This window comes from Equus asinus, chromosome 20, assembly GCF_041296235.1.
Source record: "Equus asinus isolate D_3611 breed Donkey chromosome 20, EquAss-T2T_v2, whole genome shotgun sequence".
NCBI classification, from domain to species: domain Eukaryota; kingdom Metazoa; phylum Chordata; class Mammalia; order Perissodactyla; family Equidae; genus Equus; species Equus asinus.
The window spans coordinates 94671459-94815637 of NC_091809.1; the positions used below are offsets into that span (position 1 = coordinate 94671459).

Sequence of the window (144179 nt, forward strand, 5' to 3'; positions counted from 1 at the left end):
GATCCTGAAGAGATATGTTATGCTAAGGGACTGGGGCTTTATCTTGTGGATCAACATTTCCTGGTTATGACACGACCACAGAGCCCTTTGAAATTACAATGTGAAGAAGAAATACCAATAATAATGTCTACATTTCTGATACTTTAGCTTTCTTAAAATCTAAGAAGTATAAAAAATTTGAATCATTTTATTTCAAACCTCAGTACACCAGAGATGGAGTAAATCATTGTTTATTTTCGTCTTATATTTGGTTATTGAGACATGCAAAACCCTCCAGTTTTAATGAGAACAGTGTTTTTGTGTCTTTTTATCACATATCCGCTTAATATTAGGTGTAATGTTGCTAAGTCGGATCCGCATATGAGGTGCAGCATCAAGTCTTTTCCTATATTTCGTTTTTGTTGCAGCATAATATGAAAACCCTGTTTCACATAGGTGCATTGTAGCAAAAGGAAGAAGTACACGAACTGCACGCCTTGCAATGCTTGGGTACTCTTGAATTAGGCTACTCCAAAAATCATTTAGTGAAAGTTCACTGAAATTTTGTTTCACTTGAGAATCAGACGTTAAATCAATCAGGCTCTCATAGTCCCGTGCTACTAATGAGGCTGGCTTAACAGTTACTGTAAATGGATTTCTAACCCAAGCATTATTGTCATTTGTTACAGGAAAATATTTTAAGAGAGTAGAGCGCAAACCCCTTAGGTGCTGCACAATGGCACTGCAAATATCTTTATCAACTGTAGAATTAATTTCAGTCAAAAAGTCACTGAGGGTAGGAAAACAATCAAAATTTTCTTCTTCTACAGACGAAGCCCAAAATTCCAATTTTCTTAATAATGATGACATTTTATCAAATACTGTAAAAACTGTCACATTTTTTCCTTGCATTGACAGATTAACCTCATTTAATTTAGTAAAAATATCTGCAAGATATGCAAGTTTTAGCAGCCACGATGAATTTGTTAAACAATCAGATAGTCGAAAAGCAGAATCCATGAAAACCAATAGTTCACGACGAAGCTCAAAGAGTCTTACAAGAACTTTACCTCGGGAAAGCCACCTCACCTCTGTATTCAGAAGAAGTGCTGTGTGCTGGGCACCCATTTCTTCACATAAAATTTTTAGTAGTCTGGACTGATGTGGCCGAGCTTTAATATAATTGATGATTTGTACTGCCTGATCTAGCACATTTTTCAGAGTTGTAGGCATTATTTTAACTGCTAGTGCATGTCTATACAATAGGCAGTGACTACTGGTGCTTTCGGGAGCCACATATTTTATCAAGGTGACAGCCTCAGCAATTTTCCCATCCATTGCCCTAGAAGCATCACTACAAACATCAACACATTTTTCCCATTCAATTTCATGTCTCTGCATAAAACCATTGATGCAGTTGAAAATTTCTTCCCCAGTAGCATTACTTTGCAAAGATTCACATAAGAGTAGGTCTTCCTCAATAGACTTATTAAACCTGTAACGAACAAACACAAGCAGCACAGCAAGTCCTGAAACATCAGCTGATTCATCTAGTTGCAGTGAAAAACCATCACAAATTTTCAGTCTACAAACAAGCTCTTCTTCAATGTCAGCAGCTAGATCCTTAATACGGCGTGCAACGGTACTGTTCGATAGTTGTACCGCATCTATTTTTTTACTGTATTGTTCATCAAACATCCGCATCACGACATCCTTTGCACAAGGCTTGATAAGCAATTCTCCAATAGTATGAGCCTCTCCACTCAGGGCTATATGGTAACTTACATTGTACGATGCCTCTGTAGCACTTTCATTATCTGTATTGACAATTTTAGGTGTTGGGGGTTTATTATTTTCAGGTGAATCAAGATGTTGCTTAAAAAAGCTGATGTCTTTGTCTTTATATGCAGCATGTTTAGTTTCCAAATGTCTTCGAAGCTTACTAGGGGCCAAAGAGCTATTTGATAAAATTTTCTTACATAACACACACTGAGCATGAGGTGCATCTCTATTTCCAAAGTAAGTAAATCCAAAAGACAAATAACTTTCATCATATTTTCTTCTTTTTGGTTTCTTACTAAATGTTATTTTGTTGGAACTGGACATAAATTTGACCCTGGAAAGCTCACCTTCTGATTTTTTAGAAACTGAAGGCTGCAATTGTTCATCTTCATCTTGTAATATTCCAACCTTTTGATCATTTGATTCAGACACAATTTGATAACAAAAAGATTCTACTTCTTGTTTAAGACTTCCTTGCTTCAGCAACAGATCCATAGGCAATGTATTTGTAGTACAAAACATGGTTAATTTAGAATAAACATTGAGTATCACAAATGTATTGAAATTATAAGACAGGATACATAGAAGATGAGCAATCATCAAAGAGATGATACATAGCAACACATCAGTTAATTTGTAAATGCTGCCTAAGCATCAATGCGCAGATGGAACATCACACGTTCGTCTATCAGGTGATCTCTCATGCGACTTCCTGGTGTTCTCAGGTATGGCACACCTTTTCTTAAAGGTAGATTATCACATAAAAATAAAAGCTATAGAAATGAGTTTAGTAGTCTTAAACTTATATTTTAAAATAAACTATAAAGAAAAATTGTTAGCATTGATCTTTTTCTCAGAACACATTAACTTAAGAGAATATTAATATTCTATAAAACACAATTTGGGAACCATTAGGCTAAGAAATAATGAAGAACTGGTAAGTTGTATTTTCAAGAAAGGGACCTTGAGGAGTACGTCCTATGGCAGGGGTTGGCAAACTTTTTCTGTAAAGGGCCACACAGTCTATTGCAACTGCTCAACTCTGTAGTTGTAGTGTGGCAGCAGCCATAGATAATACGTAAAAGAATGGACACAGCTGTGTTCCAATAAACCTCTATCTACAAAAACAATACGGGCCATAATTACCAACCCCTACTCATGGTATATAGTATCTTGGAAATCTCTTAGGTTTCTAACGCCTACTGCCATTAGATACATTCATTGTTGATACTATTACACATGTCAAGGCTCCTTTCAGAGCTAGCAACTATTTTGATGAGCCATACTAAAAACAAACACAGCTCAAAGTTTTGCAAGACACAGAATTCGGTTGTATCTTAAATACTACATATTATCATTGAAAATAAACTGTAGATCAAAAGTTTGCTACTATTTCTCTGGAGTTAAAAGTACATAAATATTCATATTATCCAAATTAAGACTCATTCAAAGTAATATATATTTTACTGTTTATTCTGCATCCCATTACAGTATAGGCGAAGGCTTAACTAGAACCTAAAGAGAACATACATTCTCATTTTAATAGGTTTATTCCTCATACAAAAACAAAAAAGTCTAATTAAAAGGAAAGGTAATGCAAATTTTAGGACCTCTAAAGGCTACTAATAGGTTTATAAGTTAAGGCATACACATTTAGTGTCTGTCCATACATATCTACTTTCAATTTAAACTTTGATTTGGCTACAGAGTAAGGTTTGTATTTTCATGTTAGATCTTGAATCAAAACGGTTTTCCTATCAACAGCTGGTGGGTAAGATACCTGAAACGAGGAGTGCTCCCTTCTGCAATCACATTCTCCACCTTAGCAGCTTGAGATGCAGACTCTTCAAAAGAATAAAATTAAGGGATGGGGTGGAAGGGGAGTAACCAAAAGCCTAGAATGAGAAAAAGTAAAATTAGACACTGCAAAAGCAGAACTACAAACCTCTAAGATGACCTTTCATTGCAATTTATTTTAGATCCAGGCAGTGCACATGATTCTTCACAGTAATGCACATCTTGGACTGAAATAGAAGATGCGTAGCATAGTAAAAATGCTAAAATTTCACCTTGTCTAATACACTGGTAATTTCATTGATTTGAGATGCTCCCTCCCCCACTGACTTCATAGAAATACTAAACCTAACTGTTCAAAGTACAGTCACATCTTAGTATCGCTAAAACTAAGCAGTGAAAGTATTCTAAAATGGAATTATACATGCCAGCGTTACACGAAACATGTCTTTTGCTAGAACTATTTCCATCTCCTCAGGTTACTAATGTTTACGGAGTGAGCATGGTTTACTATGTGCCAGTGACTGCTGAATTCTTCATAGATTATCTCATTTAATCCTCAAAACAAACCTGAGAGTCCGGGACTATCAATAACCCCACTTTAGAGACCAACAGATAGACACAAAGAGGTTATGTCACCTGCTAAGTTACATCTTCTAAGGGAAGAACTAAGAACAGAACTCCAAATGTTCGACTGCATAGCCCACGTGCCAAGCTATCACTGGTGTGTTCCTTAACACTCTTAATTTCCCAAGCACTAAATATCCGGGACGAGGAGTTGGGCGGTGCAGAGAGAAATGGATTACGGTGGGTTACCACTGGCATCAGCAGACAGCCCTACTTCACCATTATTGGGAGCAAAATAGCAGTAGATTCTCCTTCCACAATCTCGATTTGGATTGAGCCACAGAGAACTTCCTGGAGCTGCCGGTTGACCTAAGAGATTAGGACCCCTCTCCTTTGCTGCCAGAGGAGGACACAACGGAGTAGGAAGCAGGGCCTCGTCCCCACCTCTTTTAGAGGGGCGTCCTCGGATCTCTCGAGGACAAAGAGTCTGGAGTCCCTAGAGAGTAAAGTTTCCGTTCCACTCCCCGAAAACGGCTGGGGGAAGTGGGACCCTCATCTCGTCTCTGCTTCCACTTAAATTGACAGGTGACACAAGGCATCCACCCCCGCCCTCGGGTGGTTCCAGCTTTGAACAATACCCTCGAGGGCAGGAGGGCTGGGTGGCAGTGCAGTCCGGTCAGACAGCCCAGGCAGGAGGTGGGCACGGGCATCGCTTCCAACACGGCTATGCTTTCTCCAACGGTCCCCTCGATGTGCGGCCCGGGCCCGCTGTCCCTCAGCTCCTGGGCACAGGGGCGCGCTGCCCCCAAAGCGCCGCAGTCGGGGCTCACTCCCGTCGGCGGCCACCCTCGCCTCCACAACGCTTCTCTCGCGTCCCCGGGCCGTCGCCTCACCTCACTACCCCATGAACTCGTCTCGGCACCCAATCCTATCTTTCTCCTCCATCTCCATCGGTGACGGGGAGAGCGGGCTCCGCGGCGGCCCGGCTGCAGGGCAGGGCCGCGCTCCCGGCCGAGCCTGCGGCCGCCATTTTAAACAGCTCCGGCAGCGGCCATTTCAGAGCGCGCCACTCAGCCGCCGGGGCGACTCTGGTCCTCACCTTCACCGAGGCCTGAACGGGGTCAAGAGCCAGTCGTCGCGGACTGGAGGGGGGTGGGGGAAGGGGGAATGAAAAACAAAACAGAGGAAAGAAGGATTTGGGGACAGGGTGATGCTCTCGGCTCAGGGATCTCGCCTATGCCACCTCCATAAAGATCCGATTCGCAGCTGGCGCGGTCGCTCCTCTGAAGATAAATTTAGCACTCTGGGGCACCCGAACTTACTGTCTCCGCGAGCGACTCTGCCGCCGCCCAGTCAGCGCCAGAGTTGCTCCCCGCCACCAATCCGCGCTGAGCAGCAGGGCGGGACCAAAGGAAAGGACCAAGCTCGGTTGAGGTGCGGCCGAGCCTGGCCGCCGCGCTGGATTCGTGGGAGCAGGGAGGCTGGGTGGTGCCAACGTGAAGCGATTGTTTTCAAACTTTCCTCGGCCCGTGTCTGCCCGGGTGCTTGTGTAGAATGCAGATTCCTGGGTGCCACCAGATAGCGTCTGTGATCTTGTAGGGCTGCATTGGACTCCAGTATCTGCATGCGCTTAAGCACGGGCGCTTGCGCAGGCGGCGGCGGTTTGAGCGCGTTCGCTGCGCCTCGGCGGCTGGTGCTTTCGCGACCTCTTTGTTCCTCCAGCCGCACCCCAGGCCCAAGCCCCAGCCTCCTCCTTTCCTCGTTTTCCCACTGGAATCGGGGCAGAAAACGCCCACTCCCTTCTCCGTCCTGCTGGCGTGTCCGGGCTCCTTGCGGGCGGGGCGTGAGAGCGCTGCCCCCGCCGGGGCTATGGGTGACCCCGGACCCAGGAGGAGCCCGGGAGCGCCGCGTGGGAGGATGAGGGGTCGCGGCGTCTCCGCAGGGTCCGGGGGAAGGATGGGAGCCTCTGCCCCGAAGGAGCGCCCGGCCGCCTGCACAGTTTGCTATCTGCTGCACTCCGGTGTTTTAAGCCTGGTTCCCCCTCCCTTACTTTTGTTGATGAAAATAATCCATAACCAATCTATAAATGAAAATTTGGGTGAGTTTATTCTGAGCTTAAATTTTAGGATTATAACCCGGGAGAGTCTTTCCACAAAGGAACAGAGCACGCCAAATAAGTGGGGGTGCACAGAGTGGTTATATACGCTCAAAGAGGGTGTTTCACATGTGATTGAAATGTCCCTCCCACAATAGTCACAAGATTGCCCTGTCTGCACAGCGCTTGATGGACACAGCAGGTAGTGGGTCTGCTATCTTGGTGGGCGTAGCAGGAGGCAAGTCTATTGTCTTAAGCTGGGCGGTCACAGGTGAGCGCAGCAATCAGTTTCTAGCCTAAGGAAAGATACTTAATCCTAAAGGAGACACCAAGTTGGGAGGGGGAGGGAAGTTGTACCTTTATCTCAAGGGCCTTTTGCTCTTGCCATAGGGAATCTCTAAAGCAGATATACAATGCATGTTCAGTGGCCTCGGTCAGGCCCTTTTGGAGAGACAAGGTCAGGCCAAATTAGGTTTACACAAAATGGCTTCCTCATATACTCCAATATATCCTATTACTTGCCATTTTTATTTGTCACTTTTAAAAACAACGCCGCAGAAGCAACGCTGCAGGCTGTGTATTTCCCAAATGTGAATTGCGTCCTGGAGACCTGGAGTCGGTTTTTCCGAACTGGCACCTTGAAATATATACACTTCTTGGGGGTAATTTGTTAAAGTACTAATAGCATTAAACAGTAGGTCCCATTGTTTGCAATATTTTGGCGTTTTTGAGGCCCCATGGAAATAGCTCAAAATGGAATCATTTTTTCAGGTACTGCACCAATGACAGGATTTGTAGTCAAAAGCAAGGGCAGCTTTTGTTTTTCTTAAGTATGCTTCTTTGATGTGTGAACAAATCTCTTAGGCGCTGAAAGAAACCTAACTCTTAACACAATTTTCAGGACTGCATAGACGATTTCTTAGGACTGATAATAGAAACCAACATTTGGTCTTGTTTTAAAGTCATTTCAACATCTTCAGATCTTTGCCGTGTAGTAGCCTATCCATGTGTCTTCGTTATTATTTTTACGTTATTCCTGTTGAATCAGGTTCATCTGAACTTCAACCGCAAAGGTGGAAATCATTTTTGGGGAAGGGGATGCAGTTTTGCTTGAAGAGCAAAGAATTTCATTTTGTAATTGCAAGGGTTGTCTAGCTTCATTGGAATCATAGCCCATATTTTCGTATGTTTTGTACTTCAGAAAAAACTTTTACATTTGTGCTCCCAGTTGAATCTACACACATCTGGTCTACATCTTCATGAATTGGGAAAACCCACAACATTCAACTGATGGGAAGAATAGTGTTGAAACAAGTTCAACTAAAGTCAAGTCTAGGACTTAACTTAGGTCCTAAAAATCTGAAGGGTCTGGTAATTAAGGGGCATGAGACATAAGAACTTTTTCTGTAATCGCTTAGTCAATAAATTGTTACAGAATGTTGGTTGATGAGACAGATAAGAAAGTGTATAGACAATGTAGAACTCAGACCATGAATGATAATAGCTAGCTATCGTTTATTGAATATATAGTATGGGCCAGGGGCTGTTCTACACACTTTTTAATGTATTAGCTCATTTACTCTTCACAACAACCCTATCGGATGATAGTTCCTGTTTTACGGAGAAGGAAATTGAACACAGGTTGGTAAATAACTTACTCAAGTTCCCAAAGCTAGTTGGTGGCGGAGCCTAGATTAGGTACGATGCTGACTGGGGGAACTACAAGGCATGTGTGTCTGGGTGGGGTGTGTGTGTGTATGTGTGTGCGCATGTATGCGTGCAAACTTATATTAGGCAGAAAACTATTGTGAATAAGATTGCAATAATCTATTGGGTAAGCAGGTAGAGCCTCATCATTAGAAAGGAACTCGGTTTGTTAGCTGGGGCTCAAGTAAAATCATCAGGGGAAGCAGTGACAAGAATTTTGACTTGATAGCCTGAATCTGCAGCCTCAGTTGCTGTAAGAGGTCTGAGATGGCAATTCTGTTCACACTGGTTGCATGAGTTAGTTTGAGTTGCAGTTAGGTTTGCCAGAACAGAAGACAGGGAGCTCTGGAGCCAATACTGTAGGTCAGAGTGTCCCACCTTGCCCTTTATACTTCTCCATCTCTCAATATACCTTGGCTGCCCTGGGAAGGGCGGGACTGCAGACGAAGCAGACCTTGAATAAGCTGACAGCTGAGGCCATCTGCTGATCATGCTACTGGTCCCTGAGCAGGGTGGCAAGTCCTTTCTTGAAGGATCTGAGTGGCACATCTCCATGTCTGCCATAATGTGTAACCTTTAGGTATATGATAATTGTGGTATGGTGTGATTTGTCAACTTTTAATATGTATGAAACATTTAAGAGAATTTCATGACCACATGCATGAGATTGATTTATTGCTATTAGGTTTACAAGAGTTACGTAAGTGCGTATAAAGATTTTACTGGCTAGATGTTAGATATATTACATTTGTAATAGTAGTTTAAAATATCTCAGAAAATTTGATTAGTTGAGTATGCAAACGATGTTAGATATTTAAGAAGTGTTTAGTCTGTTAAGCTTGTGAATTAATTAAATTGTAGTCAGAGAATAAGTGAAAATGATCATCCATATTTTTATGCAAAGATTATGAGATTTATAAATAGACTAACAAGATTTATAGATTGAGCTTAAAGGCTTAAGAAATACAAGTTTAGGGGCCGGCCCCATTGCCGAGTGGTTAAGCATGCGAGCTCTGCTTCAGTGGCCCAGGACTTTGCTGGTTCGGATCCTGGGCGCGGACATGGCACTGCTCATCAGGCCATGTGGAGGTGGCGTCCCACATAGCACAACCAGAAGGACTTGCAACTAGAATATACAACTATGTACTGGGGGGCTTTGGGGAGGAGAAGAAGAAGAAGAAGAGGAAGAGGAAGAGGAAGAGGAAGAGGAAGAGGAAGAGGAAGAAAAAAAAGATTGGCAACAGATGTTAGCTGAGGTGCCAATCTTTAAAAAAAAAAGAAATACAAGTTTACAACTTTAACATATTTTGCCTATTAATAAACAAACTAATCATGTCAATTATTAATGTTTTTTGTAGCTTTTATTCACTTCTAGGACTTTCACTATTCCCACTACATTCAATGTTCTCAAAAATATAACATGAGCCCTGACTTCCCACTTGAACATCAGTTCCACATTTTCAAGGCCGTAGACTATTTCAATATATACTAACAGCTTAGATTCAGCATGTTTAAAACTTTACTAATACTTTCCCAATACTTGTCCTTTCCCAACGACCTTATTTTTGTTAAAGATTTTATTATTCTTTTAATATCCCAAACTAGCAAACTTGAAGTCAATGGTTACTCTTGCCTCACCTTCATATTCCATATATACAGGCATAAGATTGTTACTTTCTTCTAATGTCTCTTAGGTTCATCCCGTTCCCTCCATCACACTTGCATGTTCTCTGGACCAGGCTCAAGAAATGTTCCCTCTAAATTATTGCCACAGTCTTGCTAGCTTCCAGTCTCTTTCCATTTAGTTGGTTTTGCGTACTAATCTTTCATATTTTGGAACCTTCAGTGACTCACTGCTTCTTCTACGTCATGGCTTAGAATCATAAAACTTTAGAGCTGAAGAAAATCTTTAGAAAATAAACAATGTAATCTCCCCTTTCCTCAGTTCTCTAGAAGAGAAGAACCAACTCCAGAGCTATTGCATGACTTTGATGTCACATTGATAATCGGTGACAAAACTGGAATAGATCACAAGGTGTATGGAGTGTGTCTGAGAATTCCTTTTTACCTACCACTGTACTGGAGATTAAACTGTTCATTTGGCAGATACAATGTAAATATTTGCTGATATGTAAATTAAGCCATCTTTGACTCTCTGTTAATAAATCCTCTTTCTGTTGCAAATGATAGAAATCCAATCCATGAGCAAAAAAGTTAATTTCTTGGCTTGCATTACTAAAAACTCCTTTGGTACAGGTGTAGATGGGTCCAGTGGCTCAAATGATGTTGTCAGGGCCCTGTTTGACTCTTTATGGCTTAATAGGCCCTCTCTGAATGGCAGTATGATGGCCTCTGGCATCCCAAAACTTACAGTGAAACAGAGCTCCCCCAAGAGCATTGGGAGAAAGGTTCCCAGAAAGGTCTTTCCTTCAGTTTGGGTTATGCCTGTGAACCAAGCACACTGTCCAAGGAAAGAGTCCTCTCAGTGGTCAACTTGGGACACGTACCTCCTGTAGTTTTGAGGACATGAATTTGTTCTGATTCACCCCCAGAATCTCATGGAATGGGTGAGGGGCAATCCTAGAAAGGAAGAGATTCTGGAAAAGGGGAAGATACCCACTAAATTTACTCTCCTTGCCCCTCATCTGATCAGCTACCAAAGAGTCCTTTATTGTTTTCTCTCTTTGTCCAACCTTTTCTCTCTAATTCCACTGCCGTCAATTTAGTTCAGGATCCTATTATTAATCTCCTGACGAATCTCCTGGCTACCTTCAATCTCTATCAAATTTATTCTGCACACAGATAAGCACTCTACACACATTGGAGTCATTCCCTTACTCAAAACTTATCCCTCTTACTGAGGTGATCACCTCCTTGGCTTGGCATTCAAGGTTCTCACTAAACTGGTTTTTATTTTTATTTATTTCAGCTTTACAGCGGTGGAGGTTCTCACTGGGAAGTGGGGCAAGTGAGGACTGGATTGTCTGGAGCTCCCTCTCTCCAGCTAGTGGTCATGTGACATGTAGGTTAGTTGTTCTGGCTCAAAGGCCTGAGTTTAGGGTATTCATTTTGTTGTTTTGTTTTTAATTTTAACTTTTATCTCAGCAATGCAAGCATAAAGTTTAAAAATTCAAGTAGCACTAAAAGGATTACAAGCAACAACAAAAGAAATTCCTTGGCCCTTTCTTCAGATGCAACCACTTGGAACATTTTATGCCATATTTTTTGGTATTTACCTTCATATTTCTTATTGAATATGTGTATAAAGCTATTTGCTCACACATGACATCATTGTTTCAACTCCAAATCTACTTAACCTAAAATATATAAAGCCCCCAGTTTATTGGCTCAATCCTTCAGTGTCCTGATCCCAAAATCCCGAGAGAAGAATATGGTCCCAAGTTATGTTTTTTCATCAGGTCACTTACCACTGACCAACCTTTGGGTGGGCTGTCCTTAAATGGAGTCCCTACTCTGAACTCTTGCCAGAGGTAGAACAAGATGGGTGGGTGCTCTACAGGGGTTCTAATAATGTGGTGTCTGATTGTAGCTGACATCACAGATTGATGCACTCAACTCAATTACAACTCCCATCTAGCAAATTTTATTGCTTGAGGCTGGAAACCTAGAGACTACATTTCCCAGAAGTCCTTACAGCTCAGATTCATAAAAACTAAGTTTTGTAAAACAGATATACCCTAGTGAGATATGGAAGTTAAAAGTGAACATTCTGAGGTGGAGGATGTATTTCTGCCACTTCTGTATTTTCCACTGGCAGATGCTGGTTTGTCTGAAACAGCTATAGCAGAGGTCCCAGCGTTCGCTCCCTAAATTTCACGGGTTATGAGAGACAGGGAGCAGGGCATCCATTTTGCTGATTCAGATTGTGACAGAGTCAGTGCTATGGAGATGGCTTCCTGATTCCCCAGTTCCATAAGTGTGGCAGAAGCATGGTGCCCATGATGGGCCAGTTCTGTAATAGTGTTCTGGAAGTTCCTGAAAGCGCAGCCTCAACTCTGTTCCACTATTCCTTCTAGTGGTTTTATAAATCCCTAATTCCTCCTAGTAAATCCCTTTCTGTTTAAATTAGCTGGAGTGAAATCTGTTATTTACAATTGAATGTGAACTCATGCACCTTTCAAAAGTATTCTTTAAATATTTGTTCAACATTTATTTGATGGGGGCACTGAGAAACTTAGTTTTCAATCAATTAAAATTATAGACAGGTCCCTAAGCGGTGTCAGTATTTTGAAGCAATTTGGTGATATGTTTCATTTTTAAAAATAGTTTCTATTCTCTTTTCACTTTTCTTTTGCAATTTTTTGAAACCAGACATGTTCTTTGAAGACCTATTAAAAGGTGTGAAATTTGTATTCTAAACTTGATCACTGGTTCCTGGCCAACAGCAGTATCCACGAATTACCTGGTTTCAGATTTAGTCTGCTTGATGAATTTCATCTAATTGTTCCTGCATAAATACAACAGAGTTAGCTAGACTTGGGGAGGGCTATGAGGCACAGTGAGTACAGGACCGGGAGGAAGATTGGTTTCAAACTGTACCTCCACCATCTGCTACTTGCGCAGTCTTGGACACATCTCAATTTCCTCATCTGAAAAATAGGTTTAAAAACAATATACACTTATTGTTGAGTTTAAATGAAATCATACATGTAAAGCACTTGGTATAGGGCCTGGTATGCAATAAGCATCCAAAAATGTTAGATTGATACCATTGTTTTTTGTTTCCACTTCCCTGTACTGTATTTCAAACTGGCAAGTTTGTATTTCGCCACCCATGTAAGAATTTGCCTGTGGAAGCCTTCTTTGTTTCTATAGTTACTAATTATTCCAGTGATATTTCAGCATCCCTTATAGAATAATGGTTTGGGCAACTGCCCAGCTGCCCACCTTTTAATCCAGCTCTGGCTGTAGTTAAGGAAGGATCGTGGGAGCAGCAGAAGCTGAAGGAGGGGGCAGTTCACTCAGAAAAGGACTATGGGATATTGCACTGGGTAACATCTCTAGTATAATCCTCTTTAATTTATAAAAGGCTTAAGTCACTTTGTCGCTTTAAATCGTGTCATAGCTTACAAATAAATGCCACATACTTCTTTTCTAGACACTGCAGTTGAGACCTGTTGGTCTAGAAAGAATGGATTATTCGGGCCCAAATTGAGAGGCTTGAACACGGCAAGTCAGATATGTTCTCACATTCTGGAGAGGCAGGAAGTATACTTATATGGAGAACTCAGCCTTCATGCATAAATAATAATTTACCTGGAACTTCGTGCTTTACAGAGCAGCGTCACAATCTCTCTTATTTGAACCTCGAGACAACCCACTTAGTTAAGCAGGGAGGTATTCTTATTACCGTTTTACAAATGAGGAATCTGAGGTTCAGAGAAGTTGGTGGAGTTACGCATAGTCACACGTACGGTCATTGGGAGAGGCAGTGCTTGTTTTCCTGATTCAGATCAGTGTCTTTTATGCATCCTTTTCTTTAGAAAGTTTTCAGAATTAGGGGAATGCACTTATAGAGTACTCCTGCTAGGTTATTGATCTTAGGCTAAATAAAATGATCTGAGCTGTCATTTGGAAAAGCACTATGTTCTTCCAGGGTTGTCCTCTTATAGAAGGTGAAAACTAATCTTCCTCTCTTACTTTCCTTGGAAGGTTCATGTTAAACTTTTAAAAGCCTTTCCTTTAAAAAGAATGCCAGACATAGGCAATTTTTAAAGCCAAAGTGAAGGTTTGCAAGTCATTTAAACACTCAGTTACTTCGGGAGAGACTGAAATGCCAGGGGATGGGGTTATTTATGGTGCTGTGGGGAGCGCCAGTATATATATTTATTCGTACCGGAGTGGAGTCCTGGCTCTGGATCATTTCCTGCCTTGTTTGAAAATGTGGACAAGTCATTTATGATGTCTGTACTTTGGAGTTATAGCCTTGCTTCAAAGGTGTGCTCTGTGAATAAATGAGCCTCTATTTGTAAATCCTGTTTGACTTTCTCTGATGAAAAGCCTATCAGTGTTGATAGTTGCGAAGGGTAAGGACACTGCTAATAAGAACAATGGTAACATCAGTGTCTTGAATTTATACCCAGTACCATTGCTCTGAGAAGCTTTGAGCTCTTCCCATGTGGCATGTATTCTTTAAAAACCCGTAATTACAAACATTTCACAAGAAATTATTCTTATTATAATTTTTTAAGTGCAGAATTGAGCAAAAAAAAAAGAAGTATGATCTCATTTTATCTCTTCCCATCCCTCCCATTCTCCTCACTCACCAAAGGTAATCACAGTTAATAGTTTTTTATATGTACAGATACATATGTATGCATACAGATGTGTGTAATTTTTTGATATGCATATTTTATAAATTATTCTGCAGCATGTTTTGGCCTTATCAATATGCCTTGAAGATATTTTCACGTTGGCATGTTAAACTCTACCTTTCTTTTTAACAGTTGCAGAGTATTCTACTTGGTTTATTAAATCGTTCCTTTATGGAAAGATACTTAGATGCTAATATCTGTAATGCTTCAGCATTAGAAACAGTGCTACAATAATGTCCTTGTGTATACATCTTTGTGTGTCTATTTCTGTACTTCTGTAGGTTAGATTCCTGAGGAGGAATAACTGGCTTAAATTTCAAACCTTAAAGGGTCTGTGTTAAATTGTGCACCCAAAGGCCATACCAATTTTCACTTCCATAAATAGTGCATGAGCATTCTTATCTCCCGTATCTGTGCCAATATTGTTTTGTATATTATCAATCTTTCTAAATTTTGCAATTTTATAGATTAAAAACTCTCATTTTAATTTGCATTTTCTTATTATTAATGAGGTTAAGCATCTTTTTATAAGTTTATCAACCATTCATATTTACTCTTCCATGAATTACATGTTCAGAGGCTTTTTCATTTTCCCTATTGGCTGGTTTTCTGTTTCTTAGGGTTTTGTAAAATTTCTTAAAATATTGTGATTATGAATGCTGTGTTAGGCATGTTTCTCCCAACTTACTGTTAATTTTTTTCCCCTAAGGAGAAATTTTTAATATTTATGAAATCAATCTTTTCGTTTATGGCTTCTGGGACTTGTGTCTTGCTTAAGAAGGAAATTCTTCCAGCATTTCTGCCCAAAGATTAGAAAAAAGTATTCTCTACTTTTTTTCTATTATTTTTGAAAGCACCAAGTGCTCTTTAATCCTTGTAGAGTGTGTTATTCTGAATAGCTGTGAAAAAGGAACCTACTTCAGTATTTTTCCAAATGTTTCAAATCATATGCTAGCTAGTTCATTTTCATCTCAATGGTTTCAGATGCCATCTTTCAAAAATATCAAACATTCATGTCTTGATTCTCTTTCTAGACAGAGCTATTTTCCTATTTCTGGTTTAATATTGCATTACTTTACTTTTACTATTTACACAACTTTATAATCTATCTTAATATCTGGTATAGAAAGTTCCCCCTCATTTTTTCCCCCATAAATTGCAGGGCTATATCTTGTGCATTTTTTCTTGTACAATAAACATTAGAATAAACTTTCAAATTCTATGAATAATAATGTTGGGATTTTGGTTGGGATTGGACTTAATTTATAGATTAAATGTAGGAGAGTTGGCATTTTTATAATATTGATTCTTTTCGTTCTCTAGCGTTGTGTGTTTTTCATTTGTTTAGGCCCATTATTTAGGTCTTCTTTTAGCATTTTCATTTTATTTACATAGTTTTATTTATCTAAATCTTAACATTTCTTACACAGTTAATTCCCTGATATTTTATAGTTATGGTTGTTATGAATGGGATTTTTTCATTCTAGTTTCTAATTGTTTGTTACTGATGAGAGAAGAGTTCTTTATTTATTTACTTGGGTGACTTATTTATTAAGTCTCTTCTCTCAGTGTCTCTTTTATTTTCCTTTTATTATGCAAAATTTCAAACATATAGAAAGTGAACAGAATGGTTATGAACTTCCAACTACCCATTTCCAAGCTTCAACAATTACACCAGTCTCTCATTTTCGTTTCTTCTATACACCCATCCACTTACCACTTTCCACTCCCAAACTTGATTGCTATTACTTTTTACAGTTATTTTTTAAGATAAAAAAAATAAAGTTTTTTATAATAATTACAAATTTGCATGAAGTTGTAAGAAAGAATACAGAGAGATCCCATGTATCCTTTGCTCACTTTTCCCCATTGGTAACATCTTGTAAAACTATAGGACAATATCCTAAGCAGGATATTGACATGGATGTAGTCAAGATAAAGAGCATTTCCATCACCACAAGGATCCCTCACGTTGCCCTTTGTGAGCCATATTCACTTCTTTCCTGATCCCACCCCTAGTTAACCCCTGGCAACCGCTTAATCTGTTCTCCATTTTTATAATTTTGTCATTTCGAGAATGTCATATAAATACAATCATACAAATGGAATCATACAGTAGGTAACTTTTTTGAGCTTGGATATTTTCATTTGGCATAATTCTCTGGAGATTCACCCAGATTGTGTATTGATCATTTGTTCTTTTTTATTGCTGAGCAGTATTCCCTGGTATGGATGTACCACAATTTGTTTAACCATTCACTCATTGAAGGACATCTGGGTAATTTCGGTTTTTTGCTGTTATGAATAAAGCTGTTACAAACATTTGTGTACAGGTTTTTATGTGAACATGGGTTTTCATTTCTGCAGGATAAGTGCCTAAACGTGCAACTGTATGTATGGTAGTTGCACATCTAGTTTTCAAAGAAACTGCCAAACTGTTTTCCGGTGTAGCTGTACCATTTTATATTTGCACCAGCAATGTGTGAGTGATCCAGTTTTTTTGCATTCTCGTTAGCTTTTGGTGTTGTCTCAATTTGACATTTTAGCCATTCTGATAAATGCATAGTGATACCTCGTTGTGGTTTTAATTTGCATTTCCCCAGTTGTTAATGAAGTTGGACATCTTTGCATGTGCTTATTTGCCATCTGTATAGCCTCATTGATGAAATATCTTTTCATGTGTTTGTTCATTTTTTAATTCCTTTCTTTTTTTTTTTTTTGAGGAAGATTAGCCCTGAGCTAACTGCTGCCAATCCTCCTCATTTTGCTGAGGAAGACTGGCCCTGAGCTAATATCCGTGCCCATCTTCCTCTACTTTATATGTTGGATGCCTACCACAGCATGGCTTTGCCAAGCAGTCCCATGTCCGCACCCAGGATCTGAACCTGTGAACCCCGGGCTGCCGAAGCACAACGTGCGAACTTAACCACTGTGCCACTGGGCCGGCTCCAAATTTCCTTTTTTACAGTTGAGTTTTGAGAGTTCTTTATATATTATAGATACTAGTACTTTGTCAAATAAGTGGTTTGCAAATATTTTCTCCCAGTTTGTAGCTTGTCTTTTCATCCTCTTCACCTGGGCTTTCACAGAGCAAAATTTTTAATTTTGATGAAGTCCAATTTAACAAGTTTTCCTTTTATGGATCATGCCTTTGTGTTGCTAGGAACTGCTTACCCAGCCCCAGATCCTAAAGATTTTCTCCTACTTTTCCTAGAATTTTTATAGTTTTACATTTTATATTTAAGTCTATGATTCACTTTGAGTTAATTTTTTCATAAAATTGTGAGACTTCACTTCAGTTTCTTCTTTTGTCCCCCCATGTATGTCCAATTGCTCCAGTACCATTTGTTGAAAAGGATATCTTTCCTCCACTGAATTGCTTTTGATCCTTTGTCAAAAATCATTTGGGCAGGGGCTGGCTCCGTGGCCGAGTGGTTAAGTTTGTGCGCTCCGCTGCGGCGGCCCAGGGTTGGGATCCTGGGCGCGGACATGGCACCGCTTGTCAGGCCACGTTGAGGCAGCGTCCCACATCCCACAACTAGAAAGACCTGCAACTAAGATATACAACTATGTATGGGGGGTTTGGGAAGATAAAGCAGAAAAAAAAAAAAAAAAAAAAAAGAAGAAGAAGATGGGCAGCAGTTGTTAGCTCAGGTGCCAATCTTGAAAAAAAAAATCATTTGGGCATATTTGCTGTGGGTCTTTTTCATTGATTGTGTCTATTCCTCCACCAATACCCTATAGTCTTGATTGCTGAAATTGGGCAGAAGGATTTCCTTCCGAATATCTTTCTTTTTCAAAATGGTTTTAGCTATTTGCCTTTTCATATAAATTTTAGAATAATCTTGTCTATACCTGCAAAGATCTTGCTGGAATTTTGATAGGAATAGTCTTAAAACTGCGTATCAATTTGGGGAGAATTGCCATCTTTACTGTGATGAGTCTTCCAATTGATGACCGAGGCATGGCTCTCCGTTCACTTAGATCCTTTTGACTTCTTTCATCAGCATTTTGTAGTTTTCACCACAGAAGTCCTGTGAATGTTTTGTTAGATTTGCACCTAAATATTTCATTTATTTTTTTTCTTTGAGCGATTGTAAATAGTATTGTATTTTTAATTTTGATGTCCGTATAGTTATTGCTAGTAAAAAAGAGATAAAATTTATGGACCCCAAAGTGCAGTACTCTTTTTTATTGTTTAAACAAGAAAGGCTTTTTATTTAAATGCAAAACAAATAACATAAACACACATGCAGACCACAGTGAAAGACTTCACTAAGCTTTATGGATGGAAAACTTCTAGTATCCAGGACACACTAGACAAAGCAGTGCGACTTATGACAAAGCAGTAATAAATGACTAGGGTTACTATTATGGTATTTCCAATAACTGAAATATTGAATGACCTTTTCAAGGAGATAGTACATAGGTTAAAATTTAGTATTTTTGTTTTCATAACTACCCAAACTATTAAGTCTTACACTTGAAATTCAAAGAATTGTTAGCTTAATAATTTATGAAACGCTGTGCTCTACTTGATTTTTAAATGTTAAACTAATCTTGTATTCCTGGGATAAATCTCACTTAGTCGTAAAGAAACACTGAATATAAACACCATCTGTGCGGATCATTTACCTATTGTGTCTCAGCTCCAAATCCACCTTCTGTTCTCTGGGATGCTGGGGCTAGTTCTCCACAAACTCTGTTTCCCAGACTCCTTTGTCAGCTTGCTTCCTGCTCGGTTCTGCCAATAAAGGTACTAGAGGGAGACCGGGAGGTGGGAGGAGGGGAGAGCCAACTTTCAGGTCCTGCTGTTCTTCTTAATGTTGCTCCCAGGGCCAGCACCACTTCACCCCCGCTGTGGCAGTTGGTTCCAGCCTCCAGCTTCTTTAAGCACTACTGGAACCAGGCTCACTGCACCCCTCAGAGATTACCAGCGGCAGTCAGGTCTTCTCAGAGGTTTGAGCCCTGGCTCTGTGGGGTCTCTATTCTGGGCTTCTTGGCACTGGCTACCTCATTCTCCTCTTTTTGTTTCTCCAACCCTAGAGGTGGTAGCTGCTTCCTGAGTTATTATTTCTAGGTGACCTCAGCATTTACTTTTTGCTTTTTCTGCCCTCTAACATTGGGATAACCAATTTCCCTATAATAAATTCCCTCTGCTGAAATACCTACTGTGGTTTCTTTTTCTGACTGGACTCTGACGTAATGAGGGTCAGCTGTAGGGCCAGCTCAGTACTACTCAGCTATGAACACGCTATAGTTATTCCTTCCGTTCCTCAAAGATAGAATTCTGGAATTGGTTTGTAGATGTCCTTAGCCTTGAATGAAGTGCTTGGTTCCTTGTCAATGGAAAATGAGATTATGGTAATCCATAGCATACAGTAGGATCACGATTAATTAAAGTATCATCTGTGATTGCTTGGAAAGAAGTACCTGTTGAAGTTTGCCTTTGAGACCAAGTGGATGTTGCACTTAACCATTATGATAGTAATGGTGACAAGGACTGTGGGTGGGACAATACCTTATGACTGCACTAGAAAAATGACAAAATGACAAACTCAAGGTGTTAAAGTCAATGCTCAAGTCACATTCAGACAATTGGAGGACTTTTATGGCAACCCTAAAACAGTTTCTTATTTCTTATAGCTGTAAGACCAACTTTATTAAAAATGTGACTGGGTGGGTTGCGGAATTACAATGGAAATTGAATTCACAGACTCACCAAATTATCTATGTGACAATCAGGGCACTGGGGACAAATGGCATTCTGAGACTTAGATTGGACTTGGATGAAGCTAAATGCCCAGGGGTCTCTCTGAGCAAGCAGAAGCAGCCCCTCTTTTTATGACTGAGAAGACTTGACCTTTCCTTCTTGAAGACTCTATAATCACCTAGTTTGAGGCAGTTTCTTTGCAAAGTGATGCTTATTCTCCTCAAAATCCATCCTCGCTGTCATTATTTCCTATTCTAGACCTAAACCAGAGTCAGATCTCAGCATGCTCAAGCAGAACACATGAAGATTCTCACCTGGGAAGAAATTGCTTATACTTCAAAATAAACGCAGGAATTGGATAATTTGTATTAGTAGAACCCTGGGAAATATGTGTGAGTGTGGATTCTAAGGATATTAGACCAAAAAGAAGAGAATATAGTTTTGTGTTATGATTAATATTTTGATATGGGTACATTTACCAGGTATTCTGGATCTAATGTTTTGGCTAAAGCTAGAAATGGCTCTATTAGCTTGCTTGGATGACTAAATTTTGGACTCAGTGATGACTTACATTCAATGAAGTTTGGTGTCTGAACTTCCCTAGCATAATATATGGAAAGATTCCAAGGGCTAAGTGGGTGAGGATTTTAGAATAGATTTTCGTATGTGACCTGCTGTGATACTTGACTTATAATAAGAAATATGTATTTGGTCGTCATCCTTGTTTCCGGCGCAGAGCTCCTAAAACCCTTGGAATTTCCTAAGTGATAAGAGCAATAAAGATGTTTCAGTATTTATAATAAACCCCTTTCAACCACACCTGAGTTTATGTTAATGAAGTGGTTTTTGGAAAGCATCTGAGGATGGGGCCTGGTTGCCAGGGGAATCAACCATGTGATTAGACCTTTGGAACTTTCAGTCCCACCCCAGACCTCTGGGGAGGGGAGATTGGGTTCAGTCACCCATGGCCAATGATTTCATCAATCCTGCCTATGTAATGAAACCTCCATAAAAAACCAAAAGGATGGGGTTCAGGAAGCTTCCAGGTGGGTGAATACATCCATGTACTGGGAAGGTGACAACTCCAATTCCCTGAGGACAGAAGCTCCTGTGCTTGGGACACTCTCAGGCCCGGCCCTATATATCACTTCATCTGACTGTTTGTCTGTATCCTTTATCAAATCCTTTATTATATAATAAACTGGTAAATGTGTTTCCCTGAGTTCTGTGAGCCTCTCTAGCAAATAATTGAATCCGAGGGGGAGGAGGCCATGGGAACCTCTGATTTGTAGCCAAGTTGGACAGAAGTTGTGGGTAACCTGGGGACCTACTACTTGTGATTGACATCTGAAGTGGGGGCAGTCTTGTGGGACTGAGCCCTTAACCTGTCGGAGCTGACGGTGTTTCCAGGTAGACAGTGTCAGAATTGAGTTAAGTTGTAGGACACCCAGCTAGTGTCGCAGAATTGCTTGGTGTGGGAAATGTCCCCCACCCCACATTTGGTGTCAGAAGTCTTACCCTCTTACATCTCCCAAGAAGTCCCAGAGGAGACTTCCTTCCCTAAAGTATTAAGAAATACATTCGTGAGGAAGATACTAGAATCTGTGACAAGCTCTATGGTGTCTGTCCTCTGAGGCCCAAGACTGATAGTGGAAGATATTGGCATTGGGATGGACATAATACCACCTTTTATTCACCTTTTAATAATCTTCCTCTGGCTTTTTTTCTTTCACAAACACATATGTAGTCTTGCTTTCCTGGAACACACAGCTCATCTTACTTTCCTGAAATTCCTAAAGGAATTGAGAAGTGTTTGCATTCCAGATCGCTAATGTTTTCCCCACTGAGTGCTGTATGGCTCTGATGAGTCACTTTAGGGAGAGGTGGGCATTTCAAGATTGCTGAGGATATCAACAGATGAGGGCTTATGTGTTCTCAAACCCTAACTCCTAGTTACCAAAAATAAAAATGAGAAATGGGGGCAATTATGTAAGAAACTAAGATAGTGTGTTATCGGGTAGGACTGTTAGCCATTTTTCCCGTTCTCCCAGGACTTATAACTGCATGAATGATGTGCTTTTTAAAATTTCAAATTAAGTCACCAGAATTGAGACAGAGAAAGCAGTTAAGAAACTACAATGTAGTTTACAATGCAGTTAAGAAACTATGTTGGATATTTTTGGAAAGTGAAGTCATTTCACTGATAATTTTATTAGAATGATTTTTGTGTTCTCAGAATTGGTGAAACAGTATCAATTCACTGAAATGCCTTACTTCTCCCCTGATTTAGTAATAATTTGTTTACTAGACTGAGAAGAAGTCACTTCTAAAACGAAAAGAAAATTTTTGATAGTCTGAAGGCGATTGTATCTTGTAGCAGATCCATTTATATCTAAATTTTTTTATCCAATACCAAGCTTTTCCTGGTCATAAATGCACCAAGCTTTGGTTAATACACTTAGTTCCTGCTGATTAAATAGATGACTAAATGCTTAACCATAATCGTCTGTGAGAATCTGAATGCTGGTCCTGAGGCTTTGCCTGTGCCTTGAAACCCTGACTCTCACTCCTTCCTCTTCTTTATAGCAGGGCAGGGCCCTGGCCTGGCCTCAGGATTCCTGGAGGAAGAAAGGGCCTGCCACAGTGTGCAGACTCATCTATGTTTGCCTACGGGGGGCAGTCAAACTGAAATCAGATGATTTTCCTTTCCTTTCATTAAAAGTTGTTTATTTGATCCACCCACTTTTGTTATGTTTGTGTGGGGCCAGGCCAGCCAGCTCCATGTATGAATGGGTTGTATGGGAACCCTTTCATTTGCTTCCCCAAACCTGCTCTCAAATTGTCACTTTTCCAGAGTCTACTGATAGATTTTAGGGTGTGCCTGTTCTCTCAGGACTTTAGCCTCATGAAAGCTAGGAGGTGATTTACCCACACAGCAGATACAGTGAAGGGACTTCCCTGCTGTGATGGTCATCCTCCATTCCACTTTGGTTGCAGGACGCGATCAGAGTTCACTTTCCCACCCCTCCATCTTCTTTTTACCCTAAAGGGTAGCAACCAACCACAGCAAACGTGAGAGTGAATACAGCACTGATTCTCCAAAATTCTGGTGTCAGGACCATTTTACACTTTTAAAAATTATTGAGGACCCCAAAGAGCTTTTGTTTGTGAGGGTTATATCTATTGATACCTCTTGTATTAGAAATTAAAATTAGAGAAGTTAAAAATATTTATTTATTTTAAAACAGCAATAATAAAACCATTACATGTTAATATAAGAAACACATTTTATGAAAAGTTACGTTTTTCAAAACAAAAAAATTAGAAGCATAGAATTGTTTTACACTTTTACAAATTTCTTTAATAGCTACTTAATGGAAGACAGTTGGATTTCCACATCTGCTACTACAGTCAATCTGTTACAATCTATTGTTTTGGCTGAAGTGTATGAAGAAAATCCAGCATCACACAGATACGTAATTGGAAAAGGGAGGAATATTTTAATAAGTTTTTCAGATAGATGTGGATAATCTTCTTTGATATTACACCAAAACTTGTCAAGTGCAAGTTTCTTAAAGAATAGTTCAAATGCGGGAATCTGAAACTGTAACAGTGAATGTTTTGTATTCTTTTACATAAAATCCAGTGGTCTGTTTTGGATCGTGAACTTTTCAATTACCCATGCGTGATTTTGTAACATCATACTTTGTCATTTGGAAAATACTGGCTCACAGAATTATGCGGATCTTTGAAATGTTGATATCTTACATTATACAACCACAAAACATGACATTTATTAATGTTACCACTGATCTCATCAAGAAAATCTTAAGTTTTATTGAGACTATGTCAAGCTTATGGTGGCATATACAAGTTTTCCAAAATTCTCTTTCTCTTATTAAAAGCTAGAATGTTATCATTGCAACAAATCACACCAGCTATCTTCCTTGCAGTGACAGGCTCACTTCATTTATTTTTGAGAAAATATATGCTAGATGTCCAAGTCTGAATTACTATAGTTTGCCTATTGTTCTTTCAAGAAATAATGATGTTCCATGAAAAAAGCAGCTAAATCAGCTTGTAACTCAAGCAATGTACAAATGTTTTTTCTCAAGACAACCATCATATTTTGATATTCAATATAAGTGCTTTACAATACTTCCAATTTTGTCACACAGAATATTAGAAAGACCCAAAGGTTGATATTTTAATAACATTAATAATTTTTACTGCATTCTCAAGGGCATTCTTACATGAAACTGGCTCTTTTCCCCGCTGTGAGTGCCTGGTGATGAAATACAATGACTACTAGTACCAGTTAGGTGCCTAAGGCATTGGCAGTTTTACCCATAGTTATTTTCGCTTCGTCAGTGCAAATGTCAACACAGTGAAAAAGGCAAATAACATCTTAGTAGAGTTTTTTTTATCGCATAGGCCTCACACAATGAGAACTGCTGGACCAGCACCTGAGACAGTGACATGATCCTAAAATTTAAGTCTTTTAGTAGAATTACCTTGAGCATCCCCCAGCCTACTCTTCTTTATGTGCCTGCTGTGCTGAACTTGATTTTTTTTCCTGCAATTCTTTTGGGGAAACCAGTCCAGTTACTTCCCTATCCTTTTCTGCCTGTGCTGGGTGCTCAACTCTGGCACTCATTGTCTTTTCAATCAGCTCGATCAGTAAGTCAAATATTTATATTTAGATATAAATTTTTAAGTATACATCGAGTTATATTTGTCTTGTCTGCTTCATACCTTCCAGAAATTCATCAACATTTCTTTGGTGGTGATAGCATTCTGCTCGATTTTTCTAGTACTGCTATTTGTTTGTTCTTTTTATATCTTTGTTATTTCAATGGCATTTTTGGAAGGTGAAGTGGAAAAAACTTTGATTCCATTTGTCAGTTTCTTAAATCCAGAGGTATTTGTTATATTTGGAAATAATAGAAATTTGGACTTCCCACTAATTTAGATGGATTTTTTTCCCCCAACTAGGTTGGTTTGAGGTTTTGGGTACTCAGGACTTGGGGATGTACTCTTCACCTTATGGTCAACTTTAGCCATGCTGCCTCCTCCAGAGTTCCTTTCAAGGGCAGACAGGTTACGCAAGCCAGAGATGTCATAGTGTATCAGCCTTTCTGGTTGGCTGAATCCCAGAGCAATGTTCTGTTTTTCCTCCAAACAATTTTTCATTGAATTTGGCAACAGGCCTTAGGCCTGGCTCTTAAGTTCCCATTTAAAAAATGTCTGTCCTTTTCGGTATGTTTTTATGACTTCATTTTTTTTATGGCCTGAAATTAAGATAAAAATATCTTTCTTTTGACCAAGTTCTAAATTAAACAAAGAAGATGGAAATCTTTGTGGGAGAGAGATTTTTTGGAAGGGGCGGGGGGTCATAGCATAAGAGGAGGCTATATATCATCCATTGCATAATGAAGAAGTCAAAATAATGTTATCATTCTGAATCTGTCACAATCAACTTTTTTTGCCTGTGACAATATTAGCAAGCTCTCAAGGTCTTCAAGACCAGGGAAGATTAGACTATATATTATATTTATATTGGATGTTTTTTACATCAGCAGAGATAAAGTTCCCTGAGATTCCTTCCAAGGGTTGAATTTTATACAATAAGACAAAAATTCAGATGTCAGAGGGATTTTTCTTCTAGGAAGATTTTCAGAAAAGATATATTAATTTGGTTCCTGTTGATGGTGTCAGATTCACTTTCAGCACTTTGATACATCACACAGACATTTTTAAAAGTTCCCCTTTGGTACTAGAAAAGAAATTGTGTTGAAGTAAAAGTTCTTCTTGAGGTGATGCTGCTCAGCTAAGAATAAATTAGTAAGTCAAGACTTTTTGGTTGAATCTGGGTAAAACGTTTTTGCAGAACCTGACATTTCCATGAGACTTTTAATAGTTACAAATACATCAAGAATACGAGTGTTAATCATTCATTCATAATACAACCAACATGGTTAATAAGATGACATCTTATTAACTAAAGACATCATCTTTAGTAATAACGACAGCACCATTTTCAAAGCTCTTCTCCAGGAGGCTGTGGAAGAGTAGATTATTGTTCAGTGAGTAGACCGGAGGGGTGATAGTAGAGATGGAGAGAATTATAGACTTTTGAGATATATTTTGCATATAGAGTGGATAGGACTTGCTGATGGATTTATGTAGGCAATGAGAGAGAGGACTCAAGGATAACTCTTAGATTTCTTTTTCCAGCTTGACTACCTGATAGTCTTTCCCAAGACAAGGGGGGGAAGTAACAGGTCTTTTTGTTTGTTTGTCTGCTTGTTTGGTTGCTTGGGGTGAAGAATAAATCAAGAGTTCTGTTTGGTCTTGTTAGTTTGAGGTGCCTATTTTAGACAACTTTTCAAGAAGGGAGGAGTGGTCAGACGGATCTAATGCTGTGTGACATCGACTAAGATGAGGGAACCAAGAAGTGACCATTGGATTGGCAATGCAAGGGTCATTGATAAATCTGAAAAGAGTGTATCTGGAAAGTGGTGGGGGCAGAAACGTGATTGGAGTGGTTGGAGGAGAGATTCTGAGAGGAAGGAGTGGAAACAGTGTATATAAGTAACTCTATCAAGATATTTTCCTGTGGAAGGTTGAGAAGTAGTTGGTAATAGTTGGCGGAGGTTGTAAGAGAGAAGACAATTAGCATCCCTGGCCCCCACTAAATGCCAGTAGGGCTTCCTGGTCACTGTGACAACCAAAATGCACTCTCATTGATTTCTAAATTCTTCTTGGAAGGGAAAACCCCACCTTCTCCCCTTTCCAACCACAACATGTTTGTGTAAAAATGCAAATGATCCAGTAGGGAGGGAGACTGCAAGAGAGAAAAGGGGTAATTGCAGGAGTGAAGACTGAATGAATGCAAGAGGGGATGGGATCTAGATGAGGCAGGGCCTGTTGCCCTTTGGAACAGAAAGGAAGCAAAGAGAATGTGTACTGAGTGGGTAGGTTGGTATTTTATTGGTGGAAAGATGAGCGAGACCTCTTAGTTGTGTTTTTTTTTAAATGAGGTGTGAGGGAAGGTTATCTGCTGGGTGTAGGGCCAGAAGTATTGGGGTTATGGATCTGAAGAGGAAAAGAAGATGAGAAATAGTTGTTTTGGATGGTAGAAAGTGAACACGCTAGGGAAGTGTGGTCAGATTGAAAGAAGATTGAGTGTCCATTTGAGAGTCGATTGTTGTCTGTTTCTACACTTCAACTCTGAGCTCTGTGGATGCAGAAACTGTCTCTTTCGTTGTGCACCAGTGTACCTGCAGCACCTGGCATGGTACCCAGTGCCTAAGAGGTACTCAGTAAATATTCAATGATTTAACAATGCTTGACTCCCTGTTGAAAGTGTTATCCTAGAATATACCTGTTTACCAACTTTACCAGTATTCCATAGTCTTTGCCTTCCAGACATCCTTAACATTCATTCATCATTTCCTGTTCTGACACCTCTGGACCTTCTGGAGGTCTTGAGCTGATCTACTTATCCAAGTGGCATATCCTGGGTACCACCCCACCTATTCACCAACTTGCTGTCGATGCTTTTCTACGGCTTCCTTTGCAGACCTACTTGTAACCTACTTAGTTCCTTGTCATCTCCTCCTTTAAACTCACATATTCTCTGAAGAGCTCCCAGCTTTTTTGCATTCTTCTTCTCTCCCTATTTCCATCAGCGTACCTGCCTTCCTCTTGCCGGATATCAGCTTGTCCCTCTTCAGGGATTCCCGATATCTACAAATTATACTAGCACTTTACAACTTTTCATTTTTTATTACACATATCTTAGTGTATTGTAGAAAGAAATAAGAAAAAACAGATATAGCATCTTAATACTGAAGGTATCTTTCACAAACACCATCTGGTAGATTGCATTAATTGCAGCTTTTCACTCCCTCTTTCCCAGTAAGAAGATTATACGTCCCCTCCCCATTGACTTGGGGCTTGGCCATATGGCTTGCTTTGGCTAGTGTAGTGTGAGTGATATGACTTTTGCTATGTCTGAGCAGAAGTTTTACACGTGATTGTCTGATTTGGCTTGGCCATTTGAGTTTTTGCTCTTGGCCACGAGCATAGAAATCCCAAATGAGGGCTATTCCTCCTGCTTGGGTCCTGGAATGAGAAAAAATGTAGAGCAGACCCGATCCAACCCATAGCCTGACTCTCTGTGTGGTGAGAAAGAAGTGTTTATGTTTATAAGCCACTGAAATTGTATTTTTTGCTGTTTGTTACTGAAGCAAGAGCTAATACACATTCCTTCCTCCAAGAATTGACTTTCAGGCTCAATGCTCTCAGTCTCTACAACAGAGATGTCATGCATGGTGCCAGATCCTCCTCTTGTACGCATTGATTAGGGCATTCTTTCCCACTGAGCCCAGAAATGAGCTTAGATTTGACCTCAGAATCCTTTTGAATATAGATTTTGAATATGGTGTTTGCATATGGTGTTGAATATGGTGACTATGGTGTTCCAGGGCACTACTACAAATCAAGAAGAGAGGGCTGGTGAGATGAAATGTTTTGGGCCTGCTTCCACTACTCTATCCTGTCTCCTAAGTTTATTGACAACTTTTGCTTAGATGGGTCCTTCAAAGCAGGAATGTCCTTGGAAATACCAATCAGAGCTGCCTGGGCTCAGAGAACTCATTTTTCATTTTTAATGCTTATCATATCATTAGCGTCTTGGAAACAATAATCCTAGATGAGAAGGAAACTCATACTCACAAAGGTGTGACTTGCTCAAGGTGACACACTAGAACTAGAACCTGGTCTGTCGTCTCTAATGCCCATAATCTTTCCATTACACGCAAGGAGTCCATTGCCTAGAGCCCTTGGCTTTCTTCTCTCTCTGGGCCCCACACTCTCCATTTCCTAGACTCCAGAGGGACTGAAACAAATGGATCCTTCAGATCCACGTTTCCCCCAAAGAGCCAAAATCCAAGTGTCTTCATGGATGGAGAAAAACATGATTTAAGTGTATCACAAAAGCGTTATTAGTGGGACTAGGAGAGCCACACAACTGGCTCAGGAGGCCTGTCCTCTGGCAAATGTATATACCTGGACTCCAACCACAGCAGCACCTGATGATTTATTGAGAAAACTGATGAGGAAAGCCAAATATCCTTAGCATGTCACTGAATGTCAACTTGTCCATTAAAAAAGCAGAGTGGAGGCTCCATCTAAACCTTGGGGGACAAGGTAACTAACATTTGCACTACTAGTTTTCCGGGTAATGGTAAAGGACTAAGTTTCACTGGGGTAGTGGTTTATGGTTTTACCTGTAAGGTGACTCATCCATGGCAGAGCCAGTCACCATAGTGGGGGTTAACCACATACAAAGAGAATTCCCTGCTAAGATATAGGGGTTTCACAAGGTGTCAGGCTAAATGTTCTTCTAAGCATTTACGGCTCTGTGATGAGGTTGCTATTGTCCCATTTTAAGTTTATCCTTCAACCGATGTCATTTTTTTAAAGCGGTTGTGATTTTGGTCTTGTCATTTCTGCCACTAGGCGGCTTCCAAATTGTCCATTCTTGGCAATGTTTAATGCCTTGTCTCCTGTCCTGCCATCAGGGGCAGCTCATTTGAGCTGCCAGGAGGGCCTGCTTTATTGCTCAGCCAGCCAAGACCTAAGCTGCTTTATGACATTTCAAAGTGAATCAATGATAGAAATTTCAATTTGTTTCAGAAGAGAGCTGTCAACAGCCCCAGAGCTCAGAAAATGAGTGGCCAGTTCTTTTGGAGGCACTGGTTTGAGAGTATATGGATGAAAGGCACCCTTATTGCTGTTTCAGCATGCATTTACTCTCTGAAACTCATCCTTATTCATATGTAGCTGCTGCTCCTGAAGAATGCTTGGGTAGGCTAACACTGACAACTAGAGTCCCTTCTTATCTACTTTGCTAAATGTAGTGATCATGGGTTGTTTTTGTCTGTCCCTTGGGAGACTATCCCTCCTCCACTCTCAGTACCTATAGTTTGGATGGAGCTGATTTCAGACCTGTCTTTCAGGGCTGGGCATGTGACTCAGGCCTGCCCACTGAGAAACTTGGATTTGATTTAGGGATGGGCATGTTAGCTGTATCAGCCAGGATCCTGGATAAGATGATGCTCTCAAAGGGGCCTGTTAAATAACCTTTCCACAGATGTGTGGGCACAGTATAAGAAAACCATAAGAGATACTGTAGTCCCTGGGGCTACTCACTGTGGGGCATGGGTACTGCCCATATGTTGTAGAAGCAAGACTGAGGAGCCATTACTGGAACTCAAAAGAGAAAGATGTGTGGAGAGAGCTGAGGCAGGACCTGTGACTACTGGCCAAGAGACACAGCTAACCAGTGCAGACTCTTGCAAAGTGAACTGGAGGAAATGAACATCCTGACCTCATTCTTCTCTCTTCCTCCAGGCTCCTGCTGGTCTTTCCACTGACAATATCCAAAGGAAGGCGCAGGGGAAAGGAGGCACTGATGCACCCACACAGACCAACCTCTCAGCTACAGAGCCAATTCAGGCCAATTGAGAGTCAGTACTGGGACTTTTGATGGAGCAATGGGGTACTCTCTTCCCACTGGGATTACTGTGGAAAATAAGCCTGGAGCTACTGGTGGTCATCTTGTCATCACTCTGGAGAGAGGAAAGCAGAGCAAGGAGGAGGGGACAAATTCCTGAGGATGCCATTTGAGCACTTGGATCCAGTTACACTTGAAGACTCTCCTTAGAATTTTCAGCTAGGGGCCAATAATTCCCCCTCTGTTTCAGCCAGTCAGGTTTCCCTCGCTTGCATCTGAAAGAGGCCTGACTAAGGCATGGTTTGCGCCGTTTGGCGCACTGCAGTACTCAGCTCACAGAGCCATTGAGATGATCACCTGCTAAACCCAGCAGTGGCTCCTACCCTATTTAGTTCACTAAATCTGGTCTCCTCAGTCTGTGCAGGTGCCAGACCCTCTCTTTCCATAACCCTGTCCAGCTGCAGCCTGTTCCTCAGCAGTCCTAATGAAGATGGCCAGGAAATCAGTGGCCCAGATGCACCATGGAGCAACATCTGGAATTTTATGAATTCAATGTTTTTGGGAGAGACAATATTTCAATATATGAGAGGAAAAATAACACAGGTCCCCTCTGGTAAGGGAAAAAAGGGCTGGAATGAATAAGACTGAAGTTAGATGATTTACTTGAGATATTAAATTGTGTGCAAAGTTGGTAAATGTTGGGCCACATCAAATAATTCCATGGGAGACTATTTTAACATAAGGATGGACCCAGTCCACCTACTCAGGCTTAGTAGTAACTGTTCTGAGAGGTACTTAGCCTCAAAGGACATTTGATAAGTCCTTGGTCAGCATCTTTGTTAAGTAGTGGGTCCTCCATTTACAGGGAGCCCTTTCCTCAGAATGTGTGTGTGTGTGTGTGTGTGTGTAAAACAAAGTCGCCCTTGATATTCTACTTTTCACCAGCAGGAAAGAAAAGGGAAACAGTTTGTGGGCAGAGGGCGAGGAAGGTGAGGCCCCTTCAGAGCAGTCTTCTAGGGTGGTCCTCCCCTGACCCCCATCTCCTGCGTTCCCTCCATCCATGCACAGCAGAGGGTGAAAATCCCATCTGTACACACAGAGCTGGGGGGCTGGGGCACAGTGTGGCAGAGTGGACAGAGCATAAACTTGGACCCAGGTTCTTCCATTCATTAGCTGTGCAACCTTAGCTTAGTCTGAGTTCCTGTTTCCTCCTTCATAAAATGAGGATAATAAATATCTTCCTTAGAGCACAGTTGTAAGGATTAAATGAGATCGAATAAACAAAGCTTCTAATGTACTGCTTGGCAAATGTCTTCATAAAAGGCCAAAGCAACATCAATGAGACAAATGTGAGCACGTCAGATGGCAGCACATCAAAGATTTAGTTTGAAGCCAGCACGATGCCTGGCACTCAACAGCAAATGCTTGCTCCTTTCTCCTTCCTGCTTTCCCTAGGAGTGTTTCGTCCCTCAAATAGAATCGTCTGCCAGCTGAGCAGGGATGCATGAAATGGTAGAAGCAATTACAGCTTTAGATTAGCCTCAGTTTGTCCCTTTGACCCAGGAACTCTATCTCTGAGAATTAGCCTAGGAAATAATCTAAAAGAAAGAAAAAGTCACTTGTGCTAAGATGTTTGCTACAGAATTATTTATAATTGTAAAAATCCATGAATATCCAATAATGAGGTCAGTTCAATTCTAATAATTAACTAAAGAGGTTATTCTACAGTCATTGAAATGATAATTTCAAAACTATACAGCAACATGGAAACTGTTTATGATTTAATGTTAAGCCAAAGATACATACAGAATTGTGTCAACACTATGACACAGCTTGTGTCCATATCCTGGGAACCCCTGGGAATCTCCATCCTCTAGATGCTTCATTTTTGACATCTTCCCACACTAGGTTTGTGTTTGGATGGGGAAACCTTTTATAACTAACCTTTTAGAATTTAGTTTATTTTTTGCCCAAGTGTGAATATTTATTATACATGAACCTTACCAAGACCAATAGAGAGAACACTAAAAGATAAAAACAACTTGATTTTATGGAGTAATGGGAATTGTGATGAATTTTGATAGTGCATTTCAACTTCTGTTGATGGGCGCAATAAACATTAATGATAATTTAAATTAGAATTATGGAATGATCTTTCTGTCTCCACTTACAATAAACATTAACAAGAATTTAAGTTAGAATTATAGAATAATCCTTCTCTCCCTGTTTTACTTTGCTTAGGAAAAGTGAATTATTGGATGTAAAGTGTTTAGAATAAGGCCTGACATAGAGTGAGTAATCAATAAATGAGATCTTGTAGCATCACCATTATTGCATGCGACGCACCATTCTTCCATGAATGAACTCCTATAATCCTCAGACAATGCAGTGAGGGAGGGGCTGTGATTATGCTAATTCTAGAGATGGGAGACAGGCATAGAGAAGTTAAATCCCTTGTCTAGGGTCCCATCACTAGTAAGTGGCGAAGCTGGAATCACCCTGGAGGCCAGGCCTAGAGTCTTGCTCTCACCATTCCACCATAGTGCACACTCATTAAGCAAAGCTGGTACCCGTAGGGCTTACGGAAATGAAAAACGAGTGGCTGGCTGAGCTTTTAGGGGAAGATCGTCTTCAGGTCCCCCGACCTCCAGGGAAGGGGATGATGAGGGCTGGAGAAGAGAAAGAGGGGCTGGCTCTGGCCCTTGTTTCTGGAGTGGAGAGAACGGAGAGATTGGGAGCTGGGGAACCCTGGGGGGACTCATTTGTTCACTGCTGGAGGCGCTAGAGGGAGAATGTCCATGACAGACATGTTGCTAAAGTCAGATGCGGAGTCTGGCGGACAAGGAAAAGGGTCTGGACCATATGGGGCCACTGTTAACTTCCGTAGTCTTAGAACTGAAAGGTTGTCTGAGATATCGTCTGGAACAACATACCTTCCCGCTACTCCACACACGCAGTTTAAAGGAATAGGGAACGAGGGCCTGAGATGGCAAGTGCCTTGCCTCCTGATGCCCCAATGGGTCTCTCCTCATAAGTAATCCCCAAATCCATAGACAGAAATGTTCCCAGACAGATGAGACTCTCTCCCCAGCGTCTGCGCCCTGTCAGTGCTCCGCCTGAGGCAGTGTTGCCTTCTCTCAGATTCCCTCACCCTCAGAGGCCTGGGAGCCTCCCCAACTCTGATCTCAGTGAGATAGATGGGGGATGGGCCTGGTGTAACCCCAGCAACGCCAGCATGAAATCAGAAGCTGAGCCCAGACCAGAGCTGTCCCAGGTGACAGGGGGACTCCAGAGATCAGGACCCAAGTTGGGGCCCCGATCAGGACCTGGAGGGCAAAGCAAGGCTGAGGGTCAGAAGCGGACAGGCACGATGGGAACAAATCCTCACCCTCTGTCTTTCCTGGGGGTGATCCTAGCTGAGGGGGTACCCCGGGGGCTGGGGCTGAATCATGGGTCCTCACCTGAGACCAAGTGGGAAGCCGGCAGTGCAGAAGCAAGTTGAGTCAGAAACATGTGAGAAGCTGAGGTCTAAAAAGGGAAGTGCAAAGGGTCACCAAAGCGAAGGGGCCAGAAGCAGCTACGGCAGCTGGGATATGGAGCCAGGAATCTGAGAACCAGGGAGGTGAGAGCAAAAATAGTATGTCCGGGGTAAACAGGATTGGCCTGGAACAGGTGCTGCTGTGGCTCACTCTGGTGGGCCAGTGGGCATGGTGGGATGCAGGCCTGCTAAATTTAAAGGGCCAGAACGGACACCAGTGTCTGGGAGACCTGGAATCTGTCACAGCCTAGGGGGCTGAGACGGTCTAGGCTGTTTGCCCTCGGCCTGGAGCTGGTGGGCCGGCATGAGTCTATGGGGCCGGGGAAGGCACTGTTGGAGATAAGGCCAAATCCTCACGGGTGATTTGAGTGCTGGGGCCTCGGCACTGTGGGGCCTGCATGCTCAGGCCTGTAGGAGAATGTAGGGCTGAGAGAGAGGCTGATGAGTCAGAAGTCCCAGTCCCAGATGTGGAGCAGATGCTACAGGCAGCTTTGGATTTCTTGTTAACAGATTTGACCACGCCTGGACTAGCTGTCAGGCTCAGGCCACTGGCCCCGTTCCGCGCTCACAGGAAGCCTAAGAACTTTCTCCTCTGTGAGTATTCCCTCTTTGAAATGTTTCCTAGCCCCACAGAACCACATTTGGGTGAGCGAATGTATTCTCAGAGCCAGGCTTTACAAGTTGATTTTATGACGCATCTAGGCAGGAGGTGAAACGCCCTGGTCATTAACTCGTTTCCCCTTGTGGGTGAATTCCGCCGTGAATCGTTCATCTGAGCCGTGGAACAGGCTTCTCCAGCACACACAGGCCTGTCTGTCAGTGTACGTTTGGCTGCTCAGATAAATCCTTGGCACCTCAGAGGATGTCCCTGGTTCACCTCTGAAGCCACGTGCTTTCTCTTGCAGGCAACTTCACTGACTGCTTCCTGGAACAGGCCAGGACACAGAGATGATGCTCTGCGGATAAGGCTGTGCTGTGTCAGGAGAGTCTTAGAACACACATCTGGTTGCTTAACCCCCTGCATACCGTGGGAGCCAGATGGCTTAATCTGCCCTTTGCGTGTGTCTGTCCTTTTAAATTCTAGCTTAATGGCCACATGCTTTAGGTCACTTCTGTCGTCCTAAAATAGGGCTCTGACCGTATCTCCGAAGGAGGGCCCCTGAAGCAATTGCAGTGGGGTGGCTGCCAAGGCTGGCCGAGTGAGACACAGGACTTGAAATAAATGCACAGTGTTTGCTTACGGATTCTTCTCCACCACATCATGGATGAGTCACATGACTTCTCACCCCAGATTCTGTTTTTACCCACCTTCCTACTCAGGGGTGGGGGTGGGAGGATTTTCTAAAGCTTAAAATATATCCCCAAATTATATTCTTTTGTCTTTTGAGTGTTAATGTCGAATAGGGATTCTTTCATTCTTTGACGCAATAGGGAATTATTTTTGACTTTTTCAGTTTCATTCTGCTTTAATTCATACTTGGTTGTGGAAGCGAGTCAGGAGGCTGGGGGTCAAGTCTCTGCTTTGCTCGTTAGTAACTAGGATTTCGGGCAAGCCAGTTCACCTATGGGAGCTTCAGTTTCCTTGTTGGCAAATGGGATGTGGGTCCCGGCGGGAGCGGCTTCCCCCTCTCTGTAGCCCTGGAGTCTGAACCCTGCGTCACCCTTCGCCTCCCAGGCTTGTTATGACAGCAAGTTACAAAACTCCTGGAAGAGCTTTGAAAACTAAAATGCTACATTCCCGAGGTTGGTAATTACTGCTATACACCATGTGAAAAAAAAAAAAGTCAGTTTTTCCTCTCTTCAGCCTTCCTCACACTCCACCTCGCCGTGTCTGTGGGTAGGGCTTCTTCAGTATCCCAGGCAAACGCTTCACTCTGGCTTCCTGAGGCTGGACCCACTCCTTTGCTCCGTTCACAACACCTTTGGATCTGGGTTTTTTTTTTAGTGTGGTCTATAAGTTCACTTATTTTTTATTGTGGTAAAATATACATAACATAACAAAATTTATCATTTCCACCATTTTTAGGTGTACAGTTCAGCGTCACAAGTCTATTCACATTGTTGTGCAGCGATCATCATCGTCATCCATCTCCCGAACTCTTTTCATTTTCCCAAACTGAAACTTTGTTCTCACCAAACAACGGCTCCCCATTCCCGTTCCTCCAGCCCCTGGCGACCCCTTTTCTACTTTCCGACTCTGAGAGTGACTACTCCAGGTGCCCCATGTAAGTGGAATCTTCAATACTTGTCCTTTTGCGTCTGACTTTTTGTACGCAGCATAATGTCCTCAAGGTTCGTCATGTCTGCTGCTTTCCAGAGAGATAAAATTCCCAGAAATTTTAAGCAATAGATTAAAAAAAAAGACCCAAGATTTTTCTCCCAGAAACTATTGTAAATTAGGAAGAAAAGGCTGAATGGACATATCCACTTTTCAGTTTGTGCTGTTTGTAGCTGTAAAGCGACAGCTGTATACTTGTGGTTAACGTTCGCAGGTGCCGTTTGTTGGGCAATAGCCTTCCTCCCAAGTGTTTGCCTCTGATGATTTACCTGGGGATCGAAGAACTCCTGAGAAAGAACATTTAAACGTCATCCGCTAATGGGCTTCAGGCACATAATATCACAGCTGATAGTTTGGGGGGTTCTGACCGAAGCCAGGTTTCAGGAGGGCAGTCGGGTCCCTTAAGGAGAATTCCCTGAAAGGGAAAATGTAGGCTGGCATGGTGAGTCAGACCCAGCAGTGGGGCCTGAGCACCTGTGGGGAGCAGCGTCGAGACCCCTGAGCACCTGGGAGGAAGGGCCAGGTGTAAAAAGTAGACCTGTTTGACTAAACTCTGTAATGCTTTGGGACTCAAAGCAAACCTGCCGCGGGAAGTTACAGCGGGATGAAGGAGGCCATTGTCCTCTTCCCCGTGGCAGTGACTGTTGAGCGGAGCGGCACCATCGTGGGCATCAGGGTCTCAGCAATCTGGCGTCAGAGAGAGGGTCTCCATCCTGCTCAGCTGAGTCAGCGCAGTGACAGTGGCGGGTTAAGTCACTGTGATGATGAGAAGCAGGCAGGAATTCCAGATTTCAGGCCTGATGGACAGCACATTAGCAGCTCTGGTTTGCAGGGACAGAGGTCAGCAGCATGGGGAGGTCTGAGCGGATTCATACCTATGCGTAAGTCCCCCCCACCTCCCCCACTCTGCCCACCTCCCGCCCCCAAGACTCCTGGAAAGTCCTGGGGAAGAACATCGTAAGAGACTAGTTGTTGGCTGACCAGATCGGCGGCTGGGCCAATGGGATTCAGATCATAATGCGAATGCAACCCTACTTGTACCTGTTGGCTGGTGTGGGTCAGGAACCTTCATGTTACATATGTTTTGATTTGTTAATAACACAATTATGATGTGGTTTACTCTGATGATTACCAATTTATTAATTTGATTTAATTTAAAATGTTTTAAGCAGAGCTACAAATTGTGAATATGTAGGGGCCATACACCTCTTATTTTGGGCTCGTTGATAAAACTCAGGGACTTTGAGAATAGATGAAATCGCCCTTATTGTAGTCTGTTTTTTGGATTTAGTCACGTTTTCAGAAAACAAAAAGACATTGACAAAACAGGAGGCAAGAGAGCCTTGAAACCTATGGGATACAACTTTTCGGTGTATAAGTTTGTCAAATTCGCCTCCACTTCTGAGCGGTTGCACTGTCAGCAGTTTCTACTTTTTCCATTGCTTTATCTATCAGCGTCCTAGACCGCTGGGCACAGAAAAGGATTTGGCTCAGAAGTGACGAATTTTTTTTTAAGCCATTCTGTGTTAGTTTCCTTCAGAAGAGTGTTTGTTTATTTCTCCATGTCCTGTGGGTTGGTTTTAACTACTCTTGATCCCAGAAGAAATCTTGAAATGGTTCCATTCAGTCCTACCCAAGTGTAGGTTCTGGAGAGTAGGACCTATTCAGATCCCCATCCTCCCTTTGGTGAGGCTTATGAAAGTCCTGAGCCATTGAAAATAGGATTTTTCTCGTAAGGTCGGTCTCTTGGACTAAGAAAATATCAAGGCATGGGTGGGTATTGTTCCTGTTGGACCGTGGGCGGCTACAGAGGCAACTTCTGGTGGGATGCCCTCACTTGAGGACAAGGAGTGCAGCAAAAGGGGCTCACCAGTACAGGCAACAAGTATTGGCCAAGTTCTGGGCATGTGGCACCTTGGCACTGCCCAGCGACATGCTCGCTTGGGCCAGGTGGGGCAGTCTCCTGATGCTGACTCATCCTCAGTCCTGGAGGCCCACCTGACTTCCCTTCTCATGCCCTGTCCTCTCACCCATGGCACCTCCATCTTCCCCCTTGGGGTTGGGGAGTCTAGATCTTCATTTGTTTTCTTTTCACACTGTTTTTTCAACTGTTTATTACAGAAATCTTCAAGCATACAGAAAAGTTGAAAGAACAGAACCGTGACTTTTGCGTGCCCTTTATCTTAATTAAACTTGTTAACATTTTGCCATATTTACTTTAATAGAAAGTTTTATATATGAAACACTTCAAAGTAAATTGTAGACTTCATTCCTAAACACTTCAGTATCCTGTATGCATCTCCTAAGAATAAGATCCTTCTTCTACATAATAATACCATTCTCACACCTAAGAAAATTAATAATTTGCTGTCATCTCATTTAAATTACATATTTAAATTTTTCCAATTGTCCCCAACATGAATTTTTTAATTAACACTTTAGAACAAAGATCCAGAGTTCATGCATTGCATTTATGTTATGGTTTTTAATCTTTCTTATTCTAAAACAATCCCCCCACTATATGTATTTTTTAATATATTTACACTGGCATCTGAGGAGCCAGGCTAGTTGTCATGTGCAATGTCTCATTTTCTGATTTGTCTGATCACTTCCTCCTGGTGTCACGTAACTTTTTTTTTTTACATATAGTCTGGGTTTTTTTCTTCTATAAGCTGGAAATTAATTTTAAAGGCTTGATTATATTTGGTTATCAATTTTGGTAGGATGTTAACTTTTTTTGTTTGTTTGTTTTAACTTTTTTTTTTATTAAGATTATGATAGATTACAACCTTGTGAGATTTCAGTTGTATATTATTGTTAGTCATGTTGTGGGTACACCCCTTCACCCTTTGTGCCCTCTCCCCACCCCCCCTTTTCCCTGGTAACCACTGATCAGTTCTCCTTGTCTATAGGTTAACTTCCACCTATGAGTGGAGTCATATAGAGTTCGTCTTTCTCTGTCTGGCTTATTTCACTTAACATAATACCCTCGAGGTCCATCCATCTTGATGCGAATGGAACAATTTTGTCCTTTTTTTATGGCTGAGTAGTATTCCATTGTGTATATATACCATATCTTCTTTATCCAATCATCAGTTTCTGGGCACTTAGGTTGGTTCCATGTCTTGGCTATTGTAAATAATGCTGCGATGAACATAGGGGTGCATGGGACTCTTGGAATTGCTGATTTCAGGTTCTTAGGATAGATACCCAGTAGTGAGATGGCTGGGTTATAAGGTATTTCTATTTTTAACTTTTTGAGAAATCTCCATACTGTTTTTCATAGTGGCTGCACTAGTTTGCATTCCCACCAACAGTGTATGAGGGTTCCTTTTTCTCCACAACCTTTCCAACATTTGTCACTCTTGGTTTTGGATATTTTTGCCAATCTAACGGGTGTAAGGTGATACCTTAGTGTAGTTTTGATTTGCATTTCCCTGATGATTAGCGATGATGAACATCTTTTCATGTGTCTATTGGCCACACTTATATCTTCTTTGGAGAAATGTCTGTTCATGTCCTCTGCCCATTTTTTGATCGGGTTGTTTGTTTTTTTGTTGTTAAGCTGTGTGAGTTCCTTGTATATTATGGAGATTAACCCTTTGTCACATAAGTGGCTTGTAAATATTTTTTCCCAATTAGTGGGCTGTTTTTTTGTTTCAATCCTGTTTTCCCTTGCCTTGAAGAAGCTCTTTAGTCTGATGAAGTCCCATTTGTTTATTCTGTCTATTGTTTCCCTCAACTGAGGAGTTATAGTGTCCGAAAAGATTCTTTTGAAACTGATGTCAAAGAGCGTGCTGCCGATATTCTCTTCTAGAAGACTTATTGTTTCAGGCCTAATCTTTAGGTCTTTGATCCATTTTGAGTTTATTTTGGTGTGTGGTGAAAAAGAATGGTCAATTTTCAATCTTTTGCATGTGGCTGTCCAGTTTTCCCAGCACCATTTGTTAAAGAGACTTTCTTTTCTCCAGTGTAGGCCCTCCGCTCCTTTGTCGAAGATTAGCTGTCCATAGATGTGTGGTTTTACCTCTGGGCTTTCAATTCTGTTCCATTTATCTGTGCACCTGTTTTTGTACCAGTACCATGCTGTTTTGATCACTGTAGCTTTGTAGTATGTTTTGAAATTGGGGATTGTGATGCCTCCAGCTTTGTTCTTCTTTCTCAGGATTGCTTTAGCAATTTGGGGTCTTTTCTTGCCCCATATGAATTTTAGGATTCTTTATTCAATTTCTGTAAAGAATGTCCTTGGGATTCTGATTGGGATAGCGTTGAATCTGTAGATTGCTTTAGGTAGTATGGACATTTTAACTATGTTTATTCTTCCAATCCATGTCCATGGAATGTCTTTCTATCTCTTTATGTCGTGGTCAATTTCTTTCAAGAAAGTCTTGTAGTTTTCATTGTATAAATCTTTCACTTCCTTGGTTAAATTTATCCCAAGGTATTTTATTCTTTTCGTTGCGATTGTGAATGGGATTGCGTTCTTGAGTTCTTTTTCTGTTACTTCATTGGCTAACTTTTTTTTTTTTAATGGACAAACATCATGCCTTATTCCCTTAAGGGTTTGCCCTTTGAATTTTAACAATTTCTCTTTCTCCTTTTTTTCTCTCAAAAAGCTTGCCTTTAGCAAAGTGCATTTTTTCCCCACAGCCATTACTACTGAATGATTTCATCCACCCATTTTGAAGGCTTTCTCTTTGTATTCCAGATGTAAGAATCCTAATCTTCCCTGTGGTGATGTACCATTCTCACTGGGGAGAAACAGAGTACAAGGAAATGCAGAAAGGAAAGCACCTTGATTATGTTTTAAAGATTATGGCACTATGCCTTTAAAGAACATTGTCACCTGCTGTGGAGGATGAAGCTTTTGGAGCAGGTGAGAAGTAAGAGAAAGTAGAGGTCATGTCTCCAAAGGTCTTGCTCTGCAGAGCTGGAGGGACACACTCTGCAGAATCCTAGACTCTGTTCCTGGGTCTGTATCATGAGAAAACAGGGGATTCTTTTTCAATATCAGGTCCCAAGGATAAGGCTCATTTTGCAGCTACTCACATGATGTCGATCTTTGAGTTTAGTAGGAGGATAAATTGCCTAAGTATGTAATTCCTCTTGATTCTGAATAGAGTCTTACAATAGTCTCTATCCTGTTGCAATGTTCCCAACAGTCTCGTGAAATCAGTAGGGAATGGATCATTGTTAGCATTTCATAGGGGAAAAAAACAAGTTTTGAACTTTTTCTTTCTTTTTTCAATTCAACAAATGTTTATTGAACCATTATTGTACATAGTTGCTGTATTAGGCTCTGGGAGTACCAAGTTGGCTTGAGCTCATGTGCTGCTCATAGTGGGGAAGAAGACACGTAAACAGATACTTTCTCTGTAAAATGGCAGAGATAAGTACTAGGTGTTAAGGGGTCAAAAAAGAACGGCATACCTTAGCCTTCCTGGAGGAAATGAGGCTGAGTTAAGACTTGAAGGATGAGCAAAGGCCAGATGCCATATGCTGAGAGAAGCCCTCTTGGCTTGTCCGCTGTGGTATTCCTAGCACATGGTAGACATTCAATACAGTGAATTTATAAAAGAAATCTCAGCAGAGGAAATGTTATGAGCCTAAAAAAGGCATGGGAAACTAAAAATAGTTCAGAATTGCCAGAACGTTAATCCTTACCCTTCATGGGGTCACAGACTGCTTCGAAAGACTAATGGAAGCCGTGGAACTTCTCTGCAGTAAAATAACAAACACTGTACCAAACTGGGTGGTTTAAGACAACAGGAGTTTATTGACTCACAGTTCTAGAGGCTAGAATCCTGAAATCAAGGTGTCTGGAGGGCCATGCTCTCTCTGAAACCCACAGGAGAGAATCCTTTCATGCCTCTCCCCGCTCCTGGTGGTTTGACAGCCATCTCGGCATTCTTGGCTTGCAGATGCATCACTCCAATCCTCCACTGTTGCCTGGTGTTCTCTGTGTCTCTGTCTTCACGTGACTGTCTTCTTGTAAGGGCACCGTCATGTAGGATTAGGGGCCAGCTGACTCCAGTATGACCTAGTCTTAATAACTCCATCTGTAATGACCCTATTTCCAAATAAGGTCACATTCTGAGGTCCAGGGGATGAGGACTTCAGCATACCTTTTTGAGGGGACAAATTCCACCCATAACAGGGAGGATATCATTTTTAGCTCAAGGAGAAAACAGAGGAACATTCTTTAGAGATTGAGGAGTGGGAGTTTGCTGCAGGCACCGAGAGACCCAAGTGAAATGGGTGGGAATGGGGTGGGGGTTCTGGTCAGAAGAGAAGTGGAAGGAGAGCTAATTGACGTTCGAGTGACAAGACCAATGGAGATGTGAGGCATGGGGGTTAGCCTGAGGAACCAAATGAGGCTCTGGTTTGAGGGCAGCCATGCGGACGTGACCTCGTGGTGGGGCAAAAACACAGTCTACACTGGGGAACTCTGGGTAGAGAAGCATCCAACGGGATACTTCTGATTGTTGTTGCCAGCTCAGTTACCACTCATTCAGAGTGGTTTGCTCAAGAGTCACTTGCTTTTAGCAGATTCTCAGTTTCTCCATCATGACTGAATTTTCCTAAAAGCTGCCAAGATCACTGTTTTGACCTTTTAGTTATTTTCTTCTTGCTGCTTCTGGCAGGCAGGAAGGAGTTATAGTCTGAGAGCTACTTCTATGTTCATAACTTTTTGTTTTTCTTGAGGAAGATTAGTCCTGAGCTAACTACTGCCAGTCCTCCTCTTTTTTGCTGAGGAAGCCTGGCCCTGAGCTAACATCCGTGCCCATCCTCCTCTACTTTATACATGGGACACTTACCACACCATGGCGTGCCAAGCGGTGCCACGTCCGCACCCGGGATCTGAACCGTCTTAACTGCTGCGCCACTGGGCTGGCCCCTCTATGTTCATAACTTTTTAATTTTGTTTGGAATTTTGGAGGTTTCTTCTACTCCCAAAGAACCTAAAAGTAAATTCAATGAATACATTTATTGTTTGAGAAAATCCTATTTATTCCTTTCTTATTGCCCTTATGAATTCTGAAACAACAGCTTGCAAGGTAAAAGATGTTAAGTGAAAAGGCTATTACCATATTGTAAAAACATTTGGGATATGGGCCCTGTATTGTATGCCTTTCTAGAAAATTCTGTTCTCTGTGCAAGCAGCCAAGGGAACTAATGCTCTGGCTATTCCTCTGTGTTTCACTCGTTTGTACCCTTTATTGAATAATTTCTTAATTATAGCTCCAGCTGCTTTATGTCATATATGATCCATTTTCATGAAGGATTATACAAATATTCTGATATTATGATAGATACAGTTTCCTAAAAAGGAGCCCCTACCCTGAGGTACAAGCTTAAACGCCAGTGCAGGAAGAAGTGTTCACTAAGCAATGCTGGGTGGCAGTGAGAGAGACCATGCATCCGTTGAGCAGAGTGGTGAGTGGGATGGCACAGATTTGGAGTTAAGCTGGTTTCTTCTTTGTTATTGTAAAAATTCTGGTGTGATAATTTCAAAAATGGATACACATATTTCTATAGAGTTGTTTTCAAAAAACACATAGGAACGGATGATTGTATGTAAATGAGTTGCGGTTCATGTGCACGAATGCAAGGACTGGTGACTCAGGGAGGCTGACTGCCATGCGGAGCAGGGCTCCTCAGATTTGAACATCCATACGAGATGCCTGGGTGCTATGGAGTGAATGTTTGTGTTCCCCCAAAATTCACTTGTGGAAATCCTACCCTGCAAGGCGATAGTATTAGGAGGTGATGCCTTTGGGAGTTGCTTAGGTCATGAGAGTGGAGCCCTCATGAATGGTATTAATGTCCCTATAAAAGAGACCCCATAGAGCTCCCTAACCCCTTTCAGCATGTGAGGACACAGAAGAAAGACGGCCGTCTTTGAACCAGGAAGCGGGCTCTCATCAGACACCAAATCTACTGGTGCCTTGATCTGGGCCTTCCCTGCCTCCAGAACTGTGAGAGATAAAGTTCTGTTGTGTATAAGCCACCCAGTCTATGGCATTTTGTTATAGCTGCCCGAATGCATTAAGACTCTGGGTATCTTTTTAAAATGCCAATTCCAATGCGGTCTTTCTGGGACGGGGCCTGAGGCTCAGCAATACTAACAAGCTCCCAGGTGAGTTGGTGGGGCTGGTCCAGAGACCACACTTGGAGGAGAAAGGACCTAGGGAGCCTCCATGAGGATATGCCTTGATGCCATTATGGTCCGGTCCTCAGCTTTGTAACCCTAGATTACTATAGTCTAAACCTTTCATCTGCAACTTTGAAGTCCAGAAGCTCTGAAAACCAAAGCGTTTTCATAACTCTCTTGGAGGCAAAACCTGAACTCACATGAAGGTGTTTATAATCCCTATTTCCTATTTTGTATGAATCTTCATATTTTCAGCATAGAACTATTGATAAACTTGATTATGGGAAGCTGCTTTAGACTCTGCTGGGGGTGTGATGTTGTGTGAGGTACATGACCGTATTCTAGAACATAAAAAATTCCGAATTCTGAAACACCGCTGACTCGCAGAGTTTGTGGACCTGTGGCCTTTGGGGGATGCTTGCCCTGTCCATAATCTTCCTTCTCCTTCTGGGCATGGTTCTCCATTTTGTGAAGCTAGGCCTGACCCTGTCCTCTCGCTCCCCACTCCCGCCACCTGTCATAGAGAATTTGATCCGGCTGGATGCCTGACCCAAATTGGGCCAATCAGATTCCTTTTGTGAGAGTTTAGAGTTGGGACTCACAGATGCTGTCTGTCTGGCTGCTGGCACTGAGGCAGGTGAGAAGTAGCCTTCTTCAGCTGTGCGTCTGCGAAGCTGAGAAAGCTGACCCGTGGAGAGAGAAAAATGAAGCAAGTGTGAGGAGAAAAACAGAAATGAGTGCCTTCGAGTGTGGGAAAGAGGGGGTGTCAGGAGCGTGAGGGCAGAGCAAGGGGGGAGGGCAGAGGCTTCCCTCTCCATTGCCTTCTGGCTTCTGGTCCTGTGTTAACTGCCCTTGAGTTCTGAGACACGCCACTGCCCCCTCACAAGAAATGCCTGCATCGTGTTACTGCTGGGTAAAGTGGGTTTCATCAAATTGCTGTCACTAAGACACTAAGATTACTTTTTTTGTGCAGTAACATTTTTTAGATTCTGGAGAATGGACATGCAAATCAAAATCCCAAGAGAATGCTGCTTTATTAATTTCCATTCAAGGTAACTGCCAATGGGACCAGAACACTCCCGCTCACAGGTCAGCCTGTCCTCTCCCGGTAGGAAAATCTATGTGGGAAGCCAAATTATAATGAGATAGCTGCTTGGGGAGTGCAGATAGCACCAGATAATGAGGGGATCTGAGCAGACTGTCTTCACGCTAGGATGGCTGGGGGCACTTTCTCCACTTTGAGAATTTGCCGAACCTGCCACATGGTGTACATCTGTGCGTGTGCTAGGGCACGCTTGGAAAATAGGCCAAGTCGCTATAACCAGTTCATCCATAAGCCAAGTCAGCTAATAAGCCGTTTACCTCAAATAAGGATTTGTGAAAACATTTCCTGTATGATGGAATGGTTCCCACAGCTTTCCGAGTATTTTCCTCTCCGGCGACTGTTGACTGTTTCATGATGTAGTGTTCTGTCCTCTCTTTTCCTTTTCTCTTCTCTTTCTCTCTCCTTGCTTCCTCTTTTCCTCCCCCCTCCTCTTCCTTCCTTCCCTCCTGCCTTTCCCGCTTCTTTCTTTCCTCCTTCTAGCCTTCCTTTCATCCTTCCTTGCCTTCCTCCCTTCGTCTCTGCCTTTGTCTCTTTCTCCCCCTCTCCCTCCTTCCTTCTTGCTCTTCTACCCCTATTTCAAAGGTATTTTTCCCCACTGGTGTGAGGTTGTCCACCTCCTCATCCACGCCACCTGCCCCTTCATCTCCTAGATCCAAGACTGGAGGCTGGGTCTTCAGAGGTGAGCTAGTTAAGACCAGAAACAGAACTCAATGGAGAAAATGGGTCTAGTGAATCTAAACTAGAGTGTGAAGGGATGTTGGGGGGGGCTGAAGGCTGGGAGCCAGACACTCCAGGTGACTTGAAACACTGAGACCAAAGCAGCAGGAGCAGGACTGTCAACTTGAAACCAAACCAGGAGTCTGGAACGGGACAAGAGCCTCGACTGGAGGGAAAACAGGCTGGAAGCAAGTGAGGAGATAATGAGAGTCGTTCTGTATTTCCACACCCATTAACCATCTTATACTTTTCTACTTCTTTAAAATGGTAGTATGTGTCTTTTGGAAATTTTCTTGCCGTGTTGAATTTGCGTAAATCTGGGGTTGCTCAACTCAGGGGGTGTCTTATTTATGATTCATCAACTGCATCCTTTTTTTCCCAGCTTCTCCTTCCTGCTGCTTGCCGTCTGCTTCTCAGACATTTGTGTACTAGATTTCATTATTAAGCAAATTACCCCAAATCCTGTGTTTATTGCTCTGTGGTGAGGCATTTCCGTGTTGACAGGGAGAGTGAAAAGATGGGACATGTTCATCAGAAACATATTAAGCTCTATTGCACTTTGTAGTTTGTGACATTTAAGTGATGGAGCAACACTGGACTACAAATATGAAGCCACACATTATTTTTAAAGCTTTTTTTAACCAAATAAAGCCAGTTTTAACCAAATAAAGTTTGTTTCCATCATAAAAATGATATAGATTTGTCTTTGCTTCCTGTCGCTGCTATAAATAATGACTACAACTTAGTGGCTTAAGACAACACAAATTTATGACCTTCATTTCTGGAGGTCAGAGGTCCTGAAACCAAGATGTCAGCAAGGCTGCGCTTCTTCTGGAGGCTCCCCGGGAAAATCTGTTTTCTTGCCTTTTCCGGTTTCCAAGGGTCACCCACGTTCTTTGACTCCCTGTCCCTTCCTCTATCTTTAAAGCCAGCAGTGTAGCATCTTCAAATCTGTCTCTGACTACAAGCCCTGCTCTGTCATCACACCCCCTTCTTTCTCTGACCCTCCTCCCTTCCTCTTAGAAGGACCCTTGTGATTCCATTGGGCCAGATAATCCGGGAAAAGCTCTGTAGTCTTGCGGTCCTTAATTTAATCACATCTGAAAAGTCCCTTTCAGTGTGTGAGGGAACATATTCACAGGTTCTGGGCATTAGGATATGGATGTCTTTGGGGAGTCTGCAACAATACTCCTTTAGACTGTTTGGCCTACCGTAATACTCCTTCATCAGGGTATCAATAAAATTCAGTTCACCAAAACAGAGAGAAGAAAAATATAATTCATGGTTCAACTACTGAAAGGTAAACATAATGCACATCTACTTTCATCTTTTTTTAAATGAACAATTTTTTTTCTGCTTTTTCTCCTCAAATACCCCAATATATAGTTATATATTTTTTCAGTTGTGGGTCCTTCTAGTTGTGGCATGTGGGGTGCTGCCTCAGTGTGGCCTAATGAATGGTGCCATGTCCATGCCCAGGATCTGAACCGGTGAAACCCTGGGCCCCCAAAGCGGAGTGCGTGAACTTAACTATTTGGCCACGGGGCTGGCTCCATAAATGAGCAATTTTTTACGTAGTTATAATCATACTGTGTATACAACTTGAAATTCTGGTTTTTCATGAAATATTATATCATAGTCTATTTTCCATGTTAGTGCATAATCTGAGCAAGCATTTTTGTTGACTATGTAATATTCCATTCAGGAGACATACCGTCTTTTATTTAAGCCTTTCCTTATTGTTTTGGAAACTAAGTTTTTTTTACTATTACAAACAACTCTGCAACAAGCATTTTTTCTCATAAGGATTTTTCTGTTTGTGTTTTGTTTTTCCTTAGGATAGATTCCCAGATGTGGAATTATCTCATCAAAGTCTTTTTACAGCAAATGTTTTTCAAAGGGCTTATACAACTTTTCAGAACCATCAGATATGTTAGTTACCATTTTACATTCTCATCAGCACCAAATAAAACAACAATCGCAATAATGTCTTTCCAATTGGGTAGGTGGAATAGATAATTTTCTTTTGTTTTAATTTGCATTCATTTATTTACAAGGGAGAGTAAATATTTTTTCATAAGCTTATTTGCTAGTTATAATCATATAATCATTCTTCTTTGAATGAGGCCTTTTACTTTTGGGGGTCAAAGTATTTTTTAAGTCAATTTGTCTAAGATCTATATATTTTAAAAAGTTTAATGTTTGTGATATTTGCTATAATTATTTTCTCGTCTCTTGTTTCTATACTTTTTTATGTCTAGATGTTTTAAATTTGTATATCCTATCCATCCTTTTTTCCCCCCTTCTTTTTTGTTTCTTTAAGAATCCTCCTGTCCCTGTGGTTCACTACATAATACATTTAATATTCTTCTAGTTTTTCTTATGGTTTAGAAAACATCTCTTTAATCCATCTAGAATTTATGTTGGTATGAAATCCATGGAGAGGATCTGACTGCTTGCTTCAGTTTTACCCAGAAGAGGGGCCTGATTTGCTCTTCTGATTCTCCGCACCTGCCTTTTTCCTCTTCATTGAAAAGAAAGACAAGAGGTTAGCGGAGAGGTGTGAAATGCTATGTTGTTTCTCTAGTCACGGGGAGTAAGTTTCCCTTTTTCTGAATATGTCTAACTTTCTCCAAATATTCTCACCTTCTGATTAGTGTTAGCTAACACTGAGATAGAAGTAGCCTTGGATAAATTGGCTTAAAAATATCCTGGGAGTGCTCAAAAATGGGCAAATAGGAAAAAAAGGTCAAACTTTTCAGAAGTGTTGCAGACCATTCTATCAGATGTAAAACATGATACATTTGGAGAATATGAATTCTGGATGAATTGGTTTAGACAAATTATGCAAGAGCTGACAATCTTTCCTCTGGACAATAATTTAGACCAGCACCGTCCAACGGAAATACAATATGAGCCACATATGCAATTTTAAGTTTTCTAGTAGCCACATTGAAAAAGTAAAAGGCAGCAGGTGAAGTTAATCCAAATAGTGTGTTTTATTTAACTCAACATATCCGAAATATCATTTCAACACATAATGTATGTTAAAATTATTCAGATAGTTTATGTTCTTTTTTATTTCATACTGAGTCTTTGAATTGCAGTGTTTATACTAAACTTACAGAGCATCACAGTGTGGATTAACCTTATTTCAGGTGCTCAGCAGCTCCATGTGGCTAGCAGCTGTCCTACGGATAGAGCAGCTGTGGACACAGTGACACATTTTGGCTGCTTGACTCCTTTTTCTCTACGTTCCAGGCTGAACAACCTTTAAAAATGGTCTTTTCTCAGGGCTTCATATAGTTGATTCGCTTTTGGGATTCTTTGGTTACAATCATTTTAAACGACTCTTTTGACAGAACTCTGATTCTGTCCAGTGTCCACGGCCACAGTTTACAGACGGCCTCCTGATCGCTGCTGCAAAGGGTCAATTAGCATATAGAAAAAAGAAGAAAAACAAAGAAATTATGGTGACACAGAAGGAATATGGAAATGGGGGTCAGATGATTTAGATTTGACTCTCAACCCATGTGACCAGGAGCAGGTCCTCTTGCTGCTTCATGCCTCAGTTTCCCCACCTGCGACATGGAGATAATGATAATATTTACCCCAATAGGTAGCTATTGAAGACAAAAATGATATAAGAAAGGATATGTGGGGGCTGGCCCTGTGGCCGAGTGGTTAAGTTCATTCGCTCGGCTTTGGCGGCCCAGGGTTTCGTCGGTTCGAATCCTGGGCGTGGACATGGCACCACTCATCAGGCCATGCTGAGGCAGCATCCCACATGCCACAACTAGAAGGACCCACAACTAAAATATACAACTATGTACTCGGGGGACTTGGGAGAAAAAAGCAGAAAAAAAAAAAGAAGATTGGTAACAGTTGTTAGCTCAGGTGCAATCTTTAAAAAAAAAAGGATATGTAAAAAGTTGGCCAAGAGAGTAGAAATCCTCATCACAAGAAAAAAAATTGAAACTATATATGCTGATGATGTTAATGACTTATTGTGATGATCAAAATGTATACAAATATCAAGTCACTATGTTGTATGCTTGAAACTAACATAAGGGTATATATCAATTATACCTTAATTTAAAAAAAAGAAAGAGGGCCAGCCTCGTGGCCTAGTGGTTAAGTTCAGAGTGCTCTGCTTTGGCAGCCTGGGTTTGGTTCCTGGACACAGACCTACACCACTCATCAGCGGCCATGCTGTGGTGGCAACCCACATACAAAATAGAGGAAGATTGGCACAGATGTTAGGTCAGGGTTAAATCTTCCTCAGCAAAAAAAAAAAAAAAAGAAAGAAAGAAAAGCAGATGGAGCCATGGTAATTAAAGAAGCAGAGTCAAGAAAGCTGACATCTAAGGTTGCAGTGGGAAAAGCTAAGAAACCAATCAATAAAAAAATAGATAAAAAATAAATAAATAAAAGATCTTCCCCCAAATAATGTACCTCCATTCCATGGGACTGAACTGAGAAATGATAACACTGCTTGTGTTGAGTTCAGTTCATTTCATCACAAGGAGGAAAGTAACAGACCCCATTTCTCTGCCCTAAAACCATTTCTCTTAACCTACCTCCTCTAGTCATTCCCCACATTTCTATCAGAGGTCTTCCCATTATAAAAGAGCAACAAAATCTTTGTGATATCCAAACTGTGATCTATGTTTCTAAGGACAGTCTACGTCAAAGCCAAGCACTTTCACAGCTGATAGTTGTAAAGTCCAGTTATGACAAAGGAGCAGTTTTTGGTGCACCCAGAGGGTGAACTAATGAGACTGCCAGAACATTCTGAAACTATGTAGAGAAAGAGATTGGTTCATCCATTTGAGGGAATAAGTACTGGGACACTTTGTTGTTAACAGATCTAGGTAATGCCTTAATATTTCCATTTTATTCTTATCAAAGATTACTTAAGAAATAACAGAGAAATGTGCAATGTAAGGGCCATCACAAGTCCAGGATAACAAATGTGGCGATTTTCTACCAAAAAAAAAATAGCTTTATTACTTTTTCTAATTAAAAAAGTCATGAGGGGGCTGGCCCCATGGCTGAGTGGTTGAGTTCACGTGCTCTGCTTCAGCGGCCCAGGGTTTTGCTGGTTTGGATCTTGGGTGTGGATCTAGCACTGTTCATCAAGCCATGCTGAGGCAGTGTCCTACATAGCACAACCAGAAGGACCTACAACTAGAATTTACAACTACATACTGGGGGGCTTTAGGGAGAAGAAGAAAAATATTGGCAACAGATGTTAGCTCAGGTGCCAATCTTAAAAAAAGAAAAAAACTAACGATATATGTTTATTATAAAAAAAGAAAAGAGGGGCTGGTCCCGTGGCCTAGTGGTTAAGTTTGGCATGCTCTGCTTCGGTGCAGACCTACACCACTTGTCAGCAGCCATGCTGGGGCAGTGACTTACACACAAAATAGAGGAAGAAGACTCCTAGAAGAAAATGGAGGCAGTACACTCTTTGAAATCAGTCTTAAAAGGCTCTTTTCGAATACCATGTCTACTGACAAGGGAAACAAAAGAAAAAATAAACAAGTGGGACTTCATCAGACTAAAGAGCTCCTGCAAGGCAAAGGAAACCAGGATCAAAACAGAAAGACAACCCACCAACTGGGAGAAAATATTTGTAAATCATGTATCTGACAATGGGTTAATCTCCAAAATATATAAAGAACTCACACAACTAACAACAAAAAAGCAAAAACCTGATCAAAAAATGGGCAGAGGATATGAACATTTTTCCAAAAAAGATATACAGATGGCCAACAGGCAAACGAAAAGATGTTCAACATTGCTAATCATCAGGGAAATGCAAATGAAAACTACACTAAGATACCACCTTACACCTGTTAAAATGGCTATAATCACCAAGAGAAAAAATAACAAACGTTGGAGAGGATGTGGAGAAAAGGGAACCCTCACACAATGCTGGTGGGAATGCAAACTGGTGCAGCCACTACGGAAAACAGTAGATTTTTCAAAAAATTAAAAATAGAAATACCATATGGCTCAACTAGCTCACTCCTGAGTATTTATCCAAAGAACTTGAAATCAACAATTCAAAGAGACTTATCCACTCCTATGTTCACTGCCGCATTATTCACAATAGCCAAGATGTAGAAGCAACCCAAGTGCCCACTGAATGATGACTGGATAAAGAAGCTGTGGTATACATACATATATACAATGGAATACTACTCAGCCATAAAAAAGACAAAAATCGTCCCATTTGCAACAACATGGATGGACCTTGAGGGTATTATGTTACATGAAATAAGCCAGGCAGAGAAAGACAAACACCATATGATTTCACCCATATATGGGAGATAAACACGTGGACAAAGAGAACAGTTTAGTGGTTACCAAGGTGGAAGGGCGTTGGGGAGTGGGCACAAGAGGTGAAGGGGTGCAATTATATGTTGACTGACAAATAATAGTGTACAACTGAAATTTCACAATGTTATAAACTGTTATGACCTCAATAAAAAAAAAATAGAGGAAGATTGGCACAGATGTTAGTTCAGGGTGAATCTTTGCCACCCAAAAAATAAAAATAAATAAATTTTAAAAAAAGAAAAAAGAAAAGAGGCATTCAGAAGGAAAAAAGAAGAAAGTGAAAATCAATTGTAGCTTGTTACAGAAAGAGATCCATTAGTGACATTTAGGTAGCTCTTTCAGTATTGCAAATATACATTTATAAAAACAGATTCATACAGTATATGCTGTTTTACTTTGCCTTTTATAAATAACGTATCACAGATATATTTGTACTCAAAAATATGGCTTGACCTCCTGTTCTTTACGGCTGCACAGTGTTCCATGTATTTCCCATGCTTTATGTGACTAGCCTCCTACCGTGAGACGTTTAGGTCATTTGCAATCTTTCACTCTTACTAGTACACGAATGAGCATCCTATTCACACTTCTTTGCATAAGTATCTCATAATTTTCTAAGAGGAAATTTCTAAAGTAGGTCAAATTTTTGTAGACAGGGCTAGATTGTCCTTCAGAAAACTTATGCAATCGACATTCCTCATAGCAGGGATGACACTGTGCTCCGACATCTTCCCTGGCCCTGGGTGTTATCAATCCTTCCTAACCATATCCAATTTATTTTGAATCTTCCTAATTTTGCTTTTAATGTCCTAGAAGTCCCTTAACACTGATTGTCATATATGGAGAGGTTCAAAAGTTTGAGCAAACATATAAATTCTATAATTTAATTACGTACAGTGTATCTGTAAGTGACTCACGTATGTGACAGGGTCTAACCTGGTGTAGCAAACAGGATGGGCTTGGTTACACTGAAATAAGGAACAACGCAAAATCTGTTTCTCACTTGTGATTTATATCCAGCGCAGTTCAGCAGATGAGTTTAGCTCATACAGACAGCAAGTGACTCAGGCTGACAGAGATCCAATTTGAAAATTGCCTCTAGAATCACGTCGTCAGGTAGAAGGGGACCCAGCAAATCATGCTCTGCTTCTGGAAGCTTCCACCTCAACAGACACAAGGCACTTCTGCTCACGTTTCACTTCCCAAAGCCGAGCACAAGGACACACCAGCCTCCAGAGGCATGGGGCGTCTACCTGGCGGGAGGACGGGACTGCCTGTGAGCTTCCCTAATGACTAGCACAACTGGTAGAGCTAGTACCAGGTGCATATTATTATCTAAATGCCACAGATAAGAAAGCTGAGAGTTTAAGAAATAGCTCAAGATCACGCAGCCAGTAAGTGCCAGTGCTGGGATTGTAATTCAGGCCTGTAGGACTTAAAACACGTGTTCTTTGCACTACAATATCCTCTTGGGAGCATCTGCAGCATTTCCAAAAAGAAGTCTGGGTTTTGGGACTGTATTGGAAAAAAACCCAGTTTTGCCCTTCTGTGTTTTCCCTTTACTACTCACACAGAACACTTCACTTCTGGTCACCAAGCGTGTGGGTGTTTTTCCCCACACCAATAATTGTCTGCGACATCAGCTGGGCGTCCTACAATTTAGCTCAATTCTGACACTATCTACCTGGAGAGAGCATCAGATCCCAGAGGTTGGGCTCAGTCCCACAAGACTGCTCCCCATGTCAGATGCCAATCGCAAGCAGTAGGTCCCCAGGTCACCCACAACTTCTGTCCAACTTGGCTACAAATCAGTGGTTCCCATGACCTCCTCCCCCTTGGATTTGATTATTTGCTAGAACAGCTCATAGAACTCAGGGAAACACTGACTTACATTTACCAGTTTATTGTATGATAAAGGAAACAGATGAATAGCCAGATGAAGAGATGCATAGGGTGAGGTCTGGGAGGGTCCCGAGCGCAGGAGCTTCCGTCCCTGGAGTTGGGGTGTGTCACCTCCCGGTATGTGCACGTGTTCACCGACCTGGGAGCTCTCCGAATCCCATACTATTGGGCTTTTTGCGGAGGCTTCATCACGTAGACATGACCCATCACTAATTCCATTTTCAGCCCCTCTCCCTTCTCAAGAGAATGGTGGGGCGGGGCTGAAAATTCCAAGCTTCCAGTCATGGCTTGGTCTTTCTGGTGACCAGCCCCCGTCCACGAGCCCACCCAGAGTCACCTCATTAGAACAAAAGATGCTCCCAGTGCTCTTATCACTTGGGAAATTACAAGGGTTTTAGGAGCTCTGCGCCAGGAACCAGGGGCAGGGGCCAGCACAGATATTTTCTATTATCTCACAGGGACATACATCTACTTGAAGCCATGTGTCGGTGCGGGTCCCTCAGATTTTCTGGAGCTGTTCTCATGCTCCTTGCTTTCTCAGTCAGCACATCAAATGCATCACTGTGCCTGGTCCTTCGTAGGCCTTCCTGCTTCCCATTGACAAACTCTGCTCAGAGTCACTTCTATTGTGGCAATTGCTCCACAAAAGTGCCCACTGTGCTGTCCTCCTCCTAGGCATACATTTTGGTCCATCAAATGATGGACCAAGTCTAAATATAGCAGTATCATTGCTTTGGGGATGTCTTCTGGCAGACATCCCATGCTGTAATCATGTTTCAGGACAAAAGAGGTCCAAAGAATGTTATTTTGGACAACATGGAGGTCTTGATAATTTACAAGCATCTTGTCTGTGCACATTTTATTTTTTGACAATGATATTCTAGGGGAAGATTTTGGATACAAGTAACACAACTCAACCAATCCTGGCTTAAGCATAAAAAGGGAATTTATTGGCTTATGCAACTAAAAAGTACAGGGATAGACAGAGCTTCAGGTGTAGTTTGATCCAGGGGCTCAACACTAGGTCTAAATCTCACTCTCTTGACACTAGTTCTCCCTATTTTGGCTTCATCTTCAGACTCTATGTGGTGGCAAGAAGGTGTCTAACAGCATCAGCCTTTTGTCCTCCCGGATTTAAGTCCAATAGAAAAGATCACGTGTTTTTCTGTTAGCAGTCCCATAAAAGTTTTATTGCATTTCATCGGCTATGATTAGGTCAAAGTTTATCCCTTAAGCAATCACTATAGGCTGGGGACTGTGATGCTAAATTGGTCAGGCCTGAGTTAATGCCTGTCCCTGGAATTAGGGGTCTGTCATGTCTCCCTTTGCACATGGTCTTCATGAGAGTGAGGGTAGGGGTGGGTCCAGAGAGGAAAATCAGGGTGCAGGTGCCAGAAGAAAGTTACATGTATGCTGCATAGTAAAAACAACAGACACCCAGTATAGACAGTACTTCTAAATCATCTTCCCCGCTTTTTACCCCTTACAATAGTTTACAGCGTAAAAATGTTTTCACGTTAGAGAAGCTTAACTTGAAAGTTTACTGTAAGGATAAAGAAAAGTGTTCTTCAGAAGATAAACATTTATCCCATAATGACTATGAAACGTGAAAACTTTCCATTTTTCCTTAGCTGTAGAAAGCTATATTAATGTTCAATTACACAGTCTCTCTCTTCTCAAATTCTTACTACACTTATTTATTTTATCTTTTTTTTAAGTAACTTCCTTTTTTAGTTAAAATGACAAGAAGAAAATACATATTCTTGGAGAAAACTTGGAGAATAAAGAAAAGCCAGGGATAATCATTTGCTTTGTAATTTTCATTGCATTTATGCCATAAACTTCTTTCATGTGCAAAATTGGGATGACACCGTTTATGTTACATAACATTTTTCATTTAACAATATATTGTGAATATTTTGCCATACTTTTAGATATTATTATACATGGTTTTTTTTTTTTAAAGGTTTTATTTTTTCCTTTTTCTCCCCAAAGCCTCCCGGTACATAGTTGTATATTCTCCGTTATAGGTCCTTCTAGTTGTGGCATGTGGGACGCTGCCTCAGTCTGGTTTGACGAGCAGTGCCATGTCCGCGCCCAGGATTCGAACCAACGAAACACTGGGCCGCCTGCAGCGGAGCGCGCGAACTTAACCACTCGGCCACGGGGCCAGCCCCATTATTATACATGGTTTTTAATGACTCCTTAGTATTCCTCCAATGGATGTAACACAATTTACTTACACGTCCCTACTTTTTTTTCCTGTTATATTAATATAGCAATGGACATCTTTGTGTACAGCTGTAGTTAATTCCTTGGGATACATTTTGGAAGTAGATTTGTTCCCCAGAAAGGCTGTACCATCATATACAATTTTTTTTTTCATAGCTGGTAGAGAGGAAAAAGAAATATCAGCAGTATATTGCCACTTTGCACAAGAACGCTAAGCTACAGTTGTATACATTGAGTAGTTTCCAGGAAAGCTCACCTTTGACAGTTGAGCTGTCCTTAAAATGTCACTTGGCAGTTTCAATTTTCCATTTTCTTTCTCATCTAATGGGCAAAGGGCATTTTTTCCCAGGTGACTATTGCTATCCTCTTTTGAAGTCATATCAGGCCATTAGTGCTATGTGACCAAGGTTTGGAAGGAGCACCCTACAAAGGCTGGGAAAATACTTAGGTTACAAGTCATAGCAGACTTCCTGGAGGAGGCAAGACTTGAGTGGGGAACTGTATATGGGTAGCATCAAGTAGGCAGAGGATGAGCAGATTTTAGGGGAAAAGACCATTTGGGGCAGCTTGCCATAAACCACTGCAGTAGAAAACCATTGGTACACAAAAGGAATAAAGCTAATAAAACTAAAAACCTGTCACCCTACAGAATTCATAGTGCCCCCTCCCCATCAGTGAACATAATGCACTTGACCAACAGGAGTGTACCCTACTCAAAGGCCTGTGTTTAGGGTCTTGCCAATATCAGGGGTGCACCTTCTCTGGGCTAGGCTGACCTACATTCTTTTTATAAAGGAATGAGATGGATATTTTAGGACATCAAGAGCTAGAGACTAGTCAAAGGAATAATCTTTGTTTCCTTTTATTCTCTATGGAAAGCACTGCTGAGCAACATTCAGACATGACCTGCATTGTTTCACAGCTCTTTACCAAAGGTGGGGTTGTTCTAGAAGTTTGAATAGTGTAGGACCCCCCAGCTGGAGTGGCCCGCCGGTCATAGTGGGTGAAGACAGAAGTCATTTGCCTGCAGCTCTTGGCCAAGTCCCGTGAGCACCATCCAGCTCTCTGGTTACCTCCCCTGGGGAAGAAATTGGAGTACTCCTCTGTTTGAGGTGGGCAGTCCCAGTGGGCAGGCTTTCCCTATCCTTAACAAGAATACTTAAAGTACAAGCGAATATAATTTCTGGACGCAGAGAGATTATTAGAGAAATGTTGCACCCACTTCATGTTCCATTTGTTGCGAGAAGTACAGTCTTCCGGAAGGGTGCACACAGACTTGGTGTGACTTAAGCACAAGGGTCAGTCACCATTGTCTAATCCCATTGGTTCCCCATGAGAAGGAAGGCTATATTATTAACTGTATGGGGAGTGTTAGTGGGTGTTTGGGCCCATTAAGCAGAACTCGTCCAGGGCCTTCCAGCACTTCTACATCAGGTTAAGCCAGTAACTGAAGAAACCCCAAATACTTTCCCTTGAATTATAAGGGCTCCAGAAAGATTGCTACTAGTGAGTCATTCAAGCTGTAGCCAAAAAGCAATTCCAGACAGGTGGAAGGGAGAGGTCTGGATCACTCCACTGTTTGAAGGTCCCCTGGGATGAATATCTAGCACGGGATCAACAACGGTGGCCCTCGGCCCTCTGCTCTGGACTTTTCATGATCCAGGTCTCAAGAGCCAACTTGACCCCAACGTGACCCCACCCTAAAGCTCTGGGTAAAGATGCCCTCTGGAGGCAAAAGTGAACACACATAGGCCTCAGACAGAGCAGCCTCGGAAATAGGTCCTTGTTTGTCTTCAAAGTCCACAAGCTTAGGGCGGGACCTCTGTGCTGTTTCGCAGCACCTGACCCCCAGTAGTTATCAATGTCTGCCAGGCGCATGAGCAGATGGAAGAACGAGGCTAGGCCTGGACCAGTGCCAGCTGCCTCCAGTCCTGCCTGCCCGGTCTTCATGTGGGCATGCAGTGCTGTACCTCAGCAAGGGAAGACGGTGTGACAGAGGACACTGCAGAGCACAGAGGCGACAAGCTTGGGATTTGGAGTCAGACACGTCTGGGCACTAATCCCAGCTCTGCCGCTTGTGAGTTGTGTGACTTCAGATGACTGACTTGATCTTCGAGCTTCCATTTCCTCATATATAAAAAGGATGCAATAAAATTGTCCTCATTTGGCTCTCAGGAGAATAAAATAAGAGAATGGCTATAACGCGTTTAACCAAGGGGCACACAATAAGTGCTCAACAAATGGGCCTGTGTGGGGGTCTATGCATCTGTAGATGTGACACTGTAGACCCAGAGGTAGCTTGGGAGGACCAGCACATGTCGCCCTTTCTAGAGGAGGCATCATGGATTCTGGACCCTGCAGTGTCAGCCAGCGTAGCGCATTAGCACCCGGGATTATTCTGTTAAGGGTGTGGGCCATGAATCATGAGTGAAAGCCTCTGAGGTCACCGGTGTGGGGATGAGGTCAGGGCTAGCCTTGTGATTAAGTCACACAAGCCAGAAGCAGACCTGCTTGGTTCTCAGGATAAGAGTTATGGCTGACTTCATGGAGGATGAGGGACGGAAGGGAGCTTCCGCTGGGTCTAGTCTGAGTCTCAAATTCGATGGGGCTTCCTTATCAGTCAAGGCATGTTTCTGCTCAGCAGGGATGGCCCTTCCCCGCCAAGTGCCTTTATGGGGCCATCACGACTGTTAAATTTGACTCAGGCCGGATGCACCACTGGGCAAATTTTATTGGGAGTTGCACATGCCAGGAACTCCTACAGTCTGTCATCTGAGAAAGCCCTAGAACATTGAGACAGAGTCAAGCTCTGCCCTGGAAGCCTAGTGCGTGATGATCCTGTTTGTGAAATTTTAATTGCTCAGAATGACTGATGGTGCCGTGGGTGATTACTGAATTGCACCTTTGGTAATCAGTCATTCACTCAACATTTATTTCCTTTCTTTGCTTTTCTCCTAGGTGAAAACTGTGGCAGTGAGAGACCACATATTTGGGCCCACGATGTGCCAGGAGCATGGCACGCTTCTCTGCTGGCTCTTTCATCCTGTTTGCTTGCATACACAACAGTGTCCCCACATAGGAATCCCAGGCGGTTTGGTGGCTCTTTAACATTCCCCAGAGCTACCTTTAAAGCAGTGAGGTGACTCGAGTTCCAGCAGAGAGGCTGGATTAAAATGCTGAGCATGAACACTTGAGAGAAGATGCACATTATGGTTGTTGTTTGGCATCTTTGCACATTAACTATTCTCACTATCAGAAAATGGAATATTTTGCTAGCAGTTACTGGAGGAGCCAAAGGTTTTAGCAACAGAATTGTTTTATATTTAAAAGCTACTGGACAAGTCACACTCTTTCTCCTGTAATCCATAACTATGGCCACTAGTGGAGCTCAGGAGAATGGAATCCCAGTGCCCCCTACACCAAGGGCACAGATCTCCCAGAGCTGCTCTCTGCAAGGAGTCAGGATGATGTGGTGAACGCTGAGCTGTGAGCTGGAGGTTGGGATGTTGGGGTTCAAAATTCTGGCTCTGCCACTTACCTGCCGGGTAGCTCTGTGAGGGCTGTGCTTGCTTGTCTGTAGAACAAGGGGCAGGCCCTAGAGTCACTCCAGTCCCAATATTCTAGGAGACTGGGCGAGCTTGGAGGGGCACTCAGAAATCTGGAGACAACGTAAGGACTGTTCAGATTAATGTGTCCTTGGTAACTCTGAGCAGGGGTCACAGATGTTTGGCGCTGGATAGAGAAATCTCAGAGCTATGGGATCCCACCCAAGTGCAAAGTCCCTAGAACCACTCAGTTGTCACTAGCAGTTAACGTGAAATTCTTTGGTGGATAATGTCATCATGTTAGTGGATAATGACTTTTATGAAACTAATGCTCTTTAAGATACATTTTCAAACTCTAGTCTCCTGTTATTTTTCATTATTAGTATTAGTAAAAAAATAACAGCATCCTCGATGTACCCAGTGCTTGTGATGTGCTATGCACTTTTTACGCTGTGCGAAGCATGACCTCATTAAACCCTCCTGATAACTCTATTATTGCCCCCATTTTACAGATGAGAAAACTAAGGCTCAGAGAGGTTCAGAGGCTTTTCCAAGGTCACATCATCAGTAAATGGATGCACCAGGATTTGCGTCTGACTCAGTCACTTCCAAGTCCACATCCTTCTTTTATGGCCAGAAATTCTAGTGTTCTGCATCACATACGATCAGCCACATTATAATCAACACACATTTGCGAAACGTCAGCTGTGAGCAGAAAGCAGGGGAGGAGAAATTGGATATAGTCCTTGCTTTTACGATCCTCAAATCCAGGAGACAGAGCTGTCTGTAAGTGATACAAGAGCATCAAACAATGAGTGGTTAGATTGCTAGAACCAGAGGGGCTCAAAGGCAGGAAAAATTACCAAGCACTCCGAAAAAGCTTTTTTGACAAATTGGGACTTCCCTTGCATCCTAAAGAACGGAGGTTGAAAAAAAGTCCGAGGAAAGCAGAGGAAGAGGAGAGATGCTGGAGCCGGGGAAGGATCAGAACAAAGGCCCGGCGATGGGGGTGCACTTGCCGTGTTCTGAGAACATTGGGTGGGCGCGGCCGCTTGATGCCAGCAGAGGGTTTGGGGAGCAAGAGAGTCATCTGGGGAGGAGCCTTCCGCTTGGCCACCAGGGAGGGACTCAGTCTCCTCTGTGCAGACAGTTCCTCTAAGCAGGTGGGCACATACTGGGCGTGTCTCCTTTGCAAAGCAAGAAACATGATATTAGATTGCTTCTCCCACATAAGAATAGTGACTGCAATAGAGAAATTTTACTAACAAAAAATAGTCACTTGGAGAACATGTATAAATCCTACCAAAGACTAACATTCCCTTGGCCACACTAAGGAGCGAACCAAGAGAGCTGCCTTTCATGCTGCCTGTGTTAAGCGCCCATGCATTTACTGACAAGAAATGGGAGGAAACAAAAGCCACTAAGAAAGCTGTGTTGGGATGGTGGCATTATGGGTCATTTTTTTTTTCCTCTTTGAGGTTGACTTTAATGTTACCGTTAAATACTAACTGACATTTTTTTAACGAGGCCAGTCATGTTGGGAGGCTAAGGGAATTTCTGAATTGAATATTAACTAAGTTATTTACAATTTTTAGCGACCAGAAGTTATTGCAGATTTTTGAAAGTTTATTAGAGGAAAAATTTACAACAAATCAAGGGGGATGGCACACACCAGGCCCTGGCCTGGATTGCCTTTATGCTCTTTGGCTGTCAGGGAGCTCCTATTCATCCTCCAAAACCCAAGCAGGCTTCACCTTCTCTTCCAAGCCTTCCCATCCACTCTGCCCACGTCTACCCCACCCTGCAACAGAGTTTAACTGTTGGTAACTCTGTTTACCCATAGTACCTTACATCAGTAGGAAGCAGTAATTTGGAGTCATTTAGACAGTTTAGGAATCCTAGCTCCACTACTTATTAGCTGTGCAATTAAGTTACGTAACTGAGCCTCAGTTTCCTCCTCTGTAAAATGGGGATAATAGCTTTTGCACCTATGAGGACTGAAATAAAATATGTAAAATGCTTAGACCAGTTTATGGCATTAAATATGTGCTCAGTAAAGGGTCCTTTCAGAATGATCTATCCATTTCTGTGACTGCATTTACCACATTGTATTTACTGCTTGCGTGGTTTTCTCTCCCATCAGCTAGAGCGCATGGGCAGCGTTTTTTGTTTTGTTTTGTTTTCATCTCTGGTACCCAGTACCAGGCACACGTCGGGCTCCTGGGTAAGTGTCCATCGAAGGAACTGCGTTGAGATTTGGGGTACCGGGCTCAGACAGCTCTCCTCGACCCGCAGCCCAGCCGGTTCTTCGCGCTCCCTTGCTGAGCTGAGCCCCCGGGGGCCCCGCCGTCCTCCCTAAGCCTGTCTGGCGCCTCCCTGACGGCTTCTGCCCCGGGCAGCAGGGCGGTGGTGCAGGCAGAGGGGCGGCGGGGCAGAGCAGGGATGACCTCCCCGCAGAGCATCGGGGTCACCGCGGGCCGGCGCGCCGGTTAATGCTCCCCCCCCCCCGCCACCCGGGGGTTGGCGGAGGGGCAGCGCATCTCCGGGTTGGGCAGCCACATAGGCCCCAAAGGCCGCCCGAGGGAGGGCGGACGAGGCCGGCGCTAGCTAGCCAGGGGCCCCGCACTGCAGCTCGACGCGGGGGTTGAGGAACGTTCTGGAGCCCGCTGTTCGCCCGGGCAGGGCGGGCGCACTCCCTTGGGCGGCATCCAGATGTGACCGGGCCACTTGGGCCCCCGCTCCAGGGTTTCTGCAGTTTGTCCGAAGGCAGCAGAGGGGAGGGTGGGGACCCCGGGCCTGGATCGGCAGGCTGAGAGCCTAGTCTGGGGAATACGACGTTTTTTCTCTTTTGTCACTGCAGGGAGCCAGGGAGGCAGAGCTGTGGGGGCAGCTCGGGGAGACCGGAGACCGGTCCCCAGCGGGGCCGGGGAGGAGCCCTCGGGAGGCAGGTGAGGCTGGGCTTGAGGGGAGAAGGCAGTAATGAGGACCCAGAGGATTAGGGGGCCTGGGGATGCGGGTGGGAAGGCTGGAGGCCCAAGGCTGCGCTGCAGAGAGGAGGGAGCCGGGACTGCTCAATGGCCTCCTCTGGGAGGGTGGGAGAGGCCACAGAGGAAACAGGGCCGGGTCTGGGGAGAGGAGCAGGCAGGGAGCTGGAGGGGAGAGAAGAAGAGGAGGATGGGTGGGGGATGGGAGGGGGTGGAGGGACGGGAAGGAGAGGGGGATGGGAGGGAGAGCAGAGAGGAGAAAGATGGACAGAAAGGGAAGTAGAGGGAGACACACACAGATCAACAGAAAGAGAGAGAGACAGACACACACACAGGTCAGCAGAGACAGAGCAGGAGAGAAGCCTGCAGGCCGAGAAGGAACGGGGTGGAGAGGGGACAGAGAAGGAGATGGGGGAGAGAAGGGGAAAGAGAGGAGAAAAGCGGGAGGAAAACCTAGAGAGAATCGGGAGGGAGACAGAGGGGAAGGGAAGCGAGGAAGAATGCTGCGAGAGGAGCAAAAAGGCCGCGGGGTGAAGCCGGAGCCAGAGGGAGCAGGAGGGAGAGCAGCGGGGAGGGAGGCGCTGGGCCGGAAGCCCCAAGAAGGAGGAGACTTTGAGGGGGCCAGTCCGGCGCTGGGAGAGCGCCTCTCTGATATTACCAAATAAAAAGGCTCGGCCAACAGGGCAAGCACATTCCTTGGTGCCCCTGCCACTGAGTCAGCACCGGGGCGGGGCCGGGTTCCGGGGCCTGAACGCTTCCTGGAGGGGCCAGGCCCCGGAGGAGAAGAGCTGGCTGTGGGAGGGGGAGGAGGGCAGGGGGAGGGGGCCGATTTGCTGCCTGGGCGCTGGCTGAGGGTCACAGATGGAAGCGGATGGTGTTTGTTTATTCTTTTATTTGTTCAGCAAATATTTACTAAGCAACTTCAACGTGCTGGGCACTGCCCCAGGTTCCAGGGCCAGAGACAGAACCTCAGCCTCATAATGTGAGCAGTCCAGAGGGGACACAGACAAAACACACAGCCCAGCAGTATGACCGTGCACCTGTAGCTTAACTGCTCTGTGCCTCAGTTTCCTCATCTCTAAAATGGGGTTTATTAGGAGACCTACTGTATGGTGTTCTGGAGATTAAAATAAGAATCTCTATAAAGTACTAAGTTGGTACCTGGCACAAAGCGATGCTCTGAAAGGGTTTATCTGTCAGTGTTTGAGTGGCTGGGTCTGGAAGGAGAGGAAGCATTTGCCATGTAGGAGCAGAAAGGGAGGAACCTTCGAGGCAGAGGCCACAGAGGCCACAAGGAGGGGTGACTAGGATGATTGTGGGTTGAGAGGGGTGACTATGTGGTACCATTCCTCTGGGAGAGGGACCTGCGAAATATTCCGATTCTTGGGCCTTTCTTTTTGACGGACTAGAGTTGGGTGTCTGGGCAGGGCCTGGGAATCTGCATTTTAACTTGCTCCCCCAGGCAGTTCTGATGCCGCGCTTCCCTCCACTCTAGTCCAGGGCCCCATCCTAGTTCAGGCCTTATCGTGTTCAGAGTAATGAAGAGCTTTCTAATAGATCCAGCCCTGCTTTGGTCTCACCACCTGTCATCTGATGCTCCCTCAGAGGATGTCGCCTCTGGGAAGCCCTCCCTCACTGTTCAGGGCAGAATTAAGGGCTCACTTCCCCATTCCCACTGCACCTTGAACCTCCCTGTGTTCTAGCACTTAATGAAACGATCAGAGTTATTGGCAGATGTGTCTATGTCTCTCCCCATGCCTGTCCCCTACAAAAAGCTGAGTCCTTGAGGACAGAGGCAGGGCCTGTTTTATCTTGTACCCTCTGGCCTGACACATAGCAGGGGGTCTCGGGAAGACTTGTTCACCAAGTGGTTGGCTGGCTCTCTGGAAGATGCTGGTGAGAGACAATCTCCTTATATGCTCTTCTAGAGGGTCTCTGGGCTTTTCTTCCCTCTGTTTGCTTTTGTTCCTTAAGGCTCGCTTGGTAGCGAGATGACTTCCCGTAGAAATAAATTTCTGGGCAGAGTGCACAGCAGATTTCAGGCAGCTATACGTCATGTTGTCCTTGAATGCATCCCAAGTGCCTTGTGGGGTAATGTGTCCTGGAGAGAATCCCAAGCTTGTCTCTGCATTTCTGAGCACAGTGTGTTTTAGATGAAGGTGCTGGTAGGTAATCTCATTCCTTCTTTGCAGGCGAGGAACCTGGGGCCTGCAGCGACTGGGAGGAGCTGGGAAGAGGGACGTATAGGTTGATAGTGACGCCGAGGAGTGGGGACGGGAGGACCCGGCCTGGAATCCCGTTTGTCTGTTCCAAGATTCTAGTTGCTGAAGTATAGGCTGCCTTGTTGTATATTTTTCCAGCTATGAGTCAACTCATTGCAGTTTCAGGGGTCCCATCCAAGAGAGGTCTTCAGCTGGCATCAGATGTGTTGGTTCCAATGGTGACGCATTTAAAATAATAATGATGATGCGAATGTTAGGGCTCTGGCCAGGCCCCGGGTAGACTGTCTCCTCACACATTGTTACTTAGTTCGCATAACAACCCTGTATAGTGGATAGTATTCTTCTTTCACCCCATTTGACCAATGAGGAAACAGATAACAGAAAAGCTAAGACACACGCCCGAGATCACACAGCTAGCAAGTAGCAGAGCTGGGTTTTGAACCCCCCCCCACCGTGTCTCTCCAGAAATGGAGCTCTTAACCACGTGCCTCCCAAACAATTTAATGCGTTTTCCCTCCATTTCACTGCACTAACGTTTCTTGAGGGTCTGCTGTTGACTATCGTTGAAGAGAATGATTGCAAAAACCTTGAATGAGCATGGGAAATGCTGAGGATGGGATTTCCATGGAAAAGAGAGGGATGCTTAACAGACTGGGTGCTGTGGCTGTAATTGTCAGAAAATGTTTAAGAGTAGGAACAGATGGAAAAAAAATCTTATTAGAATAATTGTGGGTGAACTTTAGTTCTTTTTTTTTTTGTTTTTTATTCTCAAAAATATCCTTAACGTCATTGTTTCATAGTCTTTATAAATACACCGCCACATAAAGTAACAGATGCCCTCTGGCTTGATTGTCATACCGAACATGGCCATGTGGTGTCCCTCTAGCTCAGTCTAAACCTTAGAGATGACTGACTTCCCCTAGTCTCCTCCTGGATGAGGGGCAGGCTGGTCTGATCTGAGATCCAAAGCCCGAGGGCCAGCTCCTAGGTGCTGGGGCTGCAAGGACGTTACGGCTGGAGGAGGCAGAAAAACAACCACACTGTGTCAAATGTCAATAAGAGAAACATTGTCTAAAGAGGCCCTTTCCCCCAATTCTGTAGTTTTCTTGCCAATCTGGCATTTTTTTTTTTTTTAAAGATTAACACCTAACAACTGCTGCCAATCTTCTCTCCCCACCCCACTTTCTTCTGCTCCCCAAAGCCCCCCAGTACATGGTTGTATATTCTGGTTGTGAGAGCCTCTGGTTGTGCTATGTGGGACGCCACCTCAGCGTGGCCCGACGAGCGGTTCCCAGGATCCGAACCAGCAAAACCCTGGGCCACTGAAGCGGAGCACACAAACTTAACCACTGGGCCACGGGGCCGGCCCCTGCCAGTCTGGCTTTTAATCTACGTCCTGGGCAATTGTTTTTTTGGTTTGATGGCCGACATCAATCTCTTTAGGAGCATTTGGGTTTCCTGTAGGGGAGTGGTTCTCAAACTGGTGTGTGTCGCTGTCACCTGGAGGGCTTGGTAAGACAGTTTCTGATTCAGTAGGGGAGAGGGGCTGAAATGTGCATTTCTAACAAGTTCTCGGGTGATGCTGATGCTGCTGGTCCGGAGGGCACACTTCGAGAACCACCCAGGTAAAGGGATTACTTTCCTCACGTGTGTGATTGTGTACCCTCCCTCCATTTTAAAAGCTAAAAGCCAAAATCCAGACAGCCCAAGTCCTTCCACTGGGGGAGCCGTGACCTTGGCTCAGCCAATGGGGCTGATCTTGTCAGAGGCTGGGGCAAATGTTTTGAGGCTGAGTTGCATTGGGAGGTTGTCAGGGGCAACAGCAGCCTCCTGTTGATTGGGTGGTCCGTATCAGCGTGGTGCCTGGATTTCTGGTAGTTGGGCTCCCTTGGTTTTTACCACGTGTGGTCCGAGCCAGGTGTTCCAACCTCCCTGGATTCTGATCCTTCAATAGCCATACAGTAAATCCCCTTCTGCTTAACTTAGCCAGAGTCCTTTCTGTTCCTTGCAGCCAAGATCTCTGACTCAGCCTCTCCTCTGTACTGCCTCCTGCTCCAGCAGCACAGAGGGAACCGAGTGAACTCGGCTCATGCTCAAGTTAGCAGAGCTAAGGACTGGAGGCCTGAGTTCCTGTCTCCCAGGTGAGGGCTCTTCCCTCCACATATGCAGCCTCCACGTCTGATCCACCACACAGCCCTGCTCAGAAAGGTGTTTGCAGTGGGATGTTAAATCTTTCTGAAATATGGTGGGGCATCCCAATATATGAAGCCAAACAGGAGGCAGTCAATTAAAGTTTGCAGCCCTAAAGTGCTACACTTCCATGACTCATGTTCCTCTTAAAAAAAAGTGCAGCCCTTTCAGCAATTGTAGGCAGTTTTAAAAATGGTAGAACTCACACTCTGTTTTTAGATACATATTGTCAGCTTTTCACTTATTTTAGAATTTCACACCTTGTTGCTATGGATAGTGACTTGCTATTATAAAGGTCCTGGTGGCTGGGGAGCAGAGGGTCCCAAAGAAAGATGCTCTTCTCTTCAAGTCGGTCCCTCCACTCTTCCCTGTACACCACCCCGCAGTCCCTAAGGAGGGGGCTGTGGAGGAAAAGGCGACATCTCAACAGCAAGGACGGACAGAGGTGCGGCCAGTTCACAGCCTTGGAGCGGGGCACGCACACAGAAGGGCTGTCTCTCCTCCTCTTGTACGAGCTCTTGGCTCCTGCATACCCCCAGAGTGCTAGAGTGGGAGGAAAATGAGCTGTGGTCTCACCTCTTCCAGGTAAGAGCTGCGCAACTTTGGGTTTTGCCTCTTTGGGTCTTTCGTTAGTTTCCTATTACTGCTGAAACAAAGTACCACAAACCCATGGCTTAAAACAACACAAGCTCATTGTCTTACAGTTTTGGAGGTCGAATTCTGAAACGGGTCTTGCAGGGCTAAAGTTAATGGCTGTGCACTTCTGGAGGCTCCAGGGGAGAAACCACTCCTTGCCTTTTCCAGCTTTTAGAGAATGCTCGAGTTCCTTGGCTCCTGGGCACATCACTCTGACCTCTGCTTCCAACATCACGTCTTTTTTGACTCTGACCCTTCCTGTTAGAAGGACCCTTGTGATTATATCAGGGCCACCTGGATACCCCAGGATACTCTGCTCATCTGGATCCTTCGCTTGGTCACATCTGCAAAGTCCCTTTTGTCATGGGAGGTAACATATTCCTAGGTCCCAGGGATTAGGGCATGGGCACCTGTGGGGCGTTTACCATAATACTCGTTTACACTGTTCAGCCCACAGTAATACTCATTTACAAAGCGTTAATAAAATACAGTTCAAATAGCAGAAAAATATAACTTATGGTTCGACTACTAAAAGAAAGACATAATGAACACTACATATTTATAATCATGCTGTATATATCATTTGAAATCCTGGTTTTTCACTAAATATTATAATCTATTTTTTATGTTCATACATAGCCTGAGCAAACATTTTTATTGACTACATAATATTCCATCGAGTGGATGTACCATATTTTACTTAAGCCTTTCTTTATTTTTGGAAATTTAGGTTTTTAATTATATAATATAAATAACTCTGTAACAAATATTTTTGCTCATAAGTATTTTCGTGTTTGTGTTTGTAAGTTTTTCCTTGGGATAGATTCCCAGATGTGGAATTCCTGCATCAAAGACTTTTTATAGTAAACATTTTTCAAAAGGTTTATATGAATTTTCAAAACCACCAGACTCTGGGGATGTTAGCTCAGGGTGAATCTTTGTCAGCAAAAAAATAAAAATAGGTAAATTTAAAAAAAAGAAAAAAGAAAAGAGTTAGGCATTCAGAAGGAAAAAAGAAGAAAGTGAAAATCAATTGTAGCTTGTTACAGAGAGAGACCCATTAGTGACATTTAGGTAGCTCTTTCAGTATTGCAAATATACATTTATAAAAACAGACTCTGGGGATTAGGATGTGGATGTCTGTGGAGGAGTCATTATTCTGCCAACCACAGGCGTCAAGTCCCTCTTCTGCAAAATGGGAATAATGGTCACTACTTCACAGGCAGCCGAGGAGATGAAAGGCACTCGTATCCCTGCGGAGGGCTTGATGAACAGCACCGACCTGTGCAGCGGCTGCTCGTTGCTCAACTGGGTGGGCCAGCTAGGGAGAGATGCACGTGCTCATGACTCAGTTGTACCACCCTATGCTCCCTATCCTTGTGGGTGTGTGTATGTGTGTGCGTGTGTGTGTGTGTGTGCATGCACAGGCATTAGGGTGGGGAGAATTTTCTATGTAGCAGCTCCTTTGCTTCAGAAAGGCCCAGCAAAGCTATGGACGAATGTCTAAAAGAGTGGTTCATAGCCCTCACTGTGCATCAGAAGAGTGGTTCATAACCCTCAGAATCACCTCACAAGCTTTTAAAAAGCGCAGGTTCCCTGAGTTCCACTCCCCAGAGGTTCTGTTTCAGAGTCCAGGCTGGAGCCCAAGCATCTTGTTTTGCCAAAGCTCTCTGGGTGATTCTGATATAGTGGAGACCGCCAACCTAGGCCAACGTATGGGCGTCCTGGGAAAAGATGCCACATCTGCGGAAAGCTGGGATGGGCTGATGGCAAAGGCAAGAGGTTTTGGTTAGGTGTCCTCATATAAAAGCCTAAGGGCTGTTACCGCTCCCTGCCGCCCTGTGCTCTGGCCCCGGTCTTAGCCCAGACAGATTGTCCCGTGGGAGCTGGTGAAGGGGCTTTGGCCCTAACAGGACAGTCACGAGGGATTGCTTTGTGCCGCCAGACGCTCTTCCCTCAGGCCGTGGTGAGGGGGCCGTGCCTCCCAGCAGTGGTTTCTGGAGCCATCTGGGCTCTGCAGGGGATGCACATCCTTCGGTGTCGCCTTCTGTTTCCAACGGGAGGGGCGGGTGGCAGAGGGGGTACAGGCAGAATCCTCCCTGAGACATGCCCCCCATCTCCCAGGGAGGAGGGGGACCCATAAGCAGCCTCCTGGGGCAGCAGCCAGAGCTGTGAGTTAGTCTTAGTTGGGCACAAGTGAGTGAGGCAACGAGAGGACACCTTTTTCCAGAACGCTGTTACTAGGGTGAGCAGCTTCCTTTGACCTGGGGAAAGAGGCCTCCTGTTTTTTGATTTTGTTTCTAGACGTGAAGCAGTACCTTTAGCGGCTCCAAGTGCCATAGACTGCGTGGAATTTTAATCAAGGGATTTGAAGACAGACTCTGGGTTCTGTCCTGCAGACAATACTCCCTTCACCCACAAGCCCTACTCATTTTTACATAAGAACAAGGGAATATCTCTATTTAGTTTGTGTTGTGTGTCAGCCACTGTGCTCACCACTGACACTACTTACACGCATTTTCTTACTTATGCCTCACAACAACCCTGGGAAGCAGGTGTTATTATTTTCCCATTTTACAGATGAAGATAGAGCAACCTAGATTAGTTACGTCATTTGCCCAGCATTACAAAGCTGATGAATGGCGGGGTCAGGATTCAAGTCCAGCCATCTGAATCCAGGTCTTGTTCTCCAACAGATGGGGTGTGGTGAAGACTGGTTGGAGGTGGGTGGGGCAGGAGTGCCCTTTCTCGGGGACCTGGAGGAACAGGTTGACACGCGCACAGTGCCGTGTCTGTCTCTGCCCTCCAGCCCTGCCTGGACTCAGCCCACCGCACCCAGCGTCAAGGAGACCTCTGGGGACCTTGGCCCGCGAGTGGGTGGGGCTAGAATTGCTACTTGGAGGCCTGATATTTCACATGTCTGGGGCAGCCCTGGGTCTTCAGAGCCCACCGAGTCGAAGGATCTCCTCCCTCTGCCACATGACTTGTCCCTTATCACTGAAATCCTCCTCCTCCCTTTCCTATTTACTCAGCACTCACCCCATCAAATTCTTCTGGGTGTGGACTTCCAGGCTGGCCTGGGAGTGCCACCCCGGAGTGAATCAGCCTGCAAGACTGGGACCTGATTCTCTGCCTGGTCCTCGATTCTCTGCCTGGTCCTCTCCAGGCTCCTTCCTTGGCGAGTTTGGTCCGATTTTCTGGATCCCCGGCCCTCGGCAGGGCATTACTGAATAGGCTTGCTGCCGATTGCTGGATTGGATGTGGCTGGCCCTGTGACCTTTAGTTCTTGGACGGCCCTGCTGACCCTTGCAGGTCTCTGTAGCTTGTGTTCCAGTCTCTGTCCTGCTGGGCTGCAGATTGTTTTCCCTTCCTTCTGTAGGGGAAGCTCTTTAGCTTTTATGCAGCTGCCGAACTGAAGCCAAGAGAACACTGGCTGCCGAGTGATTCTGCAGCATGAACTAACCCAACTCTTCTGTAATTTAGACATTTTGCCCTGCATTTTGCTCTCACCCTCCACGATTTCTTAGATGTGTGTAAAGGGGTGTCTGTGTGCGTGTCCAGATATGCTGTATGAATACAAAGCTCTGGCTCCTGGGGAGAGAAGAGCAGTAGCTTCTTTACTATCTCGATTTGGAATCTGCATACTAAAATCCACACTGTCCCCAGGGGGTGCTTGAATAGCTCTAATGAGCATTCCTGCAGGTCTCGAGGGACACCCACTAAATGGCCATAAATTAATTGGGAATTTGGATGTGGGGGTGTTTTGGACCAGATGTGTCCACTTCATAGTCACTCGCAGATCCTAGAAGTCTCCTTAGACTTTACAGATGAGGAAACCAAGGCCCAGAGAGGAGACCAGGCTGGGTTAACATTACCAGGGCCTGACTGCAGCTTCAGTACCACTTGCTGGTTCTGGAAGCCATTACCGGGGTGAGCATTCAGCACACAGACTGGCTGACTCAACAGAGACGTTGCCTCCAGCCATAGGTGTCCAGTGGGTTGCATTCTTGAAGGCCCAGCAGACAGAGATCCCTTGCTTTGCTTCCCAGATCCACTGAGGGTGACTAGACTGGGAAATATGTGCTTATCCTTAGTCCACGGTTGCCTGGTACTTGTGAATGTGACCTTATTTGGAAACAGCGCCTTTGCAGATGTGGGCAAGTTAGAGGAGATTAGGATCCAATGTGATCCGCAGCCTTATAAGAAGTGGGAAACACCGTGTGAAGATGGACACACAGGGGGAACGCCATGTGATGACAGAGGCAGAGATCGGAGCGATGCAGTTGTAGCCAAGCGATGCCAAGGATTGCTGCCCGCCACCAAAGCTGGGGAGAGACAAGGAAGATTGATTCTACCCAGAGTCTCAGAGGAAGCGTATCCCTCCCACTCCTTGATTTTGGACTTCCAGCCTTCAGAACTGTGAGAGAATAAAATTCACTTGTTTTAAGCCATCCAGTTTGCAATCTTTTGTATGGCAGCCCTAGGAAGCCAATACAGGGCCCAGCATAGTGAGCGTCTCTCTGTATGTGCCTGACGCTGAGGCTCACGGCCCTTGTAAGTTGGGCTACCCCATCATGGCCTTGATGCAATTGGAGAGGGATGCTTTGTGTGGGCCTGGGGGAAGAAAGTTGGTGACAATGCCCTGTGTGAAGGTCGCCCTCTCCTCCTTTCCTCTTTTCATTTCCTTCCTCCCATCTCCCTCCCAATCTAAGCTCTAACCCATGGAGCCTGAGCTTTTGGAATCTTGAGGTTCAAGTGACGGAACGCAAGCTGACTGATGCGGTCACACTCACGGACTCTGCCTTCCAAAAGAGAGGCTTGTTGGTCCAGTTGTGTCTCCACTTGGGGGGGTATTTGACACTGGAAAGGGGCAGGTGGGGAGGCTGAGTCAGAGTGAGGGCTTCCAGTTTCTCTGCAGCTTCAGGGCGCTGAGCCCTGGCTAATAATATTAGCTCTCCTGGAACCAGCACTTTGCTTGCCAGCCCACCCCTCGCCTGGCCCTTCTGTGGTGAACACTGTTCCCCAACATTCCCAACCTGCCTCACCGCTTGTGTAAACTTTGTGATTTGGGAGGGAATGACCAACACCAAGATCCAGGTCTAAACCGGTCAGGTGGTCCCACCCCCTTGCTGCAGTGATTGGCACAGGTAGACCAGGTCTAAGCCAATCAGCACATGAGTCTCCCCTGACCACAGGGGACTTTTATTTTATAATTGAAGGAGTTCAGCCTTCTTTCTCTGGCTAGATATGAACAAGGAAGCACATACTCCTCAATGCTATTGGCAGCCATCCTGTGACCATGAGGAGAGCCAACTTTAGAATGATATTTTGGATAATAGAGGAAAGTCAGAAAGATGCTGGGTCCTTGATGACTTCAAGGAGCCACTGGATCAATCAACATCCTGAAATCTGTCCTATCTCTGGATTCCAATTAATGAGTCAATACAGCTCCTTCATTTTTCAAGCTAATTTGAGGGTTTTTTCTATTACTTATTGTGGTGATTTTAAAATAGAGCTTTTTTTTCATACTCCTTGTTTAATAGGTAGAATCTAATTCCCCTACCCTTGAGTGTTGGCTTGACTTAGTGATTTGTTTCTAATGAATAAAGAATGTGGCAGAAGGGACGGTGAGTGATTTCTGAGATTGGGGCATAATGGTACTGTGGCTTCCCCCTTGTCTTCTCTATGGGATCACTGGTTCTGGGGGAAGTCAGCTGCCATGTTGTGAGGATGCTCAAGCAACTGTATGAGGAGGTCCATGTGGTGAGGAACTGAGGCCTTCTGCTAACAACCAGCACTAACTTGCCGGATATGTGAGTGAGCCATCTTGACAGTGGATTCTCCAGCTCCAGTCAAGCCTTCAGATGACTGCAGCCCCAGCCACATCTTGACTGCCACCTTGTGAGAGACTCTGACCACAACTGCTGAGCTAAGCCACGCCTAAACTCCTAACCTCCAGAAACTGTGCAATAATAAATGTTTATTGTTTTAAGCCACTAAGTTTTGAGAGAATTTGTTATACAGCAATAGATGACCGTTACACATATATCTGAAGGCATGCTAAGTGATACCCTTGTTAGCTAGAATCATCAAATACCAGTAGTGAATCTAACACAGTTTATTTCACTGGGGCCACGTGTTCATTTCATTCTGGAGCCCCAGGGAAATGGCAAGACCACAGAGAAGACATGGCTGGGTCATGTGTCTCGGTCATATGTTTCCCTTGGCCAGCCTGTGATGGATTTCACAAGGTCTTACACAGTTTCATGGTTGTGGAGGCCCAGCATGGAGTGGGAGGAGAAGAATTAATTCCTGGGCACTGGAGAGTGGTATGGAAGTGGCTGGACCAGCTGAACCTGAATAGGGCGTTTAGTTGGGAATGACAGGTAACAAAAAAACATCTGAGTTTATATCAGTGTGGGTGGATAATAACAGATAATAACAGAAGAGGAGATCACCACGCCCACTCCGGTGCCTTGGGTCCTCTGTAACTCTGGGTAAAAGAAGAAGGGAACCTCAGTGGAATGGGGCTTAAAAAGAAACCAAGTTATGGATAAGTGAAGTCCTATTTCTTGTGTACTTGGGCTGTGACCTTAGATTCATAGCCACTACCCGTGTGATAGCAGTCGTGATAAAACCTTCCTTCCTCCTCTGCCCCACGACATACACGTAGTGAAATGAGTACGTCTCCAGGCGTCTTCCTCAAGCACCTCCCTTCCTTCGTGGGGGCCTGGAGACTCATGTGAGCGCCTCTGCCACCTACATCCTGCTCTCAATGCTGTTACACGTCCCCACTCCAAGCCTTGACGGCTGGCTGCTGTTTTACTGTGGTTCCTTAGATGGGGGCTAGCCGCGTTTGGCCCATAAAAACCTCTCCCCCGTGCTGATCTCACCCTTCCTGCCGTCACGGCTGATAAGCTGGGCATTTTTGCACGGTTTCTGATGTTGCTGCCTTTCCTCTTAACCTCTGGTCATCTTGTTTCTCTGCTCAAGTAATTGTTGAACTAGGGTAGGAGAAGTTTTCTTCCCCAACTATTATTTATTATTTTTCTATTATGCTCTAAAAGGAATGACCTTATTCTCATTTTGTAAAATAGCACAGGTAATATTTCAACTTTTGTTTTTCTCTTTCTTCATTGTTAGGCTCAGGGGCTGCTTCCTCCAAGAGCCTTTGCTGGTTCTCTCCTCCCTTCCTCACACAGGCCAGTCTCCCATCACTTATTCATACCTCTGTGGTTTGCATACATTATATTGTATTAAAATGATCTGTTTTTGCATCTTTCTCTCTCAGAGAGCCTCTGGAGGCAGGTACTGGGTCTGATTTATTTCTTGCATCCTCGGTTCCTAGTAGAAAGTAGGTGCTCAATAAATGTTTGATGAACTAAGGTTGAACATCCCATAGCCCATAATATCTGTATGCAGATTTGTAGAGAACTCAGAACCTGGGGGAAAAAGGCCTGTATTTTTATGGAGCTTTTGGCCGTACTGCAAGGGTTTATGAAACTAAAGGGATGGGTTTAGGAGCACTGGGTTTGACTTTCTGATATATGTATACATAGATCAGGATTAATTTAAACATACATGGAGGAAGATAACAATTTGCATTTTCTGTTAATAATTAAATGGAGTTTGTACTCGTGTTCCGTCTCATATATTAGCTCAAAAATCTTGGTTCTTTAGTATAACAAGGAAAATTAGAAACTGGTCCAGCCTTCAAACGGCTGAATAGGCATGCATTTCTGTTTCTATTTAAGGTCTGTTTGCAGTCGTTACCCACCGATGGTTTCCTGCCTCTGCCAGGCCCAGACTTGGGGACATTCTGAGTGTGTTCCCTGTCGCTCAGGTCTGAGCTGAGCTCCTGCACAATGGACTGACTACACTCAAAATGTGTATGGAGCAGCGTGGGATGTACCACCTGGGTATTCACACAGCATCGGGAGCTGTAGGCTGTGGCTGGGGTAGGTGGCTTTGGTTTAGGACTGGGGTATTTCACAAGGGCTCCCTGCCTGCTCTTGGAGGCCTCTGGCCCTGAGACATGATGGCCCCAGAGAAGCTCCTTGGGTCTTCTTTCCCTTCCCTACTCCTCCAGACTGGAGTGCTGCTCATCTGTAGGAAGATGACCATGGCTTTCTTCCCTCTCTGGCTCCTTCTCTTGTGCCCTGCTTTCCTAGGGGGTCCAGCAGTTATTCTGTTCTGGGAGTCAGGCCAGTATGGCCCCATGTCAGCCTGTCTCTTTTTACCTGGGCTCCAGATCAGCACATTGGCACCTACCCCTTGTCTGTCTGCAGTTCAGAAATGCTCTCCTTGGCCTGGTCTCAACTGTGCCTTTTGGTTCAGTGGGTCCTCCTTCCAAGAGCCCCTTGCCTACTTCTCTAATAGGCACCGACTGCCGACCGCAGTCACCAATCTCCGAGCTCAGCTGTGGGACGTGATTCCTCCTCTCCAAACACGGGCTTATCCAAGGTGGGCAAACGCCATTCCAGTTGTTGAAGAGCCATTCACATATGCTTACAAAACATCCTCCACTTCCACACAGGAAATGGGCTCCATAAAACCTTTGTTCATCCAATGTGCCAGGGACCAGAACAAAAGGCTTAGAATTAACTATGATGGGACTATCTAATTCTTTGATTAAAAAGTACAGAGAAGGGGCCGGCCCCGTGGCGCAGTGGTTGAGTGCGCATGTTCCACTTCAGCAGCCCGGGGCTCCCTGGTTCGGATACCGGGTGTGGACATGGCACCGCTTGGCAAGCCATGCTGTGGTTGGTGTCCCACATATAAAGTAGAGGAAGATGGGCATGGATGTTAGCTTAGGGCCAGTCTTCCCCAGCAAAAAGAGGAGGATTGGCAGCAGATGTTAGCTCGGGGCTAATCTTCCTCAAAAAAAAAAAAAAAAAAAATGCACAGAGGAGCTGGTTATTTGGGCAATCAGGGTGGTTCTAAAATGGGTGAATAAACCACTTGACAGGAAATGAGCATTATCTGTGCAGAGGGAAGCCATGATGAGGGAGCGCTGCCAGCTAGTCATGCCGCCCTTGCTTCACCATCTTGGGAATCTATCGCAGACTGAGGAGGAGGTTGAGGGATGGCTGTGTGACAGTTGCTGCCACTTTAAGGTTTAATTTTGCAAGAGCCACCAGCTATTTCCTCCAGGAATTCATAGGCCATATGAGCACTTGCCACAAAGTGAATTTAGTGCCTGGATTATGGTTACCAGATTGGATTTTTTCTCAGATTTTTTAACTGAGAGAGAACAACTGGGACATGATCCAGTGTCATGGTACCCAAATTTTGCTGCATGTCAGAATAACAGGGGGAGTTTAAAAAATTCCCATGCCCTTGTTGCACCCAGACTGATGAAACCAGAATCTTTGCTGATGGGAGCCACCCAGGTATCAGTGTTTCTAAAAGCTTCCCAAGTGACTGAAAGCCACTGGTCTAGTCACTTACACTTCCCCATCAAAATCCTGAATTAAAATAAATTGGTACTAAACATACACAAAATGATAATTCAGAATTAACATTTAGAAAATATAACTCCCTAGGAACAAGGTAGAAAAGCTCTTGTGCTAGATTTCAATTGCTATCGATTATTTCTCTCAATAAACCTGGTTTTCTTTATTCTGTTTTAAGGAAAAACCCTGCACTTTCTCTCGCTTTTACTCTCAGTGCTAAGAAGTCTTAGGTTATTTCTGAGAAACTGACAAAATATTGAAAACTGAGAGGGAAATTCTCCCTTTGGAGCAGAGGTCAAATTGGAAAAGCACTTTCGGAATTTAAAGAAAATATTTTGAATTGAAAGAGATGGCTAAGGTGATAAGAGATATGAAAATCCAAAGACTGAGGAGTGGATCAGAAACTATTACGAAAAGGACACCAAAAACGTTTTACTAATTTAAAAAATCCTGAAATTAGAGTTTAACCATCTTTGAGTCATTCAGTTCGTTGCTGATTTTACACAACTGAGGCAAAACTGACCAGCTTAAAGCAATTCTGAAGTGTTGGCATTCAAAGAAGCCAGAGGCTGGTCCCAGCATTGAAGACCTGCTGTGAAGGACCAGAACCCCCACCCCTGTGTGAACTGAGGCGCATCCTGAATTCCCGTTGCCTGTTATTTTTTAAAAATTTAATTTTTATTTTGAAAACGTATCACAGATATATAGTTTAAAAAGGCAAAGTGTACTAGGCAGATTATAACAAAAAGCAGCCGTTTTGTGCCCCGCCCCCACACTTGACGGCTGCTTCCCGGAGACGCTGTTAACTCTGCTTTTTCCACTGGTATTAAATGTCTCCATATTTCTAAATAACATGCTTATACTGCTGTTTCTTAAACTTTCAATGTTAGACAGTCCCTGCTGACTTCCCATGATGGAAGAGAAATATACCTTTTAGTTCTGTTGTTCTTTTTCTCCCATCCCCCTCAAACTTCTTCATTATCCTCCCAACATAGTTATAGCATAATTTGTTAGTTAGATCAACATTTGATATTTACCTTCTTATGACCATTTAATTATATCACAGCTAGGCAAGAGGTAGCCTAGGAATACAGTTCCTTTCTTTCGTGTCATCTTGTTTTTCTTGGAGGTAATGATTGTCTTTTCTCCTAGTTGCTACGGATTTTTTTGTGGACTCATCCCCAGTCCCCACCCCCCCGCCCCCCCACCCCAAACTCTTCCACAGAGTTGTAAAACTTCTCTCAGTAAGGTCAAGTAAGCACATCTGGGAATCGAGCAGTTCCATTTCTTTCCCTGGATACATCTCTTCCCCAGCCCTCTATTCTCCTGCTCCAGTTTGGACTGGTTGCTCTCTAGGCCTCAGGACCAGCTGAATCTTTATTGAACCCCCTTTTCTTCACTCCTATTTTGGGTCTTTGCTTCTAGAACTCAATATCTTCCACTCTCTTGTTTTACTCTCTTGTTTTGGTGGTGTATATCCTTCAGTTTCCTTTTCAGAAAGGGTGCACTGGCTAAATTTCTTGAGACCTTGCATTTCTGAAAAGGTGCGAAGACGGAGAGGGGAAGCTGGGCAGAGCCAGGGCACCAGGGGGTTGGGGAGCTGGAGGCCCAGAATCATCCCAAGGAGGCAGAAAGGCAGAGGGAGAGGGGAGTGTGTGAGGATCCAAGCCTCCCGCTCAGTGGCCCCATTGGAATTCACTTACAAAACACAAGCTGAAAGATCATCTTATTAAGAACTTGAAGACGGTGAGAGCAGAGCATTGAACGAGGCCCTTCTGAGTGTGAGGTCCTGTGTGATTGCATATGTAACACGCCTCTGAAGCCAGTCCTAGTGGGAAACAGAATGGCTTATGGATTATGTCATGTTCTCTGACCGGCTCTACCCATCCAGAAGAAAATGAAGAGACCTTTAACTCCCTCTACATAGCAAAATAAGTTCCAGATGGGTTCAAGATGTAAATGTAAAAAGTGGACAAAATAATACAAGAGTAAAATTTAGGAGAACATGCGTACAACCTAGTGGCTTGGGAGATCTTTAAACCAAGACAATAAACACTGTGCTTTGATGGAAAAGAAAGTCATATTAACTTGCATAAACTTTAGACTGGGAAAAATATTTCATAAGTGAAGCCAAAGGACAAATGATAGACTGGGAAAAAGTTGCAGCATATAAAACAGATAAAAGATTAATGTTTAAAATATTTAAATACCTCTACAAACTGACAAAGAAAGACATCCCAGTTGGAAAATAGACAAAGGCTATAAATAGACAGTTCATCTGAGAGGAAATCCCAAAACCACGAGAAAGGTGTTAGGGCAACGCAAACCAAAGGGCCCATGAGATCACCCCTCTCACACACATGCTGGGAAAATTGGACAGAGGTGATACTTAGTGAGGTTTTTGCTGGGGAAGGGGCACTCATATTCCTGGTAGAAATGTGAACTATTACAGCATTTACAGAAAGGGGAAAAAACCATGCTCATGCTGGAGCCATTCCGTTTCTAGGGATTTATCCTGTAGAAATTAAAAGACCAGGAAATGAGATTATGTCTACAAATGTGTTTATTGCAGCATTTTTGTTGTGGCGACAAAGAAAAACAGCAACAAAACAAAGCTACAAATAAGAATAACAAAAGACAACCTAAGTATCCATCAATGCAGAGATGGTTGACCAAATTGTAATATATTCACAATTCCAATCATTATGCAGCCTAGAAAGGAGTTGCGTCTATAGCAATTGATCTAGAGGAATTCTCAGGTGAGAAAAGAATGCTGTAGAGAAGTGTATGTAATAAAATCACATTTTCTTTGTGTGTGCAAAATAATGCCTAAATCCCCAAATTATGTGTGTGTGTGTGTGCATATATAATTGCATGCATGTGATGGTAGAGAAAAGTAGGAAGGACACGCAGCAGTTTCTGAACCTTGGTTTTGCTGGGAGTCGGGGAGGAGGAGGTGAGTGGAAGGATAGGAAAACGTGGTGGTAAGAAGAGCTGGGTCTGAACTCAGACTGGAACGTGGCTGACTATGCAATGGAGAGAGGGGTTTGGTCTCTACGACCCTGTGGAAGCTCACTCCTGTGAGCCGGCCTTTGGCTGTTGCCTCCATTCCTGATGCTTGGGTTCCAGGATCAACAAGTTGTAGTGTAATTTAATATCAAAGATGTGGGAGTCCTAGAAGCAAATAAGCTGAAAAACTAAAGATACTTTTAGAGGAATCTGACTAATGTTGGATTTCTTCTCTGAAACGGTAAGTTCCAGAAGTCAGTGGTAGACTGTCTACAGAAATAGAAAACTTTCACCCTGTGCTCTAGATGGAATTTTGTGTGACCCCTCGCCCCCCATTCATATAGTGAAACCTGATGCCCAGTGTGATGGTATTAGGAGCTGGGGTCTCTGGAAGGTGATTAGGTCATGAGAGTGGAGACCTCATGAATGGGATTAGTGACCTTATAAAGAGATCCTAGAGGGTTCTGTCCCCACTTCCACCAGATGAGGTTAGATGAATAAGGAGGTGAGCCCTCACCAGATGTAGAACCTGCCAGACCTTGATCTTGGACTTGCAGCCTCTAGAACTGTAGGAAATAAATTTCTGTTGTTTATAAGCCACTCGGTCTGTGGTGTTTTGTTATGGCAGCTTGAATGAACTAAGGCCCCCAGCCACGTTGTCATCAATATGACAGAATTCTCTGATCTCCAAAGGCTGAGAAGAGGTACCACTCAAAAAACGTCTCCAAATTCCATGAAAATGAATTAAAACACGAATGTAAGATGGGAATTTAGGTTTGGAAAGAAGAAGCAGCAAGCACTAAAACCGGTTGAAGATGGAAAAGGTTAATAAAAACTTCTAAACACTAATGAGAGAGGGTTTGATAGAAATAAGTGTAAATAATTGCTACCATGGCAACAAAATGGGATGCAAAAATGTACAACTTTAAATATTTATTTGTAATAGCATTTCTAGGTTGTAAAAGAACACAAGTGCATTGTAATTAGTTTTAAAATGCAGGAAAAATATAAAGAAGAAAATAAAACCCATAATCCCATCATCCGGAGGTAAGACTATTAATGTTTTTGTGAGTTTTTCTTTCTTTCTCTGTGCATTTCTCTGTATTTCAAAAAATGGGATTTTATTGCACATACAGTTTAATATTCTATTTGTTTTACTTTATGTTTTGCATATTTGCTCAGTTCATTACATATTCTTTGCAAAGTTGACTTTTAGGAGCTTCACGATATTTCATTGTAAGGAGTACCATAAGTTATTTAATCATTTCTCATTTGATGACCTTTAGGTTGTTTCCAGTTTTTAAGTATATTTAAGAAAAAATTCTGCTACAAACTGCCTTATTAATTACTTTTAACTGCACAGCTGATCATTTTCTTTACATAGATTCTGAGAAGTGGAATCACTCGGTCAAGAGATATAAAGTTTTTAAGCCTCTTGAGGTCTGGTGCCAAATAATTTTCAGAAAGTTAGTTCCAATTTCTCTCCCTCTAGCTGTGCATGAGAATGCTCATCTCACTGTGTCCTTCAATGTCAGGTAAGAAGTGAAAGCCCTGCCAATTTGATGGGTAAAAGGTGCCATTTCTTTAAAAAAAATTTTCTTTTTTAAAGTTATGTATAATTTGTTCTTTTAAAACCAATTATCTTAGTTTGGAAAATACTTAAAAGCATGGGGAAGAATATAATAGTAATCACATGTATATAACTTTTGAATATACAGAGAGTTTTCAGACATTTTTCATGGAGTCCTCTAAACAGCTTCATGGAGTGCAGCTGCTAGTGTCATCCTCACTTTACAGTTATTCCTACTACAAGTCAGAGAGGTTAAGTGAGTTGCCCACATCACACAGCAGTGAGGGATGGTGCTGGGCACTTAGTCAGGTCTTTTGACATTTGATCTCAGCTTTCCCCGCTCCGCTAATTGCTTCTGGAGGGCTGGAGGGGACAGAAGTGCACCAAAGACCTTCCTGGTCACTCAGAGCAGGGCACTCCTTGTTGGGTCCCAGGAGTCTTAGTGTGGAGTCTAGAAGCAATGGAAAGAAAACCTGGGACCCAGAGTCAGGAGCCCTGGGTCCCAGTCCCAGCTCGGCCATGGATTTGATGTGTGATATGGAAGTCATGCCTCCTTTCTGAATCTCAGTGTCACAATTTTATGGATAGCGGTTTTCACTGGGTGGCCTCATGGCCTGTGACCCTGGGAGGCAGACCTGCATTCTAAGGAGGCTGGTGGGGAGAGACGGGCATGGGATGCCAGGGGGCCGACTGGCTGCCGAGCCTTTGGTATTCAGACTGGCCTGATCCGCCTCTGCTATGGAACCCTGGTGACACGGTCTTCAGTCTGCCTTGAGCTGGGAGAGGCTGCTTCCTGGGCCGTTCAAGGGAACCAGGCCCTGGGAAGGACAAAGCCAACTGCCCCTCCATGCCGGGACCCTTAGCACAGGCCGGGGAGGGTCAACTTCAGGTGGTGCAGGGGCTCTAGCAGCCTGGCTAATTAACCACTCTGGGTTACCACTCTGGGACCCTCCCAACTTTGTTTCCAAAACAGAAGTCTGGTAGGACATGGCTGGATCAAAAGAAGTTGGCCCCGGTGCGCGGCATGAGCACCCTCTGTGTTCATAAGCCTCTTCTGACTCATACAGAAGAGCCGGGTTTGGGAGATACAGGCTGGCCTTCCAAAGGCGCCTATTTGGGAAGATCCTGCTGACCTGTAGGTGCAGCCTCTCGCGTGAGAGCTGCAGACCACGTTGTCCAGGAATCCATCGTTACCTCCACTTGTGGCTTCTCCCTGTGCTTGCTCCAAACACACAGCTTCGATTCTCCAGCCTCCTTTAAAATTCTGCTTTCTCGACCCCAGGTGCTGGCAGGCTCCAGCTCTGGCTCTGCATCCTCTTCACCCCGCAGACAAACTCCTGGTTTGGACTTCCCTCCTCTCTCTCCCGCTAGACTCCCTGGGAAGGACAGACGCGCTGGGCTGGAGAGAGAAGTAGAGAACAGCACACTGAGACGCCTTCTTCCACCTCTGCTTCTGCTCACGCCAGCTCCTGAGGATTTGGATTTCGTTTTAGTTTTCCCCTTGTGTTCGTAACTTTGATTTTAAAGAAACAAGTGTGGGATATACATCCACAAGGGACAGTCTTGGTGATGAAATGACCACTTAGGATGATCTTAGATATTACTTTTGGGGTTTTACTTAGACATGGCCTTATATAAGGACAAAGCATGGCAGCTGTTGGGGTTGGTGTGTTATTAAGGCGTATGAGGCTAGGGATCCAGGAATTCCTACAGCCTGGGACATGAAATTCCTCTGGGAACTGTATGCACAAGACAACACTCTGCAAACCTGTACTCATCAAACAAAATTTATTGAATACCTGTTGCATGTCAGGTGGTGTTCTAGGTGCTGGCATACGGTAGTGAACAAAAGAGACAGGAATTCTTGCCCTCATGGAGCTTCCATGTGGTGGGAGTGAGGATAGGACACAAGGGATTGGGGACAGCTAGGGGACCAGGAAGGCGGGTGAGGGGCTCAGTTTGTGTAATCCCGGAGGCAGACGCTCTGCATTTCACAATCACGTGCATGCCCAGACTGGCTGGTTCCGCTGCAGTGTGAGGACGATGGCTATTGTTTTGTCATCTGAGATTGTCCATCATCATCACAACTGACGTCGCATGTGTACTATATGCCAGGTACTGGGCATTATCTTCGGGGGTATTATCGCCCCCATTTTACAGATGAAGAAACTGAGGCACAGCAAGGTTAAATAATATTCCCAATGTCACACAGCTAGAATGTCCATCTGACTCTCAAGAGGTGCTCTGAAACACTACCTGTTACAGCTTCCACCCGTTTCTGGGGGACGCTCAGCTCTGGAGGAATGCCGCGGCACCCATGCAGGAAGAGGGAGGCAAAGCCCAGCGAGGGGGATGGCAGGAAGCCGTTTACATCCCATTCAGAGTCCTAGGTAATCTACTCTCTTCTGCACCAAGGCTACCAAATAAAGACTGTTTATAAGGAGTTAGCAGAACTCTCTTACAGAAGCAGCTGGTGACAGTGGCCGGTTGCTAGGCGTTGCTAGGGCAACTTAGCTGGGAGTCTGGTAGTGAAGTAATTAAGCAGGGTATATAAATTACCTCAGCTGTTTTCCCCAGAATAGGCAGTTCCCTGCTTGAGAGGAGGCGACTAGTTTCCTTCTTTCCTCCTAAAGACAAAACAGATAAGCAACCTTTTGAAGATACACAGACACATATTGCGGTAGGGGTGGTGAGCTCCTTTTCATGTCCCACCGACCAGCTGGGGCTGGCCACAGTGAGACAGGGTGTTCAAGGGTGGTTGTGGGCAGATACCAGCAAGGGCAGAGCATGACTGCGGCCTCGGAGTGGCCTGGGCGTCAGGCAGAAGCCAAGACCAGAGCTGACAGAAACCAGGGGAGAATGGGCAAAATGGCAAGGAAAGACCCCCAAAACTAGCCACAGGAAACCAGGCCCACACACCAGGTATGAGGCGTCACCAGGATTTACACTGCGATGGAATGAACTGCTCAGGGCCGGAAAGGGCTTCTAAGCTTGTGACAGCAACCCTGCTACTCCAGTCTTACCAGCAACACTTGCTGAGTAAGGCATCAGGCCCTGTATTAAGAGGTTACATAGATTTAATGTGATCTTATTTAAGGTAGGTAGTATTATGCTCCCATTTCACAGAGGAGGAACCCAAGGATTGGTTACTTATCTTGTCCAGGCCCAAGCAGCTGGTCAACAGTAGATTCTGGAATCAAACCCATTTCTGTCTAGCTCCAAAATGAAGGCCTTTATCCACTCTGCTAATTTGTGGTTACTCCACTCATGGAGGTTTCCATGTCCAGCTTGCTTTGAAAGCACTGAGGGACCTCTGACACTGCCTGTCCTGGCCAGAGTTGGCTTGGGACATGACATGGGCTGGGGTCTGCAGGTATGAGCACCCATGTGGCCAGCTGCACGTTTCTAGGGGGAGACCAGTGTACAGGCGTTAGGCCAAGAGCATGCATACAGCTGATGAAAGAGGCTGCAGAACATGGTGAGTTCTGTGCGAGGCGAGGGTACTTGAAGGATGCACAGAGGAAGGAGGGAGTGAGTAATGAGTGGCCTGGGGCACGCCTTTGACATTTCCCTTCAATTTCTCTTTTCCCTTCTCTAGCAAACTGTGCAGTTCCCGGAGATTTGGCCAGCTTGTTGAAGGCCTGAGCAAGCTTTTGATCCCCTCGTGCTCACTTTGCATTGGCTCTGGAGTCTTGCTGTAGAGGCTGTAGTCATCTTGGCTTTTGAATATTTGGGAGAAAAAAAATTTTTTTTCTATAAGTGTGGTGTTGAGAGTCAAGAGAAGTCATAGTGTGTGTTAGTTCTCTATAGCTGTGGAGTAGATCACCCCAAAATTTAGCAGCTTAAAACAACAAACATCTGTTATCTCACTCAGTTTCTGAGAGTCAGGAATTCAGGAGTGGTTTAGCTGGTAGTTGTGGCTCAAGGTCTCTCATGAGGTTGTAGTCACGATGTTGCTTGGGCTGTGGACTCATCCAAAGGCTTGTCTGAGGCTAGGGATCTACTTGCAGGACCGTTCACTCCCATGGCTGTTGGCAGGAGGCCTCAGTTTCTCTCTATGAGACTGTAGGAGTGGCCTCTTGCAATGGCAGCTGGTTTTCCCCAGAGTGAGTGAGTGGAGAGAGGGCAAGCAGTGCATTTTTTTGATCTAGACTCAGAAGTTACACACCATCACTTTACCCATATTCTGTTTGTCAGAAGCGAATCACTAAGTACAAGGGGAGGAGAATTAATCTACACTTCTCGAGTGGAAGCGTGTCGAAAAAGGTAGAACATATTTTTGGAAACCACCACACAGTGTAAAGAAAGACCTGGGTGAAAACAATTACATGGCCACACGCAGAGGTGGGGAGCGGTCAAAGATCCTCCACAGCCGACTGCTGGTGCTAGGCAACACTCTTGTGCTCTGCACACAGTGGCCAGCGTGCTTATGCTAGTCTCTGATGGCTGCTACCATCCAGATGACAATGATTCATTCCATTTCCTCTTTGTCTGGAGAAAAACCTCATTCTATGCAAGCCAAGCTGTTTATGGATCTTTCTATCTATTCACCCATTCATGTGGGACCCAGGGCCTGATAACAGCTATTCAAACTGCGGAATGTTAATTAGATGGAAAAATGTACACATCAGCTATCTCCATTTCAACTGAGAAATCTGGCCGAGGTACATAATTTGCTTCAATGTCATCTGTGTCAGGAGTTTGAAAGGGTGGCAATATATCACTGTGTTAGACAAAAGGCGTGGGATAAAAGGAGAAGGAACTATTCATGGCGACATGGGTTTCAGGATATTAATAAGTGCAAATATTTGCTTCTCTATGGAAGCATTAAAGCTGTCTTCTTATTTCCTGGTTCTCATGCCTAAAGTTATTTGCTCTTTAGTACTGACATTGAAGTAGAATATTAGCTCATCTTTTGGCTCTGAAATGTAGCTTTTACAATGGGCAAGTGCAATGAACAGTCTCAGTGTTGACGATTGCCCCCTCTGTCTTGGCTGGGACTCAGGGAGTCTATAATGAGGAGGAGTCACTGAAAGCCAAGTGTGATATTAAGTAGGCTGCAGAGGGCGAGCTCCATGTTGTCTCCCCTTTGAACCTGCCTCCCCACTTCCTCTCTTCTCTTCCTCCATGGTAGGGTAGCTGACCCCATTGGATAAGTAGGTCTCTGGTGACCCTTTCTTCTTAGCATGGAGGGTCACTGGTCTTGCTTTCATGCACCTTGATCCTAAGGCTGTGTCAGTGGCTCCTTGGCATATAGCCCAGACACCTCTCACATGGGAGATGACATTGCCAAAGATGGCAGGAATGCTTCTCAAGTAGAAGAGGTGATGCAGGCTCCCTGTGGCAGGGACAGGAGAGCTGCCTCCAAATTTCTGGTGACTGACAGTGAGCAGGACATGCTCAGGGAGGGTGTATTTCCTATGACCAAACTGTGTGCTGTGTAGATTCCTCTCCCCTCATCAGCGAGGGGTAGAACTTCAACTACATACTTTTTCTAGGTCACAAATATTCCACAAAAGGGAGAACAGACACCTATTCCTTCATCTCTCTCTGTTTTCTCATGAGCCTCATTAATGAGGGAAATGTGAATTTATCTCATGGGCGGGAATTAGTTTGGAAGGAAACTAATCCTCGGGTGGTGAGATGTCTCATTTTAGACAGTCTGGAGGAGCATCCACTGCAGCCAAGAGGGGCCCACCTGCGTCTGTTTCTTCTACCCCCAGCATCACGGGAACAGACCCCACCTTCTCCCTCCCCGGGGACTCAGTGGCCCCTGTATAAACTTGACAAGAGAGGGAGCCACGAGCCCACGTTACTTCTCTGTAATTTCTGAAAGCCAGATCATCAGACATAATGGATGTGAAATTGCTTTCACACAGTGGGACCTTGATCAATATTTGCTGAATAAATGAATGAATAAACTCGAAGGTGGTACAGAAGTGCAGCGGTATGATTATAGCTATTTATTTCACTGTCAAAGCATGAAAGGGCCCGGGTTCTTTCAGAGAATGCCATCCTGTTCCTTCAGTTCCCACGCCAAAGCCAGGGAAAGCTCCTTTTTTTAAGTTTTAATTTTTGTCAGAATTATACGGGCACATAATATAAAGACTCAACTGGTTCTCCAAGGTTTGCTTAGAGAAGACGCAGTCTCTAGTCACCCTGTCCATTTCCCCTCCACAGAGGCCACCACTTTCACCTTTTCCGGGTGTATTTTGGTCTTTATCATCTCATCTACAATGATATATTTGTATTGCTGCTTCTTGATTTCTGGGCGTTTGTTTCTGGCATCACCTATTGACTTCCCACTATGGAAAATGTAGGCTCAGCTCCCCTTCTTTCCCTTGTCCCAGCACACACGCGCACCCTTCCATCTTCCCATCCTCCCAACATAATCAGAATTTTGCTTAGATCAACATTCCATGTTTACCATATTAGGACCATGCGTGCTATTCAGGTCTGAGTCGTTATAGTAAACTTTGATTACTTTCCTTCCCTGAACAATCTTGTTTTCCCTGGAGTTAAGTAACTGCTTTTTGTTTGTGTGTGTGTTGGACAGTCCACATTCTTAACACCAGTTCAACCCCAAACTCTCCAAAGGTTGTCCACGTTTCCTTCATTCCCCGCAGAGAGTCTATCAACTCATCTTCTTGAAGGAATTCCCCTTGCCTCTCTCCTGTGCTGGGTCTTCTGTTTCCTGTAGTTCATTCTTCCTCTTTTCTGGCTTATGCTCTAATCTGGGTGAAGCACATCATCAGTAGCTTCCTGAGATGTGGGGTGTGGGATGTAAACTTTTTGAGACCTTGCCCATCTGTATTTTTTTTCCTTCAGAATTTTGAATTCATTATTCCATTGTCTTCCAGCTTCCAGGGTTACTTTTGAGAAGTCTGAAACCATTCTAACTCCTAATTCTGTGTACCTGTAGCCTCTTCTCTCTGTGCGCTGTGTTTTGAAATTTCACATTAACATGCCTGGTTTGGTATTTTTATCTATTTCCCTGGGCACTCAGTGGCACTTTTGATCTGGAAACTCATGGCCTACAGATCTGGACAATCTTGAATTGGTGTTAAAGGGTTTTCTGTTTCTGGAGTTCCCATCACTTGGGTGTTGGACCTACTGAACTGGTTCTTTATCTTATCTTATTTTCTTCCTTTTCCATCTTTCTGGGAGATTTCCTAAATCCTTCAACCCTTCTATTGAGTTTCTCATTTCTGCTCTCACATTTTTAATTCCCTGGAGCTCTTTCTTGTTTTCTGAATTTCCCATGCTCCTTTTGTAGCATCCTATTCTTGTTTCATGGATGTAATGTACCCTTTTATATCTCTGAGGATATTGAGGTTATTTTTAATGTTGTCCTCCTTGGATAGCCTGTTTCCTTCAGGTTCCTCCCCTGTCCTCCTTGTTTCTTTTGGTGTCTGTCCTTCTTGTTGGGGATTTTCTTGAGGTGCCTGGTAATCTTCGGATATCTGCTCATGTTTAGGAGCTGGGGACTAAAAAGCATGTGGGGGGGGGGTGTATGTCAACAGGGACATTTTCTGTAAGGTAATCCAACTGTGCAATTTGTTGGGGAAAACCCTGATATCAATTTTTAAGAATACTTCCTCTTGGACCAACCAGATTCCTCTTATAGACTCTTCCACTCTCCTGTCTGGAAGGTAAAGCCCTGGTTGCTGAAATTCTGGGGTCCCAGTGCAGGAAGAAAGATGGGAGCCTGAACATTCTGTATACTGTGGTCACTCCATTTAATGTGGTATCTTGGCCTTCAACTGGCTCTGTTGTCCCTCAGTCCAGATGCCCCCTGTTGTGTCCTCTGCAGAAAATAAACATCTAGTCTTCTCTAGACTTGGGCAGGACAGTTGCCTGAAGGCACAGAGTTGTGGAAGGGATTTAGGATTCTAATTGCTTTTTAAATAATTCTCAACCAGTCTAACCTGTTTTACCCCATCACCTCAAGCCCAGAGGTACTAATTTCTGTGCCTTTTGTTATTGTGTTAATGCTCAGCTTTCTCCACTGTCAGTTTAGGCTTTGGCGTCCTCAGCTCTGCCCAGTCCGTGGCCACTCATCCATTGCTTATTGCTTCTCCAAGTCTTGTTGCTGTGGTCTCTTCTCTACTTTTCCTGTCCTTGCGGTTCTTCTTGTTTCTCACGAGGCCTCTGGCCCTGGGCTGCAGACCGTGCTCTCCCGTGGCTGCCTTCTCACTTTTCCCGGGCTCAGCTCTCCAGTGTCGCTCACAGCAGAGACATCAGGGCCAGGCCAGAGCACATTTAACTTCTCTGCATGGAAAATTTCTCTCAATCCCAGCAGGACTATCCATAGAGTAATCAAGAGCCACTCTGGGTGCAAAAGCCAGAAAAAAATCAGAGATTAAACAGAGGAAGGAGAGACGACTTCTGCCACAGGACTGAGGGAGGCCATCTAGGAGGAGGTGGCATTCGGCCAGTTGTTGAGGAGATCATTTGTATTTCAGGTCAATTGAACTCAATTTCACATGCTCCACGTATGAGAAGGCATTGGGTTAGGGTAGGGTGTGACTGCAGCATAGAGGTTTAAGCAGAGGATTCTAGACAATGCCTGGATTTGAATCCTGGATCCTCATTACTGACTGTAATTTGCTTAGATTCTATAATCTTTACCTTTCCAATTTACAAAATGGAGGTAATAACAGTACCTTTCTCAGGAGTTGTTGGGAGAATTAATTAAATACAAATGTGCATGTATAGTAATTAAGTAACCACAGCACAATATGTATGTAGAGTGGATTGGTACACAGACTGTTCCAGAAGGCCCGGCTTTGAGTCCCGGCTCTGCTGCTGAGTGTGAACTTGGGTAAATTACTTAACCTTTCTGGTCTCGGTTTCCTCATCTGTACACTGGGCAAAATGTATTGTGGGGATTAAATGATGGAAAATGTGTAAAGAACTTAACATCAATAACACTTCTTAAGAGGAATATAAAAAATGAGGAGCACAGCCCTTGAACCAGCCTGCTGGGTGTGAACCCCATGTGTGCCAATCACAGCCAGGTGTCCTTGGTTCAATTCCCAAAACTTTCTTTGCCTCAGTTTCCTCAATTTTAAAATAGACATGATAATAGTACCCGCTGTGTAGGGTTGTTGTGTGGATAAAAATGAGTCAATACATGTAAAACAGTTAGTACTTGTCTCTGTTGGCTCATTACTGTCCCAGGTCCAGCTGTTTTTCATTCATTTGCTTTTTCCCTAGTGTATTTCACCCATGGAAGACTCTGTCCCCGGTGTGCCTCACAGGTGACATAGCTAGGATGTCCTGGAGACATGAATTGGACCCAGGTCTGCCTGGCTTCAAAGTCTGAGCACCTTACTTTATCACAGGCCACTCCATCGGCTTGTGGGAAACTGAGGAGGAAGAGTGACTTCTGCGGCCATCTTGGAGGAGGTGGTGGTTCAGGTGTTGCTGCTCCTGACCTGCTCTTCCAGCACTTGCATCAGGAAGAGGCCTTGGAGGGACCTGCTTCCGCCAGAGGCAGGGGCTTCTGGACTCTCCGAGGAGCTGGGGAGGGAAGCCGGGCTCTTCCGTGGCTGTCGCCTGGCAGGCCTGGCAGTGACAGGTGTGTAGCTCAGAGCCCAGACTGATGGTAGTGAGGACAGAGGCTCCAGTCGTCACTCAGTGGCCTGATAATTGGATATTTCTATAATGACAAATTACAGCTGTTTCTCTTGTCATCAGTGTAGGACATTTCTGAAGTGGTGATTTCCCAGGAGGGGCGGTGGTGGTTATCCAGTCAGACCATGGAGATGCCAGGTGGAAGGGACGTGAAGCATGGCTGAGAGGAGCTGTGTTTCCGCACCACTGGCTGCTGGGTATTCAGCCCTGGTGTTGGACGTAGAGACATCAGCCTCCTGTCATAATATTATCACTGTTAATCCCATACAAGTGTCACGTTGAGATGGGCTTGGAGCCCTGCTGTTTGTTATTTGGCTCCAACTCTACTGTTTTTAATTTGACAAAGGACATTGTAAGACGTAAACTGCAATGGAGGGTGCAGTCTCTCTTAGCTTGAAAAATGCTTAGTGTTCAAAGTGAAGAATAATCTTGGAAATCTGTTCTCAGACCATTGGCCTGTTACCTGAGCCCTGAGGTTCAGATTGGGGTAAGAAAGCTCCAGAATGTCTGCTTTGGCTTCCAGGAACTCAATCTCTGCTGCTTCCCCAAACCTAACTCTCACTGACAGAAGTGCTGGAAGATAGGCTCAAATCATCCTCGTCCAAGGGCTTCTGGGGTTCCAGAGAAGGAAGGCAAGCACATGGGTAGAGAGTAGCACGTGTCAGTTAACCTTTGAGCTGAGCCTCATTTCCTCATCTGTAAGATGGAGTTGTTGTGAGGATTTATGAATTAATTCAGGCACAGCACCCAGAGCAGCGCTTGGCACACGGCATGGGCTGCCCGTGAGTGACCCCTATGAAGGGGATGTGTTTCAGAGCTCTCAGACTTCGAGCCCTTTCTGGCCTGAGAAATACCATGGAGATAAAGATGCAAACCTCTCCAAAGGGCCCAAGCACTCCCCCTATGTTTTAGTTTTTCCTGGGAAGGTCTCCCTCCGTGCTCCATCCCAGCAACCCCTGCCTTCCCCAGTCCGGCTCAGGTGCTTGCGGGGAAAACCTTCTGCCTGCAGGTCAGACCCACCCAGTCACTGACCTGGTTCTGACTCGGGCCATCCATTCATCCAACAACAGGACTGAGCACCAATGCCAGGGCTGGGTACATAGAGGTGAACGGAACGAGGCCCTTGCCCCCAGGAGCTCACAGTGTGATGGGGGAAGCGGGCCTGGAAAAGATCATAGCCACACATTTTGATATCTCTGAGGTGGATGTAGGGACAGGGTGCCAGAGGAGAACCAAGAAACTGCCCTGAGGCTGCAAGGGCCAGCTGTCCACCCGGTGGCGCGGTAACTATCTTTCATCCAGGAGTGACCCCGCGACTAGTTCTCACAAGGAATGGGGGGGAATGAGGTGTTCTGCTTCTGTCCAGGGATTTTAAGAAGCAGGTATGCCTCTTCTACTCCCCCTTACCCCTTCCATCAGCTGGATGCAGAAGACTCTGAGGCCCTGGGGGTTACAGAACCAAAAGATAAATCCCTAAATTCCATGGGAGGGAAAGCTGCTCGCTGACCAGAACACCCACGCTAGACTATCCTGGAATGAGAAATACACTCCGATTGGGTTAAGTCACTGAGATTTAGGAATGTATTTGTTATCTAGGATTATTCTAATGGACACAGATGTCTAATCCAACTGTGGCTTCAGGGAAGGACTCTGGGAAGAAGTAACACCCAGGTCACAGGTGCTAGCTGGATTTGGTTGCTAGCCAAGCGTGGTGCGGGGATGGTGGTGTGGAGACGAGGTGTGGGTGGAGGGAGATGGGGAAAGCTGGGAGGATATTTCAGGGAAAGAGAACAGAACAAATGAAGTATGGAGCGTATGTGCGTGTGTGTGTGTGTGACAAAAGGCAGTTTAGTGCAGCTGGAGTATAAAGAGTGGGGCTGAGGGCAGTAAATGAGTTTGCAGAAACTTGCAGAGGACCATGCAGGACCTTGTGTGTCAAAGAGTTTCAATGACTCCTGTAGACAATGGGAGAAGCCCAATGGAGTGGCCTAAAATGGGCAATACGCCAGATCTGTGATTTATAAAGATCACTTCTCTGGAAGTGTGATGAGTGGACTGGAGAATGTGAGACTAGAGATAGGGAGACCAGAGAGCAGTTAGGCAGTGACTGGTCCAAAGTCCAGAGGAGGACTGATGTTGGCTTGCCTGCCCTGTGGTGATAGAGGCAGAAAGACTGGGCGATTGGTGGGTTGGGGCAGAAGGAAGCACTAGAGATGGCACCTGTGTTTGTAAAGCCATCAATAACTTCTACTCATACTACCACTGGATAGGAAGGGAAAATTATGATTAACTTTTCTGTGATAGGCTAGCCCTCATTTTTCTTTTTTTTAAAGTTAACCCTCTATAGCACCGACTAGTTGCCAGACACTTTTCTAAGCCCTTAAAATATAATAACTCATTAATCTTAACAATAACTCCATGAGGAACAATGATTAGCCCCATTTTACAGGTGAGGAAACTGAGGCACAAAAGGTTAAGAGACTTGCCTAAGCTTACACAGCTAGTAAGTGACGGAGTCCGGATTTGGACCCAGGAAGTCTGGCTCCCAGTCCACACGCTTAGCCACTGTGCTGATTCCTGTTTTGTATGTAGTCCTGTGTCCCAGTTAGAGTCTTTCTCTGGACCCAAGGGCCCGTGTAAAGCTTCCTGGACACTGATGCCAGCCTGGACTGAACCTGAATATTTAGTGATCCCAGTCTGCACATTGAGGTCAGTAACTAGGAGCCGGTAACCAATTAAGTCTGGATTCAGACGCAAGTCTGTCTGACTCCAAAACCACATCCTTTCACCATTCTCGGTGAATTCTCCGGTATCTTCAGAGGTCTACACTCGATCCTCACGCCTCCAGGATCAACCCAGAGCATCCCCTACTCCTCCTCCGCAATGCAGAGTAAGACCAGGAACCCCAAGGCTGTCCTCCAGCCCAGGCTTCATTCTTGGGGACACCCTCGTTCTCCTGGTGTGAAGCAGGAAGGAAGCAGGGCGCAGACTGGCTATCCAGGGGAGCCCAGCTGGCCGAGCCGCCGCTCACAGACTTTGACTCATTTCGTTATTAATTCCTCAGGAACACAGAACAATCCTAACAAGACACAAAAATCAATGGGTGAGGAAAAGACAGAGCAACCTTCGGAGCAGAATGTGAGCGAGGAGAGTGGCTTTTAAAAGGCCTCCACAGACTATTTGCCGTGCAGCCTGTGAAGTGGACAATAAATGAGTTTCATACATTGATTCCTGTATTTTTTTCCAAGTTGGAAAGAGGAGAGAGGTAATATGTTAGGGTGAGAGGCCTGGTAGGCTAAGCAATGCCAAGATAATTATTGTTCAGTTAGAAGCCTAAGTGATTTTTTTACTTTTCAGAGGCCCAGAGAGCAACTGGGGGCTGAAACGGGTTTCCAAGTGATGGAGTGAGCAATAAATGTCAATTAGCAGTAAAGGCGTCAGTCTGGGGAGCAGGGTGGGGCGGGGGAAGCATCAGGAACCCGGAACACGGAACACAGCAGTGCCTGCCCTCCTGTCTCCTTTGTGCCGGGCAATGAGGAGATAGGCTGAACGACAGGGAGGGAGAGAGCCCTGCTGAGGGACGGGATGTGGCGGCAGAGGCCCTGGGCGCATGGCCTGTCTGTGGGAGGGCCTCATGGCAAGCCTGAGTCTAGGCTGCCAAGTTCAGTGCCAAGACACATGGCAGCCATTCCTGAGACCAGCCCCCCGTCTGGCAGAACAGGCTGGGCTGGGATCACCACCCTGACGTTCCTGCTGGGGGCCCAAGTAAGTCAAAGGGTTTACCAGGGGCTGGGCACCTTGGGGCCTTGGAGCAAGTTATAGAACCCAGAGAACTTACAGGGCCCCCCAGGCCCTTGTGACCTGCCTGCCACCCCCCACCTCGCTGGCCTCATTTCAGTTGTGCTTCCGTCTCTCACTGCGACACAGACGTGCTGCCTCCTTGCTGTGTCTCTAGCATGGCGGCACTCTCTGCTTAGAGTGTTCGCTGCATTTCCTTCGCCGCGATTGCTCCTCGCCAGAATGTTTCTATAGGTTGAAATCTTGCCTCCTTCACGTCTTCACTCAAACACACCTCCTCAGTGCAGCCTACCCCAATCACCCTATTCAAAATGAAAACTAACCCCCAGTCTACTTCTTCTTTTCTTCTATATCACCTACTAATATAGCACTCTCTAATAGCTATATAATTTGCTTATTTATTATATGTATGTTTACTGCTTGTCTTCTCTCCACTGGAACGTAAGCTCCATTAGGTCAGGGGTTGTCATCTGTTTTGTTCAGTGATGTATTCCCACCTTCTGGAAAAGTGCATGGCACATGAAAGGCAATGGATAAATGTTGGCTGAATGAATGAGTGAGATAGAACCGTCTTCAGAGTCGAACATTCCAACCTGCTTCTTCACAGGTGGAAGACTGAGACCCAGTGTGGAGGTGTGAGTCACCCAAGGCCAGTCAGCAAATGAGGGACCGAGCTGAGACCAGACCGCCATGTCTTTGAACCCAACGCAGTGTTCTTTCTACAGTTGGGTGGAGGGCAGAGGTAACCCTTGCGATTGACGGCTGGATGCCTGCCTACCTGTTGCAGGCCTTCTACTTCCGTCTTCACCTGCGTACCAGCCCGGCAACCTGTCAGATTCCCTTCTTCTCCTCACTGTCCTCTGGCTAATTGCTGTTGGCCTTCAGCCCTCAGCTTTCTTGTTACTGCCTCTGGAACATTCTCCCTGATGTTCAGGACTAGACCGTCCTCCTTGCTGCTCCCAAAGCTCCCGCATGTCCCCACCTTACACTCAGGAAACAGACCGGAATCACCTGATTCATGGCCCGTCTTCTCTGCTCCGATGCAGGGGTGCTACCTGAGGACAAACTGGGTCTGTCGAGTTCATTGCTGTTTCCCCAGGGTCTAGAATCGTGGAAGGCATTAAGAAGTGTTTGATGAATGAATACTGAAGTTATTTTGCCTCTCTGTGCCCTAGCTTCTTCATCAATACATGAGGGCCGACAGTATCTCCTCTGCAGGGCTGTCAAGAGGACTCTGCCTGGCATGTAAGATTTGTTCAGTTACCAGCCTCGCATCAGTCCTGTGAGGTGGGCTCTGCGTTCTTTCAGGTGATGGTCGGACAGGTGTGGCCACAGAGGGTCATGGGAGAGACACGAGAAAGCAAAGTTTACTATGCTTACAGGTCCTAGAGAGGGAGTCACCATGTGCCACTAAGGGTCACAAAACAGGTTTTGGTCAGGTGGCAGAAGACACGAGTGAGGGGAAAGCATTAGGCCGGAGCCTTTATTGGGGTTTCTGTGGCAAAGACGAGGTGGGGTAGAGGAAACAGTGTAGGATTGGCTAGTTTGAATCATTTCGGCAGGCTCTAAGCTGGAGGGGTGGTCCCTAGTTACTGATGCCTGGCCCTGGGATGTTGGGTGCAAGGGCCGGTGAAATAGAGGAGTGAAGGCCCTGGATTGGCTAGTTTGCATATCAAAGCCTTGCTCCCCGCTGAGTCCTCTGTTATCTCTAAGAATTGGCTGGTCCTGAGGAGCAGTCTCTCCCCAGGCAGGAAAGTTTTTTAAGAAGGACAAAACAAAATAAAACACAATACATCGATCTGACTGTCCCTGTTTTTAGTGGAGAATCGAAGTCCTCTAAAGGTTAAGTGATGTGTCCAAGGCCGTATAGTTGGTAGGTGTCAGGACTTGAACTCAGGTGCATCTGGTGCCCAAACATGAGCTCCTCCCAGCTCGCATCACTCCCAGCCGGTGAGGGGGGCTTGTTTGCTCCTCTGGCTTTAACGCTCTGCGCTGGCAATTTTCTGGTTAGTTTGGGGTCAAATGCTGGCCAAACTTAGGGAAAGTTTGTAGGCCTTAAATTAAAGATGTTGTGAGCTCTGGTGTTTCCCCCGACCCCACTCCATCCCCAAAAGCCTCTCGGACTTTCCTGCGTGTGTGCCTGGTCACCACCTGGATGAGAGCAGTGCCTTGGCCATGATTTCCCGCAGAGCCCTTGCATGTCCCTGGAAGTCCCGGGAGAGCTTCCTCTTTACCCCCACAGGTGCCCAGTCCCAGCCCTGGCAGCTGAGTGGGCCTCTGATGTTTACCCTCCTCAACCATTTAGTGCAGAGGCTTCAAGAGGACAGCAGCCTATATTTTCTCCTCCTGTCCGTTAAAATGGCGAGAAACATTGATGAATTTTTATTTCTTTTTTTTAAGATTGCCATTTTAACCCTTTCCAGTGGCACTAAGTATATGCACAGTGTTGGGTAATGATCACCAATATCTATTTCCAGAACTTTTTCATCATCCCCAAGGGAGACTCTGTACCCATTAAACAATAACTCCCCACTCACCCCTCTCTACCAGCCCCTGGTAACCACTATCCTCCTTTCTGTGTCTATGAATTTGCCTATTCTAGGTACCTCATGTAAGTGGAATCACAATGTTTATGCTTTTGTGGCTGGCTTCTTTGATTTAGCATGCTCTTTCCAAGGTTCATCCACATTGTACCGTGTGTCAGAATTTCATTTCTTTTTAGGGCTGAATAATATTCCATTGTATGGATATACCATATTTTGTTTTTCCATTCATACATTGATGGACACTTGGGCTTTTTCCACTTTTTGGCTATTGTGAATAATGCTGCTATGAACACAGGTGTACAAGTAGCTGTTTCAATCCTTGCTTTCGATGCTTTTGGGTATGCACCTAGGAGTGGAATTACTAGATCAAATGGCAACTCAGTGTTTAACTTTTTGAGGAACCACCAAACTATTTTCCACAGTGGCTGTGCTATTTTGCATTCCTACCAGCAAAACGTGAGGGTTCCAACTTCTCCACATCATCCCCAACCCTTGTTATTTTCCGTTTTATTGATGCTGGCCATCCTAATGGGTGTGAAGTAGTGTCTCTTTGTGGTTCTGATTTGCATTTCCCTAATGACTGATGATGATGAGCATCCTTTCACGTGCTTTTTGGCCATAGGTATGTCTTCTCTGGAGAAATGTTTGTTCAGACCGCAGCCTCCTGGTCCCTGGATGCAGGGTTGGGATAGAGGGAGTACCCTGCTCTCTGTCTTCACTTGCCTGGGGCAGCCGGGCCTGCGAAGACACTGGCTCAGAGGCTGGGATTTGGTGTTTTCAGGTCTGGAGCTGGAAGGGGCTACTAGGTGCTGTGGGGTCTTCAGGATGAACTAAGTCATGGTCCACAGAGGAGAGGAGAGGCTCTGATGCCAGAGTCTTTGTACAAAGGCAACATGTCCAGGGCCGGAATTGAGGTGGGGTGGGGGTGGTTGCAAGGGATGAGGTCAGAGAGCAGGCAGGTTAGTGATAAGTAAGGTCAGTTATGGTCCACACAGCCGTTATGGGCTGGCAGGGAACTGCTGTGTGCATGGGTGGGTAGTCTGCATCACTGGGAGAGGGCAAAGTGTCTGCCAACTCCGCCATCCTGCCCCCAGGCCAACCCTAGGCTTCATCCCCTCTGCGCTCCTGCCTCGTGTTTCCTGGAGACTGGGCCAGTCCAACAGCTCTGTTCTCACATCTCCACCCCACAATCCATACCAGGGTGCTGATGCCCCACAGTAGGTGGGTTCGTGTGTGCATGCATGTATATGTGACGCCCTGGAGTGGGAGGAACAGGGAGGAGTGTGGATCCGAGACAGGAGACAGGATTATTGGTGTTGATGTTCCACTTTCACTTGATAGAGTTGGTGTGTTTCTGAGCCCAGGCTCTGAGTTCTGCTTCTTCATGGCCCAGTGGAAAGAGCACTGGACAAAGAGTCAAGACATATGAGATTTCGTCTTGGGTCTCCCTCTAATTGAGTGAGAAGGGGAGGTAAAGGGAAAGGAGAGGCTCCCACACTTGAGCAGGAGAGGCTCTCTCTCTTTCCTCTAGGGGCGGGAAGAACAGGGGACCTGTGTCCCGTGTCTGTTCTGCAGAGCATCATGATAGCTACTGTACGCCTTGCCTACGCCCTCATGGGTTAGTCAGTCTGCCTTAAAGGTATCAACAAACGTCCTTTATTTAGGGATTTGTAAAGACAACAAACAGATTAGCTAGCCCATTGCATTTCATTTACTCAAGCAGTTAACCTAATCATAATTGTGCTTATATCAGCCACACACAATATGAGGCTCCACTTCAGAGAGATCCGTGTGCTACCTGCCAGCCCCCGGTCCCCAGGATGACATTGACCTCTTTAGACACAAGCAACTTAAGCACCATCCACTTCCCCTGTCGCCTGCCTTGTCCTGATTCTGCATATTCTGCTAAACCATTTCTGCTTCCCACGCCAGTTCACGACCTGCACAGCTCCACACTTGCTGTTTCCTTGTTTCAGAGCAGACACATCATTCGCCAAGGCTCTCAGGCAGTCCTGCTTCAAGGAATCAGAACTTAGCCTTCAAATTACTGAGTTTTTGCGGCTGTGTTTCTGGGTTTCTAGCTGTATCTGGTCCTGTGTGCTACTGCAGAGATGGATGTAGTAGGGAAGGGGTGGGGGTTTGCTCTTTTCCCATGTGAAGCGATAATGGCTGCTCAACATGCACTGTCAGCTCAGGGCTCACGGGGGCCCCAGAGCCAAGCCCAGCAGACCAAGAGCCAGCATCGACTGTGGTCAATGCAGGCCCACTTCATCTTACTGTTTTTCCAGGGTGACCCCCACTGCCCCAGGGCCTGGGTAGCCAAGTCAATCGGGTGGGACTGGACAGGCAGATACTCCAATTTGTCTCCCTGCTCTTAGACACTCAGACCAAGAGTGGGTGTTGGGTTGAGGGCCCTCAGACTTTAATCTAGCTCTGTCACTTTATCATTTTCTGTCATATTGTATTATTTTCTTTTATGTCATTCCATTTTATTTTACGGCCCTGGTTGTTTTTTGCAGCCTGCCTCCTGCCTGGCTCTCTGCAGTTATTCTTGATCACAGCTACTGTCCCAGGGAGGTCCCCTCTCCAGGGGAGTCTAGAAGAAAGGGGAGCACATGTCAGGGGCTGGGGAAGCCAGCAGAAACCTTCTTCATCTGTTAATGTATTATTAGAGTCCACGTAGCAATGTATATAAAGCAAGTCCCACGGTAGGAAAATTAGAATAAATTATTGCCTGCAATTTCCTGTCTGGTTCTTATTTTGTAGACTGGAGACTCAGAATGGGAATGGCCTGGTATTATTATGCCAACATCAGTATCGGAGGTCCCACAAATTCCTCACGAATCCTACAATGTCAGAGCCACACGGAGCCTTAGAGACCAGCCAGGTGAGCACCACGTAACATGGATGGGGCTCAGGGACCCAGAAAGGCCTGAGGCCACTCGGTGAAGAGGGCCATCCTCTGGGTGATGAGATTGGCTCAGCTTCAGCATACTGAGGCACGGATTTTAACAGATGTGAAAGATTGTTTTAAGGCAACCAAAGTCTGTTATTACTTCTTGAGAATCCCCGTCAGAGCAGCTGGCCTGCGTCCTCTCTCCACGCAGTTCCGTGTTGTGCATTTCCGGCCCAGTCTGGGGCTCTTTGTGTTCTTTGATTCCTTTGGCAGTGGAAGGCTGCTCCGAGCTGCTGAGAGCTGTGATGTGAACAGGGAGTGCCCAGGGCCTGGGCAAGCCAGTTACCCGGTGGGTCCCTCAGACTTGTCCTCTGATATACGGGAATGGTAATCCCTGACCTGCCTCTGTCACATGGTGACAGGTGGAGGCAAAAGGGCTCTGTGAATGGAAAGGCCTCATTTGCAAGAAGAAAGCCAGAGCCTGAGAGAGTTTAGTGCTGAAAGGAAAGTCTTCTAAGATGGCCAGCTCCCCTCTTGAAGCCGTCTGCCAAAGTCTCACCGTCCCCAGGGACGTCCCCAGGGTCCCCAGGGACCTCACCTTCTGAGCCCAGAGCCCACACTCCACCAGGAGAGAAGTCGTCCTTTACCACGCTGGCCAAGTGACTCTCATCTGCCTGAAACTGCGTGTTCTCCTGTGCCTGCACATTTTCTTCTTACTCCATCACCAGTGACTGCATCTATAGCCTTGTGTTAGTTATTTACTGGTGTGTAACAAATCACCCCAAAACTTAGTGTCTTAAAGCAACAGCAATCATTCTTTTCCCTCTCGTGATTTCTCTGGGACAGAAATTCTGGGGCAGCGTGGCTGGATGGTTCTGGCTCAGGATCCCTCATGTGGCTGTGGTCAGACGTCACCTGGGCTGCACCCACCTGAAGGCTCGACTGGGCCTGGAGCATCTGCCCTCAAGGTACTTCACTCACATGGCCGCAGGTTGGTGCCGGCCTCGGCAGGGCCTCAGTTCCTCTCCACGGGGCAGCATGAGTGTTCTCATATCATGGCAGTGGCTTCCCTCAGAGCTAAGAGCTGAGTCCAAGGAATCAGCTTCGAGGCCTCTTATGATCTAGCCTCATTTTCTCTGATTGTCCTAGTCACATGGGCCAGCCCTCAGGCAGGGCGGGAGGAGACTACCCCAGGGCAAGGACACCAGGAGGCAGGGATCCTTGGAAATTGGCTACTTTAGTCTCCCTTCTAGCTCCTGATGATTCATATTTCCCACATGAAAATACACTCACCCCTTTCCAAGGCCCCCAAAAGTCTCGTCACATTATAGCATGAACTTGAAATCTTGGGCCCTGTCATCTAACCAGGTCTGGGTTCAGATGAGGCTCCTTGGGTGAATTTCTCAAATACAGCTCCTCGTGTGCAGTTCCTGTGGATCTCCAGGCCTGTGAACTAAAGAAATATATTACCATCCGCCTACCTAATATACAATGATGGGAACGGCAAAGGATAGCCATTATAGGTCCTCTCATAACAATAAAAAAAAGGGAAAATGGGAGGAACACAGGGGTCCTTAGGAATTCTAAAATTCTGCTGGGCACATGGGCTGTTTCTGGATTAGAACTCAGCCCTCCTGCTTGGCGATGGTTCTCCATGGCTCTTGGCTCCACCCTCTGGGCTCAGAAGCGGAAGCCCTCTGAGCCATCCTTTCTTTTCCACAAGAGATGGTCATCGTTTGCAGCTAAGTCGTTTTCTCAGCCTGCTTTCTTATTTGGATATCCAAAGACCTATTTTCATTTTGTATGGCCTCTGCACCTTTTAGTCCAAACAAGCAGTGTTTCAGACAATGCAATCGTCTTAAAATCATTGTGAGTTTTCTATGAGTCTTATTGGAATTTGCACAATTAGATAAAAGTCACAACCACAAATATTAATGAGAAACCCCTTCCTACCTTGAATTTCTATAAGGCTATAAGGCTGCTGTGGGACACCATGCTTAACATTACCAGAAGCCCTATTGTTTATTGGTGGGGATCTATGAAGGACTTTTTTATTTGTTTGAATCATTGCCTTACATATTTCCAAGGTCTTAGTAAAGGACTTTATACTCACTTCCTCAGGTAGACCATATTTTCCTGACAGTACCCTAGATTTGATCTTTTCCTCGAGATAGTTTTGAAATTTTAGCATCATTTCCTGTCTGCAGAGTCTAGGAACAAGACACTTTTATTTTCAAACCTAGCAAGACCTGGCTCCTTTGTGCTCACTGGTTCTTTCTTTAACCTGTCTTCTCTTTTCACATTTTATTATAGGCAACCAGAAGAAGCCCGGGGGCACCTTTGACATTCTGCCTGGAAATCTCCTTTGCTAGATCATCCAATTCATTCAGCACGTTTTCCATTTTCCATTTTGCCACAGAAGGCAGTGTTGCTAAAATTTCCCTCACTGTATGTGATGGGCTGAATGCATGTGTTGACGCCCCACCATCAGGATGACTGTGTTTGGAGACAGGGCCTGTGCAGAGGGGATAAAGGTTAAATGAGGTCGTAAGGGTGGGGCCCTAATCTGTAAGGCTGGTGCCCTTATAAGCAGAGGAAGAGACACCAGAGCTCTCTCTCGTCCATTCGAGGACACAGTACGAAGGTGGCCATCTGCAAGCCAGGAGGAGAACTCTCACCAGGAGCTGATCTTGGACTGGCCTCTTGATCTTGGACTTCCCAGCCTCCAGAATTGTGAGAAATAAATTTCTGTTGCTTAAGCCTCCCAGTCTGTGGTGTTTTGTTGTGGCAGCCGGAGCAGACTAACACAGTATACAACAAAGATCCCTTTCCTCCACCTTCCAGTATCATCTTCCTTACTTTCCTTTAAGCCTTCGGGGACAACCTCCTTGAGGACCATCAGATTCCACAGTTTCTTCAAGACGCTTCTAACTTCTGCCCTCAAAGCCACTGCTCCATTTTTAGTTTTTTTTGTTACAGCATCACTGCCCTTCCAGGTACCAAAATCTATTAGTTATCTACTGCTGCTAATATAGATCAAATACTCCAAAACTTACTGGCTAAAGCAATAATAGCCACTTATTATCTCCCGCAGTTTCTGTGGGTTGGGAATGCAGGTCAGCTTGGCTGAGGGCTTCTGGCTCAGAGTCTCCCATGAGGCTGCTGTCAGACCATGTCTGGGTCCTCTGCTTGACTCCGTTTCTGGGACCAGGACTAAGAAGACTTGACCAGCTAGGGTCTGGAGCAGTCAGGGCCCCTCAGGCATCTTTCTCTATTGGTCTCTCTGCTTCATTTCTCCAGCATGGCACCTTCAGGGTAGCCAGACTTTTTATATGTTAGCAAGAAGGGCTCCCAAGGTATGTGTTCCAAGAGAGAGCCTGGCAGAAGCTGTATGCTTTTTATGACCGAATCTTGGAAGTCACATAGCATCATGTCTGCCACACTAGGTGAGAGTAGTCACGAGCCCAGACCAGATTCCACGGGAGGCAACAGAGACCCCACCTCTTGGTGGGAGGGGTGAAACTCACATTGTAGCAAGAGCATGTGGGAGAGTGATATACTTACATACATATATATTGATGTGGTCATTTTTGGAAAATGTAATCTGACATAAGCACCCAGCACACAGTGGGTCTTTCATGGATGTTTGTTGCTCATTTAGTTAGTTTATTGACCTTGTGGCTTAGTAATCATAATCATAATAATATGGTAATGATAATAAAAGTAATGATAATAAATAAATAAAAAGATAAAAAAGTAATGATAATAAAGCTACAATAACAACTAATTAAGTATTTATTACTCTGTGAGGGACATCTTTTAAAATTTCCTTTTTGATTGAAGTGTAACTTTTATTCAGTAAAGTCCACAAAGCTTGAGAGTACAGCTCAATGAATTTTTTTTTTTTTAAAGATTTTATTTTTTTCCTTTTTTCCCCAAAGCCCCCCGGTACATAGTTGTATATTCTTCGTTGTGGGTCCTTCTAGTTGTGGCATGTGGGACGCTGCCTCAGCGTGGCCTGATGAGCAGTGCCATGTCCGCGCCCAGGATTCGAACCAATGAAACACTGGGCCGCCTGCAGCCAAGTGCGCGAACTTAAGCACTCGGCCACGGGGTCAGCCCCTCAATGAATTTTTATATACGTTTGCAGACATGCACCCAAACCTAGAACTAGGTGTAGAAAGTGTCCACACACCGTGAGGCTCCCTTAACCCTTCACGGTGAATGCGCCTCCCCCTCCTGTAAGCATGTTCGGGTTCCTGTCACCAGGGATTAGTTTAGCCCGTTCTTGAACTTCACATAAGCGAATCGTAGCATCTGTACTCTTTTTGTCTAGCTTCTCTGCTATGCAAAGCCCTTTTATATGCATTATCTCAATTCTCACAACAATCTTGCGAGATAAAGAAGAATTCGCGTGCTAGTTATATGCTGGCCAAGTGTGTTTTGTTTAGCCTGTACGATGTTTTAAAATGTTTTGTTTGACTACTTGCAGCTTTAGAAGTTGAATGCGGTCCCTTGCTATTTTATACCCTGGAGAAGTCATTTATATTCCTTGCCTGGCACCTGTAGGCACTGAGTTTGCAAACTCTAAGGGGAGCATTTTTATTGTCTCCAGTCCCTGAGAAAACAGGTTCACCAATGGTTTAAAAACATCTGTATAAAACCTCACATCAAGCTGGTGGCAGCAGTGGGATCTGACCACAGGCCTGTCTTCCTCCAGCACCCGCATGTTAGGATCAGAGAAGACAAGTTTGTCCTCAAATTCTATTGTTTTTAACTCTGAAATGCCCTTGTCTGCAGCCTCACTACCTCTGCCTTAGCCCACAGGCAGGGCTGGTCTTGGTCCCAGCCTCCTCCCGGCCCTGGCCAGCTCTGATGCTCGCCAAAATGATCCCTGAACTCCCATCTGGTCATCCCAGTCTCAAACACATCCCGTGTTTCTTTCTTCCATGTGCTTGCTTGCGCTGGTTCTTCCTGCCTGAAGTGCCCACCCTTACTTGGCCACCCTTAAGGCTCAGCCAAAGATGCTACTTTCTCCTTGTTGCTCGCACCTTCCCTGGCTTCTCTTCCTTCTCAGTACACCAACTCAGTGTTAAAAATTTGCAATGTAATTAATTACCAAATAGTCGGTCAGATTGACCCACAGTGACTTTTAGGAATATGACCAAAATATTAGTCCCATAAAAGGTTAAAAAAGGAAGCTAATTTCATTCATTTGATCTCTGCTAAATGCATCACTAACTTTTTATTGATTCTTAAGAAAGAGAGATGAGAGGACTCTGTGCTACCCCCACTGGGTGCCAAATGAACAAGCAGTCGGAAGTTTATTGCTTCCAGACATCCCACTTGCTTTCCAGATACCCCGTTGCGTTTCAATTCTACCGCATCAATGCTTGCTGAGCAGCCCTGGGCTCGACCATACAGGCTGGGTGTCTGGGAGGAATAAAAAGGAGGCTGCAGCCCTGGGCTGGAGGAGTTTGGGACCTAGTTGAGGGTGTATGTGGAGACAGTGGCAGGTGAAGTGGCAGCTGGTTGTAGGGGGCCCTGTGTATATTACTGGTGTTCGGGGTTCTGGATCCCAGCCCTATCTCTTCTCTTTGTGGGATCTTGGGCTGGTTATTGACTTCTTAGGCGTCAGTTTCCTTATCTGAAAAATGTTTACATCATGTAACTTTACGAGTTTTTGGACCTGGGGCAAATATAATTGCCCTTGATGGGATTTTGCTTTTCTTCCATGTTTTAAAAATGGGCTCAGAAGTTTCAGATGCAAAATTATATTTTATTAGAGCAGTATCCAGACAACAAAATAATGGAAGCTATCTTTTATGGGACATTTGCCATGTGCCAGCCCTGTGCTAGGTAGGCCTATCACACACGTTGCCTTCTTTATTCTCACCGCCACCACTGCTGACTCCCCTGGACAGATGAGGGGAGTAAAGCTCAGAGAGGTGAAGTGATCTGCTTGATGTCACATGGTTGGTGAGTTACTGAAATCTGCAAATAATTGGTAAAATAAAGGGCTTCCTGTCTAGTTCATTTTTCTGCTCAGCATCTTCCCCCCCCCATTTCTTCACCTGTTGACAAATCTGGCCTATTGGGCTAAAGGCAAAATCACTCATAGCATGCCATGCCACTGTCCTCAGGATTGGTCCAGGAGTGTTCATATGGTCTGGGCTGGGCGACCCAGAGTCCTTCCCTGGGATTTTCCAAATTGGAGCCTGAGAGAGAGTTCTCTTCTGTCTTGGATCACAGCTTTAGAAAGGTTGGGGGTTGTAGCTGGCCATGTTCCCCCTCATAACTTGGAGGAAAAGAGCAGAGGTGGGGAGAGTAGAGAGAGCGTGAGAGCTGATGGCCCCTGGGCCCCTGGTCCAGCTCCTGTGCTGGACCCTGTCATGTGCTGCCCCCGTTCTCTTTAGGGATTGTGTTAGTCAGCTCTCACTGCCACAACAAAACACCATAGCCTGGGTGGCTTACACAACAGAAATTTATTTTCTCACAGTTCTAGAGACTGGAAAGTCCAAGGTCAAGCTGCCAGCATGCTCGCATTCTGGTGAGGCCTCTCCTTGGCTTGCAGACGGCTGCCTTCTCGCTGTGTCCTCATGCGGTGGAGAGAGAGAGCTTGGTGTCTCTTCCTCTTCTTATTAGGGCATTAGTCCTACTGGACTAAGGCCCCACTCTTCTGACCTCATTCAGTCTTTATCCCCTCCTCATAGGCCCCATTCCAAATACAGCCACACTGGGGGTTAGGGCTTCAATACATGAAGGGGGTGGGGATACACACTTTAAGTCCGTAGCAGGAATGAAGGACTATTTACCTCAAGCTGCTGGGAGCTGCTGGCAGAAGGCCCTGAGCTGCCCGGCTCCTCCAGCGAACGCCTCAGCTGAAGACAGCTGCCCTGCTGGTTGTCAGTGCCTGGCCTCCTAGTCTCAACTCAGAACAATGATAAACATTTAGGAATAAAGGCTTGGCACCCTCGCCCCAGCACGGAGGGCTCATCCCAGCTTCAGAACTCCCCCAGCCCATGCTGCAGGATTGCATCTCAAGACCCCCCTACACCCAGTCCTGCTCCCTTGCCTTCCCTTCCACAGCTCTCCCTAACAAACTTCCTCCATGCTAATACCTACCTAAGAGTCCGCCTCCTGGGGAACCCAGCCCGCAGCAGCCCTTCTGGTTCCTGAACGTGCCTGCTTCTTCATCTTCTACTTCAACTCTGTGAACTACTCCAGTAACGTGTCCTTAGTTTTTGCTTAAAGCTCTATACAATCAGAGCTTTAAATCGGTGATAAACATCACCCCAAAACCCACCATCAGTGATCTCAGTTGCCTGAAGCACTGACGTGGGTGATTCCTAGAGGGATGGACAGAAGCCACTGCAAACTTCTGCCTGCACCTGCTGAAGCTCACCTGCCTGCCACTGTCTGAGGAGCAGTAATGGCTTCTGTTTCTCTTCCTCCTTCCAGATCTCACGAGAATGCCTCTTACTGGTGGAATCAAAACCATCAAAACTGCTGGCAAGGGAATCTGGGAAATGTAGTCTTGGTTTCCAGCTCCTGGTGATACAGGAAGAGCTCAGAAGGGCTGGCATAGCACTGAGTGCTAACAGTCAACATCCAGCACAAAATGCACTTGGAAATTCCTGAAAACATACAAACAAAAAAGCCCTGTGAGGAGTTAAGGAGCTAATACTTGTGAATTTTCTATGACAAGGAAAATGTGCCCTGCAAACACAAGATGCCCTATAGCTGGAGAGGGTTCGGAATCACGGACAGGATGGTTCAGTGAGTCAATTTATTCTTTCTTAAAAAAATCCAGATAATTGACTAAATTTATTTTTTGCTTTAATTTTATGATTAATTCTTTCAAAACTCATTTTGAGTGAGTGAATGTATTTATGTGCGTTTATCCACCAGTACCTGCATGCTGTGTGATGGATTTGTGTACACTTTCATGTTTTCTCTGTCTGTGTATGCGAGTTCATGAATGAGGAAGGCTGTGTGTGTGTTTGTCCGTGTGCATCTTGTATGTTGGAGTGTCTCTACACCACTGCATGTATTTGTGAATCTCTGTTCATGTCTGTGAGTCTCTCTGCGTTTTAGTAAGGGTGTGGGAACTAGCCTTTCTCAGCACGTTGGATAAGCACCACCATTGAGCTTCTTTTCTCTCCTTTCTCTTGGCCACACTATCTGCTTTCTCCACCCTGGAGTGGCTCTTTGGCACCAGGGAGCAAAGCGTCACAATTTGTCATTATAGAGAGAAATCGAAGAAGCTGGACTACAGAGAGGGTCTTTGACTGAGCTTGGTAGAGCTTTCCAAAGAGGGAGCTCTTATAGCACAGTTGTGTCACTAAAGGGAGGTGGAGCTGGGCTCGGTGTCAGTGTGTGTGTGTGTGTGTGTGTGTGTGTGAGTAAACCTGGGCTCAGGCTGGGGCACGTGCTAATGCAATCTATTCCTGCAGCGCCTTCAGAATCCAGACCAGATCCCTCAGCTCCCTCCTGATTCCTTTTGCTCTCTCTCCCACTTCAGTTCTATATCCCAAACATCTCTCTTTGTGTCTAGAATGATCTCCCCACCCCACGGCCTTGGCCTGGTGGCATCTCTCTAGGACGGCAGCAGCCTCTTCAGCATCACCTCCTACCTTCAAATCTATTCTTTCACTTTGAGAAAATTCATATTTTCTGCATATAAACTGAAACCCTATTTTATTTTTCCATTCCTCATTGGGTGTAGAAATTAGTCCAGAAGTCAAGTGATTTCCACAAGGAACCCCGTTTTTGCATTACTGCATTGAGCAGAAACTTGCCATTCCTGTCTTAGAATTAGATAAGCCGCTAATTGAGGAGGGGCATGTCAACCTGAGTTGAGTCTTGACATGGTGATTAGAGCCCTAATTACAAGGAGGAGAGGCATCAAGACTCCTAATCTGGTCTTATCCCTGTCACACTCCTGGGTGCAGTTGCCTTGGGGAAGGCGCTGAACATTCTGGGCTGCAAGATGGCTCTTCAGACCTGGGGCTGAACCACGCCTGTGGGAGGACAGGTCTCCCCATGAGAGATTTTTTCCTGCTTGGGACTGGCCTTGGCTTTTTCAACTTCACAAATGAATCTGGAGAGGACAGGAATTCCTCCTCCCAGAGCTGTGGGAAGTCACCTTGCTTTGGAGGCAGCTTCTAAATCATTCAGAAAAGCAGTTGCCTCCCACCATCCCAGCAGGGGCCTGGCTTCTTCCTTCCCTCCTTTCCTCCCTTTGTCCCCTTCACTTAGTTATGAATTAGCTCCATGAGGTTTATCTGTCTAACGTGATCTTCACTGTATCTCTGGTGCCGAGAGCCTGGAACAGAATTGACATTGGGTATTTTGTCATTGTATGAAGATGCCAGGTACAGCACTGATACTGTGAAACAAAGATGAGTCAGACAGAGATCCTGCCCTTGAGGAGGATGGAGACAAGGAAAGCAACATTTACAACGCAGCAAGGCAAGGGCAGCGTGAGAGGTGAGCACAACGCCATAAGGGAGCCTAGAGTTGTAGAATCGGACTCCTTGGCAGTCTGCAAATGTTTCTTGCTAGAGCAGATGACCAAGCCAAGTCTTAAAGGATGGAGGAGTTTTCTTCGGGGAAAGGTAGAGCGAGCAGCTTGGGCAAAGGCGTGAAGGAAGCACCACGTGCTGCGGCGTGTTCAGGGCATTGTAAAATGTTCAGAGAGGATGGAGCATAGGGTGAGGAGGCAAGTGGCAGGCTTTAAGGCTAGAGGGTCTGGTCCTGGGGGCAGGGCTGCTGTACCGGCTGTTGGCTTTATTACGAGGGTTCCCTGCCAAGAGAGGACGGGCTGAAATACAGGTCTGGCTCCACTTGGCGAGCACATGCTTGCAGCTACATCCTCCCAGAGGAGGTTCTATTTCTGTTTCACACAAAGGCTCTTACGGGCTAGCAGTTTTGCTGTCGAGCGTCTTGCAGATCTTGCACCTTTGTCTAGGGCAGTGGTTCTCAAACTTCATGCATCAGAATCACCTGGAGGGTTTGTTAAAATAGAGATTGCTTGGCCCCACCCTTAGGGTTTCTGATTCAGTAAGTCAGGGGTGAGGCCTGAGAATCTGCATTTCTTATACATTCCCATAGTGCTGCTGCTGCTCAGGAACCACACTCTGAGAATCACTGATCTGGGGAACAGGAAGGGTTGGGCAGGGTTAGGTAGGAGTAGCAGAGCCAGGGCCCCAGGTAAGAAGGCTCTGTTTTCTGGGATTAGGCTTTCCCACATCCCTAATCGAGGCAGCCGACTATACCAAGGATGGTGGATCCACAATATTCCCCACCTGCCAGGTGAGGTTTAATGGCTCTAGTCATTCAAGTTGGCGCTCTATCCAACTGTCCGCTGTTTAGGGAGGTTTTGCCCACTAATGATTTAAGGAGCGGTTATAACATTACAAGAAGCTCACCCTAGAGCTTTAAATAGTGATCTCCCAAATGATTTAAATATTTGTTTATACTTTATTAACTACTCCCCGGAGAAGCCGGGACCAGAGAAACCTAAAGCCACCAAGTAAAAGATGAGTCATACCCGGTGATAAATCTTCTTTGAAAACTCTTTTATTAGTTCAATAAACACTTGACTTTAAAATTATAATGCATGTGTCAGTGTGTGTGTGTGTGTGTTTGGAGAGGAGGAGGGGCCAGGAAGGACATGGAACCTCAGAGTATCAAGCCCTCACGCACATTAGTAAATGTTTGCTGAGCAAAGATGTGATGAGTGGACCCAGCATGGTGATGGAGGAGCCTGGGACAGTCTGAGTGAGGGACTCAGGGCTGACAGGATGCTGTCAGGTGATATCCGGCTCTGGGCTAGCATCTGGAATCTTGGCTTGTGAAGCCAGAACTTCCTGGAGCCCAGTCCTCTTTTGTGGCCACTGAGCATCCTAAGAAGATGTCCTTGTGCACAGAGAGAGAATGGCTGTACACTTCCTCCCCTTGGGGGCTCAGGCTCAGCCTGTTCTTGGGTTCGGGACTGGAGCTGGGAGGTGGTGGTGGGGTAAAGGAAGCTCATCTCCATTTTCTGGTTGGAATATAGTCTCCAGGATAAACCAGCTTTGAGGTAGGGGTGGGGAGAGTGGGTGCTGGGAAGAACATCCGACCTGATTATCTTCTACTTCTTTATTTTTTTTTGGTGAGTAAGATTGGCCGCGAGCTAACATCTGTTGCTGATCTTCCTCTTTTTTTTTTCCTCCTCCCCAAAGCCCCCCAGTACATAGTTGTATGTTCTAGTTGTAGGTCCTTCTAGTTCCTCTATGTGGGATGCTGCCACATAGCATGTGGCGCTAGGTCTGTGCCCAGGATACGAACCTGTGAACCTGGGCCACTGAAGTGGAGTGCATGAACTTAACCACTCGCCCATGGGGCCGGCTTCATCCTCTGCTTATTTCTATCTCAGCCCTAGCCCTTCTTGCGAGCTAGGGCTGCACAGGTGAGGTAAGATCACTATTATTCACTGATTTAGGTTGCCCATTAGGGAACCTCATGCTGGCTGAAGGGCTGCCATCCCCAACCAGCTCAACTGTTTCCAAACTGAGCCTGTCAGCAGTGTTATTGGGAGGAGGGAAGCCTTGTCAAAGGCAGCCGGATTCTGCCTCTAGATGTCAAGGAGAAAAGAAGAGGGGATGATGGGGAGCAGAGTCCACCCAGAGGCTGCAACCAAGATCAGGTTGTTCCTAATTAAGACAGCTCCAGGCAGCACATTTCCATAATGCCCCATTAAAGAGGGCCTGACTCATGAGTCATTGTGGGGGATGGGATTCTTTGAGTCAGCAGTGTTCCGTGTCTGAGGCTCCTCAGATCAGAAAGCCAATCCATTTCAATCACCCAGGCTTTCTGAGCACCTGAGATGTGCCGGGCCCTGTGCCAGATGCTGTGCCCAGCCTAGAGAGGGACACAGCACCGGATACAGCTTTAGTCTCTGCCACCCAGGGCAAAAGCCTTAGCTGGACCCTGACCTTGGAAGAGGAAGAGGGATTCAGGAGTGCTCCTGTGGGTGTGGGGCATTCCCCGGGGGCTTGGTCCTTCCCGTGAAGACCAGGAGGTAGGGTGGGACAGATGGAAGCCTACTGGATCTGGAGATAGAAGGTCTGAGTCTCATTCATTTAGCAAAACTTTGTTGTCTCATGGCAACCTCTGCAAAATAGGGGGTGCTCTGCAAGATAGAGAGGTGGAGGGTAGATAGCCTCGTGACAGTTCCTCACAAGACTGCTTGTCTTCACCACGGCTTTGGGAGGCTGACAGGGTCTTCTGTAAAAAGGCAGGTCAGATCATGGAGAAGCCGTGCCTGTGTGGCCTGTGTGGCTAAGTGCAAGGTCCTTATGCTGCCACGGCAGAGCCGCCCCTCTACGCCACGCATTGGAGAGCTTGCTGAAATAGGTACATGCTTAGAAAAACATATCACATTGGAAACCTTGCTGAAAAAGATACTTAGAAAAATGTATCGCAGTAAAAATGATTCAGCAAGAGTCAGGAAACTCGGCTAGACCCATAACTATTAAATGAACTAGAACGATAATTAATAATCTAATAATCTAACTCAAAAGCTCCCAGGTGTGGGTGCTTTTACAGGAGAGTTCTAGGAAATCTTCAAAAATCAGATAATCCCTCTTAAACTAATTCAGATAACACAGAAAGACAGAAAGCTACCACTTTTGAGCTATTTAACAAAAAATGGACAAGGATAACGCAAGAAATAGATTATAAAGTAATCTCTCTTATTAACATAGATGCAAAAATCCTAGGTAACCCAGTCGTACTAAGAAAAATAATACAGCCAAGTAGGGCTTATCTCTGGAATTCAAAGACTGTTCAATATTAGAGAATATGTTGGTGTAACACACCTTATAACAAATTAAAAGAAAAGTCATTGATTTTTTAACGCAGAAAAATCATTCTATAAATTTATGTATCATTTATTATATTATATATAATGTAGTATATATCGTTTATAATATATTATTGATATATTATTCTTATTTATTATTAAAATTATTAGAAAATTAGAAATAGAAGAAAATTGTCAAGGTCGTATATGAAGTATAAGACCCAAATGCACATGGCCTACGATAATTTTGAAGAAGCAGGTTTAGGGTTCTTCCCCAGACATCCAGACTTTTTATAAAAACTGTGCTATTGGGAGAAGGATAGAAAAATAGACCAACAGGAGAGCTCAGGAACAGCCCGGTGTACACATAGAGTCTTGAAATATGGCAGATGTGGCATTATAAATTGGTGAAGATAGGAGAGATCATCATTAAAATAATTAGTTTTTTATATGGAAAAATAAAATTATATCCCCGTCTTTCACCAAAAACAAAAATATATTCCAGGTAGGCTAAAGATATAAATGGAAAACATGACTTTAAAACTTTTGGAAGAAAATATAAGAGAATATCTTTATGGCTTTATGGTTAGGAAAGAATTACCTAAGTAAGTTAGAGAAAGCAAAATCAGAAAAAGATAGATGATATTGACCACCTTAAAACTGAAAACCACACCATAAATCAAATGAAATGACAAGACCTAGATTCAGAGAACATTTTTTTCAGTCCAAGAAGAATTAGCATTCAGTATTTCTAAAGGACTCATTTAAATCAGTAAGAAAAAGAAAAAGCCAGAAAATCAGGAAAAAAAAAAATATGAGCAGACAACTTACAGATGAAGAAACTCAAATGACCAATAAACATATAGAAAGATGCTCATGCTCATCTTCATCGGCAAAAGTTATAAAGCAAATCACTTCAAGTTCTGGAGAGAATGTGGAGAAGTAGGAACGCATACACAAATCTGTGGGAGGGCAGATTCTTCCAGCTCCTTTGGGGAGAAATTGACAGACTGTAAGCTGAAGATGCGTGTCATGTCAGCCATTGTTCTGGCAGGAAACAGGTGGCACACACAAATTTGATAATTTGAGGAGAGCGTAATAATGAGACTATTTAGAAAATGATGGACAAGGTGCAGGAAAGGCACAAGGAGAGGTGTGATCCCAGAAACTAGTGTTAGTGGGGCCTTACCACCCCTCAGCCTGAAGGGGGAAGCTGAGGGGCATTCTTGGAATCTGGAGACAGATGGCTGTGGGGAGGACGCAGTGCGTGACCTCTAACGGAGGGACCTAGCCAGCCCCATGCAATCCACAGGGACGGATTTGGGGAAATAAATCCCCGGGCCTCACTTTCCTACCCGGTCCAGTTTCCCGTTGGTTCTCTTTAATGGCCAAACACAATGGGAAGCACAGGCAAGGGAGCATGCTGACAAGTCCACATAATTCAGCTTCCTGGGATCCAGAACAGGAAGGAAAGGAGTGGAGGGTGGTATCTGGAGTGGCGAATAGAAGATAATTACTCACCTTGATGCCCTTTGACCAATTCTTCCACTCCTAAGGAGATGCCCTTGAGAAATTCAGATGCTTATGCCCAAGGGGGTGTATGCACAGTTGTTCAGCACAGCACAGTTAAGAATAGAGAAAAAGCAGAAACAACCAAATTGTCCCTCATTAGGTTGTTCTACTGTTGTATCAACCGTGGTTTCTTCATAAAATGAAATGCCATAATGCAATTAAAGTAAGTGAGCTAGATATACATATGTCAATATCTCTAAATCTCAAAAAGATAATGCTAAGTGGGAAAATACTACCAAAAGATACATACAATATAATAGTACTTATGTAAAAATTATTCAAGCCTGTAGCAAATTGAGTAAGTTTGTAGTAACAGTACAAAAATGTGGCTAGGAAGGAAGCACTCAACTTCAAGACAATGGTAACCTCTGGGGATGGGGGAAGTGAAAGAGATGGGATACTTTAGCTGTATTTGTATTTTGTTTTTTCGTTTTTAATTCAAACCAAGAAATATGGCAAAATGCTAACTCCTACTTAATCTCAGTGGTAGGTATGTGAGTGGGTTATTTACCATTTCGTCTAATTTTATGTATGTTTGAAATATCTCATAGTTAAACATTTGCAAACAATAATGAGGCAAAGTGTGAATGATTTTAGAAATATTTAGAATGTAAAAAAAGAGCTAAACGCCACTTACCTGGAGCAGAATTTGACAACCTTCTCCTAGGAAGGGCAAGACAGTAAATTTTTGGCTTTGTGGGATGGACAGTCTCTCACAACTTCTTGACACTGCTGTTGTTGCTCGAAAGCAGCCATAGGCAAGATACAGACAGATGGATGTGACTGTGTTTTAACAAAGGTTTATTTACAAATCAGGTGTCCAGTGGGATTTGACCCATCGGCCCTGGTTTGCTGACCGCTGATGCAGCGAATCTGTTTGTCAAGGATGCTTCTTTTCCCAAGAATGTACTTTAAGTAAGTCTCTGTGGTACAGCTGTGCTCTCAGCCTGCAGCACTGTACACTAACTGATCGCATTTTTGCTGTTCACACTCTCTTCACCACCAGTTAAGAGATAGTGGCTGAAGAGCGGGCACTTATCTGTCGCCATTTTTGTTTTGCTGTGGACATCAGAGCTCTTTCCAGACTTCTCTTTAGCCTGTTTGTACGCTTTGGAAGAGCTGGAAGAGCTGCCACCCTCGAGTTATTGCTAACAAGCCAAGCAGAATGAACAAAATGAGGAAGCAGAGATTTTTGAAACATGCAGGCATTGCGAGTAGGCTGTTGTGACTTGGAAATCTGATATATGACTGGGATTGTCTAATTGGTTTCACTTTATGGGTTTAAACGGAAAGACGGCTTAGAGCAGTGGATAGGGACGTGGACTCGGGGCTAAAGACAGCACCTGTCTCAAAGGCAACCAGAACCTGCTTCAGTTATCTATTGTAGCATGCGAAGCACTCCAGAATGGTGGCTAAAAACGGGAAGAATCAGGAGTGACAATAGCAAGAAGGAGGAGTAGGTGGTCCCAGCCCTTGTCCTCCCACAGAAACACTGATTTAACAACCATCCATGGACGAAAACCCCTTTATGAGCGCTCCAGAATCCAGTGAGAGGTTACAGCATCCCCGTGGAGCACAGAAACAAGAAAAGACACACTAAAAAGGATAAGAAGAAAAGTGTCACTTTAGCACAGCTCTGAGAGAGAACCCCTAGAGACACAAGTTTTCCCAGGGGTGAAAGAGAGAAAAATCCTCCCCACAGACCCCAGCAGCCTGCGGACATCCAGAAAAAGCCCACAGCTAACATCCAATTCAACGGTGAAAGACTGAAAGCGTTTCCTCTAAGATGTGGAACAAGGCAAGAATGCCCACGCTCACCACTTCTATTCAGTATAGTTCTGGAAGTCCTAACACGAGCAGCTAGGCAGGAAAAGAAATAAAAGGGATCCAAATCAGAAAGGAAGAAGTACAATTATCTTGTATGCAGATGACATGATTTCACATGTAGAAAACTCTAAAGACTCCACAAAACACCCTGTTAGAACTAATAAACCAATTCAATAAAGTTGCAGGATACAAAATTAGCCTACAAAATTCAGTTGTGTTCCCGTAAACCAACAGGAATTATCTGAAAAAGAAATTAAGAAAACAATTCCATTTACAATAACATCAGAAAGAATAAAATGCTTTGAAAAACTTAACCACAGAGGTGACACACTTGTTCACTGAAAACTATAAGATACTGAAGAAAGAAATTAGAGACAAAGAAATGGAAAGACAACTTATGTTCATGGACTGAAAGAACTAATATTGTTAAAATGCCCACAAAACCGAAAGTACTCTACAGATTCAATGTAGTCCCTATCAAAGTCTCGTTGTTATTTTTTTACAGAAATAGAAATAACGACCCTAAAATTCATATGGAACCACAAAAGACTGTGAATACCCAAAGCAGTTCTGCAAGATGAACAAAGTTGGAGGCATTATACTTCCTGATTTCAAAATACGTCACAAAACTACAGTAATCAAAACATATAGACATATAGACCAATGGAACAGAATAGAGAGCTGAGAAGTAAACTCATGAATACATGGTCAACTGATCTTTGACAAAGATGCCAAGATACGCAATGGGGAAAGGATAGTCTCTTCAATAAGTGATATTGGGAAAACTGGATATTCACATGCAAAAGAATGAAATTGGCCTTTTATCTTACATTGTAAACAAAAATTAACTCAAAATGGATTAAAGAACTAAACATAACACTTGAAACTATAAAACTCCTAGAAAAAAACAAGGGAGAAATCTTCTTTACATTGGTCTGGGCAGTGATTTTTTAGAGATGACCCCAAAAGCACAGGCCACAAGAGCCAAAATAGACAAATAGGACTACATCAAACAAAAACCTTCTGCATGATGAAGAAAACAGTCAACAAAATGGAGAGGCAACATATGGAATGGGAGAAAATATTTGCAAACTATATAGATGATAAAAGGGTAATATCCAAAACATATAGGGAACCCCTACAGCTCAATAGCACAAAACCAAATAACCCAATTAAAAAATAGGCAAAGGAACTGAATAGACATTTCTCCAAAAAAGACACACAGATGGCCAACAGGTCCGTGAAAAGATGCTCAACATCACTCTCAGGGAAATGCAAATCAGGACCACAATGAGACATCACCTCACACTTATCAGGATGGGATGGCTAATATATATAAAAAAGCTAAGTGCTGGCAAAGATGCGGAGAAAGGGAATGCTTGTACACTTTTGGTGGGAACGTAAATTGGTGCAGCTACTATGGAAAACAGTGTGGAGGTTCCTCAAAAAATTAAAAGTAGAACTACCATGTGATCCAGCCATCCCACTTCAGAGTATATGACCAAAGGATTTGAAATCAGGATCTTGAAGAGATAGCTACACTCCCATGTTCATGGCAGCATTATTCTCAATAGCTAAGATGTGGACGCAACCTAAATGTTTATTGACAGATGAATATTTTTGAAAATGTGGTGTATATATACAATAGAATATTAGTTAGCCTTAAAAAAGAAGGAAATCCTGCCATTTGTGACAACATGGATGAAACTAAAGGACATTATGCTAAGTGAAATAAGGCAGACACTGAAGGATAAATACTACGTGATACCACTTCTATGAGGAATCTAAAATAGTCAAACTCATAGGAGAAGAGAGTAGAATGGTGGTTGCCAGGGGCTGGAGGAGGGGCACCCGGGGAGGTATTAGTCAAAGGGCACAAAGTTTCAGCTACGCAAGATGACTAAGTCCTTGAGATCTACTACACAGCGTAGGGCCTACAGTGAGTAACACTGTGTTGTATGGTACTCAAACATGTGTCAAGAAAGTGATCTCATGTTAAGTGTTCTTATCACACGCACATAATAATAATGACGAGGAGGAACCTTTTGCAAGTGATGGGTATGTTTATAGCGTGGATTGTGGTGATGGTTTCATGGATGTATACTTATCTCCAAACCCGTCAACTTGAAATATGTACAGCTTTTTGTACCTTAATTATACCTCAATAAAGTGGTTTAAAAAAACAACAATCTTTTATTTTGCTCTGGAATCTGGGAGTAGACAGGGTTCAGCTGGGCAGTCCTTTCCCAGGCCCTCCTGGTGGTGGTGGGGGCTGGGGTCATGGTCAAGTCTTCTTATCCTGGGGCGGGGCTGGGAACACTCAAGCAGCCGGATCTGAAATAAGAGGGGCCCTTCAGGCATCTTGTTCTCTCTCCCTCTCTCTCTCTCTGTCTCTCCCTGTGGGCTGCCCACATGGTGGCCTCGGGGTAGCTGACCTTCTTGCTGGCTAAAGGGGCCAGAGTTTCCCAAGAGAAACTGGCAAAGCTGCAGGACCTTTTCTCACGCAGTCTCTGAAGTCACGGGGTGTCCCTACTGCTACATTCAGCTCCGCTCCCTGCGGCCGTCAGTCACAAAGGCCGTGCTAACGAACACAGTTAATATACGTAAAGTTCTTCAAGCCAGTGCTTGGTGCAGAGTAAGTGCTATGTGTGTTTGTAAAAAACTTAGTAATTACAATACACAGAGATTCCTGAATTTCCTAGAAGGGGCCTTTAGTACTTATAAACAGACCCATGACCCTCCAACTGGAACCTTCCCGTTGCCACAGACTCCATCTGCTGTGGCTGTGCATGTCTTTCTCTTTGCTGCCCTTTCCTCTTCCCTTCCTCACAGATACGCCAATAATCTGTGTCTCCATAGCTACAGACCGTCAAAGATTTGGACCTTGGACCTTCCTTGAACTCACTCTTTCCATTATTCAGCAATCGTTGGAGAGTCAAGATGGAGAGTCAAGATGGAACCTGCGTCTTCTGCCAGCATCTGTGAGACTGTGGCAGGCCCACTTGTTAGCTTGCAGATAGGGGAAATCTCAGACCCTTCAGAGTTCCTGACATCATGCAGTGGGATTTGCATTATTTGGTAAGGACCCACACGATGAATGTGCGTGTGTGCGTGTGTGCGCGTATGGTAGGGCTGGGGAGTGGTGTGGGACTCAGAGGAAGGACAATGGATATGGCACATGGATGTGTGTATATGTTTAGTGAGGAGGCCAACAGAGGAGGCACCATAGGACAAATGACCTCTGAGCTGGGTCTCAAAAGGTGAGTAAGAGCTTTCCTGGCAGACTCTGTATGGAAGAGCATTTCTGCAGAGGAACAGAATGTGCAAAGGCCCAGAGGAATGTTTGGGGAATGTGGGCAGTTTGATAAGAGCAACAAAGACGCAGCTCCAGGAAACCTGTCCAGAATTCCCAAGTTGCCTCCACTCAGGAGGTCTCTGCCAACATCACACAGTGCCACAGAACTTTGAAGTCAAATGGAACTGAGTTTGAATGTCAGCCCTGGCACTTGGGGCCTCTGTGACATTAGATAAGCCATTAAATTTCTCTGAACTATAATTTCCTCATCTGTAAAATGGCATAATAATTATCTTCCTCACAGAAGTAGATAGAGACCAAAAGAAACGACGTTATCAGAAAGCACTTGGCACTGTGCCTGGCATGTCAAGGGTGCTTGAAAATAGTGATTGCTGCGCTCCTTACAGGGCTGCTCACAGGAGGGGTGGGGTATGTGTGTGTGTGTGCATGAATACAAACACATAACAGGGAGTTATACACGGCACTTCCTTTCTCTCCTACTGCCTAATACCCTCTCCTTGACACTAAAATGGCTTGCATCACAGGGCATAACAGGAGGTAAATTAATACAGAATAAAGGCAAACCTGGGCCCCAACTATATCTCTGCCACTTACCCGCCATGTGATTCTGGCAAATTACATCACGTCTCTAAACCTCCATTTTATTATCTGTAAAATGGGAGATATTAAGACCTAATGCACAGGGTTGATATGAGGGTTAAAGGGGATGATAAATCTAAAGTGCCTGGCATAATTTTTAGGAGCTTGAGAACTAGCACTGTGACGTGAAATTGCTTGTATGGCATAAACACCGTGTGATGCAAGCGGTTATTTTATTAAGGCAAAATTCATGGTTCCAAAGATTAATGGTTACTTCAAGCCAAGGTTTCGTTTTTCCGCAGACTCTGTCCTTGGGGACGGAGTGGTGTAAGAGCGGCATCGTTGTTTCCCGTACTGTCTGTGACATTGTTGCTCGAAGCCACAAAGCAGCCCACCCAATGTCAAATAAAACGCCCTATGGTTGTGTTTTGATGTCCCAGGGGAAAGAACGTGTTTGTAATTGTGTGACATGTGATGGAACATGAAACAAGGACAGTAGGGTAAACAAGTTATGTTAAATGTGAAACAGACATAATGATTCTAAAACAGCTTAAAATTTGAAATTTGAAATTTTTCTGTAGAAACCACAAAGAAAATTGTGAGCGCCATCTTGTGGAGGGATTGCTTTAAAAACATCGTATTAGAGAACACACCTTCCCTGACGCAGAACCTCTGAAAAGGCAGATAGCACCCATCCGTCCGTCCACGCATCCATGCATGCATCCGTGCATCCATTCATCCATCCATCCACTTTCCCATCCATCTATCCATTCATCCTTCATCATTTGTTCATTTGTTGAATGCTTTCTATGCTTTGGTCCAAGAGATGCCAGGACCCTACTTGGAAGGAGCCCACAGAGAGTTATGGTAGATACAGGCAAACCGGCAGCACTGAGGACCTTGATGGAGAGCCCTTAATCCAGTTCTTGTTGTTGAGGTGGAGGAGAAAAGCAGGGAAGGCTTCCTGTTGGAAGTGGCACCTAAGCTGAGATCTGAAGGATCAGTAAGAGGGTGCTAGACTAAAGAGGATATCTCTTAGGGTGGAGAGAAGAGGAGAGCCCTAAATCCCTGATTGGGGCTACTTTTTTTGTCATGTGCACTGTCAGCCTTCCAGTCCCCGCCTTAGTAGTGACGACAAACTGAAGGGTGCCCAGCTGATGGTAGTCAGTGTGGTGAGGGGACACTTAAAAAAACTGGGAAGGGCTGTGAAATGAAGTGCCTGCTAAGTGGACGGATTCTATTACATAAGATTAATGCTAGTTATTAATATTAGAAGGTATTAATAGTTACCATTATGTTGGGTTTTTCATTTAACAGGATTCGTTATACCCACATCAGCAGAGCTGTGTTAGTGTGGGCCATTGGCCAAGACGTGGGAATAGCCTCATTATGTGTGGCTGGACACCTAATGGTGTTCTGCATCCACAGAGGAATAATAGAGGAATCCACCTCTATTACCTGTTACAGGTTGTTAATTGATAAGTGTATTACAGGAAAAAAGGCCCCGCAGCAAACTAGGTAGATTGGCCCTGCTTGGCCCACATCTGAAGGATGGATGAACATCTGAAGGATGGATGGCCCTTTAGTAATCACCCTCCGTTCCCTTTGCAGCCTCCTGGAATTAATGCTGAGTAGAACTGACATTTGCCTCAGCAATGCACACAGTATCTTCAGCAGGCCTGAACGGGGCCTGCTATGTTCAGAGTGAGCACTCTCCAGTTCAGCTCAGTCCCCACCATTCCTGATCGTCTCTTGACTTTGAATTGTGTCCATTATCTTGTGCATCACCTTTGCACTACTGTCCTCCTTATGATAGAGAAGTATTTCTCTATCCCCACCTCTTTAGTAACACTGATGAAAGAAGGACCAAAAAGGGGTTGTGTGTTTCACGAAAAATTGCGGAAAGCGTATTTCTTGGTGGGGTTAAAAATATTCATATGCATTTAATATATAAACCAAGTACGTCTGTGTTGTAGGGCTTGTCCATTTCTTTCATTCACATTATTTTCTTGGAGTTGTGAATGTTTGCTTCAGGATAAGCAGGAGCAGCCCTGGCATGTCCCAGAGCAGGCATTGTTGATCTTGATTGTCACCCTTCCCTAGGGACGTCCCCTCCCTGGACCCCAGCACTGTCCACGAGCAGGCTGGCCACATTTAAAGAGTCACGGATGGGACATAAGGGTAAAACCTTAACATTTCAACAGTTTCTTCTGGTGGATCCTTGCTTCCCTTTCTTCGGTTTAACTCAGATTAGAAGTAATGTGATGTTTTATTGGGATGGCCTTAGTGTTTCATCGTCTACAGTCAATTATGTCTAAAATAATTTGTCTTCTCTGTGGCCAGCAATCGATCTGTGAGTTCACTAGTCTGGCTCCAGCACTCACCCAACTTCACAGCTGGGGTAGATGGATTTTCAGCTTCGTGCTGTCCTCCTCAGGCTCCTTCCTCTAGTCCTGTCTTCAGTGGTGGAGGTGGGAGGAGATGAGGAAACCATGCGGATGACCATTAAAGGCTGTCCTGCTCCTTGGGTGGACCTAACACTTACCCAGATCTGATGCTGGGCTTCTTTGTCCATCAGACCAAATGCCAGCCTTTGAAGCCTTGCCTCCAGGACCTTCCAGAACTTTCTGATGCTGTCAGATAGACAGTTTTCCCACTCAAGCTGTGGCCCTCTCAGCATTCTTCAGGGGATTATGAACAAGGAGGCCATAAAAAAGTAAAGAAATTAGTCTGATCAATTAAAGATATTTGCCACGCCCACTGGCCAATAGGAGGCAAACTCTACTGTCCTTGAGAAATCAATTACGTCATGTTCAGAAAATAATAGTGCTTCAAGCTTAAGTGATATAGGGACCCCTTTTAAAGGAAAAATGCTGGCAAATTATTTTATCATCGTTAACTTAAAAATGTGCAGATATTATCTTAAACATAATCTCCTTAAAACCAAAGCAAATATATAAATTTAAGTATAAACAACACTGTGCAAACATCAACATTCAGATAAACTTTTACAAATTTACAGAATATAAACAAACCCACAAAGCTAACAAAATTCCTCTTTTCTAAATAGCCTCTATTGTAATATCATGGCACCTGTGTTTCCACGGGCTGTGGGGAGGTTGTTTGTGCTTCACTTGGCAACGATCACGTCTCCTGTGTTGAAGTCCATCCTCCTTTCTCGTTAGCCTGGGGTGGTTAGAGCAGCTCCACTCGGCCCGAAGGTGTGCTAAACACAAACCCACATGTGGACGTAGAGATTCTGTGGTCTGAGCTGGTCAGCCAGTGGATCCACAAGACACAGCGATTATTTTTAGATTTTCATCCAAATGAAAACACAAAATTAAAAAACAATGTCAAAAACTTGCGAACCCAGAGAAAATATCCCAAGACCTGACTTTGGGAAACATTAGCATAAAAAGCCTGCTGGCATGACTCTCTCTCTTGTATGGGCAATGGGGAAAGGACTAGAGGCTTAACCTGGCGGAGGGTGCCCGAGTCAGTGCCTATCAGCTTTCATCTCTGTCTCCTCCAGGCTGGTCTGTTCTCAGATTTACAAGGGAAACTGAGGCAGCTCAACTACTCATTTGAGTTCTGACCCTCCAATATCCTTCTGAGTCTGGCTTTGTTCTCCCGTATACCTCTCTGACGGGGACTGCTTGCCGTCTGGCCTAGCGCTGGGCATAAGAATTGGGGGTTTATGCAGTGGAATCTGTGACTCATTGTTCAGAAACATAGATTGCAAAACCCAGCCCGAAAATTCTTCATGCCAATTCTGTGTTTGAATGTGTATGTTTATCATCAGGAGGGTTTTAGATAAGAGCCATAGGGAGGGCCCCCGAGAACCGCATAGATTCTGGTTGTAAAGGATCTTCCAGAGTAAGGAAGGCGCTCTGACCAAGGAAATGTGCAGGCAACTACCAGGAACCCCTGAGCTTGGTTGCCTTTTACAAGATGGGCAGATAAAAAGAACACGGACTGCTCTGTGGCTGGCAGTGGCAAGCCCCAAACCCAGTAAAGCATTCTGAGTTGTTACTGAACATGTTGTTTTCAGCCTCCAAACACTGATCCACGTGGAGGGAACTGATAACATCTGATCCGTGGGTTCTGTCCCCAAAGTCCTATTGACAAGCTTGGTTCCTCTGCAGCTCACCCTCCAAGGTCTTTGTCCTGTCTATCAGCCATGATCGCAGCCCAGGGTGGACTGTCTTGCTTCCTGGCGCCAGGTGCGCACAGCCCTGCCTGCCCCAAGAGTTCGGGCACCAGACCTCGAGGGGCTTCAAGCTCCTCTCCAGGTGCTCCCACCAAACTCATTTGAACTGACAACTCACTTTTCACAGTTTAACCTTTCCTGCAAACTCAATACTCTCAATCGGGTTGGACAGCTTCGATTTCTGTAAAGTAATCTCAGATACATTTTAGAATGAAGTGGGATGTGAACAAATGATTGATCACATGGAATAACGTACGTGTGGTAGTTAGAGGTCAGTTCTGGAATGAGACAGGCCTGAGTTTTAACTTGGTCTTGTCGGTTAGGAGCTGTACGACCTTAGACAAAGGACTCTATCTCTGTAGGACTTCGTTTCCTTGTCTGTAAAATGGGGATCATAATAATATCTATTTCCTAATGTTGAGAGGACTAAATGAGATAGCACAGTGTCTGGCACATAATAGGCATTCGGTCAGTTGGAACATTGTCATTATTATTAATCGAGCATTCACACATGCAGGCTTTTGGGCTAGGCACAAGGGACACCAAATTCTCCATCCTCAAGTAGCTCATTACGGATCAGGAGCCACTCAGAGTGGGATTAACACTCAGATTGATTTGATGCCAAATCCACTGAATTTGGGGCCAGAGCAAAGCGAATTCTCCCCCGTCACCCGACTCTCCTTAGGGTGGATTAATTCTAGAAACTTTGTTCTAGAATTAGGCTGCATGTTGAGGCTGAGAGTGTCTAGGTGGGAAGATGGGAGGACGGCAAGCTCAGTTTCCACAATTTCATAGCCCTGACTTAATTGGGAAAGTCTCAGAATGGTGGCAGACGAGGCCCCTCCCCCCTTGTTGGAAGATGACACTGAAGACACAGCGAAGGAGCTGTGTCCCACCAGTGGCTCCTGCGCAAGGAAGTTACAAGGAACCTCAGGCCATCTTTCCTTCCGAACGGCTGCAAACATACGTCTCAAGCAGAATTTATAAGGATATCATTTTACTCTTTGTCTCCTCATTTCTGAGTCAGTACACAAACAGCTCATTTTCTGGAGCTTCAGGGAAGCCCAGATTGACAGGTTAGCCAGGAAGTAATGTGCCTTCTTTCTGGGATGGCTGTCCATAATGCATTCAAATCCAGATAAAAATATGATGAAATTTGTTCAAAATCTATCAATTGGGCCATTTTCTCAATGACAAACAGATGGCTCCTTTGAGTTATTCAGAGAGAGAATTTTTTTCCTTTTGTTCATCTCAGTTTTTATGGTTTAAAAGAATTAGTGTTTAATCCCAATTCCGAAATTGTTAATTAGTTTGTATTTGCTTCATTAAATCTGTTAAATAGATTTTTATCACTTCAGCTACATCTCCCTGGCAGCATCTGGTGTCAAGTTTGCAGAAATAATGTTGGTTTCACAGCCAAAAATCAGAGGTTAAACCTCCAGGACTACAGATGTGACAGCATTAAAGGGAAATTCATCACCCCAAATGCTTTCATTCCCATGTATTTTAGAATCAGCTCAAACACGCACCAATGTGTTCTTTCCCCGTCTCTTCTCCAGGGGCACTGTGGCTGCATTTCTCTTTGATTCATGTGTGTGGTTGTTGCTGATGAGAGCTTCTGGGGAGACCTCAGCACCCCCTAGCCATAGCCTTGGAAAATAACAGAGGATCTTCTTGCTCAACCCCTTTTCTGTTGCTGTCAGGGGCTTCCATCCCCAGCCAGGGCTATACAAGACCAAGGCCATCCATCAATTCAGTTGATAAAGGGGTTGTGTGGGAGGAGCTGTGTCTGCACCTGCAGGTAGGGGCGTAATAGAGCAGAATCACAAAGCAAGACAGCGCCTGTTGCAAATGAGCAGTTTTGAACTTGAATCAGTGCATTTGGGGAAATAATTAAGTGAAAATTAGCAAATAATACTAAAGACTGTGGGTATCTGAGTACTAAGGAAAGGCTGTTGGACAGTAGCCAATTTAGGTATCTGTGGTAGGCTGAACAATGGCCTCCAAAGATATCCACATTCCAATCCCCAGAACCTGCAAATGTGACCTTATATGGCAAAAGCGGCTTTGCAGACGTGATTAAGTTAATCCTTTTGTGATGGGGAGAGTATCCTGGAGTCTTTGGGTGGGCGCTAAATGTAATTTCGGGTGTCCTCATAGGAGAGAGGCGGAGGGAGATTAGATGGAAGAGGAGGAGGTGAGGTGATGATGGAGCAGAGATTAGAGTGATGCCCTTTGAAAATGGAGGAAGGAGCCATTGGCCAAGGAATTCAGACAGGCACCAGCGGCTGAAGAAGACAAGGATGCATTCTCCTCTCAAAGCCTCCAGAGGGGACCAGCCCTGCCCACAGCTGACTGTAGTCCAGGGAAACTGACTTTGGACTTCTGACTGCCAGACCTGTAAAAGAATAAATTTGTGTTGTTTTAAGCCACCATTTTTGTGGTAATTTGTTACAGCAGCCATAGGAAACTAATACGAGCATCTTTTCCTTGCCTAAGGCCAGGGAGTTCCAGTCCAGCAGATGGAGGTATTTTACAGGGGCAATGAGGACTGGCAGGGGTCAGCGCGGTGCATGCACTTCCTCAGGAAGGTCCTCCTCAGCACAGGGATGGGCAGCTGCAGCTGGCAGCAGAAACAGAAACAGCAGCTGTGAAGCTCTGTGCCCTTGGGGAAGAACCTTCCTGAACATCATGGACAGTAGGCAATAGCAGACAGGGAGACTGAGAATTCTTGGCAATTGGCACATTTGCATAAATGTTAGGAAAAGACCAGATAAGCATGGAGAGCGTAGGTCAGAGGAGGTTAGAGAGGAGGGGTGACTGGGAAAAGGATCAGGCAGGGATAAGGCCAGGGTGCCACCCTAAGCACGCCTGCTGGTCGGAGATGGAACAGCTGTGAATAGCCAAGACTCAATGGTCTTGCCCTTCAAGTGTTTCTCTGGAAGGTGGGAGGGGATCTGAATGTGCAGATCTCTGGATCCACCGTCCCCATTTTATTCACAATAACTCTGAGTTTATGTGTTGGACACTTGGGACTTCCAGGTAGGATTTCATTTAAGAAAATATTCCACTGGTAGAAAAAGATTTTTTCATAACTTTCAATTATGATATAATTTTAAATGTACAGAAAATTCCAATAGGAAAAGGGCTCCCATATATCCTTCATCCAGATGCACCGAAAGCTAGCATTTTGCCCCATCTGCATGATCATTTGTTTTGTCTTTCTAAATATAAACGTATCTGAATCATTTGAAAGTAAGTAGGCATTATATTTTTTTACCCCTAAATATGTCAGTGTATATTCTATAAGAACAAGGACATTTTGTAATTTGTACTACAGTAAAATTATCAAAATTGGGAACTTTAATACTGACAAAACACTGGCATCCAATCCATAGTCCAAATTCAAATGTTGCCAATTGTCTTTATAGCTATTTTTTTCCTGGTCCAGGATTTGGTGCAGGTTCGCGCATTACGTTTAATTGCTATGTCTCTCCAGTCTTCTTTAATTTGGACTATTTCCTCAGCTTTTGTCTTTCATGGCCTTGACATTTTTGAAGAGTACATGTCAGTTATATTTTGTAAATTACCCCTCAATTTGAGTTGGTATAATGTTGACTCACGACAGGATTCAGATCATACTTTTTTAGCTTGAGTACCACGGAAGTGATGCTGCGTCCTTCTCAGAACATTGTACTGGAAGGGACGTGATGTTGCTTTGCCCCATTATTGGTGATGGTAACCTTGATCCCTTAGTTAACATGGTGTCCTTCAGGTTTCTCCACTGTAAGTTCTCATTTTCTCCTTTGTAATTAAGTAATTTGTGGAAAGACACTTTAAAACTATGTAAATATCCTGTTCCTTATCAAACTATCACCCACTAGTTTTAGCATCCGTTGATAATTCTTACTTGAATCTATTATTTCTATGATGATTGCAAAATGGTGATTTTTCTAACTTCATCATTTCTTCTACGTTAATTAATTGACATAATTCCCTAAGAAAACTCTTTCCCTTATCTCCTATTTATTTATTCACTTATTTAATTATGTCAGTATGCACTCATAGATCTTGTTTTATTCAATGGGTTATAAGTCATTTTCATCACTGTTTGTTTTGATGCTCACATTAACCCAGACTTGGCCAATGGGAACCCCCTCAAGTTGGCTCCTATGTTCCTATAATTCTTTAAGCACTTCTTTGTTTTCTGTGACAAGATATTTTAGGTCCTTCTTGCCTCAACCTTAGAATCAGTCATTTCTCCAAGGAACCCTGGTTCCTTATATTATTATAAGGAATATTATTTAGAAGATCTGGGTAGTAGGTGTGTTCATTGTTACTGGCATATAATTGCTTCTAAGCCCTTTCAGTTTAGAGATCTGAAAACATGCACACACACACACACACACACACACACACACACACACAGTGTCTCTATATATCCTTACCTCTAATTCCAAACCTGACTCCCACCACTTCAATCTATGTATTCATTTGCTCAATCCTATTTTTCACAGAAAGTGAAAGTTTTGGAATTGCTAACCCACGTCACTGCAAGAGCCAAGCCTGTAAGTAGAATTCTGCATTTACAGTTCTTTTTGTCTTTAGATTGAAGGTACATGGTCAGAGTACTGGGCTCAAATGTTTCTTGGGTTTGCTCTCTTGTTTTTTCCCCTTCACTATGGTTATGCTACTCTTTTAAATTATGGCTAGGTGCATTTTTTTCTGTTTATATTCCATTTTAAAGTTTTAAAACTGACATCCAAATTGATTTGACATAAATGTTTAAAAAAAGTATTTAAGACATTAACGTGATTCCAGACTCCAAGCTGTATAAAAAGCTACTCTTTCTGGGTATCACTCTCTTATCCACCTGGTCCCCCCTCCCCGCCGTGGGTAACCATTCTCATTGGTTTCTGGTTTATCTTTTCTCAATTTTCTTTTGCAATTAAGTAAGCAAAAACACATAATTTTCTTATTTCATCTTCCCACACAAAAGATAGAATGCTATGCATGCCCTTTTGTGATCTGTTTTTCACTTAAAAGATACTGGAAATCTTCATAGAGACCATCCCTGCTCTCTCTTCCCACTACACGGTGCTCCACTGTGTGGATAGAACTTAGTTTCTTCAACGTGTCTCCTATGTATGAACATTCAGGTTGTTTCCAATATTTTGCAATTACAAACAATGCTGCAACAGGTAAACTTGTGCATATATCACTTTGTGTTGTTGCAGGTGTATTTTCAGTGTGAATTCCTAGAAACGGATTTCCGGAACAAAAGGTCAATGCATGTATAGTTTGTTAAACACCATCAAATTCCACTCCATAAGGCTGTACCATTTTGCATCCCTATGAGCCATGTACAAGAGTGCCTGTTTCTCCCCAGCCTTGCCAACACAGTGTGGGGCCAAGTTTTTAAGGTTTTGCTAATTTGATAGGTGATAAATAGTATTTTAGTGTAGTTTTAACTTGCATTTCTCTTTTTACGAGTGGAACAACTTCTCATAAGTTAAAGGACCATTTTATATCTTTTTTTGGTTAAATTGTTCATGAGTTTTGCTCATTGTTATATCAGGTGCTTGGCCCCTGTTTCCTCAGTTTTTGAGAGTTCCTTATATATTGTGGATATTAGATCTTTCACTTGATACACATTGCAAATATTTTTTTGAGAAAACACTTACTACCACGATATTAGATGGTTATTAGCTAGCTGTAAATATGCACGCTTGTGTTGACTGTCAACCAACTCTGTGCTCTGTGTGTGTATGTGGGGGGGGGAGTGATTATAAACCTCAAATATCCTTGATTTAGCCTAGATTAAAATGAAAGTTAAATAGCCTTTTCAAGAAATGGTATTGGAGAAATTGGACATCCATAGGCAAAATGTGAAACGACTAAAGTCTCACAGTTTATAGAAAAATTAACTCAAAGTGGAAAAAAATCAACTCAAATGTAGAACATAAACCTATAAAACTTTTAGAAAGAAACAGGAGGAAATCTTCAGGATCTGGGGCTAGGCAACGAGTTCTCAAACTTGACACCAAAAGCACAATTTGCAAACGGATAAATTAGACTTCATCAAAATTATAAACTCTTGCTCTGTGAAAGCTTATGTAAAGAGGAGGAAAAAAGCAGCTATAGAGTAGGAAAAGATATTTGCAAACCACAAAAAAATCTGATAGAGTTCTAGTCTCTAGGATATATAAAGAACTGTCAAAACTCAACAGCAAAGAACCAAACAATCCAATTAGAAAATGGGCAGAAGATATACAGTGCCAAAATAATGGTACCACCACTCTGGAAAACAGTTTGACAGTATCTTAAAAATAAAATTCGACTATTGTACAACCTAGCAATCACACTCGTGCATGTTTATCCCTGAGAAATGAAGACTTATGTTCACACCAAAGTCAGTGCACAAATGTTTATAGTGGCTTTATTTGTAATAGCCCCGAACTAGAATCAGCCCAGATGTCCTAACAGGTGAATGGTTCAACAGACTGTGGTTCGTCCGTATTGTGGAATACTAGTCAGCAGTGAAGGAAACAGATTATGGATCCATTCAACAACTTGGATGAATCTGCAAGCAATTGTGCTGAGTGAAAAAAGCCAGTCCCTGAATCATACTGTATGGTTGCATCTACATAACATTTCTGAAATGAGAACATTTTAGAAACGGGGTTAGATTAGTGGTTTCCAGGGGTTAGGCCTGGGGGAAGGGAGGAGTTACGGAGGGGAGGTGAGAGTGGCTGCAAAAAGGCACATGAGGGACCCTTGTGTTGTTGGAACTGTTCAATGTCTTGATCTGGTGGTGGACACATGATCCTACACAGGTGGTGAATCGCATGGAACTTAACACACATGCACACACATGTATGCACATGCACTCACATCCACACACGTAAATGAGTGCACTAAAACTGGGGAACGCTGAATTAGACAGGCCAATTGGATCAACGTCAATATGCTGCTTGCGATATGGTGCTACAGTTTTGCAAAACAAAACAAAAAGTTTTGTTACCCCTGGAGGAAACTGGGCAAAATGCACAAGAGAGCTCTGTGTTATTTCTACAATTGAATGTGATTCCACAATTATCTTAATAAAAATTTTAATTAAAGCCAAACCCATAGGTTTTTAGCAAAAACCTTAAGAGAGACTGTAAAGAGCCTTCCATCCTCCTGCTTTGAGAATAGAGAGCCCTGGGTAATCATTTAATCTTTGTTTGGACCCATGATTCTCAACGGGAGCAATCGCACTTCCAAGGGAGGGAGAATTGGTTCTTGGGGGCAAAAACTCTTAGATACCACAATGGTGGTTCTCCACAGGACACAGTACAAAATATACATATATACACACACATACATATATGTATGCATGTATATATGTATACATATGCATGTGTATATGTGTGTGTGTGTGTGTGTGTGTGTACGGCATGCCTGTGGTGTTAAAATTGCATAAGGGTGATGTTACTAAGGAAAAAAACGGTCTAAAAGCATTCCTTAGGGGGACGATAATGAAGAAAAAGGTTTGAAACCACTGGTTTAGATGAGCGATTCTCAACTGGAGTCAGTACCGCTTTTTCTGGGTGCATCTGAAGATGAGTGGGAGTGTTTTTGGTGCCACACTGACTGGGAGGGTGTCCCTGATATTTAATGGACAGGACCAAGAATGTTAATTATCCTACAATGCATGGGACATCTTCCACAATGAGAATGTTCTTACCCCAAATGACAGTGGCACCCTGTTGAGAAATACTGGCTTAGCAAATATTTATGTACTCAGTACCCTAGAATTTAAATTAAATCTTGTCAACATAAAGTTGAATTTCTAAGCCTATTTATTAAGATGCACAGAGTTTCCTTCAATATCAAAAATCTTATTGTTGAAGTGGCATAGTAGTTAAATTCAAGCACTCTGCTTTGGTGGCCTGGGGTTCACACGTTTGGATCCTGGGCGTGGACCTAGCATCGCTTGTGAAGCCACACTGGAGGCATCTCACATAAAGTAGAGGAAGACTGCTACAGATGTCAGCTCAGCAACAATCTTCCTCAAGCACAAAGAGGAAGATTGGCAACAGATGTTAGCTCAGGGCCCATCTTCCTCACCAAAACAAAAAAACAAAAAAATTTTCTTGTTAACTTCCAAGGATTTTTAAGCTTGAGATTCTGGAATTTTGTTATAGGAAACACATAATTATTAGAATGTCCTCATTCTAATAAAGAATACTTATTATTTTGTGTGTGTGTGTCTTTTTTTCCTTGCTTAAAATTGTAAACCATCTCTGCCACAGAAGGTTGTTCTTACAGTAGTCCCCCCTTATCCTCTGTTTCGCTTTCCGCAGTTACAGTTACCTGTGGTTAACTGTGATCCGGAAGCAGTTGATCTTCCTCCTGACGTACTGTCAGAAGGTCAGTGGTAGACGAAGGCTATGTCACAACGCCTACGTCCTTCACCTTACTCTGTCTCCTCACGTAGCCATTTTATCATCTCATTCCATCACAAGATGAAGAAGGGCGGGGACTGTGCAATAAGATATTGCGGAGAGATCAAGTTCACGTGACTTTTATTACAGTATGTTGGTATAATTGCTCTAATTTATTATTAGTTTTAATCTCTTACTGTGCCTAATTTATAAATTAAACTTTGTCGGAAGTATGTATGTATAGGAAAAAACACAGTATATACCGTATGGGATTTGGTACTGTCCGTGGTTTAAGGCATCCGCTGGGGGTCTTGGAATGTACCCCCCTGGATAAGGAGGGACTACAGCTTTCACCTTACTGAACGTTAGCCCTTGTGACAGCTAACTTGTTAACCATGATTTCAGTGATATAGTGCTAATTAATTAGTATAAAACGACACTATAGACTATTTTTAAAGAGACCATAGTTATAAATATACCTCATTTAAAACCTTATTTTACAAGCAAAATATAGTGAATCTGATAACCTTGAAAACATAATAGAGAATCTCTTTTTTTGTGCAATTTCTTGGTAATTTTTCAACTCTGATCTTTTTTTGTGTGTGTTTATAAAGTCTTGAGATAAAGGAACCGTTTCCAGAGGGAACAATCCAGATGGCTTTTGCAGTCAGCATCTTGGTATCTGAATCGAGAGGGAAGTGTTCCTTTTAAAACGGGTCACAAACACCATACTTCCTAAAGCAATCTATAGATTCAACGCAATCCCTATCAAAGTTCCAACAACATTTTTTTACAGAAATAGAACAAAGAGTCCTAAAATTTATATGGAACAACAAAAGACCCAGAATAGCCAAAGGATTCCTGAGAAAAAAGAACAAGGCTGGAGGTATCACACTCCCTGATTTCAAATTATACTACAAAGCCATAGTAACCAAAACAGCACGGTACTGGCACAAAAACAGACACACAGATCAATGGAACAGAATCGAGAGCCCAGAAGTAAATGCACGCGTTTATGGACAGCTAATATTCGACAAGTGAGCCAAGAGCATACGATGGAGAAAGGAGAGTCTCTTCAATAAATGGTGTTGGGAAAACTGGACAGCCACACGCAAAAGAATGAAAGTAGACCATTCCCTTACACCATGCACAAAAATCAACTCAAAATGGATTAAAGACTTAAATGCAAGACCCGAAACCATGAGACTTCTAGAAGAAAACATAGGCAGTACGCTCTATGACATTGGTCTGAGCAGCATATTTTCAAGTCCCATGTCTGACCGGGTAAGGGAAACAAAAGAAAAAATGAACAAATGAGACTACATCAAACTAAAAAGCTTCTGCACAGCAAAGGAAACCATCAACAAAACGAAAAGACAACCTAACAATTGGGAGAAGATATTTGCAAACCATATATCAGATAAGGGGTTAATATCCAAATTATATAAAGAACTCATACAGCTCAACAACAAAAAAGCCAACAATCCAATTAGAAAATGGGCAAAAGATCTGAACAAAGATTTCTCCAAAGAAGACATACAGATGGCCAACAGGCATGTGAAAAGATGCTCAACATCACTAGCTATCAGGGAAATGCAAATCAAAACTACAATGAGATATCACCTCACTCCGGTCAGAATGGCTATAATTAACAATACAGGAAACAACAAATGTTGGAGAGGATGTGGAGAGAAGGGAACCCTTGTTCACTGCTGGTGGGAGTGCAAACTGGTGCAGCCACTATGGAAAGCAGTTTGGAGTATCCTCAGAAAATTAAGGATAGATCTACCATATGATCCAGCTCTTCCACTGCTGGGTATTTATTCAAAGAACTTGAAAACACAAAGGCATAAAGATACTTGCACCCCTATGTTCATTGTGGCGTTATACACAATAGCCAAGACTTGGAAGCAACCTAGGTGCCCATCGAGGGACGAACGGATAAAGAAGATGTGGTATTTATACACGATGGACTACTACTCAGCCCTAAGAAATGATGAAATCCGGCCATTTGTGACAACATGGATGGACCTTGAGGGTGTTATGCTGAGTGAAATAAGTCAGAGGGAGAAAGTCAAATACCATATGATCTCACTCATAAGTAGAAGATAAAAATGACAAAAAAAGAAATCACATAGCATTGGAGATTGGACTGGTGGTTACCATTGGGGGAGGGGGGAGGGCAAAAGGGGTGATTAGGGTCACATGTGAGGGGATGCACTATAATTAGTGTTCGGGTGGTGAACATGATGTAATGTATACAGAATTTGAAATATGATGTACATCCGGAAAAAAATAAAAATTAAAAAATAAAATAAAATAAAATGGGTCACAAACAAAAGTGCTCCTGTTTGGCCATCCATTCTTTATGCGACATGCTGTGTGCAGACCTCCATTGTGACAGCACCGCCTGTGGTGCAGATGTGGGTGGCCTGGGATGGAATCCTGGACAGGAAGGCAGGACAGGCATGGCATATACAGACCTGTTGTAGAGACAAAGCGGAAGAAAGATGGATTGTACAGAAATTGGATTGTAGAGACATGGACTTTACTGACAGGAGTTACAAACGAATATTATGCAGTATGGATTATTTAGATGTGGGTTGTGTAGTGTAGACACTGGCCCTGAAGGCTTAGGTTATGTGGACTCAGCCTGTAACAAACTCTTCAGTCCTGGCCTTGGGGCAGGTTGTACAGCATGAGCCCAGTGACAGTGGCCAGGTCATGTGCCAGGGAGGAACCTCGATGTCTGCACACCGCGTCACGGCAGGAGGTTAGCTTTGAGCACTGGCTTTGGAGCTTTCCTTCCAGTGCCACCCCCACCCCCAAGAGACTTGGGAAATCACTTCTTTCTGTCTTTTCATTGGTGCTCGGAACAGAGAAAACGCTCCTGGCACTGCCGCCAGTAGGATCCACTGACTAACTCATTCAATAAGCATTTACCAAGGTGTCTACGCCCTGCAAGGCTGACCCGGAGGTAGCCGTGCCGTAAGGACCTCAGAGGCTGGTAGGGGAGACAGGTGCACACAAGTTCTCTGACACTGGGCAGGAAGAACTGAGAGCTATGGTGAAAGCCCAGGATGGAGCCCAGAGGAGGGTACAATTCATCCCTGGGGGGCCGGGGATGGCTTGACGAAGGAGAGGCATTTGAGGTTGTCCTTGAAGGATAAACAGGATGATGAGCGGTAAGATAGGGAAAGGTATTCTAAGAAGAAAGGGCCAGAAAAGCCAAGGCATGGAGGCCTGAAAGCCTCTGGCCTGCTGGGGAGCAGAGGTGAGCAGATGAGCGTCGATACAACGCGGGGAGTAGGGCATGCCATGGAACTGAAGCTGGACAGGTGAGCGAGGACAGCCTCATTGTGATCCTGACTAGGGGGCTCTAAAAGGTTCTGGAGCAAGTTCTGGGGACTATAGACCTAGTAAATTTGCCTGTCTGGGGAGGTTTATTTTCCACTCACTTTGGTATCTGATGTCTCCCTATTTGCTCTCCCACATATCGGTGCCTCGGTTGAAACTAAGGCAAGAAGATTCTCACTCTAAAAGCCTATTACACTCACATTTCTAAGGGACTGGGGATTCATGGGGAGAAGGGAGGGAGCCACGGAGAGACAGATGCATGTATAAGGAGATACACGGAGAGAGAGAGAGAGAAAGAGGAAAACGGAGAGAGAGGGGGAGCCAGACTCAGATGGGAAGACTCTCAAGGATGGACAGGGGAAAGGCTGGACTTCAGCTGGTCTTAGAGGCCACCAGAGGTCAGTCTTGGGTCCTTCAAGAGGAAGGCAGGAGGCGTTTGCTAAGTACTGGTTCTCACCTGAGGACCGTTCCAAGGAATTTATTCCACTTTAATATACTACAGAGTTAGCAGCTTTGAAATTCTTTACTGCCAAGGGGCCCTTAAAACCAATGAAGCGGGAGTCTCAGGAATGACCCATATGTCAGGCCTGCTGGTTTATTACTCTCAGGGCCACCGTAAAGGCAAGTTTAATCGCCTGGTGATTCTGGGCTTGTGGGAACCAGATGTAGGAACCCATCCCTCAGGCCCGGGAGTCCGCCTGAACTCGGGAGGGAGGGCGTCTGGGGCTGGGCCCGGCTGAGGAGCCTCAGGCCTGGGCTTTAACTCTGGTGCCCAGGTTACTGGCTTTCTGTTATGGAGACTCGCTTTGTGATCAGCTGTCAGGAGAACAGGGTGCTGCCGGTATAGCTGTTTCTGTACAAAGCTGCCTAGTGCCTGCATCCCTCAGGCTCAGTGAGGGGGTTGGTTATAAGCTGTCCCCACTCTGGGACCTGGGGGCTTCTCAGCAGAGGGCAGGCTTTGAGACTTGAGGGACAGGTGTTCTGGGTCTCTGTCTTGGCCAACTTCATGCCCACAGGGGACAGGGAGCCAAGGCTCTCATCTCTTTTGTTTCTTTCGTTTGAGTTACACAGTCTGGTCCAGGGAAGCTAGACCAGCAGGTTGGGGGCAATATCCTTTGAGATGTCCTCATCTTTATTTGCGGTGGCTGTCTGGTCCCTGGGGTACACGAATCCTTGCGAGGCCCGGGGCCCCGGCATGACCTGCCATCAGGGAAGGGGGCCAATGAGGGCAGGCAGCTGCCAGCACACCTGTGGGAGCCAGGGCCACTCAAGCCGGGAGACAGGCAGGGGCTTCCTTTTGCTCCATGTCCCCTTCCTTAAATGAGCCTTTGCTAAGTATTGGCAGCACAGATCATCATCATTGTCACCATCATCATCGCTAACTGTAGCCCTGGCACTGTCCCAAAAATTATTTCAAATAATCTTTACAACACCCGATGAGGTAGGCACTCTTATGGCTCCATTTATAGAAAAAAAATCGAGGCCTACAGACAGAGGTTAAGCAACTGTACAAAGGCACACAGCTGCACTCAGAGCCACCGCATAGACGGAGATGACGTTGCAGCCCTTGAAGTTCTCACACTTCAGTGGAGCACAAGCCTCTGACATGGACCAGAGTCACAAATGAAGGCCTGGGAGCTGAGTGGGGAAGGCTGGGGAGGATTAGTCAAAGCAGGCAGGAGAGTGTTGGGGGGAACACTTATTCCCCACTTTTGATGTTTCCTTCCACACGGAGGACAAGTTAGTACAGCCCTCCGGGCTTCTTCCTTGACTGGTGTGTTCGGGACAAGGAAACGGGCATGCGAGGCTGGGCCTCTTTTCTCCTCGGGGGGAGCCGGCTGCAGGAAGCATGACCGAAGCAGTGTGTTTTCTGGGGAGGCCTCCGTGGGGAGGCTGCAGTTGTCCCATGTTGATGTGACAGGGGAGGCCAGTCCGGCCGGTTCTGGGCTTCAGTCCCAGGAGGCCGTTTGCTGTATTCCTAAGCCACGTAGTCCAGTGTCTGCCTTTCAGGAACAAAGCTCCGCCTTTCGTCTCACCACTTGAAGTCGAGATCTCAGTCGGGGAAAGCAGCACGGCTGTTTAGGGGCCTCCCTCAAGCTCTCGTAGGCACAAGGTGAAGGAGCAAGAGCAGAGAAGCTGGGCCATGAGCCCTCCAGCCCCCGTCCTGGAGTCGCCCGACGGGCAGGGCCAAGCCTCAGGAAAAGCGATCGGGCATTGCAATTTCTTCCCTTCGTGTTCAGAGTCCAGTTCGTCAGCAAGGCCAGAAGCATGACAGCTCCTCCCTCTTTCCCACCACGACCTCGGTGGGCCTTCTCCAGGGGAGGAGAGGCCTTCCACCAAGACGGCCACCTGCCTGCGGAGAGCCCGGTGGAGCAAGAAGCAAAGGGGGGGCGCACCCCAGAAGCTGCCCCTCTGGCACAGACGGGGCACCCAGGGAAGAATCCCTGTACAACGCCTCAGAGCCTCCTGGCCTCCTTCAGCCCTGCTCCATCACTAAGAGGAGTCTGGGAGCGTGGGCTGCGTGGCGGGACAGAGAGCAATCCTGGGTCCTGCCTACGAACGGTTTCAGGTGATCGTGCAAACTCTTGGGGCCAAACGCCCCACTCTGCTTCGAGGTCCCCTGTCCCTTCTGGGGCTTCTGGGGGACCATGGGTGCCTCCCCCATTCTTGCCCTGAAGAACATCAAACTGCAGAGGAACATTCGGTGGCACAAAGCCTGCATTTCATTGAGTGCCTCAAAAGCAGCTTGTTTTAATGTTGGTGGTTAAGGCTAGGTGCAGGCTGGTCATTAGCAACAAAAACAACAAGAACTCACCTCCGACTATTGAGTATTTACTGTGTGCCAGGCACGGTTCTAAGCACTTTATATGCTCATTTTATCCTCATAAGAATCCTAGGAGATAACTGCTAGTATTATCCCCATTTCACGGAAGGGAAAACTGAGGTTTAAAGCCCTTAAGTAACTTGCCTGAGGTCATACAGCTGGTAAGTGGCAGAGCTGGGAATAACCCTGGCACGTCGACTCCATAGCCGTGCTAATAACCCATAACACCATACAACATCACCATCTGAAGTGCCTTTGGGGAGCCTGTATGTTAAAGCTCTTACTGCGGCAGATGAGGAAACTGAGGCCCTGAGAGCTTAAACAGCTTGTCCACATAGTTGGTGGGAGGGTTTGAACCCAGACCCAGGTTTCTGCTTCCCAGCTTTGAGCTCTTGTCATAGTACCACGTGGCTGCCATTTACACCACACCTCTTGTCACTGTAGATACAACTCAAGCTTTATGTTAACTGATTGGGAAGGACTAGAACGACGCTGTGGTCTCCCAGCCTTATGGGGGTGAGCATCTCATAGCTCAGCCCAGGCACTGTCAGCTCGCCGGAGGCCCCATGACATAGCACCTCAAACGACAGATGCCTCCCACTGGGCAGGGCCTGCTCCTGTCCCCTGCGCTTCCATGCCCACTTCCAGGCCGGGGGAACATATCCCAGACAACTGAGAAAACACGGCCTGATTTCCTGTGTGGAAAAAATATATGCCGTTTCTTCCTTCAAGCAAACAGTCTCCCTTCAGATCACAAATGGTGACAGGTTTTTCATGGGAGGCACAGGCTCTGAAGGGAACAGAGAGCTCTGGTGTAAACAGCCCTCAGAGAAGGAGTAAATCATCTCTCGAAATGTTCTTGGCAGCTGTTCACTCACTAACAAAAATATCCTACTTGGCATAGCTATGGTCAACTCAAAAACCCCTCCAGAGGCCTGGAGTTTCCAAGGTGGGGCTCTGCTCTTGAGGAAGGCCTCGGTGACGAGGGGAGAAGAGTGCGGCATGTACCAGGCCCTCCTGTGGGCGGCGAGGGCTATGGGTGCCTGAGGACCTCTGAGCGGAGCTGAGGCTAGAAGACAGCAGAGTGGAGATCAACAGGGCCTTGTTCCCTCGGCTCCCCAACAACCAGCACTTGTGCCTAGTGCGGTGGGTGTTTGTTGAATGGAATTGAAACCAGTAATGGGAAAATCCCGAATAAGGTTCAAAACAACAGATTACTCTGGTGTAGGAAGAGGAGAGCCGGCTTAGCAGAGGCCAGGGTACAAAGCTCCAGGAGCTTTAGCTGAGCGAGCACTCGTTACGAGCCAGCTCTGTGCCACGGCTGTCAGCAGAGTTAATGAATCCATCCTAAACCAGTGATACCGTCAGCTTCGATTCCAGATCAAAGTGAGAGAAAATCCCTGCGGCCTCTGCTTTGGTCACCTTGTCAGTGCGGATCTGAAAATCTGTGTCCATTTCTGGGCCTCACGTGTTTAAGGGGATTTGGGCAAATTGGAACATAATTCAGGGAAGAAAGATGCAAAGATTTGAAACCACGTCATGCTAACTGACAAAGGGGCTGGGACCATTGGGCTGCAGAGCACCAGTCTGGGAGCAGGGAAAAGGTGGGGTGTGGAAGGTTGTTTTGAAAATGAGAAGGGCTCTCGTGGGAAGGGAGCATTAGGCATTCTGGCTTGGATTGGAGGCAGCAAAGAGCTGGATAAAGAGCTCGGGCTTTGGAGCCTGACAGACTTGTGTTCACAGGCTGCTTACTTCACATTTTGCCCGGTGGCAATGGGCAAGCCACGTGACCTCCTCAAGTTTCAGGACTTCAGGGGCCAGACAGGCTCCTTCTTCAGCATTGTCAGGATTATATACTGTTCAAAAGATTGAAGCTCTGCAAAGGAGTGCAATTGCAGGAGGAGGGCTGGGAACCCTGGGCAAGGGCCAGCTTCCCGACAACCACAGCTGGCTGTGAAAGTGGACTTGCTTTTTCTGTTGCTTCATTTATGTTTTTCTCCTAGAAGAACGCTTTCACTTCTACTCCCTTTCCTTTTGGCTTGCCTGATTATATTTCCTAATATAAATTATTCAGCTACTTCTCATCTCTTACTCTTTGACAGTGAGAAACAGGACACACAAGTATCCAGCATCTACTCCTCACAATTGCTTACTGTCCGCCAGGGGCTGGTTGCCTCTTTGATCAGCTCTGAAGAGGCCCTTCAAGTCTTAAAATGGACTTCCCACTCTGGGGCTGGATGACCCACCTGATCTTAATGGCCCTAGGTGGGGTTGCCAGCCCACCCCAAAGCCTCTGTCCTGAGTCCTGCAAAGGGTCAGATAGCTCTACCCTGAGACCCAGCAAGAGAGCTAACCTGGATGAAAAGATAATGCAGGGGAGTTGTTAGAACTCTGTCGAGCCCTTTGAAAAGGTGCTAATGGATGCTCACTGTCCATCCCATTCCTGACTTCTGACAGGTCTCAGTCAGTCTACTCTGGTGGGCCAAGTGTGGAGCCTTCATCTGTTAGACCCCTTGGAATGAGGCTCCCTTGGAAGGCCATGATTAATACCCACTAGCAAAAGCAGGCCGGTTCTCACTCAGACCTTCTGCAGTTCCCTGAGAGATAGCTGCCAGTGGAGTGGGAGGGTGCAGTCAGGAGAGCGTGTGAGCTATCTGGGTGGTGCTGATGGGCGGGCCCAGTGAGCTGAGTCATGAAATATGGAATTTGGAGACTAGGGGGCCAGTGGATTGCCATTGACTCAAGGCAGCGTGCGGCAGCATGGTTGGAGGGACGACCTGGATTGGGGATGGGGCGGGGACCCCAGGACTTAGTGGTGGGTAGTATTGAGTGTCATCTCTGGAGGGCTGGATGAAGTCAGAAACAGGACCATGAACAATGGGGTTTGGAAGCAGGTGAGTGAAGAAGAGGATGGAATCAAGGCCAAGGAGCAGGACACACAGTGCAGCACTGATGCCATGAGCAGTAGGAGAGGGCTGGAGAGTGTGGTGTGGGGAGGCATGGAGGATTAAAGGGCCAGGGAACATGAATACAGGCCATGACCTTCATTCCAGGATGTCCCTCCAAGAGGCTTTCATTGATGCCCCAGGACGGGCAAGTCTTCATCTCAGTTGGAGCATGGGGTATGTTCAAAGCAGAGTCCTGTCTTTCCAACCCTAATTGGGATCCAAATAAAGTCCATACATTGCAATTGCTTGTATGTCTCTTAAGTGTCTTTTCATCTATAGGATATCTTATTTTTTTTTCTTTAAAGTTTACTTGTCGAAGAAGCTGAGTCTTTTGTCCTGTAGAGTTTCCCATAATCTGAGTTTTCCTGATTGTCTCCCTGTCATGTAGTTTAACACATTCCTCTGTCCCCTTGGTAGATAGATCTAGAGGTTTGGTTAGATTCAGGTTTGATTTTTGGCAAGATTATTCATAGGTGATCCATCAGGAGGTACGTAATAGCTAGTTGTCTCTTACTTTGTGATGTGGCAACTATGGATAATCATTGTCTGGATCCATTCACTCATCAGGGGTTGCAAAATGGTAATATTCTACTTCTATCATTTCTTTGCTTATTAAATTGGAACACTGCTAGGGAGAGAAATTTCTCCTCATGAACTGTTTAATTATCCTGATCACAGTTGTATAGAAAAGGCAGGAAAATGCTAGATTCTGTCTCTTTATCTACTGATTTTCACTTTGTAAACATTTGATGCATTTCAATCCACTGCAGTGTTTATCCTTATTGGGGTTCATATCATCCCGTCATTGGCTGACTGGGAGGAACTTATTCAAGTGGCCCCTCCAGACCCTTTGACACAAGCCTAGTAGTCTTTGATAACTTCTTTACTTTCTGGTGTGACAAAATGTTCCAGGCTCCTCTTGTACATTTCTTGCCCCAACCAGGAATCAGCCGTTTCTCCAAGGAGCCCTGTTTTGTTTTTTTGGTTGGGAAATGGTTTTAATTG

At 44.5% G+C, this 144179-nt stretch overlaps 2 protein-coding genes across 34 annotated transcripts; one reads left to right on the forward strand and one right to left on the reverse strand.

Moving 5' to 3' along the window:
- Positions 1–214: 214 nt before the first annotated feature.
- ZBED5 (zinc finger BED-type containing 5) lies at positions 215–5451 on the reverse strand. 8 transcript variants are annotated; one of them, XM_070491100.1, is made up of 3 exons: positions 5222–5451; positions 3542–3656; positions 215–2497 (listed from the first exon to the last, which is right to left on the reverse strand). In XM_070491100.1, exon 3 carries the CDS (start codon positions 2359–2361, stop codon positions 280–282), a length of 2082 nt encoding a protein of 693 aa, XP_070347201.1. In that variant the 5' UTR covers positions 2362–2497; positions 3542–3656; positions 5222–5451; the 3' UTR covers positions 215–279. The 8 variants fall into 8 exon arrangements, with proteins under 8 accessions (XP_070347201.1, XP_014699663.1, XP_014699662.1 ...); XM_014844177.3 differs by having other exon boundaries at positions 215–2534; XM_014844176.3 differs by having other exon boundaries at positions 215–2502; positions 5222–5427.
- Positions 5452–23254: 17803 nt separating this feature from the next.
- Positions 23255–104036, forward strand: LOC106833052 (uncharacterized). 26 transcript variants are annotated; one of them, XM_070491112.1, is made up of 10 exons: positions 34176–34629; positions 36062–36260; positions 59731–62541; positions 63178–63265; positions 95087–95287; positions 96428–96562; positions 96996–97065; positions 101133–101253; positions 102109–102253; positions 103576–104035. In XM_070491112.1, exons 6-10 carry the CDS (start codon positions 96511–96513, stop codon positions 103632–103634), a joined length of 447 nt encoding a protein of 148 aa, XP_070347213.1. In that variant the 5' UTR covers positions 34176–34629; positions 36062–36260; positions 59731–62541; positions 63178–63265; positions 95087–95287; positions 96428–96510; the 3' UTR covers positions 103635–104035. The 26 variants fall into 26 exon arrangements, 21 of the variants coding, with proteins under 21 accessions (XP_070347219.1, XP_070347218.1, XP_070347213.1 ...); XM_070491113.1 differs by lacking the exon at positions 95087–95287 and having other exon boundaries at positions 103576–104036; XM_070491110.1 differs by having other exon boundaries at positions 59731–63265.
- Positions 104037–144179: the final 40143 nt, after the last annotated feature.

What these genes read in the sequence shown, in the direction of transcription:
- LOC106833052 (XM_014844085.3), top strand. Translation starts at nt 34,434, where the DNA reads ATGCTCAGGCCTGTAGGAGAATGTAGGGCTGAGAGAGAGGCTGATGAG. An exon ending in GCCTAAGAACTTTCTCCTCT is followed by an intron (nt 34,630 to 36,061) that starts GTGAGTATTCCC and finishes CACCATTTTTAG; the next exon opens with GTGTACAGTTCAGCGTCACA. An exon ending in GAGCCTTAGAGACCAGCCAG is followed by an intron (nt 101,254 to 102,108) that starts GTGAGCACCACG and finishes TCTCTGGGACAG; the next exon opens with AAATTCTGGGGCAGCGTGGC.
- ZBED5 (XM_070491100.1), bottom strand. Translation starts at nt 2,361, where the DNA reads ATGATTGCTCATCTTCTATGTATCCTGTCTTATAATTTCAATACATTT.